The sequence below is a fragment of the Xiphias gladius genome, chromosome 14, assembly GCF_016859285.1.
Source record: "Xiphias gladius isolate SHS-SW01 ecotype Sanya breed wild chromosome 14, ASM1685928v1, whole genome shotgun sequence".
In the NCBI taxonomy this organism is placed as follows: Eukaryota; Metazoa; Chordata; class Actinopteri; order Istiophoriformes; family Xiphiidae; genus Xiphias; species Xiphias gladius.
Window position 1 is genome coordinate 3,997,549 of NC_053413.1, and position 123,079 is coordinate 4,120,627.

General features: G+C 39.8%; 5 protein-coding genes across 18 annotated transcripts in view; 1 reads left to right on the top strand and 4 right to left on the bottom strand.

Annotated features, from left to right (window-relative positions):
- LOC120798914 (polypyrimidine tract-binding protein 2-like) overlaps window positions 1–18,826 on the bottom strand; it is a 36,302-nt gene extending 17,476 nt beyond the window's left edge. Inside the window, 10 exon segments of the mRNA XM_040143706.1 lie at window positions 4,257–4,425; window positions 4,998–5,108; window positions 6,319–6,477; window positions 6,595–6,666; window positions 6,776–6,847; window positions 7,047–7,210; window positions 8,876–8,927; window positions 9,403–9,424; window positions 18,351–18,539; window positions 18,768–18,826. Of these exon segments, the coding sequence (XP_039999640.1) occupies window positions 4,257–4,425; window positions 4,998–5,108; window positions 6,319–6,477; window positions 6,595–6,666; window positions 6,776–6,847; window positions 7,047–7,210; window positions 8,876–8,927; window positions 9,403–9,424; window positions 18,351–18,539; window positions 18,768–18,826 (1,069 nt within the window).
- Window positions 18,827–26,473: 7,647 nt separating this feature from the next.
- Window positions 26,474–46,653, bottom strand: dpydb (dihydropyrimidine dehydrogenase b). 6 transcript variants are annotated; one of them, XM_040144370.1, is made up of 27 exons: window positions 46,541–46,626; window positions 46,214–46,322; window positions 45,702–45,901; window positions 42,445–42,555; window positions 42,186–42,268; window positions 41,374–41,461; window positions 40,972–41,133; window positions 39,682–39,878; window positions 39,103–39,184; window positions 38,546–38,633; window positions 38,073–38,180; window positions 37,134–37,303; window positions 36,846–37,056; window positions 36,205–36,389; window positions 35,181–35,396; window positions 33,184–33,348; window positions 33,023–33,091; window positions 32,793–32,876; window positions 32,496–32,616; window positions 32,216–32,335; window positions 31,200–31,342; window positions 30,613–30,667; window positions 29,885–30,006; window positions 29,466–29,615; window positions 29,206–29,268; window positions 28,974–29,051; window positions 26,474–28,843 (listed from the first exon to the last, which is right to left on the bottom strand). In XM_040144370.1, the coding sequence occupies exons 3-27, from the start codon at window positions 45,729–45,731 to the stop codon at window positions 28,679–28,681; spliced, it is 3,066 nt and encodes a 1,021-aa protein (XP_040000304.1). In that variant the 5' UTR covers window positions 45,732–45,901; window positions 46,214–46,322; window positions 46,541–46,626; the 3' UTR covers window positions 26,474–28,678. The 6 variants fall into 6 exon arrangements, 5 of the variants coding, with proteins under 5 accessions (XP_040000304.1, XP_040000306.1, XP_040000302.1 ...); XM_040144372.1 differs by lacking the exon at window positions 46,214–46,322 and having other exon boundaries at window positions 46,541–46,653; XM_040144368.1 differs by having other exon boundaries at window positions 45,702–46,322.
- A 1,689-nt stretch (window positions 46,654–48,342) lies between these two features.
- On the bottom strand, window positions 48,343–68,013 carry odr4 (odr-4 GPCR localization factor homolog). Of its 5 annotated transcripts, none has more exons than XM_040144234.1 (14): window positions 67,859–68,013; window positions 67,369–67,481; window positions 66,943–67,059; window positions 66,450–66,542; window positions 63,482–63,588; window positions 63,362–63,398; window positions 62,777–62,920; window positions 62,570–62,665; window positions 60,803–60,850; window positions 60,247–60,366; window positions 60,046–60,157; window positions 58,636–58,839; window positions 50,010–50,063; window positions 48,343–48,456 (listed from the first exon to the last, which is right to left on the bottom strand). In XM_040144234.1, the coding sequence occupies exons 2-14, from the start codon at window positions 67,465–67,467 to the stop codon at window positions 48,386–48,388; spliced, it is 1,302 nt and encodes a 433-aa protein (XP_040000168.1). In that variant the 5' UTR covers window positions 67,468–67,481; window positions 67,859–68,013; the 3' UTR covers window positions 48,343–48,385. The 5 variants fall into 5 exon arrangements, with proteins under 5 accessions (XP_040000168.1, XP_040000167.1, XP_040000169.1 ...); XM_040144233.1 differs by having other exon boundaries at window positions 67,369–67,472; window positions 67,776–68,013; XM_040144235.1 differs by having other exon boundaries at window positions 67,776–68,013.
- A 457-nt stretch (window positions 68,014–68,470) lies between these two features.
- Window positions 68,471–109,742, top strand: tpra (translocated promoter region a, nuclear basket protein). Of its 3 annotated transcripts, none has more exons than XM_040143111.1 (55): window positions 68,471–68,742; window positions 69,527–69,631; window positions 69,874–69,938; window positions 70,293–70,383; window positions 70,562–70,665; window positions 70,802–70,966; window positions 72,934–73,026; window positions 73,535–73,615; window positions 73,724–73,811; window positions 74,152–74,289; window positions 75,671–75,765; window positions 76,375–76,572; window positions 76,707–76,814; window positions 77,042–77,265; window positions 79,616–79,779; window positions 79,886–80,010; window positions 80,135–80,283; window positions 80,576–80,738; window positions 82,277–82,411; window positions 82,764–82,904; window positions 83,037–83,241; window positions 83,408–83,604; window positions 84,042–84,182; window positions 85,451–85,567; window positions 85,824–86,027; window positions 86,308–86,486; window positions 86,696–86,843; window positions 87,282–87,419; window positions 89,067–89,198; window positions 89,649–89,779; window positions 90,474–90,684; window positions 90,798–90,947; window positions 91,265–91,378; window positions 91,686–91,790; window positions 91,955–92,167; window positions 93,504–93,542; window positions 93,977–94,162; window positions 94,859–94,970; window positions 95,114–95,307; window positions 96,155–96,225; window positions 96,446–96,666; window positions 96,799–96,993; window positions 97,286–97,410; window positions 99,768–99,842; window positions 100,824–101,051; window positions 101,139–101,340; window positions 101,424–101,626; window positions 103,878–103,949; window positions 104,063–104,154; window positions 104,828–104,940; window positions 105,053–105,151; window positions 105,351–105,492; window positions 105,783–105,880; window positions 108,944–109,060; window positions 109,326–109,742. In XM_040143111.1, exons 1-55 carry the CDS (start codon window positions 68,592–68,594, stop codon window positions 109,379–109,381), a joined length of 7,608 nt encoding a protein of 2,535 aa, XP_039999045.1. In that variant the 5' UTR covers window positions 68,471–68,591; the 3' UTR covers window positions 109,382–109,742. The 3 variants fall into 3 exon arrangements, with proteins under 3 accessions (XP_039999045.1, XP_039999047.1, XP_039999046.1); XM_040143113.1 differs by having other exon boundaries at window positions 68,592–68,742; window positions 105,381–105,492; XM_040143112.1 differs by having other exon boundaries at window positions 68,592–68,742; window positions 96,446–96,645.
- Window positions 109,743–110,588: 846 nt separating this feature from the next.
- prg4a (proteoglycan 4a) lies at window positions 110,589–117,455 on the bottom strand. Of its 3 annotated transcripts, XM_040143115.1 has the most exons (15): window positions 117,426–117,455; window positions 117,225–117,351; window positions 116,545–116,661; window positions 116,238–116,351; window positions 115,991–116,050; window positions 115,561–115,623; window positions 115,237–115,320; window positions 114,892–115,116; window positions 114,532–114,630; window positions 114,307–114,393; window positions 113,812–113,951; window positions 112,599–112,758; window positions 112,227–112,325; window positions 111,653–111,778; window positions 110,589–111,024 (listed from the first exon to the last, which is right to left on the bottom strand). In XM_040143115.1, exons 2-15 carry the CDS (start codon window positions 117,304–117,306, stop codon window positions 110,834–110,836), a joined length of 1,647 nt encoding a protein of 548 aa, XP_039999049.1. In that variant the 5' UTR covers window positions 117,307–117,351; window positions 117,426–117,455; the 3' UTR covers window positions 110,589–110,833. The 3 variants fall into 3 exon arrangements, with proteins under 3 accessions (XP_039999049.1, XP_039999050.1, XP_039999048.1); XM_040143116.1 differs by lacking the exon at window positions 117,426–117,455 and having other exon boundaries at window positions 115,237–115,311; window positions 117,225–117,390; XM_040143114.1 differs by lacking the exon at window positions 117,426–117,455 and having other exon boundaries at window positions 117,225–117,390.
- Between the last annotated feature and the right edge of the window lie 5,624 nt (window positions 117,456–123,079).

Sequence of the window (123,079 nt, forward strand, 5' to 3'; positions counted from 1 at the left end):
GCAGCTTCAGAAAAAGTTTTCAGATTTAGCCCTACTACAAATTTATGCATACCATAGTTTTTAGATTGTTGAATGTATTTTTCAGCAATGCATGCAACTAGTCAGAATGCTATGAAAATCATCATGCAGAATCCTGAAATTTGCTGAAAAGTGCAATCTATCGCGATGAACTACCTTTTTTCAGTTTCACTGAAGGTCTGAACTGATTTGTTTAATTTTCATGGTGTATCAGATGCTGGGGAGAAGCACAGACATTCTAAATTTAAGGCTCGGCTGCTGAAAAGCAGGGCATTCACAAGTTATGTTAATGGAAAAACAAACTCTGGAGACAACCAATGACCAAACATGGACGGCAGGAACTAGGTGTATGAATTTATAAGCAATTTGATAGCATCTATCAAGTATGGGATGTCAAAGTTTCACACCGGCATTAGAATGTACCGTACTTCATTGAAGTACACAAAAAGAAAATGTGACTATGACAAAAATAAAAAATGAGCACCGTTCATAACATATGGAGGTAAACAGAAACAAATGGGCACTTGGAAGGCTAGCAAAATGCACTCAATTCAAAAGACTATGGAGAATTGTTGGTAATACTGTTAAGTGTATACAGTGTGTCTGTAAAGTATTCAGACCCCTTCAATTTTTTCAAATTCCGCTATGTTGCAGCCTTGTGCTAAAACCGTTTGAATTAACGTTTTTCCCTCATCAGTCTACACTTAATACCCCACAATGAAAAAGCAAAAACAGAATGTTAGAAATTTTTGCTAATTTTTTAGAAAGGAAAGCTGAAATATCACATTTACATAAGTATTCAGACCCTTTACTTGTTACTTAGTTGAAGCATCTTTGGCAGTGATTAGTCTTCTTGGTTATGAAGCGACAAGCTATGCACACCTGGATTTGGGGATTCTCTGCCATTTTTTTCTGCAGATCCTCTCAAACTCTGTCAGGTTGGATTGGGACCATTGGTGGACAGCTATTTTCAGATCTTTCCAGAGATGTTTGATTGGGTTCAAATCAGGGCCCTGGCTGGGCCACACAAGGACATTTACAGAGTTGTCCCTAAGCCACTCCTGCATTGTCTTGGCTGTGTGCTTAGGGGAATGTCCTGTTGGAAAGTTGAACCTTTGGCCCAGTCTGAGGTCCTGAAGACTCTGGACCAGGTTTTCATTAAGGATATCTCTGTACTTTGCTCCATTCAGCTTCCCCTCAACCCTGACCAGTGTGGAGTGCTGCAGTGATGGTTGTCCTTCTCAAAGTTTCTCCCATCTCCACACAGGATCTCTGGAGCATACAGATGTTTGGCCAGGCAGCCAGCTCTAGGAAGATGTTCCACACTTCCACTTAACAATTATGGGGGCCACTGTGCTCTTGGGAACCCATCAATGAAGCAGAATTTTTTTGTAGCCCCAGATCTGTAACCCAAGATCTGTGCCTTGACAAAATCCTGTCTCTGAGCTCTGCAGGCAGTTTCTTCGACTTCATGGCTTGGTGTTTGCTCTGATATGCATTTTCAGCTGCCTTCAACACCTATAGAGACAGGTGTGTGCCTTTCCAAATCATGTCCAATCAATTGAATTTACCACAGGTGGACTCCAATCAATGTGTAGAAATATCTCAAAGATGATCAAGAGAAGGAGTCAGGAGTCACCTGAGCGAGATTTCAAGTGTCCTAGCAAGGGGTCTATATACTTATATCAATGTGATATTTCAGTTTTTCCTTTTTAATAAATTTGCAAAAAATTCTAAAATTCTGTTTTTGCTTTGTCATTGTAGATTGAGTGAAGATTGTTGAGTTGATAGTTTTGCTATAATGCATATAGCAATCTGGTCAGAGTCCTGGATTATAATAAGGTATTGGATAGAAATACACAGAAACTAGAAGAAACACCCATTTTAAGGTAAGGCAGCTCAAACTGTTGCTATTTATCATGTTTTATGATAATTATCTTGGCGATAACTTTGATGTGTATTTAATAGAGTTTTAATTTGTTAGCTAAGGACAGCTGATAGATGTGCGGACTGATCACACTGCATCACATTTTATGCTTATAATTTTTTTAAGGGGGGGGGGGGGGGGGTCACATGTGTGCAGTCTCTTTTCATTACTCTGTGTGGCCAATTAATACTACTTCTGGATTTGAAACAAAGCCATCAAGATGTGACCGAAGTGTAGACTTTCAGCTAAAATTCAAGGGGTTTAGCAAAAATATTGCATTAACCATTCATTTAACCATTTTCAGAGGCTCAAAACTGACTGGACAAACCAACTTGAAACCAACTTGATTATAAATATAAGGATTATTTTTAATACTTGGATGAAAATTTGCAGTCAATGGACATCGCCAAATGCTGAGTTTCCCTTGAGATGCTTTGCCAGACCTTTACTGCAGCTGCCTTCAATTGCTGCTTTTGTTTTTGCTGGGCCTTCAAAGCCTTCAGTTTTGTCTCAGTACGTGAAAGGCATGCTCAGTTGGGTTGATTTCTTTGCCTTTCTTTGCCATAAGAAGCTCTTGGGTAACTTTTGCAGTATGTTTTGGGTCATTATCTATCTCTACTTTGAAACACAGTTTTATCAGTTTTGCAGCATTTGGCTGAATCTGAGTAGATAATATAGTCTTATTCTCTTCAAAATTCATCCTGCTACTTCTATCAGCAGTCAAATCATTGATAAACACCAGTGACCCAGTTCCATTGTCAGCCAATGCCCATGCCTTCAATCACATCTTGATGGCTTTGTTTCGAATCCATTGTGGTGATGTACAGAGGCTAAATTATGGAAATTGTGTCACTGTCCAAATACTTATGTAACTAACTGTATCTGGTGTCTTTTTGGATTTTGTTGGTCAACAGCCAGATTTTCTTACATGCTGATACTATTCATACAATATCCAGAGGGGGCTTCTGTGCTTTTAACTTGTGCAGCAGTCAAACAGCAGAAATTTCATGGCTACATTACTTTTTGGCTGGACCACAACAGCTAAGCCAGCCCTATAAATGTGAATGTCCATGACTGACTGACTGAGAGATAAAGTTACACTATTGGTCAGCCAAACGCCTCGTGACTGAATACTGAAGTTACGCCATAGGTCGGCCGCCTGAGTAGTGGAGTTTCCCCATTGGCCATTGCTCTTTCAAAATGAATAGGCGCAAACATTTTCTATTCAGTAATCAAGCTAGCGTTTACAACCAGTGTTGCCAACTTACCGCCATTGTTGTTAGATTTACCGACTTTTCATATCCCTTTGGCAACTTTTCTTCACAAAAGCACCTAGCGACAAATCTAGTGACTTTGTGGACAAACATTAGCTACTTTCCATAGAAGAGAGTCACCAATATTTCCCCTTGAGTGCGAGATCATGCTTTCCCTCCACAGACACAACTCTCTCTGCATCTCATTCAATTGATCGTAAGGCAGCTACATAAACATGAATGAGCTTCTAACTTTGTCTCTAAGCGATCATTTTACAAGTAAATATAGCCAAAATCACTGCACAGACGTTGTCTTTAACTTATGTGTGTGGTTATTTTGTCAGACAACGTTGCGGTTATGAAATCAGGATTTTAGTAGTGCAGAGCAGCAGCTTTGAAATGGCTCGGAATTGATGCTGGTGAACATGTAGTCTTGTTTGGCCGCGTTTCACTCACTACTCAGGGAATTCAACTGTATTAAACTACTGTATATGTGAGCAAAGACAGTAGATGAGAAGCAAACAGATAAATGGCTGTCCAGCCACATACTAGGTTTTGAGGTTGCTGAAATGGACAGATGTCAGTTACAAATTTACATCTAAGTGGTGATTTTATTGTTTTCCTGCAAGTTGCTTTATTTCTTAATACCGAGTCCATATATGACCTATCATAACATTGTTGCAATGGATTTTCTACCCTCCCAGTTAAGGTTGTGTGCAGCAGGCACACATCCTTAACTGTAAACGGGAAACTCATCTGTTTCCCATTTACACACTTACTGTTGGAGGGCATTTCGGTCCACCTTCCCTCCCTGTTCACTGATTTGGGATGGCATTTAATATTGTGAACCTTTCATTCTAATGCACAAACAGAGGGATAGTGGAAAGGGTTAAAATGTATTGGTTGGAATGTTGCCGAGACAAAGAGAACTGTCTTTGGTTTCACATTCACTGATATACGACTTAGCAGCACAACTGGCAAAAAAAGCCCTTGAAGGGGGTCTTCATTTCACTGCATGAATGGATTTGATGGAGAGACAAAGATAGAGGTATATTTACCCAATAAAGAATGATCCTTGTTGGTTGCCTCTCCATCTCCGGTAGGAAGGTCAGGTCTGGTGTAATCTCGACTCTTATCATTGTTGTATTTGACATTGAGGTTGACCAGTTTACTGAAGTCTATCCGCAGAGTACAGCATGAATTATAGATGTTCTGTCCATCCAAAGACTAGTGTGAAGGAGTGAAAAGGGAGAAAGAATCATAATGTGTTTTAATAGCGTTCTTCATATAGATTGTTTTATGCCAGGTATAGCCCAACTGATACTCAATTTTTTCAGTTCAATACTGATACTGATTTTTAAGATTTAAAAATCTGATAATATATCAGCTGGTAATATAGTAGTTTTTAAGAATTTTTTTAAGAAAATAATTTTTTTTTAAAGAACTATGACCACGATACACACTAAGCACAACATTTCAAGTTTTAAAAAGTCTAGGCCACTATGTCAATTTAGCTGCAATGCCAAGAATGTAAAAGGGCTGAAAGGGCAGAATGAGAAAGAACACCTCTGTAATTCACTGAGATTAAATGTAAAATGTAAATCATCTGTTGTAAATCAGAGAGGAGGTATATTATACTACCAATCCTGCAAACAAACAAAACAAAAACAAACAAAAAAACCCCCACACATACACACAGTTGAAACCTTTTGGTAGTTATAATTGTTGAATGCTAGCAAAAATAACCATGGAAGACTGTTTGCTCATTTAACAGCCATAATTTTCACGTGTGATCCTACCAGTTTAGCTTGCTGTGCATTGACAGGGTCACTGAATTGCAGAAGAGCCTGAAACTGGTTGTTCTTGGTGAAGGTTATAATCTTCATCACGGTTCCAAATTTACTGAAGATCTGCAAAAGTAAAATAATTCATAGAGAATAACAAAGAAATCCGGTCAAGCTTGATTCGAATAACAGTTCACCAAACTTAACTTTTAACATTCTAGTCTAAAGCTATGTGACATAACAATATTATCACAATTAGAGGTGGTCTTTTGAAAGGTCACATGCATCTGAGAGGGTAGTGGTTATCATTGATGTAATTAGGGCTGTCCCAGAATCAGGATTTTCAGAGCTGAGTCAGCATTTGTAACAGATGCATTGTCGGGGGTTGGGTCGGTGTGGGGATATCTTTGGTACATTAGTTTGTCATGTGCTTGTGGGTAATTGTCATTTATGCTTTTTCTTCTTATTTTTTTTTTTCATTTTTATGAACACTCAACACTGTTCCCCAGTACAACTTACCTACAAATTTATTATTCACTCCCCTGCCAAATCTGTGTCAGTTCAGCTCACCGAGATTGATAATGATCGAAAACATACTGCACAGAGCTGCCGCCCCAGTAAAGTCCATTATTAGCCTACTTGAGTTTCATGTTTTACCTGTAAGACTCACATTTGAATATCTTTGTTGATTATGTATTATGTGGAAACATCAGAATTCCAGTCAGAAAAGTAAAAGAGTGTGTCCTGCTCATAGTTCAGTTATAAAATCCTAGTGCACCGTGAAGCGTCTCACCTGCCGTGCTGCTGATAGCACTGTCAGTCAGACACTGTAAACGGCTGTAGAGGAGGTTGTACCTGCGTCTGGTTCAGAAGTTGTTTTTCTGACTTCACTGAAAGTCAGCACTTGAGCTGATAGCATCTCAGAGCTCTGCCTTACAGTGTCCAGTGTTGCGCTGCACTCCATTTCCATCATCCATCTCTATTTCAATTACAGTTCGTTTTGTGATTCGTTCATTTTGAGACAAGAATCAATTTCTACAGCCTGCCATGCTGCATTGCTCTATGTACAATGATGCAGTTAAGAAAAAATTGCAGTTAATTGACCGCCAAAATCGAGTAGACTCAAGGTCTTGTCAACTTATGCATCAACTCTTCAACTTCTATGGGGCAGCCCTAAATGTAATGCTCCTTTCCTCCCCCGAAAAAGTTCTGTTTCGCTATTAATGCTGTTTTTGTAGCCAAGAAGAGCCAAACATGAGGAAAAATGTAAAACTAGACTATGGGGCTGTGTGTACCAATCTGACTGGTGGGTTTATGTAAAATTTTCAGATTTTACCTGTTGTAGAACGTCCAGTGTCACAGGATAAAACATGTTGTCAATAATAATTCGCAAGACAGGGCTAGGGGGTGGAGCGAGGTCCAGAACTCCTGGGTCAGAAGATGGAGAGCTTCCATCCTGAACGGCTGACACTGCTTGCAGCACTGCCTGGGCCCTCTGGGTGGTAAGGCAAAAATATGGACACATGTTGAGAAAAAGGCATAAAATCCTACATCAGTCGGATCATCTGTTTGGTTGAAGTATAGTGTCAAGTGTACAATTATATGTGTGTACCTGGTTCAGGGCTGAGTCTGTTTTCAGTTCCTTATGGTTGGAGTACTGGATGAAGACAGGTGTGTTTCTGACCTAAATAGAATAAGATCCATATAACAAACAATGCAGTTAGTATCCCTTACAACGAAAACAGAATACAATAACAATGTGCAACATGAATGGACACTGATGCATTTCAGACCTGTGGTGTGACAGCTGTGTAGTAGTTCACCATAGTAATGGCTGCTTCCTCTGTACCCAACTCCAGAAAAGCCTGAAAAAACACAGTAATATTGCTTATGAAGAATAATAAATCACCTCCAGGACAATGTGTTACTTCCTTTTTCTGGTTTAGAAAAGGACAATATTATTCAGTTGAACTTAAACTTTAAATGCTGTGATTACTATAGTTTTATTCTATCGTTTTTGCCCCAAAGTATTGTCTGACAGTATAGAGTTTTGTTATAGTTTACCTGGTTCTTCCCCTTGAGCATCAGTATGTTGGTGACCTTTCCAAAGGGTAGCCCCAAAGCAATAACTTCAGTCTCTGACACTTCATTGGGAAGTTTCCTGATGTGGAGAACTCTGGAGGGAGGTGATTCATCCAAACGCTGTTTCTTACTGTCACTGCCATTTGCTGAACATGGACACACAAAGAAACAAACACACACAGGCACAGGTACAAATAATATTAAAAAATAATTATCATATGACACCACAACTCTACAGCAATAGGCTTTTCACCATCACACAAATTTCACAGTAAGAAAAGCACAGGGATAAATAACAAAATTCATGATGGCTTAATTCAATCCATCCATCTCATGCCATTTATCCAAAGTTGGGTCGCGGTGGCAGCAGGTTAATTACAGTAGTCCAAAGATGCCTTTCCCTAGCAATGTTTTCTTGCTCCTCCTGAGGTGTCCGAGCGTTCCCAGACCAGATGATATAATTTCTCCAGCGTACTCTTTTAGTACCTGGGGTATCCTACCAGTTGGAAGTGCCTGGAAAACCTCCAATGGAAGGCGTCCTGAAGGCATCCATATCAGATGCCCGAACAATCTCAACTGGCTCCTTTCAATGTGACGGAGCAGCGAAACTTCTCCGAGCTCCCTCCCGATACCTGAGCTCCTTACCCTATCTATAAAGGCAAGCCCAGCCACCCTATGGAGGAATCTCATTTCGACCACTTGTGTTCACAATCTAATTCTTTTAGTCACCACCCTAAGCTCGTGACCATAGGTGAGTGTTGGAATGTAGACCTAGTGGTAAATTGAAAGGTTTGCCTTCTGGCACACCTTCAATCTACTTATAAATCTCATGCTCCATTTTTCTTTCACTTGTGAACAAGAGCTGGAGATACTCCCTCATTTGGGGCAGCAACTCACTCCCAACCTGGGGCGAGCAATCCAGTGTTTTCCAGCAGAGAACCATGGCCTCAGGCTTGGAGGTGCAAACTCTCATATCTCAGCTGTTTCTCACTCAGCTACAAACTCTGCCAGTGCTGGATGAAGGTCACGAAATGGGAAGCATGACCCCTATCTGCCAGTCCACAGGCACTGTCCCTGACCTCCATACAATGTCCAGAGCGCTCAGCATCTCATTGACACCTCGCACCTGGCTTAATTGCCTTTATGGAAATTCTGATATTTTGTAGAAGAAAGTATTTATCAATTAATCGAGAAAACAGTTGCAGCCCTCTACGTGCAATTTTGTAACAGATCCAGAAAGTAAAATTCATTCACTGGTTCATTTACTCTTAAGTAAGTCTTATGGAGCATTAAATGACAATTTAACTAATTACATAAATTCACTAATTAGGGGTCTAAGACCAAGTGGGCTGGTGGCAATGCATGCAAAGCAGCATGGCAAAAAACAAAAAACATTTTGCAAGATTTACACTGCCATCCCCGTTGTCATTGTCACAACAATGACAACTTCCAATCTGTGTCATCTTATCTACAACAGGAAGTTCATCAACGAGCAAGCATGCATGTACCCTAGTACACTCACACTCCCAACTTCTGAGTCTAATGTTTTTTTGTCATATATCATAATCATATTGTGTTATTTAGGTTATTCAGCTCGTAATATAAATATTATCTTTTAGTTCTCTGATCATCTGTGCGGGCATGTCATTCACTCCTCAAAATCTCAGACAGCCTCTGACATGTCGGAAACCAATGAGGTTTGAGTATTACCATGATCAAACTTCCTGACCACTTCCCATTTACTACAGATATTAAGGATTACTGCTTAAAATGACAGTGGTTTGTGTTTGCCGGGTTAAGGCTGATCTTACCGGTCATAGAGTTGGGGCTGCTACCATACATGTTGAGCTCATCTGAGCCTCTCTGGAAATTTAATAAAAACAGAAAAACACATTTAAATTTAATTTACATCTCAATTTCTAACATATTCTAAATGTGTTACTATTATAAACACAGTGATGTAATACTACCAAACATACATCAAAGATACTATATAATCAGTATGTCTTACTGAACAGCAATTCAACATAAATCAGCTGACATCCTGTCATTGCTCACCATAACATAACACATAACAGCAAATAAAATTATGGATTAAGGTGATCATTTTATTTTTAGCTTAATGATAATATTACCATCCTACAAAGTTTAACACAAATCTTTCTAGTGTATTATTTGGTATTTTCACATCCAACACTGATAAAGGTATTAATTCTTTTGACCAACAGTATCCTAAAATCCAAAAATTGCACATCCAGCCTATTTTTGGACATTATCATGCAGACATAGCAAATGCATGTGTGTTCATGTAAAATGAGTAAAAAGTGACAGAGCTTGCCTTCACACCAACTGCGACATCTCTGCCAATTAGCAGAATGCAGGGAGATGAAAACAAAGAAAAATGAGAGAAAATAATGTTATTTCAAATTTTGAAGGAATCGCAATTATTTAACACAAGGGAAATTGGTGAGATAATGGTGATAACTGGTGAGAATTTTGAGATAAAAGGAAGCTTCTGGGAAATTCTTAAGTTCCAAATTCAAATTCTGCAACATAGAAAACGTGTGATTTGACACCGAGATCATCAACATCTGAGTCATTTTGTCCTAAATATCATATTATATCCATTGCTGATAAGAGAATCGATCTGGAAACAGTTGCCACTGGACACTTTAAAAAAAATGGCTGCCATAGGCATCATCTTGAAATTCATGATGTCAATAGCCAAATGTTTTTGGAATGCCTTTGGCTATAAGTGTACCTAACTATTTGCTTTTATCACAAAATTCACAATTGTTATGTTATCTGCACCACTATTTACATTTCTTAAGTTTTCTTTGTGCTTCTCAATTCTCAGCGTTTGATCATTTCAGTAAATGGACAAGTGTTCCAGAGGTGAGGATTTTTTCTGTTGTTCATCTATTGCACTGATAAACTGTCAGTCAAATCTTGCAACCTCTGGGAAAGACCACAGAACTCCGATGCGGTTAGCATTTGGGCAGTAGCACTTCCTGTAAATTGAAATTAGAGTTATTTTCATTAGCAATTTTCATCACTGATTTTGGAAACCTTACTGCTGACATCAGATGACCCTTCGGAAAATATGTTACAGTGTCTTTAGTACTCTGTTACTTGCAGTTATTGTGAGTGAGCACTAGCAAGGAATTAAGTTTGCTAGTCTAACACATCTATTCATGTTCCTCCTAAGTTCAGAAATCCAATTGTTAATGACAACCAACATGTGTTCAGCAGTGCGCTTAAGTCTTCTCTTGCTCTCTATCATTACTTAAGCTGTTTTATTGTACACACCCACTGTTTAACTGCTCTCATTCAATTATTTTTCAGTTTTTTTTACTCTTCGGTTGTCTGACAACCAAATAAGCACAGTGATTTGATTGCAGCTCATTAATGCTAACGTTACCTGATAACGAGGCACTATAACTAACTATAAGCAAGATTGTTCTGAGATGGTGGTGAAATCATTATGTTATGACCATGAAGTCAACTGACAAAATCAACATAAATACAGTTTAACAGCAACATCTGTATTATGTGATCACAAAGGGTTAGAGGTGCCAGAAAGCTTCTACACAGCCCTTGGACCCTTTCTGAGTAGGCATACGACATTTTGTACATGAAACTCTGGTTTCGGGTGTAGAAAAGTTCTGATTTACTATGGATATAGTATGTTTTAACTGCTGGCATACAACACAGTGGCTGATTGCAAACACTTTCTGAAAGATTCAGAGTAATTTACCAATAGACTTTAATTATCTTTTCTTCAGTATTTGGATGTTATTCACTGCTGAGCAAATAGTTTTTCAAAGATTATAGAACTGCTACTGTTTCTGTTCATTCATATTGTTACATTGATTTAGTTTTATTTTATATGCTATGCAGGCCTCAATGGAGAAAATATTTTGTAGTTACTTGATAATGAAACTACCTTATTGTTTTTCCCTTTTTACTCGGTCCTTGGTAACAGGGAGGAAGATCACATCATGCCTTATGTCACCTGCCAAAGGTCACCTGCCACCTCCAAGAGTGGTAGCAGTCCTGTTTCATCATCCAACTCTAACCTATCAATATGTACAAAAATGCACACTAATAATTAATAATCATTTTCCTTTCAATTGTGTTTCATTAAAAAGACTGATACAAGAGTTTATAATGAATCTACAGAATAATAGCATAATTTAACTAGAGACCATCTTGGGATAGGATCACAACTGCCGTGACGCACGTCAACACGCTGACATTCCGACCCATGAGTACTCAGTAGTTATTATATTATTACACGAGTACTCGATACTCATGGGTCGAACCACACCCATCTTCAAACTCAGCCTTCATGACCTTAACTATACACCTGTAAAGTTTCGTAACTGCATATTGCAGACTGATTAGTCAGTCAGTCAGTTAGTCAGACACCTGACAAAGTAATCAAAACCATTTCTGTGGTAGACCCGCTATAGTAGGCATCTCCAGGATCACATTTATGCCATGATGGCAGCCACAGAAACAGATACAGACACAAACACACAAGGTGAAAACAATACCAGTCTTGCTGTCACAGTATCCAGTGTCTTAGCACAACAATGCAGGAGTTAGCCAAGATAAGTTTATTTAGATAGAACCTTTCAACAAGGCAATACAAAGTGCTGCAGTTTTCCTGCTTTATTTAGCATATATGGGCCACAATCAAACCACGCTTTCCGCACAACAGTGCTTATAGTTAGTTACAGTGCCTCGTTAGCAGGTAACGTTAGCATTAATGGGCTACAATTAAAATCAGTGAGGAAGAAATGTAGAAGCCTTTGGATTGAGAGATGAAACGTCTTCAAGAACCTCAAGCAAGGCCAGTTGCCTTCATATAGCAATTAGAAATACCATGTCCTGGATGAATGAGAAACTTTTGACAGTCAAATCACTGTTTATGCTCATTTTCTTGTCTGACAACAGAAACAGAAAAATAATTAAATGAGAGCAGTTTAACAGTTTGTGCGTGTACAATGGTGAGTTGGAGAGGACTGAAGTTTAGCCATATAAGACTGTGTGCCTTACTGCTCAACACATGTTGGCTGTCATCAACTATTTTTCTGATTTCTGAACCACGGTGGATCATGAATAGATTAAGCAATTTTTTTGACCGAATATGCATGAAGATTACATCGGTCATGAGTATAGTACTTGATATTACATATTAAAATAGCAACTTATAAATAGTCTTGAAAATGTCACCTGTGAACTTGTCAACTAGACTCGGTGGCCACTTTATTAAGTATACCTGTCTAGTTTAATACAATTCAACACAATTATTCTGCCATAAAGTCGACTTTTATGATGTCTATAATTAATGTTCCGTTTTTGTTGACAGTTATAGAGATGATAATTAAATTTCTGTTTCAGCATTGAAGTTATAGTTAGTGATAATGTTGTACTTGACTGCATTACATCTAGAGATACTCTTAATATTCTTAGACCGTACAGGTGTAACCAATAAAAAGTGCCCGAGTGTACTTGTAATCCAAACTTAAATATTCAAACCTACTTAGAACAAAACTGTCAGACACAATTTTTTATTGCCTTCCTGTTTGTAGATTACACAGCCAAAGAATATTAAGGTATATTAACAACAGCACAACAAATAATGCGTATTTGAATGTGGTTTTTTTTTTAGATTCACCTCCTATGATCATATGATGGCATTCTGGACTATCACTGAACCAGTAATATCTAGGATGGTACAGACAACAAGGACCAGAGGAGCTGCTGCTGCAGTGAAAGGGGCGGCTGTCAGCAGACCAACAGTAAGTACAGTACATTACTGTCACCCTAAATCCTCCCATCTCAATAGGTATACAAAAAAGATATACTGTATAATACTAATCATACTTTTCTTTCCCACTAGAAACTGTTCTCCATGGATAAGTTTTTCCAGCTACTTGTCAACTGGATCTTACCAGAGGGAGTTTGGACACCATTTGAACAGCCACCGCACAACAGTCAGTAGAGCCATTGTAACATAGGCAACCTTCCTCTACAGCGTACTCCTATCTGTGTACACATGGATGACACCTTAATAAGTTTAAGCTCATCTTCCTTCTGAGTCTGGGAACTTTACAGACACACAGGTGATCAATGACTGTTCTGAGCAGTACTGCCAAAGGCCATCGTCCCTACTGCTTCAGATTGAGGTTTTCTCCTCATATAAGTCACACTGCACCTTTAAGGTTGGTGTTACATTTTACACATCCACGAGTATGCAAGGGTCTGCTAGGGTCCAAATGATGTAATTTTCGTCATCAGAGGGGGTGCGCAAGGTTTTATGCAGATGTCGTTGTACCCTACAATTTGTTATGACCGCGCGGACAAAGAAACCAACTGTTCATGGTCTGCACCAAGCAGACTCCACGCAGACTAGGAAGTAGTATAATCAGAACAACTACATGTTTGAGTGTGTCCACAATGGAGTATAATTGAGAACTGGAACCACATGGTGCTCCAACATTTGTATCTGCAATCTATGAAGGTTATGTGAGTGACAAAGTGATCTTCAGGCATTCAGGCATTGTACTTCTCCTGTCCCCTGACATGGCTATCATGGTGGATGCAGGCTTCAACATATTATGACCTTATCCTTAGCAAAGTTCAGTGGCCTGCCATTCTGTTCAAAAGAAATCAAATGTCAGAATATGATGTTTTGAGATCCAATCCATTGCTCCTTTGAGAGTCCATGTGGAGAGACTATTAAGGAGTGTCAAAGAAAAATTTGCATTAACATTCTCCTATCCATCTCAGGGAGCATCAATCAGTTATTCACCGTTACATGTCTCCACTCCAACAATCAGAATGGCCCTCTGGTCAAAAAATGTAAAGAGGAAGTCTGATAATGCAAACTGCCACAACAAAAAGTATACTTTATTCACATTTTTTTTTGTTACTTTTCCCCCATTTAATTTCAAAACACACAAACTATTTTTCAATAGATGACCTTGTTCCAGTTTATTAATTGTGAGGATTTTCTACTTTTTTTTAATCTCACATGATAGTAAACAAATTATCTTTATTTTTTGGACTGGTATAAAACAGATTTATATTGTTTTTGTACTGTTACAACACAGATTTATAGTGTTTTTGGACAAAACAAGATATTCAAAAGACATCTCTGATATATAGTGTATATGCACTATATCAGAGATTTAGAAAATTGGGATTTAGAAAATTCTGATGGACATTCTTCACTTTTTTCTGACTTTTTAAGGGCTAAACGATTATTCAATAACAAATCAGAAAATTATTCGATAATTTAAATAATAATTAGATGCACCCCTGAAACCACACTTTTTGAAAGGTTGTCTCTGCATCATTTGTAATTGATCACCAACTCAAATGTGTCTGGATAATCTGTTTCAGTTACAGTTATGAATGTTCTGCTAAATCCTACACGCAATGTGTACCAGTTCACAGGAATATAAACTGTATTATGTATATGTACAACTTTGACTGGGCAATGTGTTATGAATCCCTCACCTGTTTTGACAAGAAAAAATTAAAAAATTTTAACCAACTTGCCTTCCAATTAGTTTATTCATACAATCATTCGAAGTATTTGTAAATGTTGAATTTTATCAAAGTTACCATGCATGAAAAAAGAAGCTGTTGTGTGCCTTGATTAGGATTAAAGTCTATTACAGAAATGAACATTGTTTAATTAATCTGTATCTCATTACTCTTAAAAAAGGTGCTATATGTAAGTTTTCTCTGACGTCGAATGTCGTTTCTTGCACGTAGAGGGTGGTGGTGATGGTGGCCTACCATGAGTTTCAGCCATCATTGCGTTTGCAAGAAGTTAGAATATGCCCTCTGAGCAGCACTAGTTCTACATTCTCCCTGCTGGACTAAGGGCAGACTGGACGCTACAGTGACTCACTATCGCAAACTGGTATTACCAGACGGGATGGCTCACTGGTTAGTATGCTAACTTCAAGAAGAAGAGCTAGGCAAGTAAAGGAATGAAGTTTGATGCTGAACTCGCAACGTCTCCTCTAGACTGGCAAGTAAACACCTGTTAATGCTAATGTTTGCTATGTGGCAATAGCATGAACTTATATATGCATATAGCCCCTTTAAAAACTACACCAGGGGTTCTTTTATCTCAACATTCAGACATTACAGGCACTTCGGCATGTAGGTATAGAAAAAAATGCTCTCTCTTTCCTTAATCACCTCATTGCCTCTGTATATGCACTATATCAGAGAGTCGTCTTCTGCATACAACACAAAGTCACACCACTGCATCCCTGTAATAGGTAGTCCTTGCACCTGCCAGTAATAGGCATGCTGTTGCTTTAGCTCCAGTTTGTCACTTCGCATTTTAAGGCGTGGGTAGTTGACAAAGCTCTTCATATTGGGGTATTTAATTTCAACAAAACCAAAACGAGGATTCTCTGACAGGTCAAAGACAACACAATCTAAAGGCGAGCCCAAGCCATGGCCCATCACGAAGATTACATCCCACAACGAACTTCCTAATCTGGCCGTACTTTGGAATGGCATCTACTTAAATTTAAAGGCCTCTTTTCTTTACTGTCATCTGATTGATCCCTTGCAAAATCCTGCTGTTCTCCAGAACTTTGTTTAGTATGGCATATTATCCCAAAGCATGAGGTAAGTCTGGGTATGCCAATGTGCAAAGGAACTTTGACCCGTAGTAGCACACACTGTTTTGTGCACCATGTCCCAGATCTCAAGAGACTAAAGGTGCAGCTGTTCAACAAACAAAAATGCATGCAGATGGATCCAGTCTGTTGGCACCTAGAGGTAGATATGGGTGTGGTGGACCATTATGGTGGAGGATCAGAGTGACCAGCCTCACAGGTTATTGATATGACAAGGGACAGCCAGCCTGGACTTGCAGCCTGAAGAGCAGAGTCAACTAGTGCACAGCCATTTTTAAGCAAGATACAGATGTGGAAATGATGGGATGATGAGTGGATATAACATGAGGTGTGTGGTTGTAGTATTAGAATTTAAGTTACATTGTTCTTAGATTTTGCCAAAGTTCTTGGTTTATGGCATTCCTGTGCAACCTCTGTACAGCTGAGTAATGGAAGCACCACCGGGATTTTGAGCTGGGAACAGCGCGGTGCACAGCACTGATCCAGCCACACGTGCAGCTATGACACACTAGCTCAACATTGGTTGAGTCCTTCAGTCCCACCTGTAAATAAAGAAAATAAAATAATTGTTCCTTTGTTCAATTTGCTTTTCATTCATTCTGTTGAGGTAAAACTGAGGTTTGATAATAGTGCTATTTTTAATGAGGAAACAACTATGCATCTCTCTATATCCAGTTTCATTTAACAGTGACATTATACTTACAACTTATAAAGACTGATGTGAATTCATTTTTTGTTTTCATAGTATAAAAATGAAGAACTCATTTACAATAGAGCAAGAAAAGGACACAAGACGTGTGCAAAAATAAACTCTTAAACTAGCCGAATCCCCCATAGTAACCTATCTTTTAACTGGTAGCTTCATTCTATACTGAGACTATGCGACTTGGACCTGTATCATAACGCCCTCACAAACACACACACACACACACACACACACACACACACACACACACACACACACACACACACACACACAACACCTGTGTCTACTGAGACTATGGGACTTGGACCTTTATCATAATGCCCTCACAAACACAAACACAAACACACACACACACACACACACACACAAGACCTGTGTCTTGGTCTTTCTTTCATACTGAGAAAGAATACAAAGTTGGGTTAGTAAAAATGCCCAAATAGTCTGTTGTCTGTCTTTCTATCTAACCAAAGTCTGAAGAAACACAAAAGGTTACTCACCTGCATAATTTTGAACGTGACTTGATATGTATAACTTGAGGCCTTTCTCTGGTTTGCTGGTGGATGCAGGGGACAGTGCATCAACAATTCCGTGGACATCGTTGACGTTTATCCTGGCAAATCTTGCAGGCATCGCAAAAAATGTGCCATTGTTGATTACAGATCAGCAATTACGGTGAGAAACCTAAAAGTGGTATAGTCACTGCGGTAGGAACCAGAAGTCAGAGGACTACAGTCTTGCACAGAGCCTACAGAGGAGCAGCAGAGAGAATCCCTGCCCCTGGAATATTTGTCCATTTACTGAATGACCAAAATCAGTAAAACTGAGGCACAAAGAGAACTACACACATTTCACATTTCTTTGCATTTTTATGAACCTACAAATTTAACCTAATACACAACTAATAAAATTGTGACAAACTTCTAACACACACAAAGCAATGTTTTTCATTTCTTTGCTTCAAGGGGAGGTTGCCCAAGGAGCATCAAAGCAATCAAAAACCATTAGCAGATGGATTATCCTCCATTACCATGGAGGATAATCCGCATAAAATTATCCTCAAAATCAAACTGGAGACCTAATGTTACATGACAGCAGAATGGTTTTTTTTTTTGGTTTTTTTTTTAGATATTTGAAACTTTGCCGTATAAATTTAAGAAATGCACGATTTGACTGCTTTTCAATTTGTCTGAGAAATAAATGTAATTTGCCATTTTTCCTTCATATCACTTTTTTTTTAAATTTTGTAACTTCCCATGCTGTTACCGCTGCCTGGCGGCTGCAGCATACATGCTCTTATGGTGTAACAGCTAACGTTGTATACAGTAATCGCGGGTTGTATACATTAGCTTCAGACAAAGGATCCTTACGAACTGACAGGTGCGCCTACCATGTCAGCTATAACATGGTTCCTTTAGAACACACGAGGCTTATGACTTGTAACAGTAATAATAACCAACACAACTGTCGCCATTTAACGCACATATTGCACTCTCACCGGTAGCTACATTAGGTTAATTTAATGCTAGCTGACGTTTCCACATATTTCACGCACAAGAGAAGGTGATACTATGCTAAACTGGCTTATTGCCTTTTGCGAAACAGCATACTAACTATTACATTGCCGAAGTTAGAAGACCCAATGATATGTAAAATATGCTCTCGAGTCACGTTCTTCTATAAATGAACATTTCTCTACAAGCAAGTCAACAATGAACTACTCCGTTCCTAGGTTTGGACTAGGTATTGTTAGGTAGCTAACGTCAGTATCAAGGTTCGTGGCTGAGCTAAGAGCTAGCATATCTTAAATTGAGTACGGGAAACGGCTCATTCAGTCTCCGTCACATGTACAGCTGTAGGAAGTGCACCCAGAAGCATTAGTTGGAATGTGAACACATTTACCCGTCCATTGCAGCTCTTTGTCCTCTTCTATCTGTCTGTTGATGTTTCAACCCACTACGATGGCCGGACAGTGTGAGCAAAATGGGCGTTCTTCTTCTTCCTGTCTATTAATGGCTATTGGCAACCAACGGTAACGTTAGGTGCATTACCGCCACCTTCTGCACAGGAGGGGAGCTGCTGCTTCTTCTTCTTGGGAGGTTTTTCGGCAGTTGAGCTCCTTAACGTTGCATTATTACAACCTTGTGGTTTTAGTCCTTTTGAAATGTCTCGTTAGTCTCTATTTAATTTAATAATTAATTGAATTAGTATTAATTAATACGCCCTAAAATACTCAGGAATGTTCTGCCCTCCCCAATAATTCCATATTCTAAAATACTTATTCTAAATTACTTCTGTAATTGTGTAACCGTTTCTAACCTTTCCACTGTGAATGTCCCACATGAGATGATGACAGTTGTATGGTTTCGGTCCCTCATGTTCAGTGTCTCTTTTATTTATTTATTTATGGCTTGTTTTGCTCACTTGTCTGTTTTCTCACATCAACGTATGCCTGTGTTCAAGAACCCTGATGAACCTGACTTCATTAGCTTGACTGTCTGCTCTTAGTGCAAGAGCAGTATTTAATTGACTACACAAAGATCCTGATAGTTTTTGCTAGTGCATAACTAAATACTTGTAAGTGCAGCAATCGAATCACTGCATATGAGCACCTCATGTGATCTCCTCTGTTCAGCCCATTGGAAAGCAACCAGTAAGGCATACAACTCTACAGCATACACACTAAAATAGTTTGTGGTTCTGACAGGGATCTTTACACAATGACTGGGTGCTGCTGCTGCTCCTGTTGCATCTGTCCTTTGAAATAAATCTACATATGTATATTTCAGTGTTTCAACATCAGTTCCCCACTTCAATCCTGTAACACATCTCATGACATTTATCTTTTTTTTGCACTTAATATATATATATATATATATATATATACCTTGAAGATGCCGCAAGGAAGCCACAGCCAAATACCTACACAGAGTAAGACAGGGCCTGAAAAGTCGGCTGAATGGGAAGAACAAGATACAGGCCATAAACACGTACGCCCTGCCAGTCATCAGATACCCCGCTGGTATAATAAGATGGCCAAAGAAGGAGATAGAGGCCACTGATATCAAGACAAGAAAAGCTCCTCACAATGCATGGAGGGTTTCACCCCAAGTCCAGCACCCTGCGACTGTACACTAAGCGTAACAAAGGAGGCTGAGGACTGGTGAGCATCAGAGCCACTGTCCAGGACGAAACAACCAACGTCCAGGAATACATCAGGAAGATGGCTCCTAAAGATGGACTACTAAGTGAATACCTCAGGCAGCAGAAACCAGATGATGCAGAGGAGGAGGAACCATCATGCAGGGACAAGCCCCTACACGACATGTACCACCGGCAGATAGAAGAAGTGGCTGATATCAAGAAATCCTACCAGTGGCTGGAAAAGGCTGGACTGAAGGACAGCACAGAAGCACTAATCATGGCATCACAAGAACAGGCACTCAGTACAAGATCAATAGAGGCGGGGATCTATCACACAGACAGGACACCAGGTGCAGGCTGTGCAAAGATGCTCCTGAGACAGTTCAGCACATAGTAGCAGGGTGTAAAATGCAGGCAGGAACAGCATACATGGAACACCATAACCAAGTGGCCGGCATAGTGTACAGGAACATCTGCACTGAGTATGGGTTGGAGGTCCCAAGGTGACAATGGAAGACACCTCCTAAGGTGGTTGAGAATGACCGAGCCAAGATCCTGTGGGACTTCCAGATCCAGACTGACAAACTGGTGATGGCTAACCAACCGGAGAGGGAGATTTTATATATATATTTATACATACATACACACACACACACACACACACACACACACACACACACACACACACACACACACACACACACACACACACATATGTACGCACAGTTTACATGTATGGGCTCCCTCTGTATGAAATCTGAGATACTTCATGAAAACAAATGACAAATGACCGCTTTGCTAAGCCATGACTGAGAACTGATGGAGTCAAGAGGGGGATTCAGTAACAAGTGCTGGAAGAAAGACTTTTACTACTAATTTAATTACTACTACTAATAACAGTACCACAAAGAAAAATGCTGTAATACAAGTAATTAAAATCCTTGTATTAAAATGTTTAACTTAAGTACCAGTAGACAAGTGTTACCCTTAAAATGTACTTAAGTATAAATATTCATTCCATTCAAATTTTCAAAACAAGGAATATAAAAACGTTGCATCCATTCATTTCAGTAGGACCAACCCTCAGGGCTGGATTAATAATACAACAAATACTAGGATATAAGGTCCTTATGACCTGTATGGGATTTTATCTCTCTAATTTCTCTGAAGAAAGTGTAATGGAAAGTGACAGGTGTTAAAACTACTGTTAATAGAAAGTAAAAAAAGCTATTACAAAAGGGAAGCGCCCCCCGACAAAGGACTGACGGTTAGTAACTCTTGAAGAAAACTTCTTAATGAAAAAATTGACACATACTGTATTTTAAGATTACTAGAAGCACAACTGGAGGAAAAATGGGGGAAAAATTGACTTTAAAAAGACTCAACGTGCTAACACCAGAACAGAGGTGCAAATAAATCCATCAACAGGAGTGATGGGAAATATGTGAGTGAATTGCCCAAAACAGTTTTTTGTTTCTGCAAAAAATGTTTTGCAAGTTTGTCATAAATATACACAAATTTAGCACAAAATATGTTGTTTTTTTACCGGGTCTTGTGTCCATCTTTTCGAGGGAGCTTTCGTCAAAATTCAGTTTTAATAGTACCGTTTGAGTTGATATTGGAATGACACGAGGCATATTCCTAAATAAAGTTGTGGGAGTGGGCTCCTATTACACCAGCAGGACTACTGGTTGATTGAAATGTAAATTAAACTCTGTGTGCTCTGTACCTGCTGTGTACTTTGAGACAACACAACACATACACAATACACAGCTACTGGGAGGACCTGGGGGTCTCAGAGGGGCCAACAAAAAAAAAAAATCAAAGAGCAATTTTTTTTACCTTTAAATTATGTCTACATTTCAGATTTTTTTTAAGCAATCAATTTTTGTGTGAAGCACACTGTGATAATTGGCAACTTACCTCTTTGGTCTGATGAGAAATCCGCAGAGGATTAATGAAGAGGAAAATAAACAGTTACTCCATTGACACAAGAAATAAATTGTGGATTATTGGAGCCTTTCTCAGTGTAAAATGACTGCAGCAAGAAAGTTATAGGCAGCGTGACTGTTGTATCATAATTCTATTTATGTCATAAATGGAAGGAGAATAAACATAGAACACTAAGCTTCTGTGAATTGTGGAATAACCAAGTATAGTTACTCAAGTATTATACAAGCCATTTCCAAGCTGCTGCTCTGCTCTGCTAAAATCCTGATTTTATAACCACTACGTCGTCTGACAGAATCACCACACACATAAGTTAAAGACAACGGCTGTGTTGTGATTTCAACTACATTTACTTGTAAAATGATCACTCAGAGAGAAAGTTAGAAGCACATTAATGTGTGTGTCAGCTGCTGTGCAGTCAATTGATGAGAAAGACGCATAGAGAGGTGTGCCTGTGGAGGGGAAGCCTGACCTTGCACCCGCAGGGCAAAGCTGGCAACTCCCTCCTACGGAAAGTAGCTGAGGTTTGTCCAGAAAGTCGCTAGATTTGTCGTTAGGAAAACTCTCTAAAGGGGTGTGAAAAGTCGGTATATCTAGCGACAGAGCCTTTACTGCCTGTAAACACTCCATGGATGACACAATAGAAACCTTTTTTTGCGCCAATTCATTTTGATAGAGCAACCGCCAATGTCAAAACTCCAACACTCGGCCGGCAGACCAATGTTGTAACGTCAGGATTCAATCACACAGCACTCGGCTGACCAATGGTTTAACTTTATCACTCATTCATTGGCTGTAGTTGCATAGTCATTTTTGCTTAGGAAGGTTCTTCACTGAGTGAAATGACCTGGAAGTATCTAAGTGGCAGCCATGGTAAGAGCTGGTCGAATTCTCTAAAGTAGTGCATTGCCTGTTCAAAACACACTTATTATCTCAGTTAAATATTTATATAGTTAAATATTTTATTCAATCATATAATCATCATCATCTAATTTCCACCTCACTGCTGTATTATGATATTAATGATAATAATAATAATGATAGACCCTATTTGTCAGATACCTGCTCAGAATATACTGGACCACAAATTCAAAAGGACTGCTGTGACACATACACTCAATTGCCAGTTTATTAATTACACCTAGTTAAAACTAATGCAGTATAATATAACAGGCCTGAAATAAACCCTCCCTTAATGAAGATTCTAATTTTCAGTTTTTATTGAATCTCTATGAATCTGTATTCTCAGTATAACCCAGTAAAGTTCAACAGCACCACAAATTACAGACTCCAAAATGACTATGAAAATAAATCAACATCCTCTTAAACAGATTCAATAACAGCCTAACATTATAATCATCAGTAAAGGAGGACTTATTGTAGGTCTGTTGTACTATACTGCATTAGTTTGACATTACCGACACCCCTGAATTTTAGGTACAGAATTTATAATATCTTCATAAATAAATGCAAATTAACCAATTTTCATAGTCAAAATATTTTAATAAAATGTCCAGTTTTACTGAGCCAATGCATAATAGAGAAATAATACAAACACAAAATGTATCCCTGACACAATTATTAGCACCCTTCCCTAATGTTTGGTTGCAGAACCTTTGACACCATTGACAGCCTGTAAACATTTCTTGTAGCCATCTAGAAGCTTCTTGTTCCTGTCTGCTGGTAGTTTCTGCTGCTCTTCCACTTATATGCATTCAAGCTCCTTTAAGTTTGCAGGAGTCATTTCTATTAGGTCATCTCCCTCCAAAGGTTTTCAATGGGAATTAGGTCAGGACTCATTGCTGACCAGTTTAAAACAGTCAATCTTTTCTTTTCAACCTTTCTTTTTTGCTGTTGGATGTGTGCTTTGGGTTGTTGCCCTGGTGAAAGACCCCAGACCTTTGCCTCACCTAGTTTTTGGACACTAGATAACAAATTTCCCTCTAAAATGCCTTGGTAACCTTCTGATTTCATCATTCCTTTGATACATTCAGTGCCTCCAGTATCAGAGGCAGCAAAGCAGCCCCACAGCATGATAGAACCTCTACCTACTGTAGGTAGGGTGTTCTTTTCCTTATGGGCTTTATTTTGTCACCTATAAACTAATACACTGCATTCCCAAAGAGCTCTACCTCGGTTTCATCTGTCCAGAGAACATTATCCCAGAAAGACTGTGGCTTATCTATGAATGTTTTTGCAAACATTAGTCCTGACTTTTTGTGCCTTTCTTTCCATAGCAGTGTCCTCCTTGGCCCTCGCCCATGGAGCCGTACTTGGTTTAGTGTGTGGTGTATGGTACGGGCTCAAACCACTACTCCAGATCAGGAGGTCCAGGTCAGCCTGAAGCTCTTTAGATGTCTTGCCTGGTGTTTTTTCCACAATCCCTGTCAACCTTTGCAGACTTCTCTCCTTGAGTTTCCTCTTAGCGCCAGTTTGATGACTGTGAAACTCCTTGATTACATTATGAACTGTTGAAACGGGGATTTCAAGCTCTTTGGTGATTGCCTTGTAGCTTTTGGAATTGTTATGTTTTTTTTGAAAAATAGCATTTCTGATGCTCTCAGACATCTTTGTGTCCTGGCCATTGTGAAAAAGAAGCTAGAAACAATCAGACCCATTTTATGCAGTAAAACCATCATTCATTGGTTAATTCAAGTCAGGTGAACACTGAAAATTAAGCAAAGGTGAGTTTTATTTGTTTTTTATTTTGTTTGTGGAAGTAATTTAAATTCATCATAAGGGTGCCAATAATTGTGTCAAGATTACATTTTATGTGTGTTTTTTAATTTCACTATATTAAAGCATTATTTTGTTGTTGTTCAGTAATGTTTGACATTTCATTAAATATTTTGATCATACAAAATTAGTTAATTTGCATTTATTTCTGAGGATATTCTAAGTTTCTGTACTTAAAATGCTGGGGTGGCCATAATTTCAACCAGGACTGTAGATTAATTTAATACTGCGTGTCATAGTAACCCCTTCCCTGAACTGGAGAGTCAGTATTTTTACTGAAGAATTTGACTTTAAACTTAAAATGGTATGACATTAAACAGAAAATATACAACGGCCGAATAACGTTAGATGACACGTGATGTAATGTTACATTACCATAACACGAGCGGTGTATAAATAACTTGTTCTGCCTCTATATAATCCTAATATATCATGCTTGGGTTGGGATAAAAAGCAAACAAAATGGTGCGGTCTTGATGTTGCTTTGTCTTAAGCAAAGCAATCCGGGATGCTTTTGCTTCAAGTGACCATGCATAGCAGTTGTACTGCTGTGTTAAGCCATTTCCAATTTGCAGAGCCTGAGTCTCTGTCTAAGATTGTCCCATAATTCAAATGCTCCTGTGCAAGGTTTTGTATCTGCAGTTTGTTTTTTGGGGAATCCATGCTTCGACTGGTCACAACCATCTTTGCAACGCACCATTGTTGTAATCGGTGACGTTTGGCTGCATGGATGAGTCGCCCCAGCCCTAACTGACTGTCATTTAACATTTCTCTTTTTATTTTTCTCAAGCCTTCGCTCATCCAAAAACCTTCACAGTTGACACTGTACTGCCTTGGGTCCTCAGCCTTACACACGTTAAGTTTGAAGTCGATTGGATGAGCGATTGTTGAGACAATTGACAGACAGAGAGATTTCTCCATTTATTAATAGGATGTTAAGGAAAGGAGCTTCAGTGTTTCTTGTCTTATCTCCTTTAGCAGAGGATACACTGGACTTTCCTTTACGAAAGGAAAGGAGATAATGCTGCTCCACAGCTCCTTGCGGCAGCAGCATTTAAAGTGACACATCATTCGGCTGTTCAAAGAAAACGAATGATCATGATTCACAAGGGATGTAGATCATTATGTAAGTTACCGTTATTTAGACAATGTTATACCCACAGGCAAACTGTGAATGTTACGCTGCTGTTGTAAAATGATCAAAGCAAAGTTAATGTTGTAGCGTTACCTATGTTCAGTTTGCTTTAGTTATACATCTTAATTCTGAGCATTGTTGTATTGCCAGCCTTTAAGAGTATCATTAATTAATTGTTCTTCAGTCACAGATGACGAAACCCTTGCCTTAATAAAGGCAGCTGTTTTAAAATACTGTATATGTGAGCAAAGACAGTAGCAAAGAAGCAAACAGATAAAGGGTGGTCCAGCCACATACTAGCTTTTGACCTAGTCTTGTTGCTTTTGATACTTAAGTACATTTTGGTGATAATATCTAAACAATTTGACTTAGGAACAATTTTGAATGGAGGACCTTTACTTGTAATGGAGTTTTTTACAATGTGGTATTGCTACTTTTACTTAAGTATGAGATCAGAATAGTTCTTTCTCCACTGATTAATGATGCATTCACATGTAATCAGCATTTAAGTGTCAAGATGATGCTTATTCAAGTACTATATATGCTGTGTATCTGGACCTAGTCTTGTTTGACTTTTCAACAGCAGCCATTCACTCACTCACTCAGTCACGGACACTCGCATTTTATAGGGCTGGCCTCGTTGCGGTCCAGCCAAAAATATTCTTCAGGCAGAATCCCCTTTAATGGCCGATATGACTAATCTCATTAATAAAGTCATTCATTGCAGGTTTTAAACCCTTTATAAAGTATGCTTTTAGAAAGTGGCTCGCAGCATTTTAATTGTTGGTGGTGGCTCTATGATTTTTATGTAAATTATTCATCTGCAAAGATTACATACAAGATACGGAAGATGGATATAAGATAAATGTAGTAGATTAAAAAGTGCAATATTTCCCCATGAAATGTAGAAGAGTAGAAGTATAAAGCTTCATAAAATTGAAATAATGAATTAAAGCACAAGTACTTCAAAATTGTACTTAAGTATTTGAATAGATGTACATAAGTTACATTACACCCCTGGGGATCATAGAATATATGTATATGTATGTATGTATTTTGACACACATTCTGTGGAATGATTACTTTTACTTTGAATACTTATCTACATTTTGCTAATAAATCTAATATAAAGAATGTCTGAATACTTCTTCCACCACTGTCTGTAACTTGTGTACATCCTTCAGACCGTCAGCTCAATTTGGAAAGTCTGAGTTTCCTCACAGTTTGATCCACGATGACTGAGACATGTGACAAACCATACAAAAGAAATAGTACATAGTAAACCTGCTGAAACTAAATTTTCTTGATGTGACTTCCAATGGAGTCCAACTTTTTTTACATTTTTTTTTTACATTTTTTAAATAAAAAAATAATGTTCCTTAATGTTAGATTGTACAAAGTAATTTTATTCATTATATCTTTGACTTTAATCTTAGAGCCTATATAAGTACAGGGCATTTCAGATCACTACAATGGTTAAACATTCCCAACAGCTTTCAGTATCTGGTAGCAGGTCATGTATAGAGTAAATGCCTATGGAGCAGGATCAGCAGTCTGTGTTGTTATCATGAATATTGAAAGAAGTTATTTTAACCTCTGGTGTTTCAATCCTGTGCCATGCTTCAATCTTATGCATAACTCTTTGCTTTCTATGCTGTTTATAATTTGTTTTATGTTTCTGCATATTTCAGATGAATATATGAAAAAGTGTGGGTTGTTTTATGACAGAATAAAACTTGTCCCTATGAAACCTTAGATATGTCCTACTACTGAACTCTTTCTCCTACTTGTGTTTGATGCCTACAAGAATCGTGTTGGTTTGTGCTCCACGGCTCAGATGGTTGGCTGCATCAGAAAACCTTTTTTTAAATCATAGACTATACTGTATCAACGATGCATTTCCTATTACATTAATTCATTTAACAAATATTACAACAAAGCAGAATTCACAACTTATAACATAATTTGAGTCAGAACTACAGTGGTATTATTGGTGCTAGTATTTCTTAAAATTTACCATAAACTCACACTCTCCTTTTTCTATCAAGAAGATAAACATATTGGACGTCATTATTCAATAATTTTTTAACTTTTTATACCATCCAAATAACTTGCATTACCAGGAAAAAAGGTCTCAAACTTCACATGGCAGATTAATTAGTTGTAAAACCGAAATTTATAATATCTGATCTCCATTATTAAAATGGTAGAAATAGTGGCGTGCGGTGACTTTTACAGGGAGACAAGCAGAGCTGAAGAACAAAGTAAAACCCCAATGGTAAAGCACAGTTGTATGCAGCTAGCTATAGCCAGTCACCTGTCAGATCCCAGAATTATCCACAATGCACATGTGCAAATGTCCAAAAAATTGCTCCCCCCCTGCTTGACAAGCCCCAGCCTTTTTAAATGACACGCCCACAAAAATGACAGAAATTTGAGGCCTTGTTCAGACTGCCAGCCCCAAATCAGTTTTTGGGCATATCCACTTTGTATCCTGATCACTTTTAGAAAGTCTGGACAGTGAAAAACCACATGAAATGTGATTTTTGCAAACCACATTTGGAGGTGGTTTGAAATGCGATTCCAGTCAGATCTCGACAGATGCATCCCAGTCCAGATGCTCTGACTGCTCAAATCGGATTCCAAAGTGTCTCTTGCGTCACTTGCAACGTGACATACAATGACGATGTTAAATCCAGGGTGACTGATTGAACAGAGTCCATGCTGCTACTAGCAGAGCGCTATCAGAGAGTACAGTTTGTTAGTGCTATGGAGGACAACTTGACGGCGCGATTGTTTGGACGAGAAGATGATGGACCTCCATTTCTCATGCTTCCACGTCGAAAAGCCATGTCACCAGCATGACGACGCCTACGTCGTTACCACAGCAACCCATGCAGATAGGTTGTTGATGTCTGGACACACAAATCCAATCTGATCACTTGCAAATAACAGTGCGGACAGTCTGTCCTAAAGATCTGATTTGAGAAACAAATCGGATCTGTCGACAGTCTGAACAAAGCCATAGATTCAACAGCCGGCAATGAAGCTAGCTTCCAGAGACAATAGCCTACTGCGGCCACAAGAGGGCAGTAAATTACAAGATGAATGCAAACAGGCAATATCAGATCCTTTATCGCTTCCACTTCAATATCGTTCTAATTGATGTCTATTTTTAGGTTTAACTGTTCAAGCGCTGCTTGCCTTTCTTGTCCTGATGGCACGCCACTACATAGAAAGTTTTGAAAGAAGAAAGTCTTTCCTTTTAGCAGACAGGACTAATGGGTACACCCCTCTTGGGTTTATAGGCCGTTGTCCTGGTAACCATCTTGATGCAGTCTATGATTGGACAGACGCTGAGGCACAGAGTGCAACCCGTACAGCTGTCAATCACTGAGGGAAAGTGGGTCTCTGGGTTGAACTTTATGGCCTGGAAAGACAATAAGCAATACAGGAATGAGGCAGATAAGTCTTAAATATTTTTCTTAAAAAAACAGAGGAAGCGACAAATGCCAAAGGAAAGAGACAACTACCTTTATGTCACAGATAGACTGACATACCTGGTATCCAGAGTCATTGCAGGTCATGTAACATTTACCACAGTTGATACACATCTCTTCATCTATCAAAGCCTGGACCTGGGAACACAGGGGAGGGTCATGATTATGACCTGATTGGATCGATTTCTGGTTTTGGTCAGCTGTGTGCAGTTTGAGCAGTTCTGTGGTCCAGTTACCCACATGACTGCTGTCAAAAGATCTGAGAATATAAAATGGTTACAGTACTGTGTACCTGCTCCATGTTGTTGAGTTCCTGGTATGATCCAATGTGGCGCAGTGCTCTGGCTATGACATCCTATAAACATGACCATTACCACACACACACACACACACACACACACACACACACACACACACACACACACACACACACACACACACACACACACACACACAGTATGAACAAACCACAGATGTTTGCTTGCTTAAAACCTATTTCACAGAACAAAGCATAATACATCCTGATGAATAGTGAGTGTGTGTGTGCCACACCTTGACAGCAGGAACAGGTTTTTTGGGTGCACGAATGCGAGGGATGTTGGTTTCCATCACATCAGTTTTACCAGCACCTCTGAGCTGTTTCTTGTACTCTGCGATGGCTTCTTTCTTCTGCTGGAGGTATGGACCAAAGCTGGGGAGGCTCTACACACACACAAACACACAAACACACACACCATTTAGAGGAAATATTAGATAAAAGTGCAACTAAATGGTTGATTTTAGCAAAAAAAACTACAGTAGTATAAATATTGGTACAATAAATGAGTGGTTTCACATCTAAAGGGCATCCTCAAGACCAAACAGCCAACCCAGCTGCCTTTGATTAACTCATTTTACATAGTAGTGTTGCTAATAACAGTAGTAGTAATTATCATGGCAGTAACAGAATTACTGGTAGTAAGTTGCAGTACCTTTCCGACCGCGTCCTCTAGTCTGGGAACTGGTTTTCCTTTTTGATGTCTCTCTGTCTGAGGAGACTGACCGTCCCAGTCTTTCAGCTCCAGGCTCTTGAGGTACAACAACGTCTTCAGACCTGAACACATACAGTATGTTTACCATAATGGTGTTATCGTACAGTGTAAATATCTCAAGGCAGTAGCATCTGAATACACTGTAACATGGAACATTTTCAGGTTGGTGGTTGGTTCAGGACGGTTGAGGGCACAAAAAGTGTGCATAAATAACTATTAAGAGCTGGATATAAGGGTAAGGTTATAAAAGCTCAGAGGCGAGTGAGTAGGATTATATACGGCAACTCTGGTAACTTTATTGACACCAGTAATGAAAAGCAGTTTTACATCTACCACATTAGAGTCTCACAATATGGACCTTTGTCCAAAATACAATAGAGTGGATCTTGTTGAGATAAACAAGGCACCAGTAAACCGGCCCCCAGGGGGTCATTGTGTGGGCCTATCAATGATTTAAAGAATGAAAGGGTTTTTTCAAAAACTCGGAATAATACATTTCAATGCTGAATTCATGTATTTTATTGTTTTAAAAGACGGTTACACTGCAGGACATTGTTAAATACATTTGCAAAATGTTGTAATTGTCAGTCATTCATTGTTTTGGGGTCAAATATACTAGGTCAGCTTAATGTTCACCAAGGATAAAATACAGAAACACAGTTACATACCTACACAGTAATCCTCAATAACTGTGAAATCCTGGTTCTGAACTGCACTGCACACCTGTTGTAATCAGACAGACAGATGTCTATCAACGTCTAGAACAGTCAAAACCAAACAATGCAGATTTTATTGAGACTGATTGTGACTTCCTTTTCAGGATTTAAAGGAAAGGATGAACCTTATTAGATATTCTACATCAGTGTTATGGTTTTCCTTTAATTTAGGTACGGTAACTTAGGCATGGTGTGGAATTGCTGAAAAACAATAAATATGGGGCAAAATAGTAAATAGACAATAAAGGCAATGCCAATAATAAATAAATGATAAATATAATGAAGTAAATAAAATCAATGAAAATAAATTATTAAATTAATGTAAAACAGAAGACGGACTTCTAACAACAATGGTAAATCAATGCATATTAAGGTTTTCCTTTAGCACAAACATAAATGCTTTATTATAACAAACTGTATCATACTGATGCTGACTGATAGATATCTGATTTTTAATGAAAGACCAATGTACTAAAGGCTTTCATCAAAGCATTACTGCTGTCTCACCTTATCAGTAAGAACAGTAATGTAATTATCACCTGTAACACTGAGGCCCCAGCGTGGAGAAACTGTAGTCCAGTCTCTGCTGAGTCAATACCCCCAGTGGCCAGAATAGGGAAACCAGGAATTGCATTGGCGATGGCCGACACTGCTCTGAGAGCGATGGGTCTGATGGCATTACCTGCAAACATCGTTAATATTGCTAAGGGCTTGAGAGAAGCACCTCAAGAGGAGCTAGCTCAGTGTGTACGTGATGTGTCACTTTAACTTATTTATTAATTCAAGGACCCTTTAAAGGATAATACTGGTGTTTTTTCACGTTACCCACAAATCCTAGACCTAAAAGTCTAGACCTAGACCTCCTAAACCTTTGGTTTCACTTATTTCAGCACAGTGTGTAAATCACTTTGTTATGATAGCTTAACTTCGTCTGATGGTTACCTATCTTTACATGGTAATGCAGTGGCAATCAAAAACCCTTGCTTCACGGTGCTTTAAATCTCCAGCCATTGTTCAAGTGAGTGTGTTTGTCCATGTGTAGATTTGTGTGTACGGTATGTATATTTGCTTGTTGTCAATTTGCATTCACACTTGTCCCTATCAACTGTATCTGTCAATACATAAAGAAGGTTTTATACTATACCCTGCGGCTCTGGATGGAACCTTGATGCCATCAGGGTTATCTTGGTATGGCTAAAAATTTATAACAGAAAGCCTGTGTTACAAGCTGGAGGTATTTGAAAAACGTAGGTGTTTACCATGCAGAGAGGCTCTAATGAAAGATGCTATGAAGTTGCATTGTGGGTGTAGGATCTAGTGTTTTTGGAGCTCAAACCAGATTAGGAACTAAAAATCAGGATATCTTGACCTCTGGTGCTTTCATTTTGACCATTCTCTTTTTAATCTTTCCTTTTTGAGTCTCCCTAGGCTTATTGGGAGTGCAATACAAACATTTATCTTAATCTAAAAAAATATCCTGCTGTAACTACTGGTAATTAAAAGGAATAGTTACAAGGGATAGTGTACGTGTTTGTACGTTTGTGTGTGTCCTTACCGGACACCCCTCCATACGTGGTGCGTTTTTCCATTCCAACACTTGGCCAGGGGGAGCCATCTGACTTCAGTCCCATCATACCTGAGACTGTGTTGGTGGCTGTGACTCCATCTGCTCTGCCTATAAAACAACACAACAATAACAACAACAAACATGTGTTCCAGACATTCTTGACCTACGTATATTGTTAAATTTTAATGATTTAATGATAAAAGACAGTAGCAGAAATGACATGGAGGAAAGAAAAAGAAGTGAGCGAGGTGTGGTGAAGTTTGTTTACCTTCATGAGCAGCCTTGGCAATGTCAACAATATTGGTAACGTTTGGTGTCAGTTTGGCAAAGAATGGAATGGAAATGGCTGCACGCACCCAGCAACAGATGTTACGCACAAGCACTGGGTCCTAGTGACAAACACAAACATAAAAACACACCATTTACCAGACTGTTCATTTTTTTTGATTAAGAGTGTTTTTGTGTGTGTGTGTGTGTGTGTGTGTGTGTGTGTGTGTGTGTGTGTGTGTGTGTGTGTGTGTGTGTGTGTGTGTGTGTGTGTGTGTGTGTGTGTGTGTGCGTGTACCTGTCCACAGGCCAGTCCCATGCCTCTCTCTCCCATCCCATGAGGGCAAGACAGGTTCAGCTCCAGGGCATCTGCTCCTGATTTCTAAACACATATATTCTTCTATTTGAAACCTTCCCAAACTACACAGATGTAACCTTTGTATGCACTGTATATATAATAATTGCTCCATAGTTTACTACATTCTGTGAGGGATGAAGATTATGTTAATGGATTTTCGTCCGTCTCACCTCTGCCATCTTGGCTAATTCTGTCCAGTCTTCCTTGTTGTAACCACACATTATACTGGAAATCACCACCTGACAGGGACACAGGAAGAGGTTAGTTTAAAAATGCTCACCATCTTCTGGGCTCCCACAAGATATGTGATGTGACGTGACGGGAACCTGACATTGTTGGGGAAGTCCTTCTTCAGCTCAGCGACTGACTGACACCAGTAGGCTGCTGTCTTCTCACTGATGAGCTCAATGTTGAGGAAGGAGCCCTGGCCTGGTCCATATAAATGACCTGAGGTGGTGCCACGCACAATTCGAGGAGACACATTGGTTACCAGGTCCTGAAGAGAGACAGGTTTACTCAAAGGATGTAACGTGCTCTCTTACAGACATAATATGTATGCTCGACACAATTATTGGCATCCTTTTGATAAATTTAAATTAAATCAAACTAGTTCCTGTGCTTAATTTTCAGTTTTCAGCTGACTTGAATTAACCAATGAATGTTGGTTTTACTGCCTTCAAAGGGGCTGATTGTCTCCAGTTTCTTTTTAAAAGTGGGAAAGACAAGAGAACTGTTTGAGAGCATCTGAAATGCTATTATCAAAAAAAAAAACAATTCAAAAGACTACAAGGCAGTCACCAAAGATCTTGAAATCCCTGTTTCAACAGTGCACAGTCATGAAACTGTTAAGACGCTGCACACTAAACCAAGTAGGGCTCCATGGGCGAAGGCCAAGGAGGACACCACTATTGAAAGAAAGGATAATGTTCTCTGGACAGATGAAACCAAAGTAGAGCTCTTTGGGAATGGAGTGCATCGGTTTGTTTATAGGTGACGAAATTAAGCCCATAAGTAAAAGAACAGCCTACCTACAGTAAAACATGGTGGAGGTTCTATCATGCTGTGGGGCTGCTTTGCTGCCTCTGGTACCGGAGACACTGAATGTATCAAAGTAATGATGAAATCAGAAGATTACCAAGGCATTTTAGAGTGAAATGTGTTACCCAGTGTCAGAAAACTAGGTTTGAGGTGAAGGTCTTGGGTCTTTCAGCAGGGCAACAACCCAAAGCACACATCCAACAGCAAAAAAGAAAGGTTGAAAAGGAAAGCTCAAAAGAGCTTGAACACAGAGGAATGGAAGAGCGGCAGAAACTTCCAGCAGACAGGTGCGAGAAGCTTCTAGATGGCTACAAAAAGTGTTTAGAGGCTGTCACTGTTGCCAAAGGTTGTGCAACCATAAATTAATGAAGGGTACCAATAATTGTGTCGGGGGTACATTTTGTGTTTGTATTATTTCGCTATTATGCAAGTTTTGTTTTTTTATTTTCTTTTGTTCATGTGTTTCAGAGTCCCAGTTATTGTCACATGAAAGTGCTGGATTTATAAAGTCCCTATGAGTAGACTTTTTATGTGAATAAAGCACCTTTAAAATTGTTCTTACAACATAAATTTTAGTTTGTAGAAAAATGAGACAATGCCTGTGATAAATCTGACCAGTGTATGAGTTGCTTTCAGCCATTAACTCTCAGTATCCCCAAGTTGGATCCATGGGCAGTGAGGTCTAACTATGTGTCTTTCTTATTACCATCACTGGGGATCAACAAAGTCTGAAATTCAATTCAATTTTATTTATATAGCGCCAAATCATAACAGAGGTTATCTCAGGGCACTTTTCATATAGAGCAGGTCTAGACCTTACTCTCTAAGTTATATTTATAGAGACCCAACATTCCCCCATGAGCAAGCACTTGGCAACAGCGGCAAGGAAAAACTCCCTTTTATGAAATGTTTGAATCCTAGACAATGCAGAGCTTTAAATGTAGAGGATACCTTTTTTTGTGCTTGCTGCCAACATTTTGTGGACCCCAAAGAGTTACTGTAATCCTCCACTTTCTTTTAAGTATTACTTGAGGCATTTTTGCTTTTATTAGACAGAAGACAGTAGAGGGGAGAGATGCAACAACGGTCGCTGGTTGGACTCAAACTGAGGACATTACAATTACACGGTAAACATCTTAAACTCCCAGGCTATGAGGACTCCCAACTCTCCACCTTCTTTTTACTTTTGCTATTAGGTCCTTTGTAAAATACACTTTTGATTAAAAAAAACAAAACAAAAAAACATATTTTTGTGCACTTCCAATCCATATGACTTCCTTGTATGTGTACCTTATCCAGTCCAAATGTCTTGGTCAGAGCGAAACCCCATCCTTGCTCAAAGGCTCTTCTGATCATGGCTGTGCTGGTGGTAGGAGGAGCAGAGGCCAGGCCAAACGGGTTGGGAAACTTTATTCCACAAACCTCGACACTGATGTCCACCTGATCTATAGCACTGTAGAACAATGGAAGCTTTGGGACTGGGTCCAATGTCTGTCCATGCAGGGACTACAGAAGGAAGAGAGTTGGGACAGACATTTTAATCACTAATATAACATTTGGTGTAGTTATGTCTGAGTAGAATACATAATGATCTGATTTCGTGTCCAAAAGTCAAGTACTCTTATTCATGAATGTGGTGGTACTCAAAGTTTATCAGAAAGAAACAGTCGGCTCTTTGTGTGATGCATTCATGTGCTGTTTATGAATCATCTGATACAAAACAGTCACCTGCTGAAACAGTCAGCTGCTGAACTTGAAATATGCTCCGAAACATATCTTAATGTGGAGAGGTGCTATCAAAGGCTTCTATGACCCAGAATCATTGAACAGCCTGGCAGCAGTACAGAGATGTTACCTTCTAAAGTTTCTGAGTGAGCCTCAAACTTCTAACCAATCAGAGAAGGCCAGAGCCAAGCATGGGAGCTCAAAGCTGTCAATCGATACAAGAACATGCTTCTGCTCTACCACTCCTCTCACAACATGATTTCAAACTAGTATTAGCTGCTGGAAGATGTGGCTATGACTTATTCACAGGCTAGCCAACTCCTGATTCTCGCATTTGCCGAGACAGTGAACATGATGAGGTGAAAGGCTGGTGGGACGTAACATAGCAGGGTGTGTGTGAGAGGTGGGAGAATTGGAGTGTTTGTTTTCGTGTCTCATGCTACGGGTAGCTTGATTTCCAGAACTTGCATATTGTGGCTTTAAAACTGGACTACAAATCACTGCTGCTAGTTGAACCAGATCTCTTCAGAACCCTGTATTTTAAATATCTGGTGAATGTCTGAAGCAGAGAAAATCTCTGCAGATTTACCTGGATGTATCTGTGAATATGCCATGAGGCCTGTTTGCCATCGTTCACTGATTCCACTGTGGTGTTTGCCAAACCAGCGATGTCTCCTCCTGCAAACACCCAGGGCTCACTGGTCTGCATGGTGTTTGTGTTCACCTCTGGAGTACCCCAGCGGGTCATCTTCACAGGAGCCATGGCCACAGTCACTACAAACAGTCATCATATGGATCAGGCTAACATACTGTATGAAAACATGTCATTGCCCAATTAATGGTCTGCATTCATCTACTGCATCGATCAGTTGTCCAACAAATCTGAAAGGTCAAAGACTCAATTTCTGTTATGCAACAATCAAAATATATATTATCTAGGACATTTTGTAGTCTGTCAGACCAAGAAATTTTGACAAGCCATACTGGTTGATTACATATATGATACAGTCATCATATGCTAAATATACTATATTAAGTTAAAAAAAAAAACAACACACGCACACACACACACACACACACCAAAACCAAAGATACAGATTCCTTTCAGAAACCAGAGAAAAATTTACACACATCTTATGATTCATTTTCAATAATAATTGTAGTTAAGGGTAAATCAAAACGACAAACTGTTTATCAGATGGTGTCTTAGTCAGCCGATTGGTTCATTACCTTGCTGCTCGTTCAACATGGAGCCAAAGGCACTGATGATGTAATCAGCCTTCAGCCTGACAATTTGGTCCTCATCTTCCAGCCAATCGCCTTCCTCAGTCTGCTCGGTGCGACAGAACTGTAACCCGGCAACCCGTCCGTTCTTCATGATGACCTCACGGGGAGACAGGTAGGGCAGGAACTCACACTGCTCTTCCTTAGCCAGCTCCACCTGACAGAAGAAACACATATATTTAGTATTCTGCGTTTAGTCCTCTCTCTATAGATCTGTCTATCCCACACCCATACCTCTTCAGGAACAGCCCTGATGTTAGTGAATCCCTTCCTGAAGCAGACATACACTCTCTTGGCTCCACAGCGAAGAGCTGAGGTGGCGCAGTCAAACGCAGTGTCTCCAGCCCCCAAAACTATCACTACGCCTCTTAAGTCTGGCAGAGAAGAGCGACACTGACACATACCTAGACAGAGCGAGACCGAGCCAGAGAGAGAGACAGACAGAGAGACACAGTCATGTTAGATTGCTTCTGGCCAGGAGGTATTTTGCAAATACACATTTCAACACGAAAACTTTTTTATATTTGAACTATTCCACTTCCTGTTAGATTTTCTCATTAATACCAATTTGTGTGGGGTTAGCCACGGCGATGTCACCGGCAAAAATGTTATGCATGAGTGTGCGTGTATGTGCTACAGTACCTTTAAGAGCCAAAACTGAATATAAATAATAGATGAGTTTTTTAATATTTGCATATTATAACTAATGACTGAATTATTATAATAATTTTGTTTATTGTTTGTTGAGATAACTTATTTGATGTTTTGATAGTGGGTTTATGTTTGAAAATATGTGTATATTGAGTAATACAATCCACTGGGCTAGTATTATAGAAGAAAGTTAGCTAAGGTAAGAGTAGAACAAAAAAGTCTTTCTGACCATATAACATAATGTAACAGCACCACATGTTATTTATTAATAATATTTCCAAATGTTCCATTTTTTGAGAGCAGCTCAGTGGGATTTTCCTTGTGGATGGAAAGTGAACACTTGAACGGGTATAGAAGATGTTAATACACCATCAAAACCAGACGGTCAGATCCCCACCCTTCTTTGGCTTTGTGAGTTATTAACAACTGAACAAGGGTAGTGCTGAATACTGAAAAACGGGTCAAAACATTCTACCTAACTTTCTGAGGGGTTTTGTGATTTCAGTTTGATTTCGCACGTACCTTTCTTGCTGGTTGAGGCCACCATGGGCAGAAAGTCTTTGGAAGTGAAGAAGCCTTGATCCATGGTTAAATCCTGGAAGATTTTAGCTCTGTTGGCCTGGGGGAGACCTGAAGTCACACACAAACACACACATGTAAAAAAAAAAAAAAATGACATACACAGATATAAACAAATGCACGCACACACATACGGTATACTGGAAGAAAATGGTTTGCACAGATATGCTGTGACTGTTAGGGGAGCAGTCCAAAAATTCAAAAGTCAAAAGTTAAAAACTGAAGGCTCACATACATTTACTGTATGAAACCATGCCTGCATAATAGTTGAAAGCACACACACATAGATGTACTGTATGTATCCCACTGTAAATGGAATTCAAAGGTATAAAAACCCCACTGGATAAACTTTATAATGCATATCCATGAAGCAAATGCAAAGCTAGTCTCTGACATGTTTTACACATGGCACTAACCAATCCCAATAAAGACTGCCTTAAATCCTTCCTCCTTCAGGGACGTCAGAGTCATTCCGTTCACACCTAGACCCTTCTCAATCACCACCTGTACACATAAACAAACACACACGTTTTATCAGGACTGCGAGGGTGCAAATGATCAGAAAATTCCTAATACAGTAATACCTTCCTAGTTAAAGCTAGAGTATCTAGTATTTAATAAATCAAAACAGCGTAATCATATTGTATTTACAGCTTTGATTTTCTTTCATTTGATCACAATATGGACAATTTTGTAAATAATATTGATGATCATTGGGCTAAATGGGGTTGTGGAGTATTAAGTGCTGATTCTGGTAAGGCTTTGGTGCTGATCAGATGTGATGCCACGAAGACATTTTGAAGAAATGTTCAGTGATTTAACTTTATCACTCACTCACTCACTCACTCACTCACTCACTCACTCACTCACTCACTCACTCACTCACCGACATTTGCGTTTATAGAGCTGGCCCAACTGTGGTGGTCCAGCCAAAAATATGTATCAGAACAATATGGGATGCTACAGTTCATACCTTGACTCCCAGATCCTTCATCAGGTCTATTTCAAACTGGACAACCTCATAGGGAAGCCGGAACTGGGGGATTTCTGATGTGCTACATGGAAGAACATATTTTTTTGAATGTTTCCTTTTTCACCCGATACACTGTTTGACATTGTCTCATATATCTCTCCTCTTGCCATCTTGATTTTCTATCATGTAAATTCATTTCTTTAGGAGTCACTCTCTGCATCTTCTCAACATAGTAAATAAGTCTGTCTCTTATTTCTTGGTTTGATTATTTCAAACAGGCCTGCATTCAGTCCTTGTCACAGTGACCCTCCCTCATTACCACCAACCAATTTACTCCTAAAAATACTGAATGTTTAGTTCCCAAGTAACTAAATAGTCAGATGATCTTGTCAGGCTTAAGATTTTGCTGACTTAATGCAATTGATTCATTTGTTATTATTTTTACTTTTATTAAGGATTTTCTTTTATTAAATTGTGGTTAATTACTCTACATTTGCTGTATCTTAACCCCTGCTTTGTATAATTGTGTATAAAGTTTAATATGATAGGATATACAGAATAAAGATGATGGTATATTACCTCAGCCCTCCAATGTACCTCTGTCTCTCAAATATAGTAATGTTACTATATCCAAGACGGGCAAGAAAGGAAGCACAGCTGATGGACGCTGGGCCACAGCCAATCAGAGCAATAGGGCTGTGGTAAGACTCTGGCATCTCATTGGATGGTGGGAGTTCAGGATTCCTGATCTGAGCAATGCCCATCTTACTAAACACCTGTGAAAAAACCCACACACAAATCATACCCTTATGGAGCCATTTCGTACGCTGCATTCATATCATAACCCTAATATGACTTTAAACCCAACATGGCTGACTTTAAAGTAAGGCTATGTAACTTCTGATGAACAATGGCCACTGTACAAAATGATGGAAAATTTTAAAATGCAGTGTAATGGTAGCACAAGTAGAGAAGAGTCATATTCGAACAAACAAGCTTAACTCTTAGCCCGCAGAATTTTTCTTGATGTTTCATCTGCAACTAAAAACTGATCAAAATCCATCCAAATCCAAACCACTGATGAAGACCATGATATTTGGTTGAAAAAGCTAGTAAGTGAACTTCGAGTTAAGATCACTTGTTCAAACTTGCATTTCCATAGTCCATAATAGAATGAAAATTTATACTCAGGAGCCATAAAATCAGTAAGCTGACTTAGTCATGATATCTATCTAAAGTTTGCTAACATTAGGTAACGTTTGACTCCATATTCTAGTGGTGCTAGTGGTCATACCAGACCAAGTATGCAGGTATTTCTGCCTCTGGATCCTGCTCAACATGCACTGCTACAATTATTATCATTATCATTATTATTATTATATTTAGTTTTATTAGCATTATTTTTCAACCGTTTATTGTAATTATTAGTTTTATCATTAGTCTCATTATTATTCTTCACATCTTATGTGGTACCTGTACTGTGCTATGTTCTCTTTCCTCCCTCCTGCCCCTCCATCTCTCTCTCTCTCTCTCTTTCAACCCAGCCGGTCAAGGCAGACGGCCGCCCACCATGAGCCGGGTTCTGTTCAAGGTTTCTACCTGTTAAGAGGGAGTTTTTCCTTGCCGCTGTCGCAAAGTGCTCATGTGGGAATGTTGGGTCTCTGTAAATATAGCTACAAAGAGTACGGTCTAGACCTGCTCTATATGAAAAGTGCCCTGAGATAACCTCTGTTATGATTTGGCGCTCTAAAAATTAAATTGAATTGAATTGAGCAGAACCCCTAAGTATATTGAATCAGCAACTGAAAATTTGAGAAACTGTTAATTACATGTTTTATACGGAAAACCTGACAGCTATAAATATTCTACCTCGGTAGCAAACTGCTGTAATCCCCCGATGTTAATGGGTCCTTCCTCAGAAGCATACAGGTTGCAGCCTCCTACACACAGATCTGATGTGGGACAAACCATTCCACAGGTCAAACCCAGCGGGTTGTCAGATAGGATGGCCCGCGCTGCCCCATAGTAGTTCTGTCACATGCGCGCGCGCACACACACACACACACACACACACACACACACACACACACACACACACACACACCACAAACCATGACTTTAGTACTGTGTTGCCTATCATGATTAGCATGTTCATTATTATTCTTTCTTCTTTTAATTAGTTCTTATGAAGCATCATCCTACTCATTGGACTACCACTCAATATTGACTGTGTGTGCATGCAGGCAACAGAGTGTGTGTACTTTATTGTACCTTATTAGAGATACTTGTAATAAATGACTTGATGTCCAGGTTAGTCGGGCAGCTCTTCTGACAGGGAGCATCGGCACATTTTAGACACCTAAACACAGATTTTACTTTTATTTGACGGTTTAACCAAGTTATTGAGATTAAAAATCTTGTTTCAAATCAGAAGAGAAAGGTAGTAAAAATGAATGATGATTACTGGGATGCGATATTTTGCAAGACTGCAGTCCAACTGAGCGCCATTGTATCTTGGTGTTTTGTGCTAAATGCTGACGTCAGCAAGCTAACATGTTCATAATCACAGTGCTAGCATGCTGACGTTTAACAGGTGTAATGGTAACCATGCTCACTATCTTAGTTTTGCTTGTTAGCATGCTAACATTTGCTATTTAGAACTAAACAAAGCGTAAAGTATAGCTGTGGCTGATGGGAAATGTCGTTAGCTTTGTAGATTTTATTTTCAATTTATCCCGTAGTTGTTGAGATATTTTTATTCTGAAAGAGGTGGACCGAGCACACCTAGAGGCATGCTGCTAGCATGGATAAAAACTCATTGCCTGCAAGTGGTAAATTTGTAGCAGCTAGTTCTTTGTAGACGGCAACATGTCTTCATCTGCAGTTCTAAACTGCTGCACTATTAACGTTCCCTTCCTATAGGTGGTGCAGCGTAACGGGTGTAGAACTGATTTGACAATGACTAAATAGAAGCTTTAGCCTGCTAAATGTAGGTAAGCGAGTTAGTGAGATTGAGATGTGTTACAAGTCATTTTGACAAGGTGCTTTGCATCTACAAAAATAGCCATATCCTTCATTCTCACCTCAGTGCCTCTCGTAGAGCTCCGCGCTCGCTCAGCGTTGTGTGTTTGATATCGTCAAAGTTGTTCTCTAACTTCACACAAGACTGAAAGAAAGAAGAGTTGAGGAAAAACAACAATGAAGACGGTAATGAAGACTAATTTAAAGGAAACGAGGAAAAGAGGAGGATAACAGCAAATGCTACTGACTATACCATGCAACCAAATTCAGGTTGTGAATGTTTGTTTGTGTGTGTGTGTGTGTGTGTGTTGTATATCTTACATCGCAGTTCCTGTCAGGGTTTCGCTTCCAGTGTTTCTTTTCTCTCTTCTTGTTTGCAGTGGACATGATCTGAGCATGAGTTTTCACCCTGGGATTCAGAGCCAGGATGCTCTGTAAGAAATGAAGTGAAACAGGTCAACACATCAGTAGAAAGAGACAGAACTCTTAGACACAAATAGAATTGTTTTTTTGTCGTTCTTAGACTCTGTGAAGTACCTCTGAGTTAGCTACTCCAGAAAAAAGAGTCCTGGGGCATCAGAAAACATTTTTTAGGAACCTGTTTTTTTTTTAACACGTAAAAATATGTTACTAAACCATGTCCTTGTAATCTTAGAATTATATTTTAATTCTCTTATCCCTCTAATTTTATTGAGAAATGAGGACAAAAATGTTTGGCACCATTATAACTGTTAACCTTAAGGAAGGTTAAGTTTGTGGACTGGCACTTTCCAGTGGCCACTGGATGTGGCCTGTTTTCACTATTCTTCATGTGTAAAACCTGTATAGAAATGTGAAAACATAACATTATGTCAAGATCTGTGCATTAATAATTTGTTGATGAGATAAATTGAATTGAATACATTTAGTTTAACAAATTTTAGCTTAAAAAATGGCATCATTTTTCAAACCAAAAGTTTATAATTATGGATTTTAAATTGAAACTAGCATCTTAATGCTGTTTTCCACCTGTTACTCATGAACTACTGCTGTTATCTATCTTCATGGCATACGTATATATCTGTTGGCAGACACACTGAAACTATGGAACGTTCTAGGAAGTGTGTTTGTTTGGATGGCCGGGGTCAAGATGATAAGATAATGATGAGCTGCAAGGTCAGTGCGCTGAGGTTATGTGACCTGTCGGATGGATACATAACAGCGGGAATGAGGAAATCATTTAATGTATGTCCCATACTTGCAACAAGTAGTCCTGAAGAAACCAATATCCATTTCCAATTTGCTATTTCTAATAGTTTAGTAACAGGTTTCTCTAAAGTTCTAACTTATTTAGAGGGTTGGGGTAGTTTATAAGATTTTGTTAGGTTATTACATTACCTGGCAGCAGTTACACTACCATTTGCTTCATACATACAGAATCTCAGTTTCTATACATACAGATTTTAATTGCAGATTTTCATGACATCTGTTGAAACTATTTCCCCATCTCTACACGTGCACCAATGCCTCCGCTCTGACCTCACACCACCTATCTACAGCTTATTACACATGGCACAAAACCCATGGCTTGTTACACAATATCATAAGACCATATTAGGACTGCATTACATGACATTTGATCCTTTTAACCCTTACTGCTTCAGCATGTTAAAGTGGCAGACTAGAATACTGTTAAGAAAGATTAGGGCTTGCAACTCTTGTCTGTCCCCAAATACATATAATATAGGAGAGTGAGTACTTATGTTCTGTTGCATATCTCACAAGACAGCAACTCTCTTGGCCTTTAAAGATTTTACTGTGGACATGTACCCATCTAGAGTGTAATTAACTAAGTGAGTTTTTAAAAAAGAGCAGCATCTCATCCCAACTAATGTAGAAAGAGAACCAACAATACTTTAGTTGGAGCAGGACATAAACCTTAAGACCTTTTTTAATGTTGCACTTGTCATGTAGCTGCTGATATGACTGTAGGCTAACTCTATTCATGTAAATCATTTACGGTCGCTTGGAAGAAGTTGTTGTTCACGATTCAAGTCAGAGGTTCTGCGTCTCTTGTCCATTTGATATATATTATTTTGCTATAATCCATTACAGATTGGCCAGAATGGAAAACATCAGTGTGCTACAGTAGGTGCAGTTTGATGATATTGTGTTACAGGACTTGTGTATGATGTATTTCTGTTCATTTTTGACAGTGAGCTCTCCAGTATTTAGAGCCACTAAAGTGCTTACATGGGTACTCCAGTGATTGAGTGTTGCACTTCCATGAAGTTTGGGGATTCGCAACAGACTTATTGCATTAAAAAAAAAAAGAATGGTCAAGATTAAGGAAGCAAGGGCCAATATATCCTGACTACTATTTCAAAAAAATTGGAATAAAAGTCAGGATATATCCGATGTGTTAATGTCCCATAATGAAACTCGATAGGGTTTTTTATTAACCCCCCCCCAGCGCTTTTTAATTTAAAGTGTAAACCCAAGCCAAAGTAACCCTGATGACATCCTGGGATGATTTTTTTTCCTAAATTTAGAAATCTCCCACCAAAGCCACTGAAGACGATATAACTGGATCACAGGCCGAGTGGAACCCCTTGTGACAAGTAAACCAATGAGTGACCTTCATGCGTAAAATGACTGGGACGCCCCTTTAAAATGCTAATCCTTGAAATCCTCTTTTGAATTCTAGTCTCCCTTGGGAACATGGTGATCAGACTATGGTAATTTCTGAAAGTAATTACAAGTCTCTCGAGTGTCTATAGGTGGAGCTGTTTTAAAATAAAGAAGCCGTCTGCCTTGCTACTGTCCCACCATTACAGGTGAATGTGTGAATATTTTAACTTTTTGCTGTTAAACTGCAATTATAAGAGATCTGATTACGTCGGTCCAGCACTGGTTCAGTCATGTGCACAGTAGTCCCTTGTGAAGCCCCAGATTAGTGTTCTGTTCATAGTGGTGGAGAATAATCCCCAAACAAATCAAAACAAACAAACAAACAAAAAATCCTCTTTGCACATTGAAAACGTCCTCTAAGGACTTGTAAAGGTTATTTTAATTTTCTGATCAACTCATTTATAGTGACTTTGTTCTAGTAAGGTATTTTCAAACGGGTGCAGAGACCACAGGTTTAAACTTTCTATTCACCAGACTGTTGTGTAACACTGAAACTCTGTCAGAGGAGTTAGTACCACCAAAAATGATCATAAAGTGGGTGCGAATCCATAAAAGATGGAGAGAGCTGTGCTAGTGTTATTAATGACATGGTAAATGTTAGACGCTGACAATGACCTTTGGTCAGTGATCAGTAACAATCTATATGATCAGAAAAGTGTATTCAGAAAATGTATAATGCTGTCTTCCCTTCTTTTAAGTAGCATGATGTGCACTGTCAACATTATAAAATGATCAATAGCATGAATGTGTCTTTATTGTGAATTTGAGGTGGATTCACCCTTCACAAAGGGCTATTTGCTACATGATGACCTGACACTTAGATACATGATATGTTAATGAAGACAGAAAAGAGAGAATCCTGCCAAGGAAAGGGGTGAAACAAGAAACATATGCATCCAATAATTTACCTCGATGTCTGGAAGGTCTTTACTCAACATGATGCTTCTGTCCAGTTTGGGAGAGAAACACTTTCAAAATGCTTTGTGAAGATCTTCTGGAGATTGTTGGTGGTTTCTGGATTAGAGGTCCGAAGCACTGTCCGGGACTGCTCTGCCTCCAAGTGGACCAATATGAGTGCAGCCTGCTCTTATCAAGACCACTCCTCTCGCTAACAAGAGATGTTAGACAACAGGTTGACTGGTTAAATCCACCAGAAACTGTCTTTTCATCGACTGACAGACAGAGCTGTTATCACTCTCTGAGGGTCAAGGTTCAGCAGCGCTCTGCGGTGGGCAGGTTTTACTGCACCTGAGCTCTGGAGAAATCAAACAGCGGCCATGGAAGAGAGTACGGTCCAGACTCCCATCTCTTGTGAGGCGGGTGGTTTTTTTTCCCCCTTCCATATCCATAAATCTGTGTTTAACTCCTTGCTGCCTGTCTCAAGGACTTCCCTGCATGTCTCTCTTCGTCATTGGCTTACCTGTGGTGGCTCTTACAGAGAGGCCAGCAGAACCACTACGTCCCCAAACCCACCCACCCCGCCTGGACGTCTTCGCTCTTTGCTGCTTGAAGACGTATCCGGACTATTCCTTTGACTTGACAGTAAACACATCAAATGTGCTGTACCGAGGAAAAATCTTTTTTTATTTTTTTATTTTTGAATCACTTTTATGGTAACCTTAAAATATCTCCCACTAACTTCTCTGTGAAAGCTTTCGATGGAAGCGGATTTCAAGGCCGCTCCACGTCGCATCCTGACAGCTCGCAGTCGCACATGTTGGGCAAGGTGGTTGGGAACACAACTTACCAACGTGAGATGAGGAATCACAGTGTCATTTGCTCCTTTTATTTGCTTCTGCCACTTCTGAGCGCCCGGGGAGAAAAGCTAGCCGAAGACGTCTTCAAATGCACAAAAAGTTCCCACGCACATCTGCGCATGTGCACGATGATGCGTTAAATGTAATCCAACTGATCACAGAACGGTGGGAACGGCGCCAATAAATGAGGTGCAAGGCTACAGTATCCCCATACCTTCCGTGTCCAGTCAAAACCATGTATCTCCAGATGTGTTTGTTTTTTTTGTGATAAACTGAAGGATTGAATGTTCATTTATAGGTTGAGAAAATCCTGCTTCTTCTTTGGATCAGGTGGAAAATGCATTGCCACAAAGCTGAAAACAGGCTGTTGAAAAGTTGACTTTTTAGAGATACGCGTTTCTCACAGGACAGTGACGCTACAAAAATTATGATTTTATAATCTTATAGAGTATGATGCAATGCTGTAGATTAAACTACCAAACAGTGTATAAATTAGTTACAAATAGCTCGACCTTAATTTACAGCAGTAAAATGCAACATACACATTAATCCAGCAGTACTATTAATCTAAAAACATCATATATTATAATAAAACACTGACAGGAGCCATTTTACTGCACGATAAGTAAGTTTTGATGCTTTAAGTACATTTTGCTGATAATATTAAGGTTCTGAATGCAGGACTTTTACTTGTAGTGGAATATTTTTACAGAGCAAAAGGAGCTGAATACATCTTCCACCACTGACTGTTTCTGGCAGTGGAATGGCCTCACCCAACATATTCAGGTAACTGTAGCATTACTTGTGGTGTGGAGTTTGAACGTTTTTGCTATCGCTCTCAATGTACAGATACACATTTGACTCTGTGATTCTTGCGTGTTTGTCTGGAGATGTTTCGAGCAGTGACCATCCAGTGAAGTTGATTGAGCGCTCACGGCCAGGTGTCCAGATCTCTTTTTCTTCCTTGTGTTGCGCTGAAAGAACGTAGTGGCTATTTTGATGGCTTGTACGTGTGTAGGATGTGAGTAACTATGACCATACAAGCACGAGAAAAATATTTCATACTGTGAATGTATTTTACGTTATGGGAGCAATCCCCCTTCCAACCAAAATTAAAAACAGAAAAACTGATTAATGCTGTCTCCATCACTCCCCATAAAAAGTATTAGTGTAAGTGTAGCCAATATAATAAATTCACATTAGGCATTAATGTTCACTGAAAGTTGCTACAAATATGGTTGCTGCTGATGTCTATCCCACCGGAAAGCATTCAAACGGCTTGACAACAAAGATTTGTTTGGAACTGTTGAGAGCTACAGGAACCACATGACCATTAGTCACCTGTCAAAGATCCCAGGATTATCCACAATGCGCATGCACAAACGTCCAAAAAAATGCTAATCCCCCCTCTGCTTGACAAGCCCCAGCCTCTGTCAAGGGGACACGGCCACGCCCACGAAAATGACAGAAATTTGAGGCCTTGTTCAGTATGCCAGCCCAAATAAGTTTTTCGCATATCCATATTGTATTCTGATCGATTTTAAAAAGTCTGGACAGGTTTTTAGAAAGTCTGGACAGTGAAAACCACATGACATGTGATTTTTGTAAATCAGATCCAAACCACATTTGAAAGCGGTTTGAAATGCGATTCCAATCGGATTTCAAGGACAACTCGACAGCACGATTGTTTGGACGGCAGGTTGATGGACCTCCATCACCCATGCTTCCCCGTTGGAAAAGCTGCATCATCAGCATAATTATACCAGCATTACATAATTACACCTTGCAGATATGTTCAAAACAAAAAACTTTATTTTGGTGAGTGTTTGTAGTTGTCAAACATCATTGAGATAGAGCATTGAGGCAGCAGCGCCAAGTAGGGCTACAGCAGTAGCTATGGCGACACCTAGACAACACAGAAGAGAAGAATCAGGACAGTGATTACGCACGCACGCACACACACGCACACACACACGCACACACACGCACGCACACACACACACACACCCGCCACACACACGCCATACACACACACACACACGCCACGCACACACACACACACACACACACACACACACACACACACACACACACACACACGCACACATGCAACGCACACACACACACACAAACAGACACACACACACACACACACACACACACACACACACACACACACCAACACACCCACACACACACACACACACACACGCCACACACACACACAAACACACAATAGCTTTATGATTGTAATTTAAAGTGTGCGATTTATAACCAGGGGCAGGGCCAGAGGGGTAATGGAGTCAGAACGTGACAGGTAGTTGGCTTGTTGGTATCATTCCTGCTTTTAACCACATCAAACATTATTTTTGATCCCCTTTTAAGCACATCTACTGGCTGTGGAGTATTTAATTAAATTTAAGAGTTATTTCATTATTGCTGCACATATGCTGCAAGTATTTAATTTACTCTTGTTGGAAAAATCTACAGGCTGAAAGCAGACTCACATTGTTCCAAAATCAGCTGTGGCTCTGACACATCTATTGTCAGTACAGAGTCTAAGACTCATTTTGATCCGATACAAACTGCTTTCCTTCCTCATTTGAATGAACTTCTGACCTGTCTGTGCCTCCTCTCCCCCCTGTGCTCTGCTCGCTCTGCGGTGAACACCAAAATACATCACGGTCAGGAAAACGGTCCGAGTGTTGCTTTCGCTGGTCGTTTCAGCAACATGAAAATAGGGCCCTGAGTGTCTTGCTCCTATGTAGAAGGAGCAGGGGGGCCCATTCTCTCATAACCTGTCCATGGATGTCGGCTAAATGGAGTTACAAATTGCAGATATTTTTTCATATTATATCAAAATAGCATATTTATAGTCGTAAATATATCTCTTACTAATGCACAAGTTATATTTCCCAAGAGCCAGGTCTTTAAATGTGAATGTTGACACATTTTTACTAATTTTACCGATGTGGCCTCCTTCTTAAAATTGTGCCCCAGTTCTAAACCTGCCCCTGTTTGTAAAACATTAAAAAATGATAAGTTTGACTGGTATATTACAGTGGATGGATTTGTTCAGTTCCTTTTACCAGATTGGGCCCTAATACTTACATGAAGCAAATGTATGCCAGTCAGAACCACTTATAACTGCTCTTAAGGTGCTCTTATTAAGTAGACAACTCAAACATTCATAATAGTTTTTTTCCCCTTCATCAATTAGCCTGAAACATATTTCTCCAACTCCACAGTTTACCTGTATACTTTGAACAGTTAATCAAATTACTTACTACAAGTTAACTATGTCTTAACTGTGAGTGACCAATTTAAGACGGTGGCAGCAGTTTGTTTTTCTTTGCTGTCATTGTGATATCATGAGAATGTTTTTAAATCCTAAGCCTGGGTGCTAATGACAATTGCAGCAGGAAACAGGTAAAGTGTTCAAGGTGCAAAGTCTTTTACCAGTGTAGTTCTTCCTCTTGGGTTCCAGCACTTCAACAGATTCCACACCGGGCTCTGGAAACACATAACACACAATGTCATAAACTACAATAAATAAACTACAATAATAGGCACAACCAACCTTTACCTTCATACAGCTCGTCAGTAAACACATTTCTTCCCGGGCACATTTTAGGGGTTATAAGAAGTCTGTCTAGTGGTGACATATGCTGCTGCAGAAGAGTAGTGTCTGAGTTTTTGTGGTCATGAACATTTGGACGAATGCACAGTGAGGGGAAAGCTCAGTAATGAGAGAGCACACACAGCTTTTCGTTACTGTCAGCTTGAATTTAACAAATAACATACGCCTCAGCTGTGGAAATGACTTATTTAGAGTTGTTTATTTCAGTTTCAGTTGTAGTAGGACTTTGGATTGATTTTCCTGTTTGAAGACTCTGAAAATAGACATGCTCACACTGAAAAACCCTGTTGGAGATGAAGAGTAGACATGGCCAAAAACAAAAGATTTCTCCAACATAAGACTTTCTGTACTGTGCTGATCTGGGCTTATAAGAATAAGAGGCTCAAAGTTTTAATGCAGTGTTTCCCCATCCAGTCTGAGTAAATGTAAATGTGTTTGAGAACGCGACACTGGAGAGCAGAAAAGTTCGCCTTTTCAGTTTCTGATAGGGCAAACAGTGATTTACAGTAATTTAAACCCCCCCCCCCAATGTCAAAAATATGTTCTCTTATTGTTAGAGCTTCACTGTGCAGAATGATGTATACATAGAGTTTGATGCTAGAAGGCTCTTTTCACATTCATCTGATGATGGACGAAAGCTTTTCCTGTGCTCACCTTTATGATGAATATGTACCAGCAGGACTTTGACATTACAACTATTTTGGAGGCTAACCGGGGCATGCAGCTTAAACATATGTGATGTGGAAGCTTGAAATCTCCATTGCACATACAACGAGAATGGACTTTTCAGTGAAATAGTGAAACACTTTGTGTCCAGCATCATTTGAAATGAACAATTTTTGCATATTCAGAGATATGGGATTTTTCAAGAAGGTGTGGATGTAATTTTAAGCAAACAGAAACAAACGTGAAAACAGACAGTAGGTAATATTACTGTGGTTTATAGATTAAAAAAGTGTGACAAAAAATGCTCAGGAGTTAAGTTTTTTTTTTTTTTTTTTTAAATCTGACTCATAAGCTGTTAATAGCTAGTGCTTTCACCAATCTCATTATAAATTTCACCTTGACTTCCCCAGAGTGAATCTCGTGGTGAAAGCCTGCTACTTGTGTCCAAATGGTGTTAATGCAAGTAGATATAAGGTTTGTGCCTTACACTGTGGTAATGCCTTAATGCCAAAAGCCTGACTATCATTCCAATAAGCATTTAAACACGGCTGAGAAACTCGGATCGGGTTGGAGACTGTAACTGAGCACTCTCTGTCCGTTCTCCTTGCAAGTATATAACCTCACCACTCTGTGTCCTGCCTCATTATTGTGTTCATATCTGTTTTAGTTTGTTTGAACCTGACATTTACTTGGCCCTTCGAGCCGGATCCCAACACACCCGAGGACTCCTGCGGGCGGAGCGGAACACCAGTTAAGACCGTGGCCACGGCAGGCCGTGCTTAGAAGCTCGGCCTAAAAAGACCCTTTCCGGGACTGGGCTTCAGCTCGCCAGTTGGAGTCTAAGGGTTGACGGGAATCCAAGAGGAGGACTACGGTTTGGTTAGTGTTATTTTCATTAAAAAGGAATGAAAGGAAAACACTGTGGTAGACTGTTAGAGAACACGTGAAGGCGTGTCTCAGAGAAAAACGGTAGAGAGTACACTGGTAGTACGGCTTTAGGCGTTAAACAAAACCCTGTGGATCCTAGGCACTGACAGGTAAAAGAGGGACGGCGGAGCTCGATAAATTCCGTAAACGTGTGGCGGAGCTCGTTAAATTCCGTAATAAAACAGTGACCACAGTTGTTTTTCAAAAGAAGGGGAATGAATGGATAGAGTATACCACTAGGTATTCTCTATCATGAAATAAAATTGAGAGTAAAATAACAAACTGTTGTGGAAGCACTAGGCAAGAATCCTTGTGTAGAAACCTTCCATCAGGACGAGGGAGACAAAATATTCTACCAAGGCCACGGGAGAGGTAGGCCAAGAGGCAGAGGAGGTTTTAGAGGAGGCTTTAGAGGTCGAGGCCGAGGCCGCAGTACAGATAAGCGCTCTGGAATAGAATGCTGGAACTGTGGCAAAGAAGGCCACATGGCACGTGAATGCCCAGGCCAAAGTAAGCAATCAGCATGACTAGATGATCCAGGAAATGAGTCACCCTCAGAATTTGAGAAAGACAGTGATGAGGAGGTGGAGCTAAATTTGCAAGAGATTTTATCCCTTAATGATGCAAAACCAGAAATAACATTATTGATAAATGGTAAACCTGTTACATTCCTACGTGATTCTGGAGCATGCAGAACAACCTGTACAGAGCCATTTCCAAATTACTCACCTAGTGATCAAAAGGTGTCAGTAAGATGTGCTAATGGACGTTTGTCCTACGCACCACAATCAGAACCTGCTTGGGTTAGAGATCCAAAAGGGCGATCGTGTCAATTGTCAATACTAACGCTCCCAGAATGTCCAGTAAATTTCCTAGGCCGAGATGGCCTACTGCAGCTGGAACTTGCATTGGTTCCGACAAAAGAGGGACACATGGCCGTTGTACGAAAAGAAGAATTGGCTCAAGGGAACATTTTTGTTCTCAGAGGGACAGGTCAGCCTTATTACTATTACTCACTCGACATCCCTAACAAACCACCTCAGAAAACAGGGACAGCTCTGATGGCAGAAGGGAAAAATGCAATCAGAAAAGTTGAAAATGCAATGACTGATGATTCACTACATATCACGATGTGGTACCGAAACGCACCTGGACCAGACCCAGAGTACGAGAAAAAGCTGGCTGCAGTTACCCCTGCTACAGTCACAGTCAGCTACCTGTACTCAGATGCAGAGAATACAGCAGTTGCAGGCGTCACACTAACAGACAGAGTAGGGAAACTGCTCAGAATGTGGATGCCACCACACATCTCTCTGTACAAAGACAAAACCAAAACCTGGAAAGATTTGGGAAAAATAGTGCAGCAGGGTGAGCAAGCAACAGATTGGACTGCAACATCAGTAAACACCTGGTACAGTGGTTCAGCTGGTCTGACCAGGAAAGCCCTATTCTGGACCATTCAAGTCCAAGAAGGAGTGCATCTACACTCCAATGCAAAAGACTCAAAATGAGACTTAATGCTGACACAGGAAGAAGAAAGCCTGTTGGAAGCAGTTCCTGAAGAGCTGTGGTCAAAAGGGTCCACTGATGTTGGCTTAATAAAAGGAGCACTGCCAGTACAAATCAGACCAAAGACAGAGTACAGACCGTGTGTAAAACAGTATCCTTTAAAACCAGATGCAAGTGAAGGCATAAAACCAGTGATAACTGATTTAATTGCTGCAGGAGTGATAATTAAGTGTGATGATTCCCCATGTAACACTCCTATATTCCCAGTCAAAAAGCAAGCACCATCTGTAGGATGGTGCATGGTGCAAGATTTACAAGCAGTAAACAATGCAGTAATCCAAAGAGCTCCCTGTGTCCCAGATCCTTACACCCTCCTGAACACATTAAGACCAGATGCAAAGTTTTTTACTGTGGTAAGATATCAGCAATGCCTTCTTCTCCATACCTATCGCAAAAGAGAGTCAATTTTGGTTTGCATTTACGTTTGGTGGACAGAGATACACATACACCAGACTACCACAAGGGTACTGTGAAAGTCCCACAATTTACTCTCAAGTAATGAGCGCTAGTATGGCTAAATTCACGCCTCCAGGGAAGAGCCAAATCCTCATCTATGTGGATGATGTGTTGTTAGCCTCCCCTGATGAAGAAACATGCAAAACAGACACATTGGCACTGCTGAAGCATCTGGCACAGGAGGGACACAAAGTGAGCAAAAATAAATCACAGATGTGCAAACGAGAAGTTAAGTACTTAGGACACAATTTGAATGAAGGAGGGCGAACTACAGTAGAAGACAGAAAGACTGCAATCTTGCAAGCACCTAAACCTCAAACTAAAAAGCAAATGATGTCCTTCCTAGGCTTAACTAATTATTGTAGAAACTGGGTACCAAATTATGCTGAAATAACATCACCATTGAGCAAAATGATGTATGAGGAAGATCTCAAAATGACGTCTCAGTTGAAGTGGACTGCAGATGGTAGACTGCAAAGGATTAAGACCAATAGCATATTTCGTGTGGCCTGTGCACTCCCACACTAGTTATTGCAGCCTCACATCTAACAATAGAGCGCTGTACAACGCTGAACCCAGCAACACTGATACCACTCCCTGAGGATGGTGAAAAACACGATTGTCAGGCGCTTGCAGAGTATTCAGCAAAAAGCAGAAGTGATTTGAAAGACCAACCACTGAAAACAGGAGAAGTGGTGTTTGCAGATGGTTCATCCAAAAAAGACAGCTTCGGCAAAACAAGAACAGGGTATGCGCTCGTGACCTCCAAAACAGTCCTGAAAACAGGAACTCTACCCTCTCACTTCTCTGCACAAGCAGCGGAATTAATTCCTCTAACGGAAGCATGCAAACTTATGAGAGGTCGAGAGATCACTATCTATACAGACAGCCAGTACGCCTATGCAACTGTGCACACGTTTGCACAATACTGGAAAAACAGGGGTATGGTTACCTCAACAGGTAAACCAGTCACACATGCAGAGTTATTGAAAGAACTACTAAAAGCAGTACAACTACCCAAAACACTGGCAATCTGCAAATGTGCAGCACATACCGCAGGGAAAGATGCTGTCTCGCTAGGAAATGCACTAGCAGATAAAAAAGCTAAAGAAGCCACAGAAAGCGACAACTATGTTGTAACAGATGAATCAACTCCATCAACTGACACACTGCGAGAAATGCAACAACAAAGTCCAGAAAATGAAAAACGAGTGTGGATAAAAAACGGAGCACAAAAACACGATGACATCTATGTGTGACCAAACAATAAACCTATCCTACCAAAAAACCTCTACAAATGGGCAGCATTTTGAGCCATGGTGTAACACATGTCTCAACAGGAGGGATGGTAGGACAGATACACCAAATATATACAACCTATGGATTCATTTCCTATTCAAAGAATTTTTGTAGAGCATGTTTAACCTGTGCTAAATACAACCCACAAGGGAATCTGCGTCCACGCCGAGGACAGTTCCCTGCACATAATACCCGTTTCAAGTAATACATATGGATTTCATTGAACTACATCAAAGTGAGGGAAAGAAATTTTGTCTGGTCATAATAGATGCATTCTCAAAATGGATTGAATTATTTCCAACTAAACATCCTGATGCATTAACAGTAGCAAAGGCATTATGCAAAAACATTATTCCAAGATATGGAATACCTGAGAGAATTTATAGCGATAATGGAGCTCATTTTGTAAATCAGTTGATACGAAAAATAGGCACTATGTTCCACATTGACCTAAAGAACCATTGTGCTTATCATCCTCAAAGTGCAGGCTTAGTGGAGAGAGCAAATGGCACTATTAAGAATAGATTAAAGAAATGTATGGAAGAAACAGGCAGACCATGGACTCAATGCCTAGACCTAGTGCAATTGTACATAAACATAACAAGTTCCGGAGGATTAACTCCATACGAAACGATGTTTGGACGACCATACAGACTGCCACAATTTAAAAATGAATGGGAGACGGACACTGAAATGAATTTGGCTGATTACATGCGCAAAATGCTGGAAAAACAAAAAGAGAAAGTAACTTATGACGATTCCCCTGTCTCTTTGCAGGTACCACAATTAGTGAAGCCAGGCGATTGGGTGCTAATCAGAAGCATTAAAAGGAAGCACTGGCACTCGCCCAAGTGGGAAGGCCCATACCAAGTGTTATTGACAACTCCAACAGCATTAAAGATAGCGGAGAGATCCACCTGGGTCCACTTAACACACTGCAAACGTGTCATTGTGGCCGAGGACACTGAACAGAAATAGCGAGCGAAAACTGACAATAGAGTGGACTTGACTGTCTAGAGGTAAGGTAGACTCGAAACTCAGAGAAATTACAAGCCGCTAAAATCTATAGCAGTTACAGTCCCCACAATGACTCGACCGCGTGTGTTGTCAGACCTCGTAAAGTGCTGGCTATTTCTGCTATCATTTATAGTAGTGTTTCTCCTGGTATGGTATTTGTGGGACCCTCCGTTGAAGTGCGCAAATAGTACTGAAACAGTCAAAATCCAAACAGAAGCACCTCAACTTATGCGAACGTGGAGAAGGGTAGGGACAGTTGCCCATGTTAAAACTCTGACGGGAGCATTCTCAAATCCCTGCAATACCTCGACCACTATAGGTGGAACAACGCCAGATCCCTACCTCTGCTATAATTGCAAGGATGGCACAGCGGATTGGTGCTTCTATGATTTGCCCATGACTAGAGGCTATACCACAGAACAGTGGGCGGGATACAACGCTTATATTGATGTAAATGGTTACAAAACTAGTGGAAATGACTGGAGTAATATTATTTTACCTACAGATTCATCCTGGGCTGAGGGAACGTTTGGCACCACAGAAAAAGCTAAGGAATGGGTACGTAGACTAAGTTATAACTGGACTCGAAATCAATTATGTTTTGTCATAAACGGCACAGCCGAACCACTGACAGAGCCAACAGCAACAGGACCGTATGGCTCACCAACATGTCACAGGTTTGGGTTTTGCATATACAAGAGTGGCACCGACCCCTGTACATGGGTTAGTCTCTGTCCAAATGGCACAGCCACTCAGCCCTGTCACCACAAGGACGATGAGGAAACTGGGAAGCCAGACGAATTTACTCCAGGGCCAAAATCTACCTCTGAATCCCCTTATGTTGTTAAAACAAGGAAGAAAACAAAGGTCCATATAGTGTCGTATACAGGGATTACTGAGTCAGCAAACAACTGGATGATACTGGCCAGACAGGCAGCAAATGTTTCAGCTAGAGGTTCATGCGTCGTATGTATGGGTCCCAGACCAGTACTACAAGTTGTTCCAGCACCAATGACTCAATCCTGTGTAATAGACGTAATGTGGAATAAATCTGTAAGACCAGACTGTCAGACATGGGACAATGTCTATCCACTTACCTCGCAAGAAGCAGCACCACCGATTTTCTCAAGCAAAGTAGCTGCAGGAAATTTTACCTGTCTTAATGTCACTAGGGGAAAAAGAACAAAGGATGTAGGTTCTGTGTCTACATCATGGTGTCTCCACACTGTTCACCTAGCAACTGTGAACAAGCCCCTCATGGCTCTTAGTGACCTCTGGTGGTGGTGTGGAGGACAGGCGATCAGAGATTGTTTCCCCATGGACCCATCAGGTCTGTGTGCACTGGTAACGCTCTTACTACCAGTGGATGTTCGTCCCCTGATGCTGAGAGACCTACTCACCAACGTGATCGGAGAGAAACTTCTTTTCAAAACAAAAAGAGATGTTAGCCCAGACCCAACCTATATTGATGGTATAGGAGTACCAAGAGGAGTGCCTGATGAATACAGATTGGTTGATCAGGTAGCTGCAGGGTTTGAGTCTAGCGTCTGTTGGTGGTGTACTATAAACAAAAATGTTGACAGAATCAACTATGTCCATTATAATGTGCAAAAATTAGGCAATCTGACACAGAAAGGGTTTGAAGCAGTTCATCAGCAATTAACAGCCACCTCCCTAATGGCGTTCCAAAACAGAATAGCCATTGACATGATTCTAGCCGAGAAAGGAGGAGTGTGTTCTATGTTTGGGGAACGATGTTGTACGTTCATTCCTAATAACACCGCTGCAGATGGCAGTTTGTCTGTTGCAGTAGATGGATTACGGATCCTGAACAAGAAGATGAAGGAACACTCCGGCGTTGACACCTCCATGTGGGATGACTGGCTGAACATGTTTGGGAGATACAAGGCTCTAGTGTCCTCCATCTTAGTGTCACTTGCTGTTTTTTCTGCTATTCTAACCCTCTGTGGATGTTGTTGTATTCCCTGTATTAGATCTCTCACTCAGCGACTCATCTTCACTGCAATAACACCTATGAAACAAGATCTCACACAAACGTATACTCTCCTGGGTCAGGAGCCACGTGAAGAAGATGCAGATGATGACAAGGATGAAGACCATCATCTTTCTGATTTGTTCCCTGATCCTGGGGACTATGGAGCTGATGATGATGATGAGAGCTATGTCTAACTAAACTCTGAGTGTAAATGTATTTGTTCTCATGAAAAGTGATCTTACAGCTGAAAATCTACTGAAGTGGCTGTTAAAGTGATATGAGAAATGAGCAAATATGTGATAAACAGGAGGGAAATGTTAGAAAAATGTACATAAGTTATCCCATGCTTTGCTCATTATCTGTTTTAACAAATGAACCACACGCACACACACACGCACACACACACACACACACACACACACACACACACACACACACACACACACACACACACACACACACACACACACACACACACACACACACACACACACACACACACACACTTTCCCAACCTGCTGTAATATTGCTCTCTGTGATTTCAGCAGTCATCTCCTGCCTGGTATCTAAGTCTTCCTCTGCTGCATCAATGTCCAGCATCTCCTTAAGCCGGTCAGTCACCTCAGACAGACCCTCGTCACTGAACTGGTAGTCACACACACACACTGGCCCAGCTGCTTCTACGGGACAAAAGACACGACGAGGGAGGCAGAATTGCTCTGAAAGAGAGAGACAGCGAGTCAAAGGTCCAGTAAGAAAAGGGGTAGATAATTAGGAAAATGATGATGAGTTGGCTTGAGTTTAAATATTTCTTGCCTAATGTTACTGTGGTTATTAATAAAGACACTAAATTGAGACTGTAAATATTGCTGAACAACAGCTACTGTTGGCACAAGTGGCAATTAGAGGAAAACGGCTCATTAAATTTCCATTTGTTTCCCAACAGTTTCCCAAGCAACAGTCAGTTGCTTAAAAAAAAAAAAAAATCATTAGGTGTCTTGACTTAATGTGTGGTCAGACAGAAATATTCCTCCCAATTCATTTGAATAAGGAAAGGGGATCCTGCCTCGTTCACTTTAAGCTGATATGACCATGAGTTCATTGTACTTCAGTGGCCTCCCCAGTCACCAGATCTGAATCCACTAGAACACCTTTGGGATGTGGTAGAACAGGAGATTGGCAGCATGAATGAGCAGCTGACAAATCTGCAGAAATTAAGTGATGCAATCATGTCAACGTGGAGCAGAGACTCAAAGGAATGTTTTGTAACATTTTGTGGAATCCAGGCCACGAAGAACTGAGGCTTTTTTCTGAGCAAAGGGAGGCCCTACCCAGTATTAGTATGGTGTTCCTAATAAAGTGCTCACTGTGTGTATATTTGGAGTGTGTTTCCCTTAATGTATGTGCTTTCACTCCTGCATACGTTCAAATTCACCTTGCAAATTTGTGGTCATGTCTGACCAATACTCAAAGTCAGTGACATGACTCAGTAACGTCAGTTACACAGCAATATCTATCTCTCTAACGTCTGCTAACGTTACTCGCCATAAACTGTTGCTCATTCCAGTCCAGGAAAGGCTGTGGCAGCAAAACCCCATGCGTGTATTGAAGTGAGCAGCAATGAGTTTCATGACTTATTAAATCAACATTTCATTTGTAAGAGGAAGATGTTATTTCTTCATGTTATTTCTTCTTCATCTCCAGGTGAACTCAGGGCTTTATTTCCTTTTTGTAGGGGCGTCACAAGCGTAGTCAGATACAGAGGGCACATTCAGGTTCACTTAACTATATTTACTTTCCCATTTGAGATGCATGTTAAAATTCGTTTATTGCTCACCCTGTATTTAACTCTAGGCAAACTTTTAACTATAATTATCTATAACCCACATGATTGGTGGAGCAAACGCGCGTGTATGTGTGTGTACCAGTCTGTTGCTTGTCTGTGCTGCTCTTGCTCTCCTCCTCGGATGTCAGCAGCTCCTCCAGAAGCATTTGAACCCTTGTGGCCACCGTAGAAACCACATCCCTCTTCAGGAGCTGTCCACAATAAAGATTTCTTGACAAAATGTTGGATTCTTCTTTCAGTTGCATTTGACTGTGTCTGATATACAGTATTAACACATTACCTTCTCAGCGAGCTTGGCCTTTGGTTTGTTGCTGTGTAGGTAAGCTCTGCTGTGGATTGTTCCTCTGACTGACACGCTGCCTCCACACCGCTGGATAACATCTGTTAGCCTCTGGTCATCCTAACACACAGGAAGCCATGGTCCTTTTTTATGAACACCATGCACAACATTCAACTTGATTTAGTGGCTTCATTTCAGCTACAATCACTTATTTTATCAACTTTAAAGCCGCAGTGCTATTTAGTATACAATATACAATACAATTCAGTTCATTTTTAGTGTGAAATGCTTGAGTTGTAGGAAAAATATAGGTCTTTTCCACAAATATTCACATTTTCAAAAGTGGTAGAAAACAAAACTATTCTCTCTTGTGACATGTGTTTGTTATAACTTGTAATGGTTTTATAAAACACAACAGTGTGTGTGTGTTTGTGTGGGTTTTTATGTCTCTAACCGGTGTGATGACCAACAAAAAAGTTCTGTACCATGCTGATTTGGGCCTGTGAGAACTAAGAGGCTGAAAGTATTAATGCTGGATTTCCCCATCTAGTCTTACCGGTGTGATGAGCAGCTGAGTTGTGTACGTCTGTCTCACATTCCTCTTCTGCAAAGAAATATCAGAGACACTTCTTCTAGTTTTTGTATATAGTATTTACTTACATCATTAGGTGACAGCAGTCTGTGTTGTACAGTTTTTTTTAACCACTATCAGCCCAGGGAATGTAAGGGCCCATATTGATCAAGCGTCTCAGAATCACTCCTAGGAATTGTACTGAAAGTGATAATAGGACTAAAAAACACCCCTACTCTTACAATTACTTTCAGGAAGGAACAGGACACGGTCTATGCTGCTACGATGAAATTATGATTCAGTGATGTAGTTTTCTGACAGATGCAGTTTGAAATATTAAAATTGGTAAAATTCTAAAAGCAGAAAATAGCACCACTTTTATATTTGCAGGTTTGCGTGTATAACACATGTATAACTTAGGTAACTTACCATAGTCGTATATGCAAAAATATGAAACCAAAACTTATATTTACATAAGTCATTTACATAGTAGACTTAAAATTGGTAGACCATTCATGTCTTAAAAGAAAACATGTAGTTTGTATGTAAATCAGAATAGAGGGTAATTTGACTTAGCTGCGTGAAATTATCAGCCCTGTGCAACCACATTGTTTACGCTGCCGATGATACCTATGAGTGCTGAATGCTGTACATATTAGTCAGGCATCTGCAGCACAACTGTCCAATTCCCCTTTTTAACGTACCTGTCCTACATGCGGGTAGTACATTTTTATTTCTGTAATGTCCCCCTAGTCTTGGGACTTGTGATTTAACAGTATGTTGTCTATCCACTATTATAGCCCACTATCATTTGAAACAAAACATCCTGCACAAAGTCGGTGTCAAGCATCACTTGTTTTCTCTCAACTATCGTTTAATAAGCTTATTGTAATCAAGCGTTCCCAAAAAATCTCTCGACTCATAGAATATCTCCGCCTGGACACCGTCTCATGACAACTGCTAGCAGGTTAGGACTCATCTGAAGTTCTCCTAAATTTTGAGAATTTTTTGGACTAAGTTAGGACAGCTGATAAAATGCTTTTATGTCTAGTTTTAAAAGGGGGGCCAAAAATGCGTTAATTTTTGGCCATTTAGCAGTGATTTCATGCTGTTGGACACTTGATAAATACAGGCCCTGCTCTTATCAGTAGCATCTTGCTTTCTATCCAAAAGTCACAGCTGAACAACTGTGCTGCACCCCACTGTTTTAGTGCCTTGCTCAACGGTCTCTAGACAAACAGCTGAGTTGGCGTCAGAGGTGATATACTCCCTATGAGAGGATGAAATACAATCCAGGAAGGGCTGGTTTGAGTGATAGATACATGAGTTTGAAGGCTTATCAGACACAAAAACACTGCAATGGTTTACAATACTATGAGGCAGGAATGTACCACAGGTTATTATGGCGATAATCATTGCATTCTCTAACAGTCAAATTGTAAACGGTAGAATAAATGAATTCATGTAACAACTTCTTACATGAACTTTATAATTTTCTTAATGATTTTTTTTTTTGCTGGACAACCCTGGGTTTGTTTGCTGGAGCCCTGCTGTGGTATCACTGACTGTTGCAGCTCTGTTGTCAGTCCACACATAAAAAGGAAGTAAATAAGAAATTCAAATCCATCAATTACCGCCAAAGTGCCCTTGAGCAATACTCCAAAATATGGTTTTGTTAGCAGCCTTGGGTAAATACAAGCTTTATAGATTTACTTTATGCGGTTTTCTCAATGGTGGTTAGATATATACAACCTGTCCTGCTGTGAGCTCTGTGTCCTCCGGTAGCTTTTTTCCATCAATCAGACAAACTCCACTCTTAATCTGGTCTGCCCACACTTTCAGTCCCTCCTGAAACAAAGAGTGACCTGAGAACTGTTCCACTGCAGTTCCTAAAAAAGGATTTGATGTGTGAGTGAGTGTGTGTGCGTGTGTGTGTGTGTGAGTGTGTGTATGCTCTACCTTAAGACATGCATCCATGTTTTCTGTACTGGCTCTGTTGTTTGGTAGCGGTACCAACATGTCCACATTTAGACAACATGACACCATGGTCCAGGAGGAACACACACCTGACTGGTACTTCCAGTCTGCAGGCTTTGCCATGCTCTGGCACAATGATAATGACATGATTGATAACGACACAATACTGCCTGTCTAAATCCAAATATCATGTCAAATCTGAGATCATTTGATACATCTAAGTGTGAATGAATCATGCCCAGTCAACTGATCTGGCTCCAACTGAACTTAAACCAAGCTGGTGAGAAATCTTGAGGGCACTCAAAACAATCAGGATGGACCTTTGGAGTGTGTCTGGAAAGGGCTCAAGTATTTAGTTACTGAAACATCTCAACTTTCCTTTTTGCTATGGGTACATCAGTGACAAAAGTCCTCAGTTCTAAACCAATCTGACCTGAGGTTTACAAATAATAATTATAAAGAAAAAATGGGGCTTGAGAAATTTGTGAAGGTTATATCTACCGGATCAAGTGTACTGACTGTAAATGGAAGCCGCGGCTTAGTGAGAAATGAAAGATGTAAACTAACCTTGGGGTCTTTGACGTCAAAGGTTCTGCAGACGGTTCTGGTACGCTGGGTTAAGGAATGTCCACACAGTATCTGTGTGCAGCTACCTGATTCCAGTGAGAAGACTGTGCTAAAGGATACTTTCTGGTTTTGGGGTTGACGTGCAGTGTGACACAGTCTGTGATGTCATCATCTGCAGGGTTCCACAGTTGCTCCGAGGAGATCAGGTTCTCCACTGCAAAAACCAGCTGCGCAGAGACAGTACACGCACGCACGCACTAGTCATAACAATTTTATCAGCAAGGGATATGTGATGGCTTTGTGTCTGTCAGCTGATTTTTCTGTCCACTAGTGGCCAGAAATTGATCATAAAAGGACCATACCAGTGGTTTTTGTACAATTACATAACTGACAGCCATTTACCTATTCAGGCAAGTGGTGCTGCAATTTTTTTAATTATTTTTTCCCAAACTTTTAGTTGCACATTAGTATGCTTTCAAAATCTAACAGAAACTTGAAACTTACTCAGCATAATGAAGGCATCATAATGAAACACTTCAGCGCTGCTTTCTGTTAGAGTTACTCAACTTTGTAGTTTTAGTAGCTTCAAAACTGTGGAATCCTCCCTGGACATGCCATCACACGCTGAGATGACGGTTTGACGACAGAGCTTCACCATTCAGCTGCCACATAGTATTACATTCAGAGGCTTTGATGTTTGGAAACTCAACAGAGAATACAAATAATTAACAAGCATGAATGTTGTAAAAACTAGTCATAAATTTGATCCCTGTCAAATCAGACAGAATCCAGGAAAGTCGTTGCAGCACTATCTCAGATTTTGTTCAAAGTTTGTCTATGTAATGTTTGGGTCACAAAATGAAGGCTTGTAAAATATTTTTGTTCATTTCCAATTTTAAATTTTACATGTATAAATTTTATATGTAAAACAATCTTTTTTTGTGCCATTATCTGAGATCTCTACCACCAATGAACATGAAAATATTAAGAATAAAAGAAGGTGTGGTAGAATTTTTATAGGACCCAAATGGTATGTGGGGTGGCTGATAAAAACATGGAAATGTATGTGGAAATAGTTTAATGTATGGTCATTTATTGTACAAAGTGCCAATGTCTTTGCATGTTACCTTCATAGATACATACACATATTTAAAGACTTAGTTTTACCTCTAGGAAAAAGAAGAAACAGGGTTTTCCTTATTATGTCTCTTCCCTTATTATCTCTACTTATGTGTCCATAGCTCTGAAATATTGATTGGAAATTGGATTGAAATACATGTTTTCTGTAGGCTCATGTTACTATAAGTCATGAATGCAAGCTGTAGTCTTTACTACCAGGGCCTCATTATGGAAAAACTCTGATAGATGCTATATTCAATGGAGTGGTTAAATTTAACATTCCTCGTTTAAAAAAGAATAGTATACTCAATACAAAATTCAAACAATTTTATTGAAAATTATGTGCAATCTGCAATGTAAATTATGCTTGCCATAGGTAAAATATCTACAATCTGTGTCTATTTTTATATGACAGAAAATGAAAGGACATAGTGACTTTGTGCCCCATCAATCAAGTCCCATGTACACTTCCATGTTCCTACTAGCCACCCCACAAACCATTTTGGTCCTATGAAAATGACCGAAAAATGCTACCATGTCTTGCTCGTAATATTTTCAAGTACATTGGTGGTAGACCCTTCAAATACTGATACAAAATTGAAAAAAGATTGTATTTGCAGAAAAAAGTGATTGGTATCATACTGATGCAAAAATGTGGGTTTGTAGTGTCCTCAATATCAGTCTTGTTGAGGAATTTTGCACTTTTTTCCAAATTTAGCGTCTCATATAGAATAAAATGACATGCAGTACAGGCTTTTAATGATTTTGACATACAGAAAACATGTTTATCTTCCATCTTTCAAAGTTTGGTGAGGGACAATACTTGTCAAGATATGAATTCCCAATCACGGCTTTTCAGATAAGGCATTTCTGAGACAAGGCTCGAACAAAATGCTGCTGCAACAACTTTCTCTGATTTAACACGGAATGACCCAGTAAGTTGTACTGAATGACCTACAAAAATAATTTTTCTTACTGCAGAGAGGAAAAGTGGACGTTTTAAGCACACGACAGTGCGCCCTTCCTCTGCATCGAAATCAGATGTGCACTATCATTTAACGATCAGGGCTGGAAAACTCGCATACTAGTTAGTAAACAAAAAGAAAATGGCTAAGAAGTAACTGCAAATTACTGAGCTTTTCACAAGAAAATGTCAACAGAGAATATCACTATGAGGCGCTCCGATGAGAAGATGATAACACTTTCAAAGGAAACAGTTGTGGTATTCTATCAGTTTCAGCCAGACTGAGGCAAGCAGAGTGGGACAGGAAAAGGACGAGAAGAGGGGACACTGCCGATCCATCAACAAATCCATCAGAACAGCAGCTGCTGGCGGAGTTGTAACACATGCCACATTATGCAATACACAGTAGAGTCATTTGCTTCCATGCATGGAAGCGCTGTTGGAAGAGTTAGAAGGAGGCAGTGATGCAGTAAATGAGCCTACATGTGACAAGCTGTCCTGATTTCAGTGCTCTCTTGCTAGCACATAGTACTGTACAAATTGATAAGGTTGTTCATCCCTCCTAACTAGAATGTTTTGGTCAGAAACGTGGTGTGCTTCACGGAGCAGAGTCTGTCCAATCAGAACTACTTCTGTCCTGCCAAACAATCCAGCGCCAAACTACACAGAAGGAACGTAAATCTCCACCATGGAAATCAGTCCAAGGATATTAGACTGTTTTACAAGCGAAATCATAACTTATGTGAGTTATAAAAATGCAGATGTCTGTTTCGGCGGGTGAAGCAATGCATTTTAACGCGGATGTACAACTTGAAGATTTTATTTTAAGAATTTAAAGAATTTGGCAAAATATTACAAAACTAAAATATGGCTGCATGTTTTGGGAAAAGTCTGCCACTACTGAAAGTTTTAAACAAATAGAAGTTATTGGGCTTAAACATGCAAAACCACTGGTATGGTCCCTTAAGAGTGTGTACATGTACAGTGCATTTACGTGAATCTCACCTGTCGGACTGTGGTCAGCGTGTCCTTGCCATCAGCATCAGTGATAATGAAGATTCCCAATACAGACAGGCCTCCAGGCAGCATCCTGGACACCTAGAAGAAGATCAAACCGGCATCAAATACATACTGTAACACACAACGGTTCAAAAGTTTGCAAACACCAGCAAAAAACCTTTTCTGGGAACCATATTCATCTTGTCTTGTAAAATACAGATGTAGCTCAATATATCTCATTCTATAATTAAATCAATACTTGGAACTATACATGTATTTTACAACTACACCAATCCAGCGAAAGCCTCTCTGTTGTTGTTTGCTTAATTTATCATTATTCATTAACTGTATGAGCTCCCTGAAACAACGTAGCATGTCCCACTCTGTTCTAAAAACCCTCCACATTGCAGATGCTCACACAGTACACTGTAATTACACACTTAAATACTCAAGACCACATGAATGTGCATTAGGTGAGAACTTTGTCCCCTTTGCCCACCTGTCGGGCATGCTCAGTAACCCACTCCTTGTCCAGGGAGTTCCCAGTTGCTGCAGCAGACTCCTCCCTTTGGGGCGTCTGAGTTGCCATGATGACAAAATCCCTTTGGGCTGAGCTCTGAAATGTTTAGACATTACAATCAGTTACTGTCTCTTCACTCCACCTAAAGTACTCTTCCACATCCTATCATGTCATGTCATGTTACGAGATACAACACTGTAATACGTCAAACAAAACATAGAAATGACTATTTGACAGATATATCGGCGGGTTTACATTCTGATCAGTCATCTTCCGCAGATTGTGTTGTCCTGTGTTACAAGTGACGTGGCTATATCCCAGTTATTTTATGACCAAAATATAAACACTGTTTCACTGATGGTTAACTGTTAAATATAGTCTAATGCTATACAGCTGTAAGCTTACCTGTCCAATAAGCAGCCCTGTGACTGGACCTGCTTGTTGTTCACACAGTTTAGACAGATATCTCTCCACAGCATCTTCCACTATATAGCCACGACCCATACTGCCTGAGGAGAGTGTGGAGAGAGATGGAGAGGTGATAGAAAATCAGTCTCTATCAGTATGTCTGTAATCGAACAATGGTGGGAAAGATGAGATGTGGAAGAACAGAACGTGGCTAAAGAAGTGTTTAGAAAGAGTTTACAAAGGCTTCTTAGTTAGTGTCATCCACAAAAATACAGTTGCTGACTGAATTCAAAGCTACAAACAGTTACACCTCGTAAAACTGATGCTCATCGTTAACTTGTTTGGTTGAGGGCAGTCTGCCTGTCTAACTAACCGACATTAGTTTACTGCCATGTTTTAGCTACCGTTGAGTGGTCACCGTTGCGATTCAAAAGAGTTCCTACAGCTTGGACGTCCGAAAAACCGTCCAGGTACGGTGAGGAAATACCTGAAAGACGCTAGGCAGTCGCTAAAATATGAACCAGAAGGGAGGCAGCTTGCTTTTGGTTTTGACAGCTGGCAGAGGTTCGTCAGCAGAGCAGAAAAACCCAATTGACCGCCATGCTTTGTGTAGTGACGTATTTCCGTCGCACTTCTCTGTCGTAGTGGGTGATTCAAGGCCAAATAGTCAAGTTCGACTAGTTCGACCACGAAAGAAATCAACTAACGGAACATTATTAATTCCTCACAAAGATGAACCGTGTAGTAACCACTAATTTCAGACACTTCCGGCATTCCATTTCAGTACTTTAACATTTTAAAAGCAACTAACTAAATTATTGTACTAAAAATGAAATCACTGTAGCTTTTCGCAATACATATCAGTTAAACTTGCAATGTTTGCACTTCTGAACCTTCCTGTCATGCAAACAAGGTTTTTTGAAAACCAAATCATGCTTTACAACAAAAACAGCAATTTTGAGTTAAGTCTATGCGAATTCATTCATGGTATTTTAGTAACAGTAAGCTGTTTTGTTTTTTCACTTAGCTTTCTGGTGAGAGTTGATTGTCAACGAATGCTTTATTTTGAAAGTTTGGAGCGGACATCCTTCTTTTATATCACTGCGGCTTGACATTTCGTTGCTCGTTTTCAACGGGTTTGCGGACAAGATATAGTACCGATTTATTTGACCAGAGTTTGGTGTCCATTCACTGTAATTTTTTCGCGGGGATAGGTGGAGATGGCGGCCGTCCTGCTGCAGGTTCTGGAGCGGACGGAGTTGAACAAACTCCCGAAAGGTGCCCAGAACAAGCTCGAGAAGTTTGTAACGGAGCTGCAGAATGCTAACGAGGCGCTCAGGACGCAGCATGAGCGGTTCAAGGCAGACAGTGGTGGGTAGCTACCCGAATCGAAATTAGTTTGCTGATTAGCATAAGCTATGAGCTATAAGATGCGATTGAAACGTCGGTATATAATGAAGCTATCTTCTGCTAAAAATGTTTGTGTGTGTCAATGCTCACAATAGCCCGCTAATATTAGCTATGATGGCACGTTAACGGTGGGCTAACATTGGCGGATGGGAGTTATGCCAACAATTCGTAAAAAAGTACATTTTATTCAAGGAATTACTCTACGGTGTGTTGAATTAATGCCAAAATCCCCCGATATTCGTAAGAAGAAATGTAAAGGTACGTGGTATGTTTACGTATCTGCTCCAAACCGTCAAGAATATATTCAAGCGAAGTTTGGGATGACGTTTTCTCAGCACTAAGAAGCAGCTCAAATGGGTTCACATGTTCAAATGTGGTAGGAATTTCATCCATGCTACATTATAGATTTACACTACATTACCATTGGGAATTGTTAACTTTTGTTGGCTGAGAAGATACATTACAATTATGCTGGTCATTAATGTAACTACCTGTAGCTATCTGTATATGGGATCTTAATGTGTATTAAATATTTATCATATCAAATACTTATCATATTAAATCAAAATGTGTATGTTCCCTGCGCACTATGATGCCAGTTTACAAAACTGAGTAGCTATGCCACATCAATTCTGCTGCTGTTTCAAACCGTAGTCTTTCAATAGACAGTAGTAAAACTAGTGTAAAGCTACATTTCTGTCCTGTGTGCTCATGTATTCCTGTTGAATGTTCTCTGCCCCTACAGAGCAGCAGTACTTTGACATTGAGAAGAGACTGGTGGAGAGTCAGGAACAGATCCGTTCTGCCACCAAGGACTTGCAGACCCTAAAGGAGGAAAATAAAAAACTCAGTGAGTTTTCACACACACACATTGTTTACAAACATTTTCTTATCCCCTTACCATTTTGGATGAAAAGAGCACCAAATGATAGCTGAATGTCAGTGCTTTAATCTCATTTCGTTGTCGTTTGGTTTCAAATCCAATTTGATCTCAGACCATAACATTTAACAAACTTTGGTTAGGGTGGTCTCCTTTTTTTCTGGGCGTCAGTGTGAGCTCTGTGTGAGTGTCTCAATGTTTCTCCTGTGCAGATGAAGAGCTGAATACTCTGAAAGGAATCGAGGGAGAGACCTTTGAAGATAAAACACCGCAACAGGTAAACATACCCACACACCTCATGAGGATGGAATGTAAGTGGTGTAATGTTATTGTTTCGGTTGTGATGTTTATTCTTTAGGTGTTGATATAATCAGTCTGCAGTTCCTTTCATTGTCTCTAAAATGACTATTGCTTTTCTCACAAGTGCTCAGTTAGTGTATATTTGGAGTGCGTTTCCCTTAATGTATGTGCTTTCAATCCTGCATACCTTTAAATTCACCTGGCAAACGTATGGTCATGTCTGGCAATTTTATCCTTTTAAAATGATATATTTGCAACACAATAAAGTGTGCAAAAAGTGAAGGGGTCTGAATACCTTTTGAAGCCTGTCTGTCTGTCTGTCTGTCTGCAGCAAACGAAGGCCAAGTATGAGATTGAGGCAGAGAAGAGAGAGCTGGCGAGGCTGCTGGAGAAGAGAACGCAGGAGGTGGAGAACCTTACTGGTAAGATATCCGGTCCACACACCCTGACACAGAAACAGTCCAAAGTTACAAACCTGGAAACATTTGTATGTTAAATATGCATGTTATATTTCCATGAACACACGTTTTTCTCTTTAGGCATTGGTTATAGTGGTAACAGCCTTTGTTTTTTCTGTATTGCATGTGTGTATGTATGCAGAGGATGTTAACCGTCTAAACGAGAAGCTGACGGAGACGAACAAATTCAAGATGGAGCTGCAGTTAAAACTGGATGATATACAGTCATCTGAAGCTTCTGTACAGGTACACTCCAGATTTCAAGGAAACAATGACAGTTCGGTGTTAAAGCTCACACTCCTTAAGCTGCGGTTTTTCCAATGACCACTAAAACACACTTGATTGTGGAAAAAAAAACTTTAACCATCATTGTGTGTTGTAGCACCGGGAGAAGCGTATGGAGCAGGAGAAAGAGTTACTTGAGAAGAAAATCGAGTGGTTATCTGCGGAACTGAAGACCAAAACTGATGAACTGCTGAACACAAACAGAGACAAAGGCAAAGAGATACTAGAGCTGCAGGGCAGTCTGAAGAACAGCAAGGAGCAGGTAACACATAAACAACATGCACATACAGTGTAAAAATGCATGAACTGAGCAGATTGAGTAACATATAGACGAGTGACAAATAAAAGGAAAAACCTGAATAAAGGGGTGGAGAAACATAACGAATGCAGATGTTTCCACACAGGTGCACTGGATGGTGCAATGAAGCAGTTAACATCCCATCATGCTTTGTGTCATGTATAAACATGCTGATCAGGCCCAGCTGATTCTGATTTTGTATCATGATGGCAGGAGGAAAAATGTAAGTGACTTTGAAAGAGTGAGGGGATCCAGTGTCTCTGTTGCGCTGTGGGGGACATTTTATCGATTTGGTTTGGGTCCACTTGTCCCCTTAGAGGGAAGGGTCACAGCAAATCAACACAAAGTTGTTCTGAGTGATCACCTTCATTCTATAATGAAACCTGTCTATCCTGATGGGAGTGTTCTCTGCCAGGATGACAATTCCCCATCCATAGGGCACGAGGGGTCACTGAATCGTTTGAGTATGAAAATTGTGTGAATCGTATGCTGTGGCCTTCAGTCACCAGATCCTAACCCAGTTGAGCATCTATGGTAGATTTTGGACCGACCTGTTAGACAGCGCTCTCCACCCCCATCATCAAAACATCAAATGAGGGAGTATAATTTGGGAGAATGGTGTTCATCCCTCCAGTAGAGTTCCAGAGACTAGAAAATAGAGGAGAATCTATGTCTAAATGCATTGAAGATGCTCTGGTGGCTCATGGAAGCCCAAAACCTTACTAAGATATTTGTTGTATGTTGGTTTTTCCTTAAATTTTTCACCCATCTTTATGTACACAAATATACTACTGGTATCCCTGTTGGCTTACATCTCCTTTATTTCCAGTGACTGTAGAATATGATGTAGGGTTACATGCATGGACTGTCAGTAGGAGATACACAGCACATCAACTTTAACTATCACTCTGAGTACAGTAAGGGTAGAAACTCAAAGTCTGCGCACAAATTCAACTGCACCTTTTTGTTTTGAAAAGACATCAGTCTGATATGTGTAGACAGCTGTTAGCTAGAGTTAGCTACCCAGCAGGGACAGACTAAATAAAGTAGAATCCACATACTGTTCACTCAACTACCAAGGCTTCACATCTTGTAGCCAGAGATAATCTCTTCGCCAAACACAATCTGAGGGCTCAGATCAATGTGCAGAGTCTTTTTTCAGTCTGTTCCTCTCATAGATGCAGTCTCTATATTCACCATGAGATAGACAGAGTCAGCTAACCGTCGTGAGGCTGTAAACTGCGGCGGGTCCACAGAGAGTAACTATTCACATTTTACAGGACTGTCAAACTCAACATGGCTAACATAAACAGCTACCATCTACATTATTTTTAACTTAAAATAACCTTTTTGTGCATGTTGTAATAACTCGATTTCCACAAAGTGGACATTTTACACATCATGCAGCCCAAACTGAACCTCTTACAAGAAGGAACCACTGCTTGCATATAACATTTAGCACAGATGTTTATTGAGAAAAGGCCCAAATGCAAAGATGGCTCTTGGGATTTAATGAGTCAACATTGGATCATTCCAGTAAAAAACAAAATTAATCTGAAAATCCTAACCCTAACCCTTTTTTTTTTTCTCACCCCTATTTAAAATTAAATCTACAACACAAAGTGTGCAAAATGTGAAAGGGTCTGAACACTTTCTGAAATAATCAGAATTTGAAGCTGATGTTGCTCAGAGACTTTTTCTCTTCATTGATTTGTCTGTTCTCAGCTCACAAAGAGGTGTAGCTATAATTCAGGGAATTCGGATACAGTAAAATCTGCTCCTGTGTTGTTTCCCTAACTGCGGTATCTGTGGTGAAAAATGTGAAGAGGTCTCTATATTTTCTTCAGCCACAGTATGACAAATGACAAAAACTATTTAAACTTTCATTCCTATTCTTTTTGCCCTTTTGTAATAACTTTTCTCTTCAACAGGTGACCAGACTGGAAAGTCACCTCACCTCTCTAAAGGAAACCAGTGAAAGCCAGAGTAAAAGAGCTGAAGACCTCAACAACAAGCTGAAACAGGTAAAGTAACAAAGAATTTCATGGACAGACTTGTTTAGATATACGGTAGTTTAGATATATCAGACAGGATTTAGATATTTTCTTTTCTTTCGATTAGCATTCTGCATGTCTGCATCTGTAGAGGATGGTGTGAGGGTCCTCACACCAAAGACCCTAAGGTCCTCAAAGCAGGGACTGGTGAAATGTAATGCTACAGTAGTTACAGACGTTGGAAAAACTCCTCCAAGCCTCAGGGACAATGAGTTAGTGCTTTTTTTTTTTTTTTTTAAAGCACCTCAACAGATGATATAGAAATTTAGTTTTCAGTTTTTGCTTACAGCTTCGTCACATTTTTTTTTTTCCTGTGGGGGAAAAAAGTAGCATACATTTAACCTTACATTTACTGCCAATGGCTAAAATGTGGAAATATTCTGCCAGTCAGGCCATGTATCCTTAAAAGACATGTATGTATTGTATACGTATGTAGTTTTATTTGTTGTGTATATATGATCTGTATCTTCCTCTCCAGGCTAAAGACGAGCAGAGCGCTATGGAGGAGAAATACCGCAATGAGCTCAATGCTCATGTCAAGTTGTCTTCACTCTACAAGGTGGGAGTCACTGCAAGGCACCAAGACCATTTTAGTATCTTTACATTGTACTGACATGTTATCCCCTGCATGTTGTCAGTATATGATGTCTTTGGTTTTTCCCTGTAGGGAGCAGCAACAGACTTGGAGACCAAGAACCAAGAATTGTCCAGAGCGGTGGAAGAGCTCAGCAAACTGGTTAAAGACACTGGGGAAGGTCAGACTCTGGGTTTTTGTCTTCCACACATGCTAAATATTTGCATGTATGTGCGTGTCTAAACCTTTCAGTTTTAGAAACACTGACTTCCTACATGGCCATTGTGCACAACTGTCCCCTCCGGAACAAAATGTGTCCCACCCTCACAGCTGCCTGCTGTATTTGTCTTACTGATGATTTTAAGAGTATAATCTTAATATGTTGATCAGGTTGTGGTAAAGAAAACACTCAATCAGGAAAATGCTTTGAGACGTTTGCCGTGTTTTTGTTTGTGAAATATAACTTTCCATCTACGGAGTATCAGTAATGACCTGTATGATTGATGTCATTGTCTTTGCAGCCAATAAGACTCTAGAGAAGAAGGTGTCAGAGGGAGAAGAACTAAAGATGCAGCTTGACGCAGAGCTTAGAGAGAAAATCAAGAAAATGGAGAAAGAGCTGGAAAATGCTACAGTGAAGGCTGCTGGCAAACACTGCTGTAAGAATACACGCACACAAACACATATTACAAAGTGGCAAGAAAGCGTATGTGAACCCTTTGGAATAATCTGGTTTTCTGCGTTAATTGGTTATAAAATGTGATCAGATCGTCATCTAGGTCACAAGCATAGACAGACAATGTGCTTAAGCTAATAGCACACAAACACTTATAATCTTTTGTGTGTTTACTGAACACACACATTCAACATTCACAGTGTTGTGGAAAAAGTAAGTGAACCCTTGTATTTAATAACTGGTTGAACCTCCGTTGGCAGCAATAAGCTCAAACAGCACTTTCTAAACTCCATATCAGTGCCATTTTTACACCATACACTATGCTGTGTGTTCCTCCCAAAGAGTTCAACCTTATTTTCATCAGTCTACAAAACATTTTTCCAGTAGTGTTGTGGAGTGCCAAGGTGATCTTTGCCAAACTTCAGGCACACGGTGTTGTTTTTTTTTTTTTGTAGAGCATCGGCCTTCTTTTGTTGTTTCCTGTCCTGTTGTGGACTCCATGATTCATGCAACCATGCGCCATGATTTGCTTATGGTAGACTCATTAAAAGAGATGTTAACCGGCTCTAATGATTCCTTTAAGCCTTTAGCTGTTACTATGGGCTTTTTTTTTTACCTCACTTTGGAGTCATATTAGTTGGGCGCCCACTTCTAGGGAGAGTAGCCACATCACTAAATCGTCTCCATTTTTAAACGGTTTGTCTCACTGTGGACCGATCGATATCTAAACTCTTTGAGATTAGTTTACCCTTTTCAGTTTTATGTAAATCAGCAGTTCTTGGACGTAAGTCTTCTAAGACTTCTTCTTCGTGAGGCATGGTTCACATCAGCAGATGCTTCATGTGAATAGCAAACTCCAAATGTTTGAGTGTTTTTTATACATTGAAGTAGCTCTAACCCACACCTCAAATCTGGTTTCACTGATTGGACTCCAGTTTTTACTCATTCTTGACTCCACTTAGCTTTTGTTGATGTCATTAGCCGATGGGTTCACATAGTTTTTTCAACCTACACTGTGAATGTTTGAATGATGTATCCAATATGGACGACAACAATACAATGATTTGTGTCTTATTAATTAAACTATATTGTTCATTATAGTAACTTAGATGAAGACCTGACCATATTTTAAGCCAAATTTATACATAAATGCAGGTAATTCCAAAGGGTTCACTTACTTCTTCTTGCCAATGTAGATGTTAGTTTCATAACTAGATGTATCTTGGCTTTTATTCATGTTTTGGTTGAGTCTCATTGTGTATGTTCAAGCATTTACAAGTGCATATTTTCTGCTCATCTGTGTGGATGAGTATGTTTGTACTTGGCCCTACCACCTTTATTTACATGTGTGTGTTCTGCTCCAGGTGGGCCTTCCCTGACTGAGGAGCAGTTGGACTACATGTGTCCATCAGCAGCTGCCATTGCTGCAATTGTAAAGCCTGGCATGAAGTTCTTTGATGTGAGTGCATTTGGACCTATTACATCGGTGACATGGTTGATATCAACACCACAATATTAATATAGATATATTTGAGATCTTCCCTGGAATCCAAGGAATCCAGGGAAGTTAAATTAAGCAAGTCTAAATACTCCAGAACTGTGTAAACAAAACATATTTCTGCATTAACCCTTGTGGTATAGCCAGGCGGACATACTGATGTGTCCGCTGGTGAGTTTGCTGTGCTAGTGAACATGGATGTAAACAATGCGTGATTTAAAATACTTTCAGAATCAGCTTTGCAAATGTTTTGAGAGGAAAGAAATACATTAACACATTTCTTGTTGAGCTCAAGGATACACACAATGTGTTTTGGTGAGTAACACTGAAACATAATTTTTGTTTGTTTATAACAAAACTACACAGGGCACATTTAATGGTACAGATTTGGAGTTAAGGGGAAAATATGTTCTGAAGTGTAAAATTAGTCTTTCTGCAACCTGCAGACGCCCTTTATGGTGAAAGTTAAGTAACTGTAGTCTGCCTGACACAACATTATTTGTCTTTTAACAATCCTATTTTTTTAGCAACAGAAAGTTTTAACGCCTCGTCCTCCGTCTTTGTGTTTAGCTGTATAATGCGTATGCAGAGTGTCAGACACAGCTTCAGCTCGAGAAACAGGAGACCAGGAGAGTGAGCAGAGTGCTGGATGAGATCATCCAGGAAGTCGAGTCCAAAGCTCCCGTCCTGAAGCGTCAGAGAGAGGAGTATGAGAGCATGCAGAGATCCATGGCCTCCCTGTGCAACAAACTGGAACAGGCTCGAACGGTCTGCGATAGTTTATTTTCTCTTTGTGTCTCAATCATGTGCATTTTTGTAATATATGTATTCAATTTTTGATTCTAGATAACAACATATTTGGTTATGTAACACTTGCATGTTGTTTACTGCTTTGTAATCAGGAAATCTACAGTTTGCAAAAAGAGAAAGAAGAAGCAAAGCAGCGCTGTGATGCCCTGGAGAGAGACAAACTAAGGACTGAGAGACAGTTAGAGGATACGTCTACACAGGTAAAAACCAGTATATTTAACAGTAACTACAGATGATAGGTCTTTTCTGATGGAATTCATTGGTGCAATGAATCCACTGTATCTGATCAAATTATTTAACCGTCATGTGAACGGGGGTTAGATAAAATATTCTGTTCAGCTGATAACAATGATAAAAATACAGAATAAAAGGAGATCCCTGTTGATTGGTGCAAATGCTTTGATTCATTGTTTTGTCTCTGGACCAGGTGTGTGCTCTTCTGGTGGAGCTGGAGGAAGCCAGAGGTAATCAGGTGACCAAGGATGACAACAGTTCTGCTGACATTTCCAGCACCTCTGAGGTCATCAGCCCACGTCAGCTGTCTTTCCGCAGTGTAGAGGAGCTACAAAGGCAGAACCAAAGCCTGCTGGGAAGGCTGAGGGAGCTTGAGCAGGAGAAGGACAGACAGCAGAACATTGTAACGTCAGAACGGTAAGAAGTGCTATTACTCTTGCTGTTCTAATGTTCGTTCAGCCAGTCCTACTTACACACTACAATACTGTACTGGTTCTCGCTTTTGAGTTCTGACTGTATGAATTCTAACATAATTTTTACTACTAATACTGCTATAAGTGTTATACTTCTCCTTGATTTGGAGAATGTTGAGAGTATAGAAGACAACATTGTGTAAGGCTGAGAAAAACAGTAGAGATAAAGGAATTAATTAAAAGGTTTATCATCAAAAGACATTCTGTAATTCGTCTAGGACTTAAGTTCTAGTTTCCCCCCTAAATAAATATTTTTTAAAAGTGGTATTAATTAAAAGTGTGCAATTTAATATTTCTTTAATTGATTGATTGTCTATATAAATAAATAAATGTACAACAGCTCTATACTATACATTACATATGGGATAATACTTGACAAGTTGTATGTTCTGTGAATTTAATAGATGACCTTTAAATGTTGGCTTGGAAACACATGTAATCAAACTGAAAACATCAGGCGTTAATTTACACATAACTAATTTAATCATAAATCATAAAATATAGATCCTGAGCCCATATTTGATTTCTGTCATTCGTGTTGCGGGGCAACATCCAGCTTAACAGGAAGGGGTTCATAGGGCTTTGCTGAGTTTTTAAATCCTGACAAGGTTTGGGATCAAGAGAGAAATGTACACACAATATTATTAAAACTGTTTGCCCGGCAGAGATAATGTACCATAGTGTACTCTCTTACACACAGCCTGCCTCTTTCTCCTGCTCTGTCAGAAGGACACAGACACATCTCCCTCTCACTCCCTCAGTCTTACATGTGACTTCTACACATCTCTTTATTTTCTGTGGGGTTTTGGTCACATTTCTTCTCCAGTTGTCTCTCCTTTCTCCTGCAGCTGCCAGCTTCACAGTGTCTAGCGTTATGTACATCCTCTGTTTTAAGTCCTCTTTCCTCTTCCTACCATTTCATGCAAATATATAAAACACATTTGAAACTGAATTTGATATTTCTTCTTCCTTTTTTTTGTTTTCTTTGGTTTTTGATGACGGTTACACAAATAAAACTAAAGTAAAGCATGTGTGTCTGCTACAGTTTAATACTGAAACATTAACTCAGAACTGCTAATTCAGAAACAAACAAGTAAATAGTAAGTATCCAGTTACGAAAAGATAAGTGAACCAGCCTGAGAAAGAAAATACATATTTATATACAGTTTTTTAGATTTAGAGTTACCAAGGTAAATTTGATCATTTGTCTTTAACAATTTTTAGTCGTATCTCTGAGCCCTATTAAATCCCTAAAAATTAAAGCCCTGAAAATCAAAAACTAAAATCTCACATTTACAAAAGTATTCAGACATTTTGCTGTTGCAGTCCAACTTGTGGTCATGTGCATCCTCTTGAGAGTTTGAGGAAAAAGATTCTCTGCTCTTGTGAGACAAAAATTGGACCCTTTAGGCAGAACTTCAAAAACTATGTCTGGAAAACACCAGGCACTTCTTATCATCCGGCTTATGCCATCCCTACGGTGAAGCATGGTGGTGGCAGTATCATGCAATTGGAGGGGCACTTCTCAGCAGCAGGGACAGGGTGACTGGTCAAAAACTGAGGGAAGGATGAATGCAGCTGAATGCAGCCAAATACAGAGAGGTCCCTGAAGAAAAGCTGTTCAGAGTGCTTGTGACCTGAGACTGGGGTGACGGTTCACCTTTCAGCACGACAATAACCCGAAGCATACAGCCAAGACAACGCCGGAGTGGCTTCAGGACAAGTCTCTCACCGTCCTTAAGAGGCCCAGTCAAAGCCCAGACTTAAACACCATAGAACATCTGTGGAGAGACCTGAAGATGGCTGTTCACAAACACTTCACATCCAATCTGACAGAACCTGCGAGGATCTGCCAGTAAGAATGGGATAAAACTGCCCAAATCCAGGAGAGGAAAGTTTGTAGAGACTAACCCAAGAAGACTCAGAGCTGTAATTGCTGCCAAAGGGGCTTCTACAAAGTACTGAAGTAAGCGTCTAAATACTTTTAGTAAATGACAGATTTCAGTTTTTGATTTTAATAAATTTGCAATTAATTTTAAAAACCCGATTTCAGTTTGTCATTATGGGTTATTGAATGTAGATTGGTGGGCAAAAATGGAAACTTATCAATTTCCTATTAACTCTACAACACAGTAAAGTGAGGGGGTCTGAATGCTTTCCGAAGCCACTGTAAATGTGTTCATGTTCAGTTGCTTGTTCCTGCTGTAGATAATGTGAAGCAGAACACTGATGAGCAGTGAAGCTGTAAAAAATGTATGTTTAAAGATTAGCTCTGTCTCTCTGGTTCCCTCTAGTGTATCAGAGTTGGAGGCCAATGTGGATAAACTTCAGAAGGAGGTGGATCAGTTGAGAGAGCAGAGGAACCAGCAGAAACAGCTGGCTGACTCCAATGCCAGACAGAGAGACATGTACAAGACCCTGTTGACACACAGCACTGGCTTCAGCCTGCCTCCTCAAGGTGACACAAAAATACTAACATAGATCGGCCTTTATGCTGAACTTTGGTGAACAGTCAGGCTAATGGTCTTTACAGAATGAGGTGAAGTTTTCATTTGTGTCTGCAGGTCTAGATTCTTCATCCCAGCCAGCAAATGTTCGTCCTTCAGCCCCAGGTACTCGCTCTACTCCGCAAAGAGCTGCTGCTGCCGAGTCGGCACAGGCTACTCAGGCTAAAGCTGCTTTAAAGCAGGTACATTCAAATGCACACACGCTTCAAGCTGCATTTCTCTTTTTCTTTGTATGACATAAGGGAAAAAAAGATACCTTCAAATTCAGTAGCCGTTCTGATTGAACGTTTATCTATGCATTTCCAGCTCAACGATGCCTTCAGTCTGTATAAAAAGGAGAAAGCAGAGAACGACAGGATATTGAATGAAACAAATGACAGGCTGCAGAGACAGCTAACAGAACTCAACTCCAGCCATGCCAAGCTGACTTCTCAACTGGAGTTCAGCAACAAGAGGTTTGCTAAAATAAGAATGTGGTACTGTGACATTTCTTCATTTGTTTGATTTTGGTGGGCTTGTTTTCTTTTTGCTCAGGAATGCTAACTTGTCCCAATGATCCTTTCTTCTTTTTCACCCAAACAAACTTACACCATAAAGAGCATTAGATTTGTATGAAAGAGGGTTATTCTCTAGAAAACAGAGTGGAGTCAGGTCCAGTACTGCTCCTGCATCTTCCTAATATTACAGTTCTTGGAGATAATTTTTTTTCTTTGAGTGTTTGTTTAGTGAGTGTTTTGTGTGTGTCAGGTATGAGATACTCCAGGAGAATGTATCAGCCTACCGCAGAGAGATCTCTGCCCTTCAGGATAGGAACCAAAAAATGGCTACAATGGCCCAGCAACATGAACACATCATCCACACGATGAGCCAAGACCTGCGACAGGCTAACGAAAAACTGGCACTTGAAGAGGTGAGAAATTTGGGCAATGGGAATAAGAACAAATCTAAAGATTATGGACATTATATATATTTTGAGTCTGTTAGATCTATTACAGGTGAAATCATATAACTGTGGCATTATTGTGCAATGATATTGTATTAGTGTATGTAGCTTTCCTTCTCAGGAATTTACATTTGCAGTAATTCCAGTAATTCAAAATAAGACAGAACCCACAATATTTTCTACAGTACAATATTATACAATATTTGTGAGAACCTCAAGTTTTGCAATATTACATTTTTCTGTATATGATAGCTACATTATGGAAGTAATAGATATGTGGCCAACACCATGTTGAAACATAAGTGGCGTAGATTTAATTTTAAACTAATAAAATTGCCTTTTTTGCCCATCAGTCTACACTAAATGACCCACAATGAAAAATGACAATTTTTTGCAAATTTATTAAAAATTCAAACCTGAAATCTCTCATTTACGAAAGAATTCAGACCCTTTGCTGTGGCACTCCAAATTGTGGTCAGGAGCTTTCTGTTTGCTTTAATGATCCTTGAGATGCATCTAAGACTTGATTGGAGTCCACCTGTGGCAAACTGAATTGACTGGACATTGTTAAGAAAGGTACACACCTGTGTTTATAAAGTTTCGCTTTTCACACTACATTTCAGGAAGAAATCCCAGTCATAAAGTCCAAGGAACTCTTCATAGATCTCTGCGATGAAATTGTGGCGATTTATAGATCAGGGCAAGGGTATTGAACCATTTCTAAAGCTTTGAGTGTTCCCAGGAGCACAGGGGCCTCAGTAATTGTGACATTGAAGAAGTTTGGATCCACCAGGACTCTTCATGGAGTTTGCCATCCGGCCAACTGGCAAGAAGGGTCTTGATCAGGGAGATGACCAGGAACCCAACAGTCACTATAACAGAACTTGTTGTGGCACTCCAACTTGTGGTCATGTGCATCCTCTGAGAGTGTGAGGAAAAATATTTTCTAGTCTTGTGAGATAAAAATTGAACCTTTTGGGCAGAACTTCAAAAGCTATGTCTGGAAAAAACCAGGCTCTTCTTATCACCTGGCTAATACCATCCCTACGGTGAAGCATGGTGGTGGCAGTATCATGATATGGGGGCAATTCTCAGCAGCAGGGACAGGGACACTAGTCAGAACTTAGGGAAGGATGAATGCAGCCAAATACAAAGAGTTTCTTGAGAAAAGCTGTTCAGAGTGCTTGTGACCTGAGACTGGGGTGACGGTTCACCTTTCAGCATGACCATAACCTGAAGCATACAGTCAAGACAAGAGCTGTAGTTGTTGTCCCGTGGGCTTCTAAAAAGTACTGATACAGTATATGGGAATCTGTTTGGCATATACATACCTCTGACAACCCACCACCCAAACTAATATCTTCCTTGTCCTGTGAACAACCAGTCTGCTGTTTGTTTTTCTTTTCAAATCCAATCATAACTTCTGACTAAAGGTATTGTTAGCTTTTCTTTTCTGTCTTCTCAATTATTACCAAATTATTTTATTTTCCCCTCTGTTTTTGTAGGTGCGTGTGAATAACTTGACCAAAGAGAGAGACATTTTAAGACAAGCAGAGAGTCGACTGACTCGAGAGAAAGAAGCCATACTGGCTGAGCAACGTAACCAGAACCTGCTGCTCACCAACCTCAAGACTATACAGGTACCTATACAGCTATCAATTAGTGTTTTTACTCTGAACAATAGAGACATCTCACTTTTTTCCCTCATTTCATCAAATAAGACAAATGTGTTCTGTTATATGGCAAGATCATAGGAAACGAGTCAAGCTGTAATGCAATAACATTGCCCCCCCCCCCATAAATAATGACTAAAATACACCAAAATCAAAGGTGTAGTGGATTTTCTGTGTCATTTTATCGCATCCACAATGATTCACTTTAGACAGTAGCTGAATTCTATGCTGGTAAAAGTTACCAGATCAGATGTGCCTTTGATTCATTTTTTCTCCATGATTTCTTTCATTTTGCCTCCCCTGTCTCATTTTTTTCTAGTTGACTATGGAGCGTACAGAGACAGAGACTCGTCAGCGACTGAACAACAAGATAGAGCACCTGGAATCAGAGCTGGCTTCCATGAAAACCAGGATGGACCAGGAAATAGCACAGAGACATACCCTCGGACGCACTATGGACGTATGTAGAGTATATATGTTTAATGCTTGAGTATTTGTATATACACTACACCTAAATAATTGTTGTTGGACTCTGCATGCAGTCTGTCTTGTCACACCTCTTTTTCCTCTGTCCCCTCCACCTCCTCTGTAGGCTCAGTTGTTAGAAGCGAAGAAGCAGCTGGAGACACAGAACACCTTACAGCAGAAGACCAAGGAGTTGTTGCGTAGTTCTGAACAGCAGGTTGCAGCGCTGAAAGCCCAGCTGGCTTCTGCTTCATCCTCTGAGGCTGTTACCAGCTCCAGCAATACCACTACCCCAGCTACCAGAGCTGCAAGCCTCAGAGCACCCCTGAAAGGTAAACATCAGTTCTTCCGAATGTTTACTGTTAATACAGATGGGCACAAATATTATATTAGTCTCATGCACAAAGATTATTTCCATTTGTGATGAACTTGCTTTAAAACGTGTTCATCAGCAAGGCCAGTACTGTAACTGTTTCTTCTGTCTCTGTGTACCCATAGTACGTTCTCAGGGGCCAGCAGCCTGCCAGCAGCCCAGCCAGTCAGAGCAGGAGCTTGCCGAGGTGAAAGGTCTTCTGCATACTGCTGAGGAAAAGAACAGTGAACTAGTAGAGCAGCTGAAGAATGCTAATTCTACTGTAGAGCAGTACAGAGCTGTGGTACTGACTCTGGAAGACAGTCTGAAGAAAGAAAAGGAGGTATAGCTCCCTGATTTCTTTTAAACATAAAACACATACTATGTTCTTCACTTCCATCTAGTGTTCTCTATGTCACAAATATACACCTGTCCATACACATGAAACAGGGTATATGTGGTCCTTAAAAAGTCTCAAAAAGTAAAATTGAAGCCACAAAATGTCTGTCTTATTTTTAATCATGAAATATCTTAAATTTTCAGATGATGCCTAGACTCATGAGAAATCACATCGACCCACGGGATTTAACGTTATGTATTTAGATATAAAATAGTTATTCTTAGGTCTCACCTGGTTCTAGGTCCGCCACCTTTTTTCTTTTTTTAGGTCTTAAAAAGATCTTAATAAGCATTAAATTTAATTTCAAAATTAATTCTGGACTCTGTGACTCGGAAGTTTTATAATACTCTGTGAAAACTGAATTTCTGAATTTCTCTTAGTCCCGCTCCCCCCTGGAAATCCGACTGAAGGAGTCGGAGGAGGTGCAGAAGCAGCTGGAGAATAGGATTTTAGAGGCGGAGAAAATGAAGCAGCTGGAGCAGGAAGAGAGGAGGAAGGCTGTGGATGCGGTGGAGAAACAAGTAAGCCTGTTTACACACAGATGTATAAACAAATCTTTGTGGATATGGTCTGCATTTCATATTGTCACATTCTTTATAAAGATTCCTTTGGACTTTTGTATCGTGTTAAATAACTGACTCCTATGACCTTTCAGAGATATCACAACTGCTGTTGTTTGGCCATGTGTAAGACTCCTTTTAAGCTGTCTCTGTGCATTAGATTTTCATTTTGCTTTTTTTGTTTTGTCTGCAGAGGGAAACATAAAATATAATCAAGTTTAACAGACACAAAATAACTTAAAGGGGCTATTATCACTAGAAATACAGCCTTGGAACATTTTTTTGAAGCATTTCAGCATTTCTTTTTGAAAGAAATGCTGAATGAGAGATTGCACAAAAACTAGCGGAACAATATACAACATACAATAAATCAACCAGGTTGATATTATCTTATTGCAGATATATCCATACCAGTGTATACGTTGGCCGATAACTAACAAGAAATTGCAGTACAAAAACACAAAAACTAATAAAGCAATTTAGAAACGGTGTCACCGTTACATAGTTTGTCAACCAGAGAGTGCAGGTGGAATGACTCTAAAAGATCTTGTGCAATACTTATCTTGGTTACAATTTGAAAAAAATGTAAAGGATTCATATCAAGATACCTGTTGTGTTGCAATGATTTGATAACCATTGAAAATTGTAGACAATTAGTCAGTAATTGGCATTACTAAATGAAGATAATTGGTCTCTGAAGAAGTTTGTTAATCCTTTATCTGAGGAAGTCCATGTGGGATACATTACAGTAATATTAATAAATATAAATACACTTTGAGCACTAGATTGATTAATATTATTTTGGCAAGCATTTTATGTCTTTACTAGATAGCACCAGTAGAGGAAACGAGAGAGAGAGAGAGGAGAGATGCAACAAAGATCCCCTGCCAAACTCGAACTGAGGAAGCTGCATGTTTGGCATCCCAACCCCTAAATCTTGGGGCTGCCCTGTTGAGCACTAGATTTTAAGAGACCCTTCAGCAATGCTGGAAAGAAATTACCAGATTCTATGATTAAAATAATTGTTAGTTCTGTTCCTCCGTATGACTCTATTTATCTGTAGAGGCAAAATAAATCAGGAGAAACAGCACCTAATACACCTAATAATAAATTAGTTAAAGAAATTGTATGACTATAAGTCAACGAAGACATCCCTGAGTAGCTATTTCTGCACTGACCTTTCAGGCTATACAGTGTGGAGCTCCAAGTGTCCCTGTTGTCTTGTCCAGGTGTCTGAGCTGCAGCGCAGTCTGAAGGCTAGTCAGGCAGAGCAGCAGGAGGCGCTGGAGAGATCAGCTGCCGCTGTTACACTGGAGCAGAAGGCCGTACAGGACAGCCTGCTGCAGGTTCATTAATGCACACATTCACACTGTCATGCTGGTTAATATCCCCTTTTAGCATATGTACCTTGATTTCAGTTTTCACCTACATTCACAACATTCTACTTGACAAAGCTGTGTTAACCTGTGTGGACTTTGACAAATACAAAAGCCCCATTTTCTGGAACCACTTTTATCCCATAGTAGTTTCTTTTTTCTCAGTCTTCGACTCTCTCTTTGACTAACTGTTATGTCGGCTGTTCCCCCTCTGTCCGCCTCTCAGACTAAGCTTGCTGGAGAGGCGCAGGCTAAGTATGAGAGGGAGCTTATGCTTCATGCTGCTGATGTGGAGGCTCTGCAGCAGCTCAAGAAAAAAATCCAACAAGAAGCAGCACAGAAGAGGGAGTTAGAGGAGCAACTAAACAAGACCTCCTCCCTCCTGCAGGAGAAAACTGCAGCCTGGAACACACTGGAGAGACAACTGAAGGTAGGATGACTAACCGAAGAGACTGGAAAGAGAGATGGAATAAACTAGACATCTCTGGGTCCTTTCACATATCTTTGCATTGATGTTTATCAACCATATCCAGAAAATAGAACTGTATAGATTTTAAAGCACTGTTTTTTCCTGATTTAAAGTTCTAGATCTGCATAAATTATCTTATTAAAGTATTTTCAAGTGAATTAATTTATTGTAAAAACAACCATAAATTAGAAGATTGTGTTTCTGACTGGTCATAACAGTCTTTACTTTGACTCTCCTTCAGGAGGACCTGTCTAATCAGAGTCATCGCTCTGAGGAGCTTGGGAAGCAGAATGCTCTCTTGCACCAACAGATGGATGAAATGGCCTCCAGGAGTCGCCAGCAGCAACAGCAGCAACAGCAGCTTGACCTGTCCTTCAGTGAGGAAGGGAAGACCACTGAACAGATACTAGAAATACTGAGGTAAAACTGCAGCACCAGGGGTGGTTGTGTGTTTGAATTAATACATGTGAGGAGGCTTGAGATTAACATAGAAAACACAGAATTTTGTAGAAATGGAGGCCAAAGTAAACCTTATCCTCCAGAGGGACCATTACAGCTTCCATTCATCAACTGAATGTCTCAGTGTGAACTCAGTGGGGTTGGGTAAAAAATGTGTTATTGTGATGTAGGTTTGTGCGGCGGGAGAAACAGATCGCTGTGGCTCGATGTGAGGTGTCTGAGGGAGAAGCTCTTCGCTATAAACAGCGAGTGGAACACCAAGACAGAGAACTAAAGGAGTTACAGGAAGCTCTGAATGCTGAGAGGGAGAAAATGCAGGTAGGAAATGAAAGGATGGAGGGATGGACAACTGGATATGAATGAAGTTTTAAAGGGAATTTGAGACTTGGCATCTAACACCAACTGTACCTGGATTTTCTTGAGTTTCATTATAGTTGAGAGGACTTTAAAAACGTTTTCAATCTAGTTTCTCAACCTGTGTACTCAAACCTACACCTTTTTGATGGCTGTTAGGCATGGATTATAGTTATTCCATACACATTTATTGGGAATTTTGCCATCAATTGATGTGGAACTATAGAGACTCTATACCTGTTTCAGGCTGTGAAGGAGGGAATTGCCTTCAGCAGGATAACGAACTACAACATGCACAAAATAATAATAATGTCAACTTGAGGCTAAAAAGTGCAAAAATGGCATGAGAGAATACTGTTGATTATAGTTGGTGTGTCTGTTTGCCGTCCTCCCTTCTCTCAGGCTACAGCAAAGACTCTGGCCCAGCAGGAGGAGCAGCTGAAGAAGATGGACTGTATCAGTGCTCTCCAAGAAACCAACAGGATGCTGAAAATGGACAGAGAGAAACTGGAGCAGGAGCTGCAGCAAGCTCAGGCTAAAGTAAGATCCAGGAGTTGTGCGTCACGGTTTGACATGTGTCTACCTTTCATTGTTAGCTGTGAACAGTTTTGATTTTTACTATGTTTCTGGGAACTATTAGAGAGTCAATCTTTTCAGTTTCATTTGCTTTCTTAACCTCTCTATGGCCGAAGCGTCTTTCTCTTTATCTAAATTGTTAACATATGCTTTCTTTTTGCAGCACAGCCCGCAAACTTATGCTGGGTTTTATATGTATATTTGCAAAACAATGTAACCATGTAATTTTGTGACGCTTTGAAAACATTTCAGGAACACCACCCCCTACAGTTACAGTTTAGCACTTAACATCTGGCAATAACAGGATATTTTGTTAGGCCTGTGTGAGTCTCAGAGTACGTTCACACTAAGCCAGTTATGTTTGTATAAACAACTTTTTCTCACTGTGTCAGATGACATAGCGATTATAAAATAAGGATTTTATTACTATACTGCAGAAACTTGAGAATGACTGCTGGTCAACACGTAGTGCTTATGCTCGTTCAATTGTCTGACAACAACAACAGAAAAACGTGTAAATGGGAACAACTATGTTGTGATTTAGGCTGGATTAAAACATAGTATAGGAGACCGCAGAGAGAAAGAGGACACTGAACAGAGGCTGAAAGGCTGCCTCTCAGCAGAATAACCTGTAATCTTTAGCTGCTCTGTCACAGTCAGCTGTGTGGCTCTGAAGTCTGATGAAGACTAGGGCTGGACATCAGCACTTCCGATTCACAGAGTCCAGAATTAATTTCAATTCTGTTTGATTCTTGATGATTCAGTGACATCAGGTAAATGGCAATGTTGAGATAATGCTTCCCATTATTTATTGTGGGAACTTAAATTTCTTCTGGTTTCAGCAATTGAGCAACACTTTTGTTTCCGTGAATATAAAATTGTGTAAAATGAACATTATAAGCTAAATTCTAAACATATTTCACAGTTATAAACTGCGGACCAAGGATTTACTTTCCTTGGTAAATGCAAAACAATTATGGCATGACACGTCTGTATTTTTTTTTTTTTTACATGTGCAAAACAGTTGAACCAAAATAATAAAAAACCTGCACCACATACAAAGGCATCATCTTTATGCCTATTATAAAAAAGTAATTCATCTGCACTGTTTGTGTTGACAACACATCAGTCTGATATGTGCAGACAGCTGTTAGCTAGTGTTAGCTACCCAGCAGGGACAGACTAAATAAAGTAGAATCCACACACTGTTCACTCTACTTCCACCAAGTGGACATTTTACACATCACGCAGCCCAAACTGAATCACTGCGTACACATATCATGTTGCACAGGTGGATCAGCTGGCTTTGTGTGTGCTCTTTAACAGATGTTGACTGTGATGCAGTTTTGTGGTTGCGAACTGAGAAGAGGAGAAAGAAAGTATTTAGCTGTCTTATTTTGTTCCACTGGACAGAGATGTTTCTCACATTACACCATTTTAAAAAGTTAGATGGTGTAGTGAATAGAAGAGGAAGTGTCTTGGTAACATTGTCTTGCATCTGAGAGATATTCTGTTTTATACCCACAGCACCTCTGCAAGTGACCACTGAGTGAAACTGCAACTACTGTTTAACTCTGGTAAAGCTCATAGAATCTCACTTCTGTCTGGCAGGTGACAAAGCTCCAGTCAGACATCAGCCCACTGCATCACTCGTTGTCCCAGCTCTCCGAAAGAAACGGCTCCCTGCAGGCTGATAAGAGGATTCTGGAAGACGACCTCAAACGCTGGAAGGCTAAAGTACAGGTAACTGCACTGTGTGTGTGTGTGTGTGTGTGTGTGTGTGTGTGTGTGTGTGTGTGTGTGTGTGTGTGTGTGTGTGTGTGTGTGTGTGTGTGTGTGTGTGTGTGTGTGTGTGTGTGTGTGTGTGTGTTTAGGAACATGGACAGTAGGAGGGCAAGAGTGTGTACTCCTGCATTTATCTTTTTTTTTTTTTTTTTTTTTTTTTCTCTCTCATTCCTCCTAAAGCTACACTATAATTAGTATTCTTTTTATATTGCATTTACTATGTTCTGCTGATTTTTGCACAGTTCGAATACACTGCCCTTGTATCTTCATATAGTGCATTATTATTTTATCCGATCTAGTGTTTGCTCACTGCTGTTTAATACAGCTAATGTTTTCCATTTTGTCACAGTTATGATACCGTTTTACTGTATTAGTTTCACTTAAACTTGACTATGTGTCCCTATACAGCAACTGGTGAGCCAACAGAAAGATGGCGATGTGGAGGAGAGACAGAAACTGACCACTGAGAGAGAAGCTCAGCAAAGACGCATCGCACAGCTAGCTGAAGAGACAGCCAAGCTGAAGACTGAAGTGGCCAGGTGAAACACCCAACACACTCACACACCATCATCCTAGATCCAGCCTAAAGGTATCCATAACAACTGCCAAAATACTGAAGTACCCATTTCTTCAGTAAATCTCCTGTGCTTTGTACCTGACCTCTGCAGTTTGGCAGCAAAAATGACCAAAGCAGAACTTCCAGCAGCTTGTATGCTCAGTGGAGGATTGAACAATGTGTAGGTGCAATCGGGGTATTCAAGTCAGTCTCCTAAATGACTAACTATAATCAAAATTATCGAAATAAATGTTAAATTATCAGTGTTTAAATGTTTGTTATAATTATATTACAACTAGATCTATAACTGAAAAAATAAGTGTCAAATACTATTCGAGCATAAACACAAGGCACAAATTGAAAATCCTTGCTAGACTGCTGAGACTATATACAGAGGGAGAGAAGCAGTGGACACGTACCTGTGGGAGGAACTTCAAAATGAGCAAAGATACCTCGGTCAAAGACCAGACCAAAATACAAGATAAATTCACAAGAAAATACCTGCTAAGCATCCAGCATCGCAATGCAATCATTTAGCATCTAATAACAGGGCGGAGTTCAGGCAGGAAGTTTATAAGCGGAGGATTGTTGGAAACTGAGACCATGAGGGGGGATGTGAAGCCTTTAAAAATGCATCTGAAAATGTAACCTAACTGAGAATATTTGGTTTGGATCAGATCCAGTGCCAGCAATAATGCGGCTCAGTCTCAGCTGCAAGCCCTCAAAGACTCGGTGGCCCAACTGATGTCAGAGAGGGACACTCTGAAGAAAGACCTGGAAACAAAAAGCAACGACATTCTGGAGAAGAACAAGACCATCACCCAGGTCAAGAAGATCGGACGACGCTACAAGACCCAGTATGAGGAGCTCAAAGCCCAGCATGACAAGGTGGGACTTTGGTTTGTGTTAAGGCTGCAGCAGACAACCAGATGAGTATGGATGGAATATGGAAACTGAAATAGGTTCAACTTTGCGTGTATGTGTACGTCTGTGTGTTCTAGCTGGTTGCGGAAACAGCAGCTAAAGCAGCAAGTGAGGCAGCTCCAAGCCACGAGGTGCAGCAAGAGCTGACTAAAGCCCAGGAAGAGCTCAACAAGAACCGAGAAGAACTGAAAACACTGAAAGATGATGTGCAGAAAAAACAGGAAGAGGTGAACAGAAAGATATTCTAGACGTTTATTGACCCAATATAGAATGATGGAGCACCACGATTTTTTTATAAACAGTTCCTTGCTTTACATACATTACATACAGCAGAGTGTGACATGAACTTAGACGATAGTTGGTGTTGAACTAAAGGCACTGTAGGTAGTGTGCTCTTATCTAATCATCATAAAACTATGTAAAACCAAAATGTAGGCTGATACATTAAAAACACGTAAATCAGTGATTTGTAGGGTTAGAATGCTTTAGTTGGAAAAATACATGGCTCTGGTCCTTTAAAGTTTAAATTACTTTGTTGTGCCAGACTCAAAAGGCCCAGCAAGAGTTGGAGGAGGCCCAGAAGGAAACCCAAAAGACCAAGGAAAGGTTCCAGGAGATCCAAAACCAGCTGACACAGAAGCAGAACCAACTGACACAGGTAATGCAGCACATTCAAGTTAATCTATGATATGAGTCTGTATTTGATTTTGCTGTGTTGTGACAGATATTTTGCCAGAAATTACAGTATGTTACTTGTAAGCCAAAGTAGAGTTCGTGTGGCCTTTTAAAGAAGTTTAGAATCTAATGACACCAGTGTAGGAGCTTTCACCTGGAAAAAGAGAAACAGAAACTGCTTAAGAGCACACAGTAAATTCAGGTTGCTCTCCATGTAGAGTCACGTACTGAGGAAATACATTACAAAGGCTGGAATCACGGTTTCTTTTGTCACCTCTTTGCTTTTATAGGCCCAGTCCCAGTTGTCCCAGACCCAGGCTCAACTGCAGCAGAATCAAAACCAGTTGACCCAGAGTCAGAAAGAGCTTCAACAAGCCAAGACCCACACCCAGCAGGCAAGTGGCACAGTCTTTTTGTGATCACGTTTTGGAAATATACACACCATCTTGTTGGAATCTTCTTTGACGTTTAAAGTGTTTTTAATTTTGATCCTCAATTGCATGAATTCACTCTAAAACAGACCCCTAATAACCAGCCGAACTGCATTGCAAAATTACAGGTACAAAACCATTTAAAATCAGCTCAGTCTCAAGCTCAGGCCCGTCAGAACCAGATTCAACAGATTCAGAGGGAGCTCCAGCAGGCGAAAGAAGCCCTCCAACAGAACCTCACCAATCAGAAAGAGCTACAACAGACCCACCAAACCACACAACACAGCCACAACCAGGAAGTCAATAATCTCAAGACTGCTCTGAGTCAAGCAGAGGGCAAGGTGAGGACAATTGTTTCTCTGTAATAGCCCTGAAGACATATTTTGTCAGTCAGCTTCTTTCTGTGAGTAATGACTTGAACACAATGTTTTCTTTCAAAGCTAAAACTGTTTTGGTTATTTCACATTTAGATTTCCCATTTTTCTCTTTGCTGTTCTCACTGGTTTGAGGCGCTCAACTAGAGAAAAGTGATGTTTTAAGTCAGAATCTGGTGACACTTTGTGTGTTGTTCGGTTAATGTCAACAAATCTGATCAAACCACAGAGACCTGATGAGGCTGTTTTTAAATGTTATACTCTTAATAAATAATACCCAAATATGTTTTTTAAACTTCGATATTGCTTTTTTGGTCATGGAAATGTAATGTCATAGAGAAACACGTTGATTTGAAGCTAATTCTTCAGGGGCTTTAATGTGTATTTGCTTTGGCCTGGTCAGATTTTGAAGGGGACAGATCTGCTGCCTCCCTTGGTAGCTAGCAGTGTCTGTAAGGATAGAAACTTTCTTTAACAGCCTCTAAAACTAACTGCTGATTTAAGTCCCCTAAATACCTCCACCGAGGAGGTTCTTTTTTCACCCGTTTGTTTGTTGGTTTTTCTAGTTTTAATTGGTTTTTCCAATTGACTATTTCATAGTTAAAAACAAGACTAAGAGACTACAGTTATGCTATCTGCTCTGTGAGGGCTGTACTTAGGCACAGAAATGCTTTGAGCTAAATGCTAACATTAGCATGGCAACAGGCCATGACATTGACATTGATAACATGCTGATTAGCATGTAAAATGTTTACCATGTTGACCATCTTAACTTTATGTGTTAGCATGCTATCATTTGCAAATAAGCATTAACATAAGTACAGCGGAGGCTGATGGGAATGTCATTAGTTTTGCATATATTTGGTCATAAACCAAAGTATTGATCAAAATAAATTTTGAACTGAAAAGTTAGTCAGAATATATTGTCTGGGAACAGTCAACATCTGTAACAAATTTTGTGCCAATTCATGTGACCTTCTGGTGGCACTACAGGAAAAGTCAGGGAATCACCAAAGTCAGTAGGATTCATCGCCGAGGGATCACAGATGTCAGAATTTCATGGAAATCTAATAGTAGTTGAGATTTTTCAGTCTGGACCAAAGTGGTGGACCGTACACCAATATTGCCTATACTTCATGCCTTGTGTGTTTGTGCCTAGGTTGGTATCAGAAAAGAAAGAAGACAGTTTTTGAATGAAAAAAGGGCTCGTGCGTTTATGATTTTTTATTTTTTTTAAATCTTGTTGTTGTTGTATTAACACCTGGACTTTTTCTATGCAATATCCGTGCTTACCTCCGAACAGGTGACTGAGCTCCAAGGCCAACTGGACATCCTGCAGAAGGTTGGGAAAATCTTTACCCACTATTTGTTTTTCACTATAAATACGACTGCATGCTCAACTGCTACAGAGTGACGTGTGATCATATGTGTTAATAAAGCAATACTTTATCATTTGCGGCAAGTCTTTCTGTATGAATTAGATAGATTTATGAAATTCATGGATGTATGTACATATAAGCTCTTTGATATGAATTAATCTAAGTAAGAGTTTAACATTACTATTCACATAGACAGATTTCTGAATTAACATGAACTGAATACAATCTGAACTTCCCTACAATTTTTCTCTATTTATTAATTTCTCAATCCTTCCTCCTAATCTTCTATCTGCACCTCATTCTCTTTTTATTATTCCATCAACCCCCTGTATTCATATAACCTGCCTTATGCTCTCATATAACGTGTCTGGCCTACCTAATTGTTCCTCTCTGTCAGACGGTTGGTGAACGTGAAGCAGACGTCAAGCGTCTGCAGGAGCAGCTAACTGAAGCTAACCAGGCCAATGAAGCTAGCCGAGCAACACAGGCCAAGAGTTCCCAGCCCATCCAAGCCAGTGATGCTAATGCTGCTAGTGACACTAACCAGGCACTACAAGAGGAGCTGACTAAACTCAGACAAGAGGTAATTTTAAAAAATTCTGCTTTCTCTTAAATCATTTTAATCAAACTGTTGTACTGTATTTGCATTTATTGACACCCATACTTATTTGCTAACAGTAAAGTGTGGGTTTGATTTGGCCTTTAACCATTGACATGAACTAAATCCTAAAATAGAGGCAAAGTTTTTTGGGGATTTGAAGCAGGTTCAATTTAAGGTTGGCAGTGAAGAATAAAATTAACTTAAACTGAAAACAAAGAATTTCTTTGACTTGGGCGTGAAATTAAAGATTAAAATCTCTTTTTCAAGAGAGACCTAGCTGAGAGAGCAGCAGTAAAATATTGTTACAATAATAAATACACACAACATAAACCAACAAAGACAACATATTATAAGGGTATACACAATATCCACTTAAGATGCAATAAAAGAGTACAGATAAAAGACATTTAAAATGCATAAACAGGTATAATTTTTCCAAGACTATCCAAAGTAAAGTAAGAACAACAAAGCATATGTTCCTAGTATTGAGCCCTGGGGAACACCCTGTAATAGAAGAAGGAAGAAGAACACCAAGCAAACTGGATATATAAGTAAATTGAATAAATTAAAAATAAAAAACTAAGAGTATATGTTGCAGTCCAGGGCATAATAATGTCATTCACTACATTAAAAGCTCTTTCAAAGCAGCAGTTATAATACTGTATTGTGTTTCTACAGCTTTTAGAGACCAAGAGCAGTGAGGAGCAGATGAAACAACAGATGGCTGACAAAGAGGAAAAGACTAAGAAGGCCTTCCTGGGAGCTAAGACCAAAATCAACCAACTTAACAGTCAGTTTCACCTGCACTTACACACACACATACACACCCACTGAATTGAAGACATGCTTGACAAAGTGCAAGTAAACAAAGAAGCTACTCTGTTAAATTAGTGAGAGTAATGTGTATTTGTTAACTGCACCATTTACCTGTAGGTGCCAAAGAGCAGCTCAGTGAGGAGATAGAACAACTGAAACAGAGTAAGGAGGAACTGGAGGTGAGAATGAACGCACTCAAGTCCCAGTATGAAGGTCGACTTCTTCGCCTGGACAGAGAGCTGAGAGAACTGAGAGAGACACAAACGCACTCTGACTCCAGAGAGGAGCCACAGGACCAGAGTGGAGCTAAGGTACATGCATCGTGCTGTATGAGGACATGAAAGACATGTAGGTCCATACACTGAAGCCACTGATCATTAACTTCCTCATTAAAATAGACCAAATAGTCTTTTAGAAATTCTGGGTTTTATGCTATGATTATATGTATGGCTAAACACTGAGAGAAATTTAGCTTTTTCTTTAACCTTCTCTGTAAGTATAATGAATATATGAATTATACAAAAAAATATTAGGGCCACTATTAGTAAAAAAAAAAGTTATCTCTGAGATTTTAGGTATTTAGATATTGAAATGAAAATGAAACCAGTTATGTGATGTATGTGTCGGCCGTGTTTTAGAAGCAGTGGCAAGAGCACAGTGGGGGACCTGGTTTCTTCGAGACCCCTGAGCCAAAGAGCGCAGTCATGGCATCGGAATGTGATCAAAGCTTTATGAAAATGACACAGTATGAAAGACAATAAGAAGCAAAGCAAAAATAATAGACCTAACTGTAGGCTGCAGTATGGACTGTGAGGAAATGCATATATATTAGAATCAATAATATTACAACTTTTTATTCTCAAAATATTTTTTTTCTAATTTTTCTAATTAAATATTACTTTTTTTTCTCAAAATACCATGACATTTTTCTTGAAATTTTACAAATTATTTATCAAAATACCATGACTTTTTTCCTTGAAATTTTACATATTATTTATCAAAAAAATTTTTTTTTTTCTTGAAATATTACAACTTTTTCTCAAAATATTATTACTTAATTCTCTAAATCTCATTTTTTTTTGTTGTGATTGTTCCTAATCAGTTCATCTGACTTTTTCAGTCATCTGATTGCAATTACAAACCTGTATCTGTACTTAGGTGGGTGATCAGCCCAGATCTGCAGACCAGAGACAGATACCTTTGAAGAGTCCAGCCCAAGACAGGGGAAGGTAACTCATGGAGACAAACACAAACACCAGAAACTGTTGTAGACTTATTCATGGACACTTTTCATAGAACTTCTCATATTTCTTTCAGTGGATGTACTCAGACAATTGCAATTAGCTTCACAAACATTATATAGAACAAACACGAAAAAAGTAATTACATGTTAAAACTGTCTGCTGAAAAGACATGACTATAATAGTAACTTCACTGTTTCTCCATCAGCTCCAGCCTGTCTGAGCCTCCCACTGCTAACATCCGCCCCACCCCAAGTACTCCATCTCCTAGCAACAAGCCCAGCCCCTCCCCTGGTAGCAAGGCCACGCCCCGTGCCAGCATCCGGCCTATGGTTACCCCATCAACTGTCCCCATCCCAACACCTACTGCCACAGTCATGCCCACCACACAGACTGACAGCCAAGAGGGTGAGAAGCAAGAGTTAAAAAGAAAGTATAACTTATTTTTAAGCCTTACTTTAAAGAAGTTAAATATACTGGTGATTGGTAGATAGTAGAGTAGCTGATGGTTAAATCACATGTGAGATGTGACGGAGTGTAATATAATGTTTCTCTCTGTAGTGCTAATGAGCGCAGGAGCCTCTGTACATTCCACCAGCTCCAGTCTGGTGAGCGCACCCACCTCCATAACTCAGCCAACCAGCACACAGGCCACAGCTTTTGTCCAGCCCACCCAGCAGCAGGCAGCCAGTCAGGATGCAGGGTCCAGTATGGAGGCAGAGCGACCATCCACGTCATCCTCTCTGATTGGAACAGGTGAGCAGGACTGTGTCACAAACTACCAGTACTATACTCACTGTATTAACAATATGAAATGGTTAAAAGCTAAATTACCCTGTGGTATACTGTATCTCCCACTAACTGAATGCACTCTCTGAGGTAACACTGAAGGCTCTGATGGCGAAGGTGCTCAGCCCAGACAAGTAGTAGTAGTAGTGGCTTTTTTTTCACTTTGTTATATCTGCCTGACTGGATACCAGCTAAACAGTTAAACTGTGTTAACCAATATCCTGGTATTACCCTGTGTGTGCGTTTGGTGTGACTAAAGGAGGTTCAAAGCGAGCAAGAGATGAGGAGGAGGAGGAGGAGGAGGAAGAGGAGAGCAGACCAGAGAGTTCCCACACACCACCGACCACTAAAAAACTACGACTAAAACCAACAGTAGCGCTGCAGGTACATACAAACCCAGAAAGAGAAATCCACTAATTGAACTCTCAAAGTGTTCTGGATTCATGATGTTTTAATTGCCTATACTGTATATCCCACTAGTGTGATACAAGATGCCAGGTTTAAACGCAATGCTTAAAATGTATTCGACACTGGAGATAAACAATCTTCAATCTGAACCTTGCTTTAACAGCTGTCTATTCGAAAAATAGACTGGAAGTGTAAAAAGGCGGTCCTAAAGGATGTCCCGCCAACATCTGCAGTGGGTGTGGGTTGTTACATTTGGAAAAAAAGTGGATTTTGTCACAAGTCGTTGACGTCCAGAAACACTTCAAGAACTCTAACTGATGTGTGCCTTGTCCAAAATGTAACTAAACTCCATGGCTAGACAGTTAGTTCGTGGAGACAGCAAGAACTGTGATTGGTCAGCTCAGGCTGCTTGTGTGTTCTCCTACAAGTTTCTCACGGTGCTGGAGGTTGTGGATGGTGACAGCAACATTAAGGAAGTTGATGGAAATCTGTGATTTGCTCCTTTTCATTTACTCATGTCTAACAAAGCCATTTCCATTGCAAACCTTCTGCTCACCACTGTCACTGCTCTGGATCACAGTTAACAGACAAACATAAACACAGCTATTGGATGGTAGTAGTCTCCTCTTCAGTAATGAGACAAAATGAAGCAGAAGTTACCTGGATGAAACTCCAGGTATATAGGAATTTGCTTAGCCCGCCGTCACTTGTATCACAAAGTGAGCAAAAGACTGTGGGAAATATAATGAATTCTACAATTCTACATAACACATAATAAGATTGTGAAAACATGTTATTAGAAATTTTTGCAAATCTATTACAAATTACAAAACTGAAATCTCTCATTTACAAAAGTATTCAGACCCTTAATTATTCAGTACTTTGTAGAAGCCCTTTTGGCAGCAATTACAGCCTTGAGTCTTCTTGCTTTCCTCACCTGGATTTGGGCAGTTTATCCCATTCTTCCAGACAGATCCTCTCAAGCTTCATCTGATTGGATTGGGGGTATCTGTGTTCTGCCATCTTCAGGTCTCTCCACAGATGTCATGTGGAGTTTAAGTCTGGGCTATGGCTGGGCCTCTCAAGGACAGTCATAGACTTGTGCTGATGCCACTCCAGCATTGTCTTGACTGTATGCTTCAGGTCATTGTTGTGCTGAAAGGTGAACCGTAACCACGGTCTCAGGTCATACGCACTCTAGAGCAGGTTTTCTTCAAAGACCTTTCTGTATTTGGCTGCATTCATCCTTCCCTCAATTTTGAACAGTCTCCCTGTCCCTGCTGCTGAGAATCTCCCCATACCATGATGATGCAACCACCATGCTTCACCATAGGGATTGTAATACCAAGGTGATGAGCAGTGCCTGGTGTTAGTCAGACATAGTGTTTGGAGTACTGCCCAGAGGGGTTCAAATTTTTTTTCTCATCCGACCAGAGAATCTTCTTCCTCATGCTCTCCAAGTCCTTTAATACCATTTGGCAAACTCCAAGCAGGCTGTCACAAAGTGGCTTCCATCTAGCCACTCTACTCTACAGGCCTGTTTGATGGAGTGCTACTGAGATCGTCATCCTCCCATCCCTGCAGAGGATGTCTGAAGCTCTGTTAGAGTGACCATTGGGTTCTGGGTCACCGCCCTGATGAACGTCTTTCTTGCCCACTTACTAAGTTTGGCCGTATGGCCAACTGTAGAAGAGTCATGGTGGTTCCAAACTTATTCTATTTCACATTCCATTACTGAGGGCCCTGTGCTCATGGGAACACTCAAAGCTTTAGAAATGGTTTTATACCCTTGCCTTGATCTATGCTTCACCACAGTTTTATCATGGAGGTCTACAGAGAGGTCTTTGGACTTGTCCTTGGTTTTTGTCCTGACATGCAGTGTGAATAGTGGAACCTTATATACCCAGATGAGTGCCTTTCTAAACTATGTCCAATCAATTGCCATGGATGAACTCCAAAAGGGTTCAAGAAAATTAAAGCAAACAGAACGCACCTGACTACAATTTGGAGTGCCACAGCAAAGGGTCTAAATTCTTTTGTAAATGAGAGATTTCAGTTTTTTGATTCTTAATAAATTTGCAAAAATTTCTGAAAACATGTTTTCACTTTGTCAATTTGGATTATTGAGTGTACATTAATGGGCAAAACGGAAATTTTATCCATTTAAAATTAAATGTACAACACAATAAAGTGTGCAAAATGTGAACGGGTCTGAATACTTTCTGAATATATGTGAATTTACAATGGTCACTGTCACTGTTTGTGTCACTGTTTTTTGTCATTTATTCATCACAACCTGTTCAATTACAGCTGTGTGACTTGGTGTGTTTCAGATGGAAGGTGATGAGGAGATGGAAGGAGAGCTGAGAGATGAGGGGGAGCGACAGGACTCACCAGATGACAGTCAGGTTAGCAACTAATGAAAGCAATTTAGGAGAGGATCAAGAAATAAAGTTAGTCATTTCATAGCTAATTTTCCATCGCATTGTTGAAAAAGGAATGTACTGGCTTTGACCAATGTGGACCCTCAAAAGACAGTAGAAATTTTTTATTATAATGCTGCTACCTTTATTGAAGTGACCATTGGCTACAGTTTAATGGCCACTGAAAGGCTGCTACTGAGTCATTTGTTTCTTACACATGCTTCAAATTAACAACATCCAAGTCTTTCATTAGAGTATCAAATAACAAATCACATGTAAGTTAAAATAAACTAACTTAGTGTTGCATATACCTATACACAGACAGGCAAACAGAATTTTAAGGTCAGAAAAATACCAAACTATCGGAGTGAAATAGAAATAGAAATGGAAATACTGTAACCTTGGAAAATACTCACTGAATTCGACCAATTCAGACCACTGAAGCTTTAGCCGAAGATAAAGTTTGGAATACATTTTAAACAGAACAAGGACAGTGTCCAACATTCCTTAACGGCCAGTATGAACAGGAGGAATGATTACAGCAAGCAAAACCTGTTTCAGTTTTCATATAGACACCTGACTGTTATTTTAAGACAAACATGAGAAATTGTGAAACTATTTTTTAGTCTATATTGAAAATGGTTGTTAGTTGTAGCCGTAGATGAGACAGAGAGAGATGGTGTGGGGCAGGGCATAGCACTGTGTAGGTCACACCATCAACGGAGTCCATGACAATACCACTGCCTACACTGCCTAAGGAGCATGGCAGGATGCTCCTTAGGCAGTGTAGTTCTAGATGACAGTACCAAATACGTGTGCTAAAAAAAATAACTGTAGATCCTTTACACTACCAGGCTTTATTTGTTTGACATTGCACTGTAATGATGGTGTTTTTTTTTTTTGTTTGTTTTTTTTAACCTTAATTGATTTATAGTATTCAATAATGGGTTTGTATTTCGGGTATAGGAGCTTCCAGAGGAGGGTTTCCCAGTTTTAGCTGAAGATGATGAGGAGATTGAGGACGAAGGCGTGTCCCAGTCTGTCCCCTCTTATCAGATGTCCTCTCAGGACTCTGCTATAGTCCGGGATGTCATTGTGATCGACACGGACAGCGAGAGCTGTGAGAGCAAAGAGGGGGCAAGGAAGCAGGAGGATGAAGGGGAAGAGGAAGAGGAAGAGGAGGAAGTAGAGGAGGTGCTGCTCTGTTTATCAACTTGCCAAAATCTTTTTCAGCTTTATATTGTGTGGAGTAAATAACCTAGCTTTCTCTGTCTGTCTCAGTATAAGGAGGAAGAGGATGATGATGAAGATGAGGAAGATGCTGGTGACAGCGGAATGAGGGGAGGAGGGGAGAGTAATGAGAAGAGCATGGAGCCTGAAGATGAGGGAGAGGAGGATGATCCATCAGAAGCCACCAACACTGAAGAGATTGTGTGCGGAGCATCTTCAGACTCCCAGCGTCCCTCTGAGCCGCCACAGAGCAGTGAGTCCCACCTGTAGTTTATGGACTGATTAAATAGTTCTTCATTTTGAAATAAGCTAATGTGAGTCACTAATTTCTTCCAGGTGAAGGCAGCAGTAGCGCCACATCAGAGTCTGACCCCACCAGAGACCCTTTACACCTCCCACCAACCTCCTCCTCCTCTGCACCTTCGCCCTCCTCCTCCCTCACACCCCGCTTGCCCCACCCCCGTAGGCCCACACACTCTCTCCCACCAAGGCTCTATATCCAACCTCCAGCTCCAGAGCTGGGACCCCCACATACACAGGTACGCACATACACACACACACACACACACACACACACACACACACACACACACACACACACACACACACACACACACACTGCTTGATCTAAATAAACAAACAAAATTTAATTTCTCTGTGCCAAAGATGCTATAGCTTAATCAGAAAGGATATAACCAGGATTTTCTCCAAACATCCAAATCACAGACTATTAGCCTGAATTAGGAATTTAAAGTCAGCCCAGGAACAATGTTGTTTGGCTGCACCTCAACAGTGGAGCCAACCCTATAAACTTGAATGCCGCTGACTGACTAACTGACTGATAAAGTTACACCATTGGTCAGTCAGACAAGTGTTGGAGTTTCCCCATTGGCCGTTGCTCTTTAAAAATTAATTGGCACAAACAGTTTCTATTGCGTCATCAGGGGCATTTACTGGCACCGTTTGCAACTTAGCACCTTTGTCGCAAGATTTACTGACTTTTCAGACCCCTTACTTCACAAAAGCACCCAGCGACAAATCTAGTGACTTTCTGGACAATTGAGAGTCGCCAATATTGCCCCATGAGCGTGAGGTCGGGCTTTACCTCTGCGTCTTATTCAACTGACATCACAGCAGCTGACACAGACGTGAATGAGCTTCTAACTTTTTCTTTGAATGATCATTTTACAAGAAAATATAGCAAAATCAAAGCACAGCCGTTGGAGATTTTAGAAGTGCAGAGCAGCAGCTTGGAAATGGCTTGGTCACTGCTGGTTAACATTTAGTCTTAATGGGCTTTATTTCAATCTCTATTTCATACTTGACAACACACACAGAAAAACATGTAAATGAGAACAGCTTTATAGGGAATTTAGCTGTATAAAAATACTGTATTTGTGAACACAGAGAGTAGGAGAGAAGCAAACAGATAAAGGACCAACCATTTACTAGGTTTTGACCTAGTCTTGTTTAAAGAACGGTGCATTTAAGTTTAACATTTTAGCCATAGATTATGTTTTTACCTAAAGTAGAGGAAAGCTTAAACCAAATAATTCTGAATGTTACAATAAGAGTTGAGCAAAAAGATAAGGGGGGAAAAAACATGTTAAAAAAAGAGGCACTTTAGTACAGAACCCCGGAGACAACACAGAAAACAAAACACCTCCAGTTCAAAACCTTGTGTTCTTAATTTAATATCATTTTTGGAAACACCCACTTTCAGGCTCTGTCTGACAAACTCTCATTCCAAAACAAAATATATTTTTCTCCTTTCTAATTCATTATAACAGTTTTCAGTTTTTGCTGCTTAAATTCAGTGTTTCTCAATATTTGCAGTAGCAGCATTATTGTGAACATAGATGAGTTTGAATATACTAAACACAATGTCTTTAATTGTTAAAATAAATAACCACAAAATACAGCAGCAGATAGTAAGAGTTAAAATACATTTAAATGTATCATGACAACGCCTGGGACCCGCAGAGTTTGGATTTTTACTTGTGATTGAATGAAAATTTCCCGACACATTTGATTGAGATTAGGGCTCATCCTGACGACAACTGTTTCATTCCAAATGATTTGAGTGGATAAACTTGGAATCTGTGTGTTACAGCTTATCTGTCTGAGGTTTAAAGCAGTCCGGAATGCCACTTACTATAAGATCAAGACCGATTCTGTCGCCATAACGGAATAATTAATAATCATAAGGAATTAGTTCCCACCCCTGTGACATGTGCATGGAAATGCCTATTCTTCACTAACGTGGGCATAATTGGTAAATTTTATAAATCTAGACTATGAAATCGTTGCGCTAAACTCAACATAGAAGGAAGGTGTTTTATGAATTTCGAGAGGTTGGTGTGTGCTACTTTGCCAACTAAAGCCACACAAATTATGGCTTTTACACACTCCGTTTATAGACTGATCACATGGCTGGAGTGCAGGAAGAAAGTGTTTGTGGCTTCCTCTTATGTGGCACGGGAATTAGTTTAAGCGGCGACAGAGCGAGAGGCAGAAACTGAAAGTGGGTGTCTCAGGCCAAAAAACAATATTAAATCAAGATCTTGAATTAAGTAATTCTTGAGCAAGAATAATCAATTCGATAGCACAAGCACCCCCATGACGAGCTCCCTAAGTACCAAATAATTATTGTACAATAACATTTAAGTGAAAGAATGAGGGGGAAAAAAATATTTCAGTCTAGGTCATTGCTTTGAAAATGTCATGGAAAGTGATTGCTTGAATAAATTGTAGAATACTTGAAAGTGATGATATGTGTCTATTAATCAGAGACAGTCCTCTCAGCTGCGCAGACCATCAGTAGGACGTGGTCTTCAACTAACTCCTGGAATAGGCAGTACGGTAAGAGGTTAAGTGTACATTCAGGATTTGGATTACATTTGTTTTATGGTGTGAATCTTAATTTGTGTGCAAGGTGTACATTTAAACTGAGATGGTGTGTTTATGCGATGCAGCAACATTTCTTCGATGATGATGACAGGATGGTTCCTAGTACTCCAACGTTGGTGGTCCCACACCGCACTGATGGCTTTGCTGAGGCTATACAGTAAGATCAACAGACACACAGAGTGTGATGTTTGTCATACCACAGAAAATAATACATACATCCAGTAAATCTAACACAATATTTACAGTGAAAGGTCATCAGAAAATACTTCCAGAACCGAGACGAAACCATTTTTAATATCAGATATTTGAATTACTTATATTCCATTGTTTTTAATTAGCTGTTCAGACAGACTTTTTTTTCTGTTGTTGTTGTTTTTTTTTTTTTTAATGAAAATCGATACATTTCTGTTTTGGGGCGGGGGAATAAAAACAGAAAATAATGAGCCCAAGATATGAACATTTCAGGATTTTTGTTTTGAGCCTTCTTGCAAACGTATGTTTGTAAGCTGCACAATTGCAGAAAAAGCTTGTGCCTTTTCACCATTGTCATATACCATTGATACATTTACATGTATTTCCAGTCAGATATTTTAGATTTTTATACATATTTTACTTGGATGAGAGCATTAGTACCAATAAAAACCCAATGATACCATCCCTAGCCCTTAGATGTTTCAGCCTAACTGGTGTGGAAAGCATATCATTTACCCCCTTTATAAAAACAACTTTAACAAAGCCAACTTAGCTATGAAGGGTGTTGAGATTAATCCTGTATGGATGCTTCATCGGAGCCTCTAGTTACCTCCCCTGTCTATCTTTCATGTCCTCAGTTCTCCTCAGGTAGCAGGTCTGTCCACAAGGTTTAGATTTGGCCCTCCAGAAGACCTGCTACCTCAGACATCATCTTCACACTCTGACCTGGGACAGCTGGCGTCTCAAGGAGGTACCACACACATACACAGTAACACCTGATCTAATGTCAAACAGTTTGGTGTATATGAGAATCTCTTTTTTTAAAACTAATTCCTTTCTGTGAAACTACTGCTGTGTTGTAGGTTTGGGGATGTATGAATCTCCTCTTTTCCTGGCTGCACATGATGAAGACGGAGGAGGAAGGAGTGTCCCCACCACACCTTTACAAGTGGCCGCACCAGGTGAAAGACAAACACAGACACAAAGACACACACACACACACACACACACACACACACACACACACACACACACACACACACACACACACACACACACACATACACACACACACTTAAGCTCTCAACATTATTACAGTACTACAGTACCAGTTTAACTATAAATGCTGCATCATGTTCCCTGGCTCTTGGTCTCTGTCAGTGACAGTCTTCACTGAGTCTCTGCCCTCAGACAGTGGTGATAACATGGCCTCCCAGTCTGTTCCCATGGTAACTGCCTCCACCGGGATGGCTGCTGCTGCAGACGACGGAGATGAGGTCTTCGTGGAGCAGGAAGGAGAGGGGTGAGCAACATATGGCCAGTCAGGCCTGAGCTGTCATTCAGTAAATCAGAGTGACACCAGAGAATGTATTTCAAAAAAAAAATCTTTGGTTTTAATATCATAGAAGCAAAGATGTGACAAAGAGGTTTGAGTTCTAAAAGTAAATGACTTACATATCCCTTTTCCTAATGGACAGATGGACTACTGGTAAAACATTTTGTACCATTTGACTGAGTTCAGAATGTAAGGTTCCAGACAGTTATTATTGTTTAGAATGCAGCCTCATCTAATCTTGTGTGTGTTTTCTTCAGACCTGGTATTGAGTCTTCTTTGGAGAGTCAGACAGACGTGGAGTCAGCAGGACAGCAGAGTGATGATGCATCACTGCCATCTACTAGCCAAGACCCTGGTAATTTATTCTGTTTCCTGGCTGTAAATTTAAAATAAGTTTGATTTTCCATATGATCCTCAACCAGTCTTTTCTTGCTTGTGTACACAACTTCAGTGACTATAGTCACAGGACTGTAATGCCCTTTTCACATTCTAACATGTTATTTTTCATGTCAAAGTTTTCATCGACTTGAGGCCTGGAATGAAATAGAGCTGCAACTAATGACTGTGTTCATTATCAGTTAATCTGCTGGATAATTTCTCAGTGAATTGTTCACCTATGAGCAAGACTAGGTCAAAAGCTAGTATGGGGCAGGACCACCCTTTATCTGTTTGCTTCTCTGCTACTGTCTTTGCTCACATATACAGTAATTGACATGTTTTTCTGTTTCTGTTGTCAGACAATGGAACAAGTATGAAATAGTGACTGAAATGCGGCCCATTAAGACTCCATGTTGACCAGCGGTCACTTCCAAGACATTTCCAAGAACTGGCTGAAATCCTGATTTTTATAACGAAGTCGCCGTCTGACAAAATCCTCATACACATAAGTTAAACACAATGGCTGTTTTGTGATTTTGACTATATTTACTTGTAAAATGATCACTCAGAGAGAAAGTTAGAGGGACATTAATGTGTGTGTCAGCTGCTGTGCAGTCAATTGATGAGAAAGACGCATAGAGAGGTGTGCCTGTGGAGGGGAAGCCTGACCTCACACTTGCAGGGCAAAGCTGGTGCCCCTCTTCTATGGAAAGTGTTTAAGGTTTGTCCAGAAAGTCGCTAGATTTGTCGCTGGGCGCTTGTGTTAAGAAAACAACGGGTATAAGTTGGCAAAACTGCCCGTACACGTTCCCCTGATGATGCAATAGAACCTGTTTGCGTCAATTCATTTTGAAAGAGCAACAACCAATGGGGAAACTCCAACACTCAGCCAGCAGACCAATGGTGTAACGTTAGCAATCAGTCACACAGCATTCAGCTGACCAGTGGTGTAACTTTATCACTCACTCAGTCGGTCAGTCACAGACATTAGTGTTTATAGCTCTGGCCCCGTAATTGTGGTCCAGCCAAAAATTAGAATCACGATTTCCCCGAGCCCAAGGTGACGTATTAACATTGTTTGCATTATTGAACAACAGTCCAAAATGCAAAGCTATTCAGCTTGCTGTCATATTAACACAAACAAGTAGCAAATTATCATACTGAAGCCACCAAATGTTTATTTTGCTAGAAAAATAGTTGCTGACTTATCAAGTAATTGACTAATAGTTTCAGTTCTAAAAGGAAAAAATGAATTACTATTTTCACTTTGAGATAGATAGATAGACTCAGACATCCCTGCTTGACAATAAATAGAAAACAAACCAAAAAAAGACATGAATAAATTAAAGGGGAATTTGCATATGATCGTTAATAAAATACAATAAATTCATAAATATTACTGTAGAGATTTTAAGAGGCAATGATTCTTTCATATGCTTCAAACACACTCAATATTTTTTTAACAAGTAATTGAATTTTTTTTTTTTTTTTTTTAAATTCAATTCAAATTCAATTAAAAAAAAATAAAAATAAAAATTTGGGGGTCGATTTGGAAAATTTAGATCTATGTATATGGAACTTGCTTAATAATATAAGTAAAATACCATAGTAAGCACCAATGTCTATATTTCTGAATTGTATACTGTAACATATACAATATTTCTCCATGTCTTTCCAAAACTTAAGGGAGGATTGTAAAATAAATGTAGTAAAGATTCTTCCTCTTTCTTCCAAAAGGTGCAATTTTTATCAGTCAGTAAATATTCCAGTCATACTGTTACAGGGATATATTTTGTAAAGGATTTTTAAACTTTGTGTGTTATACAGAATTTAAATGGTGTGAGCTTTTCACCCCCATACAATACTTTCAGTTTGAGCATTCCAACAGGAACCTTGTTTTTATCAGAAATATGATCTCTTATCAATGTATTAGTACATTTAGGATCTGTAATATTAACTCCTTTTAACTGTTAAGATAGAAATATCAGTATTCATTGTTTGGAAGATATGTGCTTTTTGATTGACTGTATTAAATTCACTTAAATGGCATTACTCCCAGATGGAAAATCCCTGTAATTCATCTGAAAAGATTTAACTGACATAAATAGTTCATATTGCCAAATATTATTATGTTCATCAAATATATCAGAAACAAGCATCAAACCATTTTCTATCCAAACTTGCTTATACAAGTTTTTGTTTTCCATTATAATATAAGTATCAGTATCATGAATGTAACAAAGTTTCCAAGAGAGCTTGCTAGTAAAATTTTGACGATTTGAGAGGAAGTTTAGAAATACAAGAATTTCGGCTCATTAGAAAGTTTAGACCACCAACTGATCTAAAGATCTTGTACCACAAGGAGTCAGGGGCTTCGATGCATTTTTTTTTTTAAAAACCATGTTACCTCAAATGTAAGATTAAGATTAACACGATCTAATACTTCAAGACCACCTTTGGCCCAAGGGGAACATATGAAATCTCTTTTAAGATGATGAGGAGCGATTTTTTTCCCCATACCAGTTTCGTCTGAATTATTCATTTCTGACAAAAAGGGATAAAATCTGATAAACAGTCCTGGAAATTCCTTCAGCTTTTGACCTAAAACAGATAAATCTCCCTGAAGCCACATATTGAGAGTAGAACGGGTCTTGTTGAGTTTAGGTTGAGACTAGGTTTTGTCTGAGGGAAATATTACATCACTTTCTATGAATCAAATCTTTGTTCCATCCATAGCTAAAAACAGTGAAACCACAGTAAGTTGAACAGATAGAACAGAGACTTTGACAACAGCTAGGTACAAAACCTTTTAGGTACTTACAGCAAATCCTTCCATAAGTTGATGTCACAATTAATTTCAGCACCTTTCTGATTATGGTCAGAATCACCATCTGTCATATTAGTTTGTGGTTGAATCTCTATTTTGTTACTACAGCTGAGAATCTTTTGCCATGTTCTTATCTACAATATGACCTGCTTGTGTCCCCTCACTGAAAGTTTAATGTCCAGTCTCCTCTCTCATCTCTGGCTTTGCTCTTAGACACCAGCAGTGTTACTCAGCGGCGCACTGTGAACAGCCAACCTCTGATGAGCAACCCGCCAGGCAGAGGAGCCAGAGGAGGCAGGGGGGAGGCCAGGCTGTTACTCAGCCGCAGAGGTAACAAACTAAAACGGGCGTGGAGGACGGGAGCAAAGATTCCTTAGGCAGGGCTGGCTTTTAGCCTGCACTCGACGATCACTGATATGCACACTTACAGAATAGACTCCAGTCAGTCAGAGAGTATGATGAAGTTGTTTATTGAAGTGCAATAAGCAGAAAGCTCTGTTAGAAACATTATAGGAATAATATCAGGAATAGTGATGATGTGGGATTAAACTGATCATCTTGTTCATTTATTAAAAAGTCCTTTTCCTGTTTTCAGGAACTTTCTCTCGAGGAGGAAGGGGAGGGGCCATGGGCAGAGGGGGCATCGCCTGATGATGATGTCAGCTGCAGCAACTCAGTCATCTCATCCAATAAGGAGACGAAAAGACGTTTAAATCCCAGATAATTTTTTGCTGAATTTTGAGAGTTTCATTATATCAATAAATCTTCTGTCCAAACAAAATCAATAATCACACTGGTACAAGAGAGAGATGACAGCTTTGTATGCGTGTGGTCCTTTCTCTGATGTGTAAGGTCCAATTTTAGTGAAATCCAGTGAGTTTGTACTTGTTTTGTAATTTTTGTTTTACATGTATTCATGAGAGAAGCCCTGGTTTTGTAATGTTAGTTTCTTCATTTGTTCCATCAGGGCTGTAAAAACACTTGTTTTAATAATAAAGTTGCATAATGCCTAGCAGCAACACTGGTAAAAGTCATTAATCATAAAAAATACTACACATACTGTTATTTTAGCTTCTTGTATGCGAGGATTTGCTGCTTTTCTCAGCTTTATATTATCCTAAATTGATTTTCTCAGTTTTTAGACTTGGTCAGACAAATCTGAAGATGTCAACCTCGGGCTCTGGGAAATTCTGATGGAGATCTGTGGCTGTTTCACTGGCTAAACTACATTTACATTTCATAGACTAAATTAATCAAAAAAAAAATTTGACAGAGAAACCACTAATGAAAATAATCATCGATTACAGCCATGCAAATAATAATGAAAGGCACTTTTTCCCCAGAATTGGAAGTCTACACCTGGACAAACATAACCAATCATATTGAGCTTTATACATTTTCCATTACCACAAAATGAATGAATTCTACCCACTGTACAACAATGGGAAATGATACAAAACATTATGACCACTTATAGATGAAGCAGATAACATTATCTTCTAACAACGGCGCATGTCATGCTCCGGGATATTTAGATGTCAAGTGAACGGACAGTTCTCGTGGGCAGTGTGCTGGAGGTGGGAGGAATGAGCAGGCTTAAAGACCTGTGCCACTTTGACAAGGACCAGATCGGTGGGAGCATCTCCGAAACCACGAACCAGCGACAGACTGCTGGGGCATGTGCAGGAACCAGTCTGATCTGCTGCTGACGTCTTGGTGCCACAGGATAACACAGGGCACCTTCACAGGTCTTGTCGAGGCCATGGCTCGCTATATTTGGCGACAGGCGAAGTACCAACCGCTTATTAAGAAGGGCTGGTCATGGTTTTTTGGCTCAATAGTGTGTGTGTGTGTGTGTGTGTGTGTGTGTGTGTGTGTGTCTTTAACAGTTGATTTAAGGTTTGTAAAAGGGGGGAGGGTTAGACAGTTATGATTTGAGATGGCATTTTTTTATGAAAAATATGCTTTTGGGAATTACAAATGTATTAGAAAAAATAGTAAAAATACTACCTTTAATTCAGTGGTCATATTTACTAGCTAGAATTTGTTGTGCTGAATCAGAAAACACGAGAGCGTGGCAGTTATCGCCTCTTTAGGATGTTTCTAGGGACAGTGCAGCCAAACTCTGATGGAGAGGGCTGGGTAGGTAGGGTTAGCATTCTGGGCGGCCGGCTTGGCAGAGTCTGTTGCTATGGCAGCAGGACTAAGGATGGGTAGGGGTGCGAGGGCCGCAGATGAGTCAGGTCTGGCCAGCGCCGGTAGGTCCCCTAAAGTCCTGACACTGAAGAAGACAGCTGCAGAGAAGACAAGAGTACACGCTTTTAGCTGCTCTAACCACACCAATGACAAACAATGTGGTAGGTCAGCATGTGACTGGAAAATCCTCTGAGACACTAAAATGGGACAGTGAAAACCAGGTGAAGTACAATATACAGTACACTTGGGTCTGTTAAACTACAAACTACTCTGTAGTTGAAGGCAGCAGAAAAAAGTTGTTACGGCTAAAGTGTCTCCTAATCACACATCCAGCAGAGCAACATTAACACTAATTTGGAGCCCCGTTCATGTCGGCCTGATGAATCTAAGTCCAAATTTACTGCGGTGTAGCTCTGGTTTTGGTCTCTACAAACTCCTGAGAAAAATATCTGACTGTTGTCTAGCAGACTATCTGTCTGTCTGGTACTGGGCATGAAGTGTACAGTGGGTTTATCCGAGCTTTCACTCTGAAATATGCTGCTGTGGCTGCTGCTGCTGCAAATGATCTGTGGGTTCTTTCATCTAGCAAGCCCTCACATTTCATGTAGACATCTGAGCCCCTGATTATATGAAAATATTGATTAGTAGCTTATATACCATAAAGTCATCTGAAATTCGATGACATCCTAATGAGAAAGCACACATTGTATTCTGGGAGGTTCTTACGTCCAGAGAAGACATAGTGGTGGTATCTGTCACTCCTCTGGGGGCTGGGCATGGACAGAGCAGAGGTGACTGGGGTGGGGAAGTCCTTCAGAGACACTTTGATGTTGATCTCTCCACTTAGACGAGCTTCACGGTTTGAAAAGGGAAAAACAGTATCATAAGTGAGTTTCAAAAAATTTCAAAACAATCTGTGAAACAGTTAGTGGAGGGGACCAAGTTGTTTATTGGACAGGTCTGTTCTCAGTTTTGTCATTAATCGACGTCCTTATGCTGGACATTTTGCTGAAAAATTTCTCTCTGCCAGTTTTCCGTGGATTTAAACATTCTCCAATAGTGCAACATCTGGAGAATAATTATATGTTGCTGTGAAACCCACGGTCAGAAAAGAGAAGAAAAGTTCATATCACAGATGGTAGCAGTGTGATTAGCCTAGCACAGCACAAAGACTGGGAGAAGAGGGAAAACGGCTAGCCTACCTCTGCATAAAGATCAAGTGGATATCAAACATTTTCCCCAAAATGTCCACCTATTGTTCCAGTTATCAGTGGCCTTGGTACATACGTATGTTACTCACCATCCTGCGTAGTCAAGCGTTTCTTGAAGGGGCTCCTGGGTTTTGTGCTGCATGACGGAGTGCTGCCTGCTGGGAAGGTGAAGCTCTGCATGATGTCTCCTAGATGATGGACAAGGAGAGATGCATTAAGTTATGCTGAGCCTGCTGAGATGTCTTTGAGCAGTACAGTGAGTCCCTGAAAGTACTCCTTTATTTATTTATTTTATGTCTTTTACTAATCATATGCCAGCCCAAACTGTCCTGCCCTCAATCCTGACCCCTGACCTGCCAGAATATCTCTTTAGCTATGCAAAATGACATTTTTGTTATTTAGACCTTGTCCATTTCTTTTTTCTTTTTTTCTAAAAGTTTCGCTTTGATTGTCTTCCTCACCGTTCTTAAAGAAGTATACAGTCTCTGCTCTGCTCCTGGTGGCTGGTGCTGCCAATGCAGCACTGATGGGTCCTGTCAGACCTGGGAATTCAGCAGCCAGAGGCTTGGGAAAGCCTGGCTCCACAACCATGTTCCCATCCAAACGCCAGTACTGGTCTCCCTGGAGGATGTGGATGAGGAGGAGAGGTGTGAGGGATGGGTTGGGGAATTACAGTGACCTTTTTGTTGGCAAGTAAAAGGACATTCGAATATTCTGAGACCCTGGTTCGTATCAAGTTGTTTTGTCAGGCTGCTTTGGACAAAGAAGATGTCTACTCAATACACTCTGACCTCCATCATTATAGAAGATTTCAAAATGAGTAAAAAATTTGAGTCATGCAAACATGTGAACTGCAAATGCTACCATGAACGTTTGCCCTAACATTTTAGGCAACATTTACCCAATCTTTGTGAAATGAATTGATGAGACGGATGCAAAAACTGCATATTTTCTAGAAATGTTCAGTCTCCATCCAAGAAAAAAAACTCCTTTACTCAGATTTCAGATTTTAACTCTCCAACAGCTGATTCTGAAACAAATAACCTTTAATAACCTTTATTTTTCCTTCATGTCAGCAATGCTAGACTGGAGCCTTGTCACTTATAACTCTATATTTACAGCTGCTGGCAGCTATCGTTGTTGGTTATTACTATTTGTTGTGGTTGTAATAGTAGTGGTCGCATTTATAATCTATTATTAGTACTGTATGATAGTTATGATTGATTGTTGTTGCAGTTATAGTACAGGTAGTAACAAATAGTAGCAATAAGAGTGGCAGTAATGCAATAGTCAACGTAAGGCTGAAACAATTAGTCAGTTAATCAAACAACAGAAAATGAATTGACAATTTTTATAAGTGATTAATAATTTCAACAATAATAATTTTAATTTCAAGCAAAAATGCTGAAGATTCAGTAGTTCCAGCTTCTCGAGTGTGATAGTGATAGTGGACTGAATATCTTTTGGACTGTTGTTTGGAGAAAAAACTTTTCACTATTTCCTGACATTTTAAAGACCAAACAATTAATCAGTTAACTGCAAAAATGATCGTTAGTTGCAGCCCAAAGGCAAAGCAGTAGCTGTGGTATCACACATCCTCCACTTTAGACATTTAGCAGACTGGCCTACGACAGTATCAGCAGCAGTACTGATGGGTTAAAGTAATATTTGTACCTTAGTAATGTAGGTGTTTCTGTGGCAGTTGCAGCGTGTGAAGACAGTATCAATGGGAGCGGCAACACCCAGAGTGTCTGTGATGCTCTGTGGATGACCAGCTAAGCGACTGACAGGGTCTACTGACCAGAACAGCTCACCTGGAACGTTTATGCACACGCACGCACACACACGCACACACACACACACACACACACACACACACACACACACACACACACACACACACACACACACACACACACACACACACACACACACAAACACACAAACACACACACACACACAATGTTTACAGTTTGTACAGGGTACACAGACACAGAACACATTCTTAAATATGCGGTAACAATACAACACAACTTATCACATTACATTTATCCATCTGAGGGCAGCTTGCAGCGATAAACAACAGTATATGTTTTAGTATATATATAGATATGTTCTGTAGCCTAGAGAAATATAGGACTTAAGTACGGTGCATACACATATACGGACCTTTAAATATCAGGATGGTCCCATTGCTTAGAGCTGTCAGTCCATTGATGGGAGAATCACTGCATAAGTCGACATCAGCAAACAGTCCTACACACACACACACACACACACACACACACACACACACAAGCGCACGAAAGGCTGTTAGATTTTGTTACAAGCCCTGACTCTGCCGAGGGAAGTTCCAAACTGGAACACACAAATCCACAGGACCCCTTTTCCTACCTGCCCCTGGCCCCTCAGAGCCTGCGTCCACCACAAGGAGTTCCAAGGCTGTGGATACGTCCTGCAGGGTGCTGAGTCTGGTCCTTGAACCTGCCAGACCTGGAAACACAAGAAAAAGGTAACTTTTTTTGCATTTTCAATTCCATAATAAGGTTCTTTTTAAAAAAAAACTTATCTAGGATACAGTAAGCAATGAGTTGTCTTTCTTTTCAAACAAAACCTTCAAAACAGTTGCAAAAAATCAAATCAAATCGAATGTTAAAACAAATATTCATTACACAAATATTACAATTCAAAATTCAGCCCAATCAAATTAAACAAATGTTGTATTCAAAATGAAATAATGTCTGTTTAATTAACCTTGACTGGATCCATATGGAGCCACTCCCCCAGGTGAAAGCTCCAGGCTGCCTTTCACTTTACCACCAACGGCTTCAGGACCAGAGGGGCTCACAGGAGCCCTGCTGCCCTGAGACAGAACACTGTACCTGGGCAGAGCACTTATAGGCGCTATGGAGTCTGGAATTCCACCATTAGAGGAAGGGATGGACAATGGCGGCAGGCCAGCAGAGATGTTACTCAAACCTGCAGGAGGAAGGAGGGAATGAAAATATCTTCCATTCATGAGTACAGCAAGATGTTTTTTTTTAAATGTAATTAATCAAAACAGTATTATCTTTTGAGGAAAAAAAGAATGTTCCAAACCATAATGTAGTTGATTGGTTGGTAAAGCAGGAGTGGCAGGCCCAGAGGAGCTGGCAGTCGGTGGGTTCAGGAGTCCTAAATCCCCTTGAAACAAATTTTCATTCATTCAAAATATCAAAAAAAAAAAAAAAAACAGCTTGCAGTGAGCCCAGAGTAGTTGCTCACTTTGCCAAGTCAGTAATTTTTTGTTAACATGTTAGAAATAGCCCACATTTCTGGATACGGGGGTAGTAGTAAACGCTTTGTGAATGTTTTTATCCAACTTTGTGTTTTATGTAACATGTAATGACTGAAAAATAAATTCAGCCTTGGAACTACATCTACCTGTGTACTGTTCCTCGCTCTCACTGTTGGACTTGTTCTTGCTCCTCTCCAATTTTCGATTACCTGGGGAGGAGGAGAAAAACAATGAAATAAAGAGGAAGACTGCAATAGTGCACCTGTTATCCAACAGCAATATGGTATTCAAAAAGGAACACAAAAGTCTTGGACAGGCAAATAGACAGAACCGCATCATGCTCAAAAGCACATTGAAATTCTGAGTAGAAGCCTGTCCAAGCCTTTTGTGTTCCTTTTGCCACTTAGCACCGGCATTGGTAGGTTTGAAATGCCCATAAGGTGTAAAATTTTGGTTTGGTTACTGTATTCAGAGAAAAGTAGTAGATCTTGTATAGTGATCGCAAATCAAAGCTACAAAGGCAGTGAAAAGGAAGCCGTGCTGCTGGTTAGTTCGTTGTTGTCGATGGGATCTAACCTGAAACAGCGGCCTTCGGAGGCTGCGAGGTCCTGGGGTGTGAGACTGACACACTGGCATCTGTGGACAGAGAGACAAGGTGGAAAAAGGCACTAAAGGTTTATCTAGATGCTGACATTTTGTCCATTCAACAACCCCGCCTCTTAAAGCTTCACTGGATGCTGCAATATAGGCTTAGAGGTGTCGCTGATGTCACGGGGGGGGAACTGCGTGGGGCATTGTTATGGGTGCAGCAGTTGGCCCTTACCGCAGTGTTGCTGATAGTCACGGCAACAGGTTTTGTGGCGGATGCACTGAGGACCACACTCACACAGCCGACCACGTCTGAATGGCTCGCTGCAGCGACCCTGACAGGACTGAGCTGAGAACAGTATCAACAAAGCACATGTTGGTTTCAACGTGTCTGAAATTTAACAACTTTAAAAGGCAGTAAGTAGTTTTTGCTGGTTTCGGACTTCTGCCTCATAGTTTTGCCGCTGCCACGTCCTAATTCACACCGATGAATCAATAAAATGTACTGTGATCTGTCTCAGTTGACCTTAAGAGTGTCTTACCGTTGGTGCAAGTAGCCTCAAAGTCTCTGCAGCACTCATTATGTTGCAGGCAGCTAAAGTCACAGGTACATTTCTGGCCCCTGGTGAAAATCTCACCACAACGACCCAGACAGGTGCCTGGAGAGAGGCATACTTTCATTTCATTCATAAGTCATCGTGAGTGTGTTATACGGCATCATAACTTCATTGAACAAGTGTACAATATCAAACATTAGATGTTATCATATCTGCAGCAGACATTTTAAGGTGTAATATGTGTGTTACCACATAATACAAGGCAGACTACTTTTTCGACATTACAAGGTAATATATCTGCATTATGAGAAATCATATGGCAGCATAGATGCATTATCAGATATAATAAGATATCAAAGGTACATTATAAGGAATCAGATTTTGATTGCAAGGTGTTATAAGTGGAGTTTAAGACATGACAAGGTATCATGGCTATATTTTTAGACATGAGATACACAGCGTGATTATTAACTTTGGACAAACCATGAGTTCCCAGATGATACAACAGCTGCTGGGAATATAATTACACATTATAAAGCATACTAGATACAGGCACTAGAAAGGCAAAAAAGTGATTTAAAATACCAAATGTGAATAATTTTGGTACTAAAAAGCACAAAGTGTCATACATTTATAAGGGTAAATACATGTGTGCCAGTGCCTACCTGGTCCAGCATCAGCAGAGCTCCAAGCAAGGCCAAGCAGCAGAAGCCACAGTGATATTTTCATCATCATCCTCATCATCATTTTTATCCAAGACTCAGTGTGAACAGAATCGGATCCAAACAAAAACTGTAATATACAGAGGGAAAGTAAGAGAGATGCACTGGCACAGTGAGAGAAAGAGTGAAAGAATCAGTAGTTACCTTCTTAGTGTGTCACATCTATTTTTCTTCTCACAATCTGTGAGAACAGAACAGTCTGTTGGTCTTATATATGAGACAAAGGCCCTGACACAGGACACTTAATCAGCATTACGTACACAAACACACACTCACACTACACCCAGACACTAATTAAAAACGGCCAAGACATATTTAACCTTCCTACACTGGCAATAAATGAACTCCTACACACAGTAACCTCTGTCAAGTCCAGAAGGGAAAGTAAGTAATTGTTTTCACCTTGTGAGGCTGTGTGTGTGTTTGTGTATGTGTGTGTGTGTGTGTGTGTCTGTGTCTTGGGAAAATGTGGTCCTGGAGACACCTACTGTAGCGGGAACTACCACAGAAGCAAGTTTAAGTACTTTGGCAGGTGTTCATATGTCTGTCTGTATCTCTGGACAGATTTTGTCACCGCGATAATGTCACAACTGTACAAGATACAGTCACAAAACTTTACTGGTGTGTAGTTGAGATCAAAATGGAGGCTGTGGTTGAAGATGGGTGTGGTCCGACCAAGGGCGATAGAAGTAGGGAAGGGGCCATTGGCCCCCAAACCTTACACCCCAGGCCAACATTCGTTTTAACTTGCAGATCACTGTATTTCACCAGTTTCAATAATTCCCGTCCACTCTAAGACATGAGGTAAAACCAGAGTGATGGGATCACACCAGCTGCGACGCCTGTCAGTAATGAAGTATGGATTACTGATTAATCATGTAATGATGTAGTAATGACTCCTGAGTACTCATATAATGATGTAGTAATGACTACTGAGTACTCATGTAATAATGTAGTAATGACTACTGAGTACTCATGTAATGATGTAGTAATGATTACTGAGTACTCGTGTAATGATGTAGTAATGACTACTGAGTACTCATGTAATGATGTAGTAATGACTACTGAGTACTCATATAATGATGTAGTAATGACTACTGCAAACTCATGGGTCGGAATGTCAACATGTTGATGGTGTTGCGGCTGCTGTGACCTCTTATTTAATGTTTTTATTTTTGTATATTTTACATTTAGTGCACTACTCTTTTAAGTTATCATTATATAAACCCAACGCATTACTTAAGTATAATATTTAAGTGTTTTTTTTTTTTTTTACAATTGTGTGGTCACATATGACTCCTACTTCTTGCCCTTTGACAACATATCCCCTGCCAGCCAACTTGGTGCTTGAGCCAGCCAAAATTGATGTCATGTGGTTTCGACACTTTTGCAGTGGTGTTTCAGTTGTTCAGGTCAGTCCCTGGGTCATAAAAAGTGTCTACACATAGGTGACTTTCACAAGGCGAGGTTGAGGGAAAAGAGCCAACAAGAGGAAATAAATAAGAGGGGTCAGTCTGGTGAGATATTTACTTTAGTTTGATGTGGATAAACTGCTACATTTCGGATTTGTTTATCTTTTCTCAACATTAAGCCAAACAAAGATGAGGAAAGAAATTTAAGGAGACGCTGGCTAATGCAGAAAAAGATTTTACTTTCCCAGTCAAAGTGATTAATATTGTAAAATTCAAAAACAAACGATTTCAAAGAACATCTATTCTTAGTGAACACAGGAGTAAAATCAGACTGTAAACATGACACCAGAGCACTTCATACATACCAAACCAATCTCTAACAGGATGTGTTCAACTATCTTAAGGGACTGTAACATTGTTGGACTTCAATGTGTATCAGTATGTATCAATAAAATCTGACCCTGAAGCTCTCACAATATTTGACAAAATAATGTTAACTCGAGGGCGACTTCCTACCTTTTTCGAGGGCTTTCAACCACATTTCATGGTTTACATCAGCAGATGGAGTTTCCTCAGTTGTCATGGAGATAATTTAGTTCTCAGTTAACAGGTGGTCATATATGGAACTGGGATAAAAGTAAACTGAGACTCTATAATCATGTGACTAAAGTTCAGCCATCTTCAATACAACTGAGGAACATCCATCTGCTGATGAAGACCCCGAGTTGAAAGTCCTGGAAAAAAGATAGTAAGAGGACCTTGAGGTTATTTTGCAAAACTACTTTTCCAAAGGTCAAGAATGCACTATCATGCTCAACTTTGAAAGTATTGTTTATGAACTTACATGATTCTGAAGCACAATAAATTGAAGTAAAACGCAGTTACAATCTCTTTTGAACAGACATCCTGGGTGTGCACGCTTTTCGATTTCTTTAATTTATATTGTAGATCCTTTCCATGACACAATGAAGACACACATGAACAAGAGTGCCCACGAGACAGACACTATGAACAGCTGTTGACTATGCTGAGTTGTTTCATTTCCATTTGATGTTGCAGATTAAAGTCGAATTTACGGTTGAGTGTCAAATCATCATTTTACCTGTATTTCTCTCATTATTATTATTCATTATGCATTATCTCCCTACGCGCTGCAAAGTTAGATATGTATATAAGTTCCATAAATTCTACCATACGCTATGAGTTTTTAAAAGATGTCAGCAGTAATGGTATTTCTGGGCTGGAATTAGCTGATGTTATTTGAGGGACCTCTTTATATCTTTATGAGATACAGTAGCCAAATTGGGGACGTTGTGTTTAATTGTCAGTACCTTAACTCATAGGCCATGAGGAGCACCCCCCCATTAACAGCTACAATTAGGTTGACACCAGAAGTGAACCAGAAAGCAGAAGTTGTATTTAATAAAGAGACAATGGCATTGACCAAGGGTCCAAGTAAATGTTTTAGGGGTCTCCAACCTGGGCCTTGACACTGGTGGTGATTGGATGGTGGAGGGGCCAAGTGACATGGACTGGTAAAGGTAGCATAAAAATTTCCATTGGTTTGACAAAGAAGCCCATGAACAAATCCAGGTGAAATAATTGGATGATAACTGAGAAGTCAAGCCCCATTATGATGATGAAAGTAGACTGACGATGTTCTTCCTGCTTGGACGTATACTATACTATTTAAAGCCCCTCTATGTGTAGGGTTTGAAATTTGTAAGTTCTGCAACTCGCAGCGGTAGTATCAAAAAGACACTGTGGCAGAAAGCAACGTGTGCTGATTCCCCAATGCTGCAACCCAGGGATGCTGAGAGTTGGCTGACAGCAAGACAGACTGCATTAGCTTGCACTGAAATGGCCTCATTTTTCTAAAAACCAAAACTTCCATCATCAAGAACTGAAAGATGCTATAATAACATAAAAAGTGTACACAGAGAGACTTTCATAAAAACAGAGATCTGGTACAAAGTATTTCAAAAGTAGGAAAAAGATGTTTGATGTGTGTTGAAAATGAGCTTGTTAACATTCAAACAGGCTATCTAATACAATGTCAGTGAGTCACTGCAACAGACCAAACACAACACACCCACTAGGCTCCCATATACCTGCTGGTCTCCACTCATTGCACATGTGTGTGCGGTCTGCTTGTTTCATATGCTCCATTTCTAAAAGTCAGCTATGTGTGATGGGCAGCCCTAACGAGCCCTCAGGAAGCAGTGTGGTCATAGTGAAGCATTGTGGTTGCTCAGATGGTCAGAATAAAGCAGCCTTTAAAACTTTATGCGCACCCGACACTGTGACCAGTGTCCCCAGACAGTGGGACGCACCCTGGCAAGCAGTTCAAATCAACACACACACACACGCTAACACACACATTTACGAGGTTTTGAGAAAGAGGAGGCCAGACAGACATTATGAAACGAATATTTAAAGAGTGTCTGTCATGCAAAACAAAGCAGAAAGAAAACACAAAGAAGATTGATTCTACAGGAAGATTTAATCATCTGTTTTGTCCTTTAATATGTAATGTCAGACACTTCACTTGAGAAATGTGTCTATTTTTCTCTGTAGCCGCCTTGTGAGTTGCCAGGATGCTCCTACTGTCTTCAGTTTACACTGGTAAAGACTCTGATGGGAATGTGGATTGCTGACCAGTGTCTGCTTGCATTACTTCATCCTCCTGGTATCTTCCTCTCACCTCCCTCACTTGTTCCTACTCATAATTTCAACTTTATAGCTGAAGCCTGTTTTCCTGGCGGGTAAAAAAAAAAGTTCTCTTTTTGTTTACTCAGTGTGGTTATTTATTTCGATCTTCTAGAATCTCAGCTTCATTAGGGAACTTATTGTGAAATATTTATTTAACAATATTCACGATTTGATGTCGTTTTTTTGGTTTATAATTCTGTAATTTATATTTTCTAACATGTTTGAATCTCTGTTCAAAGATTTTTATAATGGCAGTCAGAAATCATAGAGATTTCCACTGTTCATCATATTCTACATATCTTGGCCAGTTGTGAAGCATTTTCTGTTTTGTTGATACTGTGAAAAAGGGAGTTGAAATCGTATTTTTCTGGGATTCTTTGAATTAATATGCATTATGAACCACGCTTGTTTCCATCCAACTGGATTTTCCACTTTTTCTTCTTCAAAAATAAACCAGTATAAACCAATATAATATGAGATATAAATGCATGGTTATGATGCAGAGGTAAAAGAATATACATCTCAAAAGAAAAACCTGAACAAAAGAAGAATAAATAGACAATAAGAAAATGAGTGTTGTACAATCCAGTCATCATCTTACTCTTCCTCCCTATTCACAACCATGCAACTGCAGCTGTATTCACTGTATACTACAGCATTATGTAACTAGGAGAAGAGCCTTACTGAGATCCCAAATCTCTTTTCCTGGAGTGACCTGTCCAAGACACCGGCAGCACACAGAACATAAAACATACGAGGTTAAGAAAACATAGGCTACAAACTTAATATTAAAATAGATCAAACAAGAAGAGAATAATCAAGTGTCAAACAGGTATGATCAGTGGGATTGTGTAAAATTGATAAAATGACAATAGTCAATACAGCGTGGAATCAGATATGCAATAGGATAAAATTCTTAAAATAAGTACATAAGATAGATAATAACATCATAAAACAAATAGCACTGATAATGACTGAAGGATGTTCCAACCTGCTGAGCAGCAGTCATGAAAACTCTTTTTCCATGCTCAGTATATGTGCACAGTAGCTCCTAGCATTATTTGGAACAATAAAATTGCATTAAATAAGGAGATAAAATTATAACTCAGAATGTACCAAGGCGTCAGACGGCCAGCCCACTCTGTCATAGAGAACACAATGATAACTACAGACATTAGAATTCGTAATGAACCCTAGTGCTCCGTGGTAAACGGAATCTGAAGCCCTAACACAGGGAGCAAAAGCATCTTCGTATATAACATCTAAAAAAATTAATAAATGCCACACTGTAACTTTAGCTTTTTCACTTACTGTGTGAAATGAGGCTTGACAGAAAGAGACCTATCAGTTTCAAATGCCAGACATTTGTACTCTGATAAAGACTCTGTCATTGCACCTATCAACACAAAGGTGTTGATAGGTGTAATCTCAGTCATTTTCTTAGAACCGGTGAACAACACTAATTTTCTTTAGTAATTCAATTTGAAAAACTAATCACAACTAGAAGGGCACACAGTGGACCACACAGACCCCTGCCAAGGCCAATTTCAAACAACATGCACCAGACTTCAGAGAAAAAAAATTCAAATTCATAGTAAATGATCTGCATATGCCATAAAATTTAATGGGTTTTTCTGGCTCATGCCAAGTTTGGTGCAAATCAATTCAGTACTT

Coding starts and splice junctions, on each gene's coding strand:
- dpydb (XM_040144372.1), bottom strand. CDS start 45,731: ATGTTGAGTAAAGACCTTCCAGACATCGAG. Junction 39,185..39,681: donor AGGTACATTGGAGGGCTGAG/GTAATATACCAT, acceptor TCTTCCATGTAG/CACATCAGAAATCCCCCAGT. Junction 37,304..38,072: donor GGCCTCAACCAGCAAGAAAG/GTACGTGCGAAA, acceptor CGCTCTGTCTAG/GTATGTGTCAGTGTCGCTCT.
- odr4 (XM_040144234.1), bottom strand. CDS start 67,467: ATGGGTCGTGGCTATATAGTGGAAGATGCTGTGGAGAGATATCTGTCT. Junction 62,921..63,361: donor TTGACGTCAAAGACCCCAAG/GTTAGTTTACAT, acceptor TCATTGTGCCAG/AGCATGGCAAAGCCTGCAGA. Junction 60,851..62,569: donor CAGAGCTCACAGCAGGACAG/GTTGTATATATC, acceptor ATTTCTTTGCAG/AAGAGGAATGTGAGACAGAC.
- tpra (XM_040143111.1), top strand. CDS start 68,592: ATGGCGGCCGTCCTGCTGCAGGTTCTGGAGCGGACGGAGTTGAACAAA. Junction 80,011..80,134: donor CTAAAGCTGCTTTAAAGCAG/GTACATTCAAAT, acceptor ATGCATTTCCAG/CTCAACGATGCCTTCAGTCT. Junction 92,168..93,503: donor TGAGTCAAGCAGAGGGCAAG/GTGAGGACAATT, acceptor ACCTCCGAACAG/GTGACTGAGCTCCAAGGCCA.
- prg4a (XM_040143115.1), bottom strand. CDS start 117,306: ATGATGATGAGGATGATGATGAAAATATCACTGTGGCTTCTGCTGCTT. Junction 111,779..112,226: donor ACGCTTGACTACGCAGGATG/GTGAGTAACATA, acceptor CAAACCGTGAAG/CTCGTCTAAGTGGAGAGATC. Junction 111,025..111,652: donor CCACTATGTCTTCTCTGGAC/GTAAGAACCTCC, acceptor TCTTCTCTGCAG/CTGTCTTCTTCAGTGTCAGG.